At 37.6% G+C, this 123,722-nt stretch overlaps 5 protein-coding genes and 12 non-coding genes across 21 annotated transcripts; 3 read left to right on the forward strand and 14 right to left on the reverse strand.

The window, feature by feature from the left end:
* Nucleotides 1–10,124: 10,124 nt before the first annotated feature.
* LOC111778290 (alpha/beta hydrolase domain-containing protein VTE7) lies at nt 10,125–15,054 on the reverse strand. Of its 3 annotated transcripts, XM_087121988.1 has the most exons (11): nt 14,503–14,635; nt 14,165–14,274; nt 13,589–13,683; nt 13,394–13,491; nt 13,225–13,274; nt 12,936–13,031; nt 12,381–12,470; nt 11,897–11,989; nt 11,439–11,534; nt 10,632–10,697; nt 10,125–10,400 (listed from the first exon to the last, which is right to left on the reverse strand). In XM_087121988.1, the coding sequence occupies exons 2-11, from the start codon at nt 14,249–14,251 to the stop codon at nt 10,272–10,274; spliced, it is 900 nt and encodes a 299-aa protein (XP_086978114.1). In that variant the 5' UTR covers nt 14,252–14,274; nt 14,503–14,635; the 3' UTR covers nt 10,125–10,271. The 3 variants fall into 3 exon arrangements, with proteins under 3 accessions (XP_086978114.1, XP_023513780.2, XP_086978113.1); XM_023658012.2 differs by lacking the exon at nt 14,165–14,274 and having other exon boundaries at nt 14,503–15,054; XM_087121987.1 differs by lacking the exon at nt 14,165–14,274 and having other exon boundaries at nt 13,589–13,696; nt 14,503–15,054.
* A 15,423-nt stretch (nt 15,055–30,477) lies between these two features.
* Nucleotides 30,478–33,264, forward strand: LOC111778102 (Tetratricopeptide repeat (TPR)-like superfamily protein). Its single transcript, XM_023657753.2, has 2 exons — nt 30,478–32,772; nt 32,846–33,264. Exon 1 carries the CDS (start codon nt 30,635–30,637, stop codon nt 32,654–32,656), a length of 2,022 nt encoding a protein of 673 aa, XP_023513521.2. The 5' UTR covers nt 30,478–30,634; the 3' UTR covers nt 32,657–32,772; nt 32,846–33,264.
* Nucleotides 33,265–42,415: 9,151 nt separating this feature from the next.
* RIK (RS2-interacting KH protein) lies at nt 42,416–53,903 on the forward strand. 3 transcript variants are annotated; one of them, XM_087122161.1, is made up of 12 exons: nt 42,419–42,704; nt 43,113–43,278; nt 43,882–43,980; nt 44,143–44,177; nt 44,259–44,334; nt 45,914–46,036; nt 46,119–46,212; nt 48,591–48,719; nt 48,835–48,943; nt 49,624–50,257; nt 52,857–53,091; nt 53,259–53,903. In XM_087122161.1, exons 1-12 carry the CDS (start codon nt 42,619–42,621, stop codon nt 53,384–53,386), a joined length of 1,914 nt encoding a protein of 637 aa, XP_086978287.1. In that variant the 5' UTR covers nt 42,419–42,618; the 3' UTR covers nt 53,387–53,903. The 3 variants fall into 3 exon arrangements, with proteins under 3 accessions (XP_023514658.2, XP_086978287.1, XP_023514657.2); XM_023658889.2 differs by having other exon boundaries at nt 46,119–46,205; nt 48,629–48,719; XM_023658890.2 differs by lacking the exons at nt 52,857–53,091; nt 53,259–53,903 and adding an exon at nt 52,322–52,486 and having other exon boundaries at nt 42,416–42,704; nt 46,119–46,205; nt 48,629–48,719.
* Nucleotides 53,904–59,001: 5,098 nt separating this feature from the next.
* On the forward strand, nt 59,002–62,969 carry LOC111778631 (LRR receptor-like serine/threonine-protein kinase RPK2). The gene has a single exon (XM_023658563.2). It carries the CDS (start codon nt 59,327–59,329, stop codon nt 62,738–62,740), a length of 3,414 nt encoding a protein of 1,137 aa, XP_023514331.2. The 5' UTR covers nt 59,002–59,326; the 3' UTR covers nt 62,741–62,969.
* Nucleotides 62,970–82,173: 19,204 nt separating this feature from the next.
* TRNAS-GCU (transfer RNA serine (anticodon GCU)) lies at nt 82,174–82,255 on the reverse strand. The gene has a single exon. It is a non-coding gene; the product is annotated as a tRNA-Ser (tRNA).
* Nucleotides 82,256–83,356: 1,101 nt separating this feature from the next.
* On the reverse strand, nt 83,357–83,438 carry TRNAS-GCU (transfer RNA serine (anticodon GCU)). Its single transcript has one exon. It is a non-coding gene; the product is annotated as a tRNA-Ser (tRNA).
* Nucleotides 83,439–84,618: 1,180 nt separating this feature from the next.
* Nucleotides 84,619–84,700, reverse strand: TRNAS-GCU (transfer RNA serine (anticodon GCU)). Its single transcript has one exon. It is a non-coding gene; the product is annotated as a tRNA-Ser (tRNA).
* A 1,101-nt stretch (nt 84,701–85,801) lies between these two features.
* On the reverse strand, nt 85,802–85,883 carry TRNAS-GCU (transfer RNA serine (anticodon GCU)). Its single transcript has one exon. It is a non-coding gene; the product is annotated as a tRNA-Ser (tRNA).
* Nucleotides 85,884–86,350: 467 nt separating this feature from the next.
* On the reverse strand, nt 86,351–86,432 carry TRNAS-GCU (transfer RNA serine (anticodon GCU)). Its single transcript has one exon. It is a non-coding gene; the product is annotated as a tRNA-Ser (tRNA).
* Nucleotides 86,433–87,003: 571 nt separating this feature from the next.
* Nucleotides 87,004–87,085, reverse strand: TRNAS-GCU (transfer RNA serine (anticodon GCU)). The gene has a single exon. It is a non-coding gene; the product is annotated as a tRNA-Ser (tRNA).
* A 424-nt stretch (nt 87,086–87,509) lies between these two features.
* Nucleotides 87,510–87,591, reverse strand: TRNAS-GCU (transfer RNA serine (anticodon GCU)). Its single transcript has one exon. It is a non-coding gene; the product is annotated as a tRNA-Ser (tRNA).
* Nucleotides 87,592–88,142: 551 nt separating this feature from the next.
* Nucleotides 88,143–88,224, reverse strand: TRNAS-GCU (transfer RNA serine (anticodon GCU)). Its single transcript has one exon. It is a non-coding gene; the product is annotated as a tRNA-Ser (tRNA).
* A 1,062-nt stretch (nt 88,225–89,286) lies between these two features.
* Nucleotides 89,287–89,368, reverse strand: TRNAS-GCU (transfer RNA serine (anticodon GCU)). The gene has a single exon. It is a non-coding gene; the product is annotated as a tRNA-Ser (tRNA).
* A 272-nt stretch (nt 89,369–89,640) lies between these two features.
* Nucleotides 89,641–89,722, reverse strand: TRNAS-GCU (transfer RNA serine (anticodon GCU)). Its single transcript has one exon. It is a non-coding gene; the product is annotated as a tRNA-Ser (tRNA).
* A 621-nt stretch (nt 89,723–90,343) lies between these two features.
* TRNAS-GCU (transfer RNA serine (anticodon GCU)) lies at nt 90,344–90,425 on the reverse strand. Its single transcript has one exon. It is a non-coding gene; the product is annotated as a tRNA-Ser (tRNA).
* Nucleotides 90,426–91,545: 1,120 nt separating this feature from the next.
* TRNAS-GCU (transfer RNA serine (anticodon GCU)) lies at nt 91,546–91,627 on the reverse strand. The gene has a single exon. It is a non-coding gene; the product is annotated as a tRNA-Ser (tRNA).
* Nucleotides 91,628–114,758: 23,131 nt separating this feature from the next.
* Nucleotides 114,759–117,386, reverse strand: LOC111791022 (14-3-3-like protein). Its single transcript, XM_087122284.1, has 5 exons — nt 117,231–117,386; nt 116,011–116,507; nt 115,763–115,885; nt 115,509–115,625; nt 114,759–115,088 (listed from the first exon to the last, which is right to left on the reverse strand). Exons 2-5 carry the CDS (start codon nt 116,479–116,481, stop codon nt 115,026–115,028), a joined length of 774 nt encoding a protein of 257 aa, XP_086978410.1. The 5' UTR covers nt 116,482–116,507; nt 117,231–117,386; the 3' UTR covers nt 114,759–115,025.
* Nucleotides 117,387–123,722: the final 6,336 nt, after the last annotated feature.

Here is a 123,722-nt window from a genome sequence, read left to right on the forward strand (position 1 = left end):
GTCAGTCACCAGATTCCACAATCTCGTTCTAAGGCCAGAGAATAGTAAAGAAATTTGAACTACAAAATGTTAGTATTCAAACTCATTGAGTTTTAATATTTTTGAACATGCTAGCTAATTTATTATAATTGATGTAGTTAGAGTGCCTAAGATCTAAATTGTTTGGGCTGTTATAGTAACACAATCAAATTTAGTAGGTTTAACAATAATTTACATATTTTTTCTTTTAAAGTTTGATATTTATATGGTAAAAAATTAATATTTAAATTGATTTAGTAGGTTTAAAAATAATTTACCTATTTTCCTTTTAAAGTTTGATACAATAGTGTCATTAATAGGGTTTGTTATAAAGTTTGTCCTCAAAATTTTACAATAAAAATCTACCATCTTCCTTTGCAACTACATCACACATTTCAACAATTTTTTTACAACACAATCAAGAGAAATGACAAAAGTAGGAGCAATGTTCACCAGCTTCTTCATTACCTTCCTCGTTTTATATTGAGGTCTAACTTTTCTTATCAAATAAATTTTTAGTTTTATTTTTTTTATTGAAAATTAATGAGTAGTATTACACGGAGTTTGAATGCAAATGCTCAATTGTGTTGTAACAACCATCCTACGTTGGGAGATTGCAAGCCTGGAGTAGATGATCAAGCTGATAGCAAAGGTTGGATTCACTGCATTTCTAGATGTGTGAAAGAAGGATTTTGTAAGCTTGTTAGGAGTCATTATGTATGTGATTGCTATTGCTTTCATTTCCCTCTTTGTTTTCCTGTTACGCAATGGAATGCATTGCACTTTCTTTCGTTTCTGCCTTCGTTTTCATGTTATGCAATGGAATGCATTACACTTTTATAAATTTACTTTGAATAAATAATGTATGAACTTTCCAGCTTTCTAATTTCTCACGATTCAGGTTTTCCATTTTTGTCTTATTTGGTTAAGATTTTATTTTTATTTCTATAAATGACGAGATATTATATTATGCATTTATTCCCGTACAATTTTAAATGAGGAAGTTCTTAGAAATCGTAACAGTTTTGGTTTATGGAATAAAATAAAATCAAATAAAAATAGAATAAATAATTAAATGTAATCTCCTCGGAAATGGGATTTACTGCAAGACTTTTATTGCCTAATAGAAACATTTCTATTTCTCTAAATTTCCTTATCCTAAAACCCTAGTATGCATTATTCGGAAATGTCTTGAGATTAGTTTTATATTTCTATGCCCAACCTTTTACATCCCTTGAAAAGAATTCTCTCCAAACTTTCCTCCGAAATGTTGGGGTTGCTCTTCGGAGGAAGAATTGAGTAGAAGTAAGGCATTGATGTTGGGATCATTGTGTCAAAGAAGGTTGACCGTCGGAAATCGGTGTTGAGGACGTTGTGGGATTGTCGGCGCGTCGCTGGAATCGGGGAGGCGAAAACTAGAGTTTCGTCGCTTGTCGGGTAAGGAAGGCAAGGTTTTTGGACTAGGGTCGAGCTGCAGACGCACACCCAACAGCTTTGGCAGCTTCGCACACGTACACAGTGCGGGTCGGCTCGCACGTGTACGAAATCGGCTCGGTTCCGTCAATTCCCGCAGCTCGACTTGGCGGCTTAGTTGGCCGGTTCGGCAACGAGGCTTAGCAGAAAGGTATCACTATAATATATCGATTCCAAGGTTTTTGGCCCTTACGAAGCTGTTTCTGCCGTTAGTTTTACCATCCGAGGTCAGTATGGTCCCTAAACGTTAAAGACAAATTAGGTCGGGGGTTTATTTTGATAAATAGCATGAGGTTTAGCTAGGGTACCTTATGAAAGGTTCTAAATTCTTATGTGGTTATCATAGGGCGTATTTAACCACTGGGACTAGCTCGTTGAGAGTGACTTCAACCAAGACCATCGAGGTAAGTGACCTTATTGTCGGAGTGAGCTTACTACGTGTTGTATGATGGTGCGTGCCCTGTGGCCCCTGCACGCACCATATTTATGTGATATGATTATGTGATGTATAGATTGTGTTGACCGTAGATTGTGTATATTATGTGATGTATGAACTTGTGTTGACTGTTGACTGTTTATGTTATGTCATGAATGAGATGTTAGTATTATATGCCATGAATATGTTGATTGATGTCATAGATACACGTAGAATTATCGAGTCATGTCATGAGATGTTTATGCAACTGGAATGTTTATGTAATATGCCATGTAATGTAAGTCATGTGAGATGTCATGTGATGTAAGAAATGTAAATGCGATGTTAGCACTGCTTGTGTAATGCCATGTTAGATATGTTAAGGGACCTCATGCATATATGTATGTCACATGCATCGGGATTCTTTCCCCTTTATGTTACGAAAGAATGAAATATGATATTTATGTTCGCCATGATATCATGCAGGCTCTTTTCTGTTCTGTGGTGTCCGGCGACGTGTAACACGTTGTGCTCGACCAAGTCAGGCCCAGGGGGTATGTATACGAGCCCGCCTGGTGGGTTCATGTACGCGTACATGAGCCGTGTGTGAAGGAGTACCACACACCCAACCCTACCCAGAATAGAAAAGTTTATGAAAAGATAGGTCCCGCTCATATGTTGCATGTGTTTGCATTCCTAACCCCAACAGTGGGGTGACTTACTGAGTATTTCATAAAATACTCAAGCCACGTGCTACCTACATTTTTCAGGTAAAGGCAAGGCGCCAATGTACGGTTGACGGCGGAGCTGAGGCCACCATGGAAGTTGGAGACGTGATATTTTTAGGAGTTTACTTTTATTAGACTGTTTTAAGTTATAGCATTGAGTATTGTTTTATTTGGATTTATTTTGAATTCAGTATTGAAGGTTTATTTTCGGAGTTTAGGTTTTGTTTTGGATTCATGAATATTTATGAAAGACTCTTTCAAGGTTATTTATGATGAGTTTCCGCTTAATGAGATAAGTATGCATGGGTGACGTCACTAATTAGGTTAAAGAAAATTAGGGGCGTTACACTCACTTTTCTTTTGGGTTACCAATGGATAAAAGTTGAAAGTTTGATATTGTTATTGAGAATGTTTGCTTAATCCACCCCATCTAGATGGTGTGAAAGTTAACTCATTTATAATCAAATAAATTACAAGGATATGAAAAAGAGTAATAAATGGAAAGAACAATATATGGAAGGATACCTATGCTAAGAAGATAAATATCTAGATATTTGCTTATAATAAAATATCAAATATAATATATATATGGTATACTATAATTTAGTACTAAAATATCCTTAACCCCCCCCCCCCCCCCCCCTCCCCTCCCCCGCAAGCTGAGTGTCGGATTTGAACGAACGTGAAGCTTGGATCTGAAAAATTCAAAGAGAGGTCGAGAAACACTTTTCGTGAAGATGTCAACAACCTGGTTCGGAGGAGGCGTAGTGAAACACTTTCTTGTCCATCGAATACTGCATAGGGATCGCCGCTCATCGGCGATGCTACCTTGGCTTCAGCAAGAATGTTTAACCCATAAAGAGGGATCATCGCTCAGTAACGATGTTGCCTTGGCTCTGGTGAGCATATCTCTAACCCAAAAAGTAGAAGGGGGAAACCTAGAGCAAGGGACAAAGACAATGTTGAAGTTGGAAGAGTCGCCACAGTGGACGAAGGGGCCAATTTTGGCGAAAAGGGTGGCGGCGACTTGTTTGATGAAGAGGCCAGTGCAGTGCCCAGATTCCAAAGGTAAATCTCTGCAAAAGGTTGATGGGCTTATCGAGATTCCGTGTATTTCCGAAGAGAACACTGATGAGGATCCTGAGATTAGGGTTTCTGTGAAGGATGACAGGTTGATAGGGAAGAAATTGAGAGAGGCTATGTTGACTAAGGGGAAACCGATTGTGTAGGAGAAGGTGGGGTTGTATGTATAGAGTATGGTGAAAGGTGATTTGGGGGTCAGTAGGGTGGAGCCGAAGAGTAATCAATCGGCTCCGCCTGCGGCAGCCATGGCGACTGCCCTTGTGGCGTCAAAACCAGTGGTGGTGGAAAGGAACAGTAGAGGATTCAGAAGCCATTGAAAAAAAAGAACCGGGTTGCTAAACCGAAAGGGCTCTGATACCATGAGAATGTTTGCTTAATCCACCACAACTAAATGGTGTGAAAGTTATCTTATTTATAATCAAATAAATTACAAGGATTTGGAAAGAGTAATAAATGGAAAGAACTAATGTATGGAAATATACCTATGCTAAGAAGACAAATATTCAGATATTTGCTTATAATAAAATATCAAATATGATATATAGGATATCCTTAATAGTTATGTTGAATTTTTTCAAGGAGAAGTACAAACAAATTATCAGTCCTCGGTTAATGTGAATGCCTTTCTAGCTCTAACATAGTAGCCTAAACTTGGTTCATTCATGCATGCGGTTAGGGAGATATTCCATTCGATAACCTAAACCATAATTATATTCTAATCGTTAATGCATACATATTAAGGATATATTCCTATAGATCACCTAAAACACGAAAATTATAGTCTAAATATTCATGCGAACTCAACGACGAGATAACATCCATCAATCGCCCGTAGCACAGATCTCAATATCTCATCATCCATCTAGCACAGCGAAAAGTTTAGAAATCGTCACGCATCAGAAATTCTCTATCTAGGGGCATTTCAATAATTTTCCTTAACATATATAGTATTATCATTCAAATAGTCATTCCATAGTCCTAAACGTACATATTCTAACCACCTAAGGCAAGAATACTCGCATACTAACAAGTCCTAGAGATCCCTACAAGTATTATTTGAAGAAAATTGGAATGACTATTATAAGATGAAGTGTGCTTTCCCAAGCTAGCTTTGTTTGTGTTAGGAGCTCTAAATTTTCTAAAACTTTACAAGTAGTTGCTAATTCGTGTAAAATTAAGAGTTCATACTAGATAACATCCATCCCCCAACCACTTTTCATGAACGAACCATGGTCGAAAACAACTCCTTGGGGCTTGGCTATAAATAATAGAGGCAGACAACCCTCCCTTATTGAGACCTATAGCCTCATGGTTCAGTTTCCACCTCTTTTCTTCCTACTTCCTCTTCCTCTGTCTCTTCATTTTTTTTTTTTTTTTCTTTCTTTTTCTGGTCACACTGCAAAGTCATTTGTCCATCCATGCCTCACCCCAAAGGCCTCATACCATGATATTGTCCACTTTGAGCATAAGCTCTCATGGCTTTGCTTTGGACTTCCCCAAAGGCCTCATACCAATGGAGAGAGTATTCTTTATTTATAAACCCATGATCTTCCCTAAATTAGCCGATGTGGGACTTTCATCATCCAACACCTCCCCTCGAACAAAGCATGCCTCCCCTTAATCGAGGCTCGACTCCTTTGGAGTCTTAGTCATTTTTTACTGCCTTTGTGCCTTCGAGGAGGCTTGACTCCTTTTTTTTTTTTCGGAGTCCTTTGTTCAACATTTGAGGATATACCAATCTATTGGCACGACTAAGTTTAGGGCATGGCTCTGATACCATGTTAGGAATCACGACTCTCCACAATGGTATGATATTGTCCACTTTGAGCATAAACTCTCATGGCTTTGCTTTGGACTTCCCCAAAGGCCTCATACCAATGGAGAGAGTATTCTTTGTTTATAAATCCATGATCATTCCCTAAATTATCCGATGTGGGACTTTCATCATCCAACACGATCGAGTACTAGGAGGATCGGCTAGCGTTCGCTGCCATACTACAGGTTGTACCTCCAGAGATGCTGACATCTCTCTCCACCAGCGCACCACGCAATTGGCCTGGGAGCAAGTGTCAAATCCCACTGAATTGGTGTGCAGCGACTGCAGAGAGTCCAACATCAAGCAGCTACAGAAGGAGTTCTCGGAGATCTGCTTTAAGCACGGAGAATCTTTCATGATTTTTCCATGCGGATCACGGGGCTCACCAACAACATCACCATTCTCAGTGGGAGCATCAGCAAGACGGAGATCATGAAGAAGATGTTGCAGGTCGCCCCAAATCACCTCGAGCAAGTCACGATTTCGATCAAGACATTGCTTCACATGAACGACCTACGGTGGAAGAGGTAATTGGAAGATTGCGCATCATCGAGCAAAGGAAGAAGAATGTCACTTCAACTATCGGCAAGCAGGGTCGTCTTCTCCTCACTGAGGAGGAGTGGTTTGCATATTGAATAAACATTAAATGTCATTTTTAGTTCATTTGTTAGTAGATTTTAAATTGAAAATGTAGTGGTGAAAGAAAAGGGCAGGAGCCTTTATAGTGGCGGTTTATGAGTGCCATTCTCATAGCTATAATTAGATTTAGAAAAGACGTTGCTTTTCTATTGTAAAGACAGAGCAGAGAAAAAAAGAAAAGAAACAGGGAAATAATAGAAGAAGGTTTTTTCAGATAAACAGAGTGTTATTTGTCTCCTTCTATCGTCAGTGTGTTTGAGATTTATTTCACAAATTTGTGAGATTTCTTTAAGAAATTGGTATCAGAGTCATTGGCGTATTTGACGGGTCATATGTTGCTACCGCAACTAACGAAGACAAACTACGAGAATTGGAGCATTCAAATGAAACCTCTTCTCGGCTCTCAAGATGCATGGGAGGTGGTTGAAGAAGGGTTCAAAGAACAAAAAAGATACCACGGATTATACAGCAGCACAAAACAAGGTGTTAAAAGAGGTGCGATCAAAGGATAAGGCGGCATTAGACATGTTGTTCTGAGCCGTTGACGAGTCGGGCTTTGAGAAGATTGCTAGAGCAACTACTTCCAAAGAAGCGTGGGACACTTTAGGAAAAGTGTTCAAAGGAACCGACCGAGTCAAGCAAGTGTGTCTCCAAACTCTTCGTGGCGAGTTGGAGAGCATGAAGGTGAAGCATTCGGAAAGTGTATCTAACTACATCACGCGTGTACAGACTGTGGTAAACCAACTCAACCGAAACGGAGAAATGTTAGCCGAGACGCGAATTGTGGAGAAGATCTTGAGATCATTAACCAACATTTTTGAGAATGTTGTATGCGAGATAAAAGAGTCAAAGGACCTAGCGACGTTCACGGTCGACGAGCTAGCCGATTCTCTCGAGGAACACGAGCAACGTAAGAAGAAGAAGAAAACACTCGATCAAGCACTTCAGACCAAGGCGTCAATCAAAGATGAAAAGGCACTCTATTCTCAAACTTTTCAAGGCAGAGGTTTTGGTCGTGGAAGTCGTGGAAACGATGGCAGTTGTCCAGTCATGAAGGATACTATAAGGAGAAGGGACACTCGAACCAAGCAAATTGGCGTGGAAAAGGACGCAGTCGAGGAAGAGGCGGCCGATCAATTTACTCCAACATACAGTGCTACAAATGTCACAAATATGGTACTATGGGAATGATTGTAACTCCGGAAAATGTTATAACTGTGGCAGAGTGTGACATTTTGCAAAAGATTATCGAGCCAATAAAAAGTGGAAGAAACAATCAACCTAGTCTTGGATGACGCAACAAACGAAGGTCTTATCTTGATGGCTCAAAATGAAGATCTGAAAGCGAAAAAACGCGGCGGCACAAAAGACAATGACGGTAGTTGTGAGGCGATGGAAGCCGTTGGAAATGAGGGGATACACAGCGGATTTGGCGAAATCGCGATATTGGAGACGAGAAAATCGAAGGACTCCGGATTGAACAACCTATTATACAATTCAAGACGAAGAAGATTCACGGTGTTCCAAATGTTCTAACTGGACCTATTACACGATCCCAAGGCCAAGAAGATTCAACAACCATTCATTCTCTATCTACAAAATTGGATAGGTTTGGTTCAACCATCATTTCATGTGTTACAAGCTGATTCGATTGAGGAAGGATCATTTGGAGCTTCATAAGTGAATATTTGCACGGTTGAAGTAGTGGATGAAGTTGCAAGCATCATTACATGAGTGATTAGAAAACTTTATTTATTATTTTTTAATTTCATAAAGTTTGTAATAATCAAATTGACTCCACTAACTTCTTTTGAACTATAAATACCAACAAATTATTATGTAAAAAATCAGTTTATCATGAATGAAATTGATTTCTCAATTTGAAATTTTCACCTTAGAAATCCGAGCATCCTCTTTGTCATTTCTAAGTTTCAATCAAGTCTTGATCAAGTTCGATTGTGGAGTGCATCCTCTTTGTCATTTCTAAGTTTCAATCAAGTCTTGATCAAGTTCGATTGTGGAGTGACTCAATTTAGAACAAGGTTCCAAATCTTTTTAGTATCTATTGGTTAATCCAAATTTTGTACGAGGAGGTATTAATTTGTTTGATTTAAGGATTTTTGTTTCAACAAAAGTTGGGAGGAGGTATTAATTTGTTTGATTTAAGGATTTTTGTTTCAACAAAAGTTGGGCTGAGCATTAGGGTTGTTTTACCGGCCCATTGTTGCGATATGTTATGCCTCCGAATTGGTGCCTCCGAGCATGCATTCCAAGGTTCGAATCTTTGTTGAAGCGCTTCCCACGTTTTCTCTATATTAACGTTGATGGCATCACATGTTTACTCCTTTAATGGTTGACACATGTCACGCTCATAACTTGTCACATTCCTAGATTTAAGCAAAATTTCTCATTTTTTTCTAATTTCTTCTAATTTTTGTATCTTTTTCTACGTAACTCGATTCAACTCTCAACTCGGTTCCTTCACTAATAGAAAACTTACTATTATTGAGGTTCACCGGAACTTCACCTTCCAGTCCAATTACCTTCGGATTTCTTTATGGAAGTTCGTGCAAAATCCTCCAAAAAAAAAAAACATCATATTAAAATTTTATAACCTAATTCTACAGGAATCTCGCACTTCTGAAAAGAAAAAAAAAAAAAAAACCAAGAATGTAAGGTAGAAGCTCTTACTTCTCGATCTTCCTCATTTTTTTTTTTTTTTTTTTTTTTATGGATTTGGACGATTCAAATGTCCATATTGAATTTCCTCAACCTTGTAAGCAAGTTTCATGAAGAAACCCGTGGCCATAAAACAACTCCTTGTGGCTGGAACGGAGCAAGTTCCCAAGTTCGACCCTTACTTTTTTCTCTCTTAAAACCCTCTTCTCATCTTTCTTATTTTTCTTCTCTTCCCCCACTAATCTTCAAATTATTTTATCATATCTAAGTTGGAGGCCAAAATGACCCAAATGACCCAAATACTCTCCAAGATTCACTTTCACCATTTTTTTTTTAAATAATTTACTATTTTTTATTATATTTTTCTTTTTAAGTATCTTTATTTTTCTCCCTTACATCATCTTGAAATTCAACCTTAAGCTCTCAATAAAATTTCAAAAGTTAAAACTTTAAAGAAAATTTGGATATTTAATTCTCGTCAAGGCTCGACTCTTACATTCCGCCAAAAGATATGAGTGTTTAGTTACTAATAGCAAGAAAGAAAAGCGAGATCTAGAAAGTGAAATGTTAGGCTAGGGGAATCATTACATACTAACTTCTAATGTTGTTTCTTTAGCATCTTAAATAAGTTTCTTAACAAGATTACTTGGATCCTTCACAGGATTCCCCGATGGCAAAACAAATTTTATTAACTTATAAAATGATCTGTTCCAAATGAATTGGCTTATTTAAAAAAAGTCTTGTTTGTTGAAAGATATATCTTGTGGTAATGCACGATTCCACTATGTAAGAACTCCGAATCATTCTCTTGAAGCTCATTCTCTTGAAGCTCATTCTCTTGAAGCTCATTTTCTTGAAGCTCATTTTCTTGAAGCTCATTTTCTTCATAATAAAGATCCACTTGCCCCGAAATAACCTGGCCCAATAGGAAAATTCCAATTCATTGGACCGTTCAATACAATCAAATAGAAAGCCCCAAGGATGTCATATTCTAGGAACCCAAACTATGTGATTGAATAAAGCCTCCTCTATTTGTTGCGGGTCGAGGACTCCTTCTCATTCCCATTCTTAAAACTCCGATTCGTATTGATCAACGATAGAATAAGATCTATTTTGTATCATATATCTATTCTCTTCTCCTCTATTAATGGTAAGGAACTTGTGAGCAGAACTAGTGTGCTTAGAAGGGATCCTTTGTCTCCAGTTTTCTCCAACATTAAAGTGGCTACCAATCACACAGAGAAATTAAATGTTACTTCAAAACCACTCAAAATTCAAGAACCAAAATAGTATATTAACTTATTTCTCATCATTGAACTTTTAGCATAATATATATATATAGAGAGAGAGAGAGAGAGGTAGATATATATATTATATATATATCCTTATAGAAGGATATTTTTACATGTGTGAAGAATTCCTAGCAGGAATCATGTAACACAAAATCTGTAATAAGCTTTGAAACAGAAGCAGGATTGTCGACATGGGGCAGATGGCCACTATCTGTTATTATTCGCATTATTGCATTTGGTAGCTCACAATGCAATCTCTGCAAAATCAAAAAAAACCAAACAAAATCACTATCAAACTCTTTTCTCTCACAAGAAATATGCACATTTGGTTGGAAAAAAAAAAACAGTTCAAACAATGAACACATACGGTTGAGGATCGAGGGAGTCCCAATCAAAAGCATGGAGGAAAGATACATTAACATCACAAATGGCAAAACTAAGCAATTTAACAGAAGACATGGATTCTTTTGATTAAAAACGAAACTCACCACTGCATCTTTATAGCGAATAATTCTGTCATCTTCGCCCGCAATGATAAGTGCTCTGTGCTTGACCTATTGATTCAAGTACAGAGAACAATGTAGATGGTTAACTTACAGCAAGGCCAGAAACTATTCATTTGAACTACAACAATTGATATTATTTGAAAAATTCTTTAGTTTGTAACCATGCTTTTTTATTTCAACCTAAAGAACCCCAAAACCACTGTGATCGGGTCAGTAAACATTTTTAGATTGTACCTGAAAGTAACAATAGTTTGAAAGGAAAAAGGAAAAAGGAAAAATACAAGTTCAAATGTAAGCTTGAGATTTACTTTCCATTGAGTCTGTTGACTCTGGCAAATCGGAAGACAGTGTCGACGAAAAATTGGCCGAAGGTTTCTTCGAAGTAAAAATTAGCGGAAGTAAAAGGAGAGAGAGTGAGAGATTTGCTGATATTGCTGAAGACTCGATGATTTATTTTACTTCAGTTGAACGGTTTAAATAACAAATCTAATTACAAAAATAGAAAAACTAATTATACAAAAATAGAAGAAGTGGACGAAGACTTCGCCCAAATTGCCAAAAACAATGGCTCCTATAATCACGCTCCTCCATTCCATTCGCGTGAATTCAGATGTTTTACAAACCTAACTAAATAAGGCATGGCTTTTATTTAACAGAGTCGTTGGAAATACTGATGGAAAACTTGAGTTAACTTTCCCAGAAAATTTCAGCAAAAGGAACTCAATTTAATGACAGAGATCCAAGAAGGAGTTAAAACTGCAGCATCATAATGGGTATTTATGGATATACCTGTTTAATCTGGGAAATGACATTATATCCTCCGCTGTTCATAAAATTAACCGTTGCATCTTCCCACCAAGGCAATAGGCAGTGCAAACGGCCAACCTAATCCGTATAATAACATTATAAGTAGATTGTCACGTCATCACGCACCCACTAAACAAGATATGAAATCAGCAACTAAACAGAAATATCTTACTTTCATATTTATGACATACATTTTGTTACTGTCAAAAAGTAATTGATGGATCATATTTCACACTCGTCAAAGGTGACTTAAGATTACAAAAAAGGTCTTCATGATTCACGTGGTAAACGAAAAGATTTGAGAAAAACAAGGGCAGGAAAAAGAAAGAAGCCATCCATCAGCATCAAAGTGTCTGAGATGAGATTGATAGGTTATATGCCTTATTTAATGACATATTCAAAAGCAACCTTTTACAGAAAGGACATCAAGAGAAACTTACATTCGTCCATTCTAGATTTCGAGCAAGTGAAAGTCCATTGAATGTTAACTTATTTGCAACGAGGCGCAATGGGATACTTTTTAACAGTGAAACCTGACAATTCGTTAGGGAAAAAAAAAAAAAAACTGTCAGTGCTATACAAGCTTTAGGCTCTACCATCCTTCCCAAACAAGCATTTTGATCTACCCCACCCTTAACCCATTAACGAAAAAGAAAAAATTGAAGATTAAGGAAATTCAAATCTGCATATGTATTTTACTATGTTACATAAATTCCGACAATATTTTTTCATGACACAATTGAAGAGTTGGAAACTTAAGTACTTGAAGAGCATAAGGCTAAAAAGTTGACTCCGCCAATTTATCATCTTCCAAAAGTCGTTTAAAATAGTTAAATTGTAATTTGTACATTGATGAAGTGTACGAGAAAAGAAATGGAATATTAATTACTGGCATGTACTAAGTTGTGTGCCATGGAGGCCTACCCCAGCATATGCCACCACTTTCGGCAGCTTTGTAGGGTGCCTGGTGCATTTACTATACACACAAGCATTGATCAAGACCAGCTTTTCCACCTGTGAAACAGAATCATGAAAAAAAATTCACAACTAAAAGCTCACAAAGAAATAGTTAAGAAGCGTAAGGAACATTACAAATCAACAATATATTAGTAGCCTGAAGGATGATTCAGGATCAAGAATTTTAAGGCTCCAAGGACCATCATTTCTGTAAGTTTAAAGACTATGTTTCACATAAACTATTAATTGTGATTTGGCAAGTATATATTATCAGGATGAATTAGAAAGCATCATGAGGGATGATGTTAATAAACCAGTTTCCAACTATAAATCTCCATCTGATATAAATATAAGAAAATAGGTACGAAATGGCTGACAATGCACACAAGCATTTGTTTAGGAAATTTGTGTGAGAAGGCCCTAAATCTGATTGTAGGCCTCATTTGGTTACTCACATTCTTCATGCACAAATCGTCAAGATCATTGAATTACTCTTAAGCTAGATATAAAGTTTACACTTACAGCTTCCGGATGATTAACTGCAAAATCAACTGCAACCGCTGCTCCAAGGCTTGGTCCAACTAACACCATTGGCCTCTTGATGTGGGTCTTCCAAAACTAAAACCCAATTTAAAATTCAATTACAGCCTAAAACAACTGTGTCGAAATTCAAACCATTACAACAACACAGAGAATTTTAATTCTCAAATTATAAGCACTTTTAAGACGTAAAGAACATGGATAAATGGAGACATTGAATAACCAATAATCTTTCTAAAACAAACGAAGGTAAAAGGGTAAAGTGATTTACCTGGTAAAGATGAGAACGCTTTGTTTGGACGTTACATGGTGGAAGACTATCTAGTATGCATAAGTAAAATCAGGAAACATATGTGTGAGAAACCTTTTTACAGTTTATAAAATACTAGTAGCCAGAAGAAAATATAACCAAATGAATAATAACTCTTAAATGAACCCACCCAAGTCAGAAAAGCCCCATCCAAGAACATCGACAGCCCACGTTTCTAAACCAGCCTCTTCAAGCAGAGGAAATGCATAACTCCATTCCAAACAAGAACTGTGCATGGACAAAAATAAACGGCACATATCATGTTAAATGGAAAGAGTACATATTAAAAAAAAATTAAAAAGATCTCGTTACTTCCATAATATACCTGTCAAAGCAATGGAGTAGAACCACCGGATTCTTCTCACTTCTTATTACTGGTTTAACGCAGCTGCTCATAATGCGAGTTTCAGATAATGTCATCTGCAAAAAAGAACTAGTATAAAGAATCATTGTGCAGGCTTGGGCTTGGTAGTAACCTTGAAGACAGAAGAGGCAGGAATTGAAGCGCAAGGTGAAATTGGAGAAAATCAATTGCGTAAGAAAAGTCGTTATTGAGTACTACATGAGAGATTCAGATGAATGATATCTAAAAATACAACTCTGTATATCAATAAAACAATAGACGTGCCATCCTGTAGCTAAAGACAAACAACAAACTTGAATACCATTGTAGATGAACTGATCAGCTCCGACAATGAGACGGAGCTAAGATCCTTAACCATTTGAGGATTTCAAAACATAAATTTGCGTTATATTGCTTGTTTGCATTCTTTGTAATGCAAGGGAAGTTTCTTATCACAGTTGCTCTAAAGAACAATATACTCGAGGCGAACGATCTTCAATGAACAAGAGAAATGACACAGAGGATTGGGAAAGCAACCAGTCACAAGCTAGAGAATACCCATATCCAAAATCTCTCGTGATGGAATCCCAACTGTACAACGGCGAATTGCTTTGGAGTCCAGTTTCTAAGCAGTAAAATTTTCATTGCAAACGATTCTTACAGCTGGCCTTCCTTGTCAAAAATCGACCGGAAATAAGCACGCAGTTTAAAAAGGCAGATACTACAAGTTTCATGTTCAAACCACTCGATTAAAAGGCAGACAAAAACAAAACTACCCAAAACAAAAAAGAAACAGAATCAGAAACAGAAGAAGCAAAGTCATCGTTGCGAGATCAATGCACCATTGATTTCGTCCAAGAAAACACAAGAAAAGGATAGAGAAAAAATCATTTTACCGGTAGTCTCTCGATTTTGAGAGCCATGGTTCTGGCAAATGGATCTTTGATTTTACCGACTTCTTTAGGAAGAAACGAGGGGAATGCTCCAGAGTTTCCATCGGATAAAACTCCTCCAAGGCCAAGGCCTTCACATTTCGCGGCCATTGGCGTTCTCGTAAGCTGGTGAAGCGACAGTGAGGGTAAGCACCATTTCAGAGTCATGATTTGACGACTAAAAGCGGAGTAAACAAATGGAAATAGAGCATGCAGCAACTTCCCTGAAAAGAGAAGATGGAAGTTGAAGGAAGAAAACAAGCTCGCACTGCACGCTGCCTTGGCGCCTGCTTTAGATCTACACAAGCGCGAGATGCGTCAGTTCAGTTTTTGTTCTGCTTCTGTTATCGGCTTTTAGAACTCAAACTTCAAAGAAAAATGGCAATTCGAAGCAGCCGTGGACGGTTTCCATTGGACCATTTACGAGAAAACACCATGGTTGCAGGTTGGATTAAGGAGGCGGAATTGACAATGAAGAACACTATTCTATTAGGCTTGGCCAAATTCTAGTTTAAAATAATAATGGCAGATAAAAAGATAAATAGTTGTTTCCAAAATTTTCAGTCAACAAATATTTAATGCTTCTTTATTGTTCTCTATCATATTAACACAAATATGTAATTTAGACTGAAACATTTATAATAAAACTTGAGAAAATTTGAATTCAAAAATGTCAAAACAAAAATTGGTAAATCATTAATAACCTAGGGGAAAACATCACTTTCTTCAACCATCCATCCACAAACCTAGTTATCATAAATTAGATTTCCGCCTACTTACTTCACCATAATTTCTTCGTCGTCTTCTTCTTGTGATAAATGATTATGGTGTTCCAAATATTTCAACTCAATCTATTACATGATCCAAAATCAAGAACATTTGACGGCGTTCATTCTTCATCTACAAAATTGGATAGACTCGATTCAATCTCTATTTCATGTGTTATAAGCTGATTCGATCTAGGAATGATTATTTGGAACTTGTGAATATTTACATGGTTGAACTGGAGGGTGGGATTGCTATAAATATTTTTATTTGGAAATTTTATTTATTATTTTAATTTCATAATTGTGAGGGTGGGAAGTTCCGGGTCAAAATGGTCATATTTTTTTTTAATGAACATTTGAAGGGTATACATTTGAAGGGTATATTTTTATCTTTTAGTCGTATCATTGTTCATCTTTACTTCTACTTGCTATCGGTCTCTCACCCATATTTAGCCTTGGACAGAATTTACCGCTCGATTGGGGCTGCATTCCCAAACAACTCGACTTGTTGACAGCGCCTCGTAGTGCGACGGGGTCCGAGCACAACGAGGCTCTTATCCTCTCTGGCGCCCCCTTCCAAGGGACTTGTACCCAGTCCGTCGCTGACTATGAAGGTGGTTGTTAGCTACATCAGCGCTCAAATTCCTTCTGAGTTATTGCCCTAGCTTCAATGATCAAACCCCGGGCACATTTTGGTTTTGATCTTCGGCCATCCTGGTCCTCAGGTCCCAACACAATCAATATTATTTCTCGATATTTTCTTTAAAAGTCAAAGAAAGATGCAAAAGGTGTTGATATGTCCCATCCACATAGAAAGCTTACCCTCTTCCACACACACATTACCATCGGATGCTACAGCCACTATCACTTTGGCTGCAGGAGAGGAGGGGAATGAAAGGAGAGGAAAGAAAAGAATCGAGACCGAGTTTACAGTTCTTCAAGTGCGTCCATTTATTTCCTTCTTGTCATTTCCACCCTTCTTAATCTTTTGACTTTGTTCTCATTTTCTTCTTAAAGATCATACTTAGATCTTAAAAAAAAAACATCTAGAATTTTGATTCTTAGTATTGTGTTTATAAATTATCCTATCATTTATTAGACTATTTGCACGTTTATTTGAAGATCAATAAACTTCAATTCACATTTTGCTTAAACCGTCTAAATCTGTAACCGTTGTATTTGATATTTTCTTTCCTAATTCAAACTCGAAGATAACTTTTGAACTTGCCAGAATACAATAAAAAGAAAAGTTAGATTATTTTTTAAATTACAAGGAACTTTCTTTTTTTAAATTCATTTTATTTTGTTGTTGTTTCATAATTACCTTATCTTGATTGTCTTGAATAACTCGCTATTATAATAATTACTTTATCCATGTATTAGCCTACCTTGATCATAATTTAGTCATTTTCTCAATAGCCTACCTTTGTGTGTAATAAACACGAGTGTTCCTGAGTGTAAAATCAATGAGTTGAGTGTGTGAGGTCCTAATCATATTTAACTACTTTTTGTACAATCATGAATCAAGACGAGGGACTGGAGGGGAGATAATGAAGCTAAGTGGAGAGAAGCATAAGTTGGGGATTACGTTTGAATCAAGTTATTAATACCTTGACAGACTGGATGGAGCAAATTAAAATAGGTTTTGGTAATTTTCAAGAAAGTGGAGTTATCTTGAAAGAAGGAGTTGAAAATGAAGAAGATGATAATGTAATCTTATTAGTTGGGGCATAGCCCTAGAGGAGGGAGAGATGTCTGTTGAGGGAGAGGAAGAGGCAAATAAGAGACAGAGAAATTTTAGCACTAGGAAGAATTGAAAGGGAGTACAAATATGAGAGAGGAAGCAGTCCGTGGAGTAAAGCTTAAAATTCAGAATTTTTATGGGAGGTCTGATCGAGAAGAGTATTTGCAATATGAGAGCAAAATTGAGCATGTTTTCGATTGCAACAATTTTAATGAAGAAAGGAAGTTGAAGCTTGTCATGGTTGAATTTTGTGATTACACATTAACTGAACCTTAGTTTTGGAACCAAATCTTGACCGGCAGGATCAATCGAACATCAACTCAAAACATTAGCAACTTCGACTTAGGCCAACCAAGTAAATGGTTTTACTATCAGAACACCCACAAACTTGGTTGGATGACTTATGTGGTATATGAATAACATGTCTCATGTGGCCCCTTTACATATCATATTTTTATGATGTTATGGTGTGTTAGGTATGATATGATGTCATGATTATGTTACTTTATAACATGAATGTTATATGATGCATGACTTCTGGCATGTCACGCCCGGTATGTTATGATAGCATGTTTATATTATGTCTATCAAACATTGATGAGGAATGTATGTTAACCATGATAGATACATTGAGTATATGTATGCATGTCTCATAGGAACGTTATGTCATGAAAGAAATGGAAGTATGATTTCTATCATAACTATGTACCATGATTTTAAACTATCAGACCTCATGCATGTTGTATGTAACGAGTATTGGTACATTTCTATAGTAAGCTTAGTACAGATGCATACACCATGATATGATACTCTCTCCTTTCCCTCTATGGCTTCTGGCAATGTGAGCATGCATTAGCCCATAGCTAGGCCCAATAGTACATATATGGGCCGTTTGGTGGGTGCGTGCGTGCATGCCTGGATCGTGTGTAGAGATGTATTACCTATTCAATCATGTCTCAAACTTGAACCATAATTGCATATAATTTAATTTCCTATCCTTGAAAGTGGGGCTATTTTTTTTAGTACTTTTTGTAATCCCCAAAGTAGGGATCAAAGTAACTCAAATAAGATTAAGCTGTCCAAGTAAGGTCGAGAGAATCTAAGAAAAGGAATTAAGACATTCAAATAAGGACCAGTTTCTTAATCGAGTCATTTCAATTGGAAAGGAAAAAAGAAGCATAAATAATGAAAATATCATTTTTTTTTTTTTTTTTTTTTTTCAAGAAACTTATCTAAGAGAAAGTTCTGGTGAAGAAGGAAAAAATAACCCAAAAAAAGGCAAAAGTTTTTAGAAAAGTTTGGATTTTTCAATAAAACAATAAAATATTAAAAAAAATAGAAAATTACCAAAAATACTCTTGAACTTTGTTGAAATAACGAAAATACCACATATTAGAAAATTCTAATCTAATCTGCTACAATGAGTAGACGTCACAAAATCGTCTGTATCTTTATTTTTAACTATTGGATCTTCACCAAATGTGAGTATGTTCTAGAGGAGATACACCTCATCACATTCAACAGCCACAATTCAAATTAGAGGTCAGTTCCTCACTAATTGGAGAGGGTATTTCTGATTAAAAAAATATAAACTCTAAATCAAGACAATTCTAGAGGTTTCAATGTTAGTTTAAGCTCCTTCTATTGTTGGTGTTAATATAACACATGCGGAAGCAATTTGGATCTTAGGCACTTTTAGAACATCAATTATTGTAAATAACTAGCATGTTCATAAGTATTAAAACTTAATGGGTTTAAATACTAACCTTTTGTAGTTCAAACTCCTTTTGCCTCACGAACCGGTTTCGAACCACCACTAGTGTCTTCTCCACTATCCTCCGGCCTTAGAACGGGATTGTGGAATCCGGTGAGTGACTAAACTTGGGAGGGATTTTGTATATGTGAAAGAGAGTGTTTGTTTCAAGGTTTTTTCATCAAGATGAAGAAGAATCCCTTCCAAGTATCATGATCACTCTATTTAAAGAGTCAAGTTTGCATGTTCATGCAAACTTGAGATCACCAAATTTTGACACTTAAAATTCCACTCAAATGTTTGGGATTATGTGGCAAGCATGCATGTTTGAGTTAACCAAATTTTGACACTCAAAATTCCACTCAAACTTGTGGGGTTTATTTGGCAAACATGCAAGTTTGGTTAAACCAAATTTTGACACCTCAAAATTCCACTAACATGGATTTTTCCATTAGATGAAAGTCAACATTTTGACTTTCTTCATTTTAATTCAACAATTAATTTGAATAATGAATTTCAAATTAAAGTAACATTAAATGATTAATTAAACTATTTAATTAATATTTAATATTAATTCAAATGTCAATCCCAATCAATTCCGACACATAATTGATTTAAGATATTTAAATCTTATTTAAATATCTCAGATTCTCTCTTTTCGTTTAATTCGTAAATAAAACAAAATTGCGGTTAAATATATCGTATATATGTAACGCATATTCCCTAATTTGAATTCGAACACTTCGAACTCACTCGTCACACTGTTCTATGGTTTAGTCCGATATGAGCTAGCAGAGGGACCTAATGGACCTATAGATCATGGGCTCCAACGATCCAAGATTAACCGATTAAACTCATTAACCTGGTTAACCAACATTCGTTAACTACTAGGACACTCCACTATAGCCTAGTAGTTGCACTCCCCTCACTATAGATATATTTCTGTCCATCTGATATAACCATGATTAGTAAGTCGATCCTTCACAGGTTGTTCGTAACTAGAGCTGGGTCAATTTACCGTTTTACCCCTGAAGTTATTTCTTGTTCCTTATGTCTCACTGATCCTCTAATGAACAATTGGTTTGTGGTCCAACCAGTAAACCGAATCCCTCTCAGGCCAATGAGAGGGTGGGGCCCCTTGTTCAAGACATGGAGTCAGTGCTTAAGGGAACTACCTTTCTTCTATCCCTAAAAGTGGGTAGGAGTGAATTCCGTCTTGCACCCCATGTCCCCAGCCATTCACCCAGTCTTACCCCTGAAATGGGAGGCCTGTTGAGTCGGCGAACTAGAGCCACTCTCACCCATGCAAATCTAAGGATAATTCCGAATAAACAGGAGTTCATGGTTAGCTCAGGATTAAAACCGAGTTACCTAGGTTATCGAATGAAAAGAAAATCAGTCTCAACAGTAAACGACTTTATAAAGTGAGAGTGGTTTTCTTCATGGTCCGATCTTATGCAATACTCATTGCATAGGACGCCCCCACTCACATGTCTCCACATGCACAATTTAGTGATCACATTGTTTATATCATATACAAAAGTGGGCCGCATCCATAGTGTCCCCAGAATAAGGTACTCAGCCTTATCCTTATACTATAGATCATTTTGACTATATACTTGAACTTGATCCACTCTTATGTCTCTACATATAGTTCAAGTAATCATACTATAGCCAGAGTGTTCTTAGTTTATTGGATTTAGATTAATGATCGTAAAGTTCACTTTATTCAATAACAATTTATTACTGAATAAACATCAATAATAACTTTATTGAAAATAGAATATATCTTTGTTTACAAACTATGAGTTTTAGGACATAAAACCCAACATCTATAAAGCTGGAATATGGGCTTTCATTTGGAACAAGAATCAAGGTAAGTCGAGCTCCCAATTGCAAGTTATAACCTTTGATGTTTTTGGTTTCCTACTCTTGAGTTTCTTTCAAATTCGATCTTCAAACTTGTTCCTACACCTTCTAAACAATATTACCCACGAGCTTGGTGAAGAAAGGAAGCGTTGAAAACGTCTCAAACTCATTCCTCCAATCATGTCCGCCATTGAAGAAGTTCAAGGAAAATCTTAAAATCCAATTTGAGGCTACAAGAGAATTCACCCAGTGAGGCCCATCCCATTCTGATTCTACACATCCAAGGATTTCTTTGGTAGAAGACCACAAAAAGAATTAATCCCAAGAACGTGCGTAGGAATTCAGACTATGCTGCTTGGAACGTATGAAGTCTTGGACATAGGTATTCAAGTCGTATCATAAGGAATACATGAAGCCTTGTATGCAGGATCATACTACATTTCTTGGAATGTAAGAAGTCTTAGATGTAGGTTTTTAGACTACGCTGCTTGGAACGTAGGAAGCCTTGAATGTAGGTATTCAGACTATGTTGCTTTGAATGCATGAAGCCTTGGGTATAGGCTTTCAGACTGTATCGCAGGGAACACATGAAGTCCTAGATGTGGGTCCAGACTACGTTGCTTGGAACGCATGAAGCTTTGGACATAGGTTCAGACTTGGACATAGGTTTTCAGATCGTATCGCAAGGAACACATGAAACCCTAGATGTGGGTTCAGACTACGTTGCTTGGAATACATGAAGACTTGGATATAGGTTAAGACTGTGTCGCTTGGAACGTATGAAGCCTTGGACATAGATTGTTAGAGGTTCATGAATAGTACCATAAATCCTAAGGGGAGTGTCGGGTAGAATAAAGCAAGAACATAAAAAATAACCAAGAATGACAAACCTTATTACTAAGGCCCCTAGATCATAACAAGGTTGAGACCTCAGAAACCAAGAACCAAGGTCCTCAGGCTCGTACTCGTAGAACCAAAATAGGCCGTGCAGAACCAAAACAAGATAAGGAGTGTGGTACCCTAGTATATCAAGGACACGATTAAGAGCTTACAAGTAGGCTAGTTACTGAGTCTTTGTACTCACTCCATATTTTCAATATTTTTCAGATAAATAAGGAGCTATTCGAGGTCGGGAGCAGACTCTGAAGCAAGTGTCATAGACAAGCTTCACCCGTCTTCCACAACCCCTTTCATTTTTAAATATTTTGTTTCCCTTTCTTATTTTGTGTTTTAACTATTTATGTATGAACTATATTTTGAAATAATGTAAATATGTTATATTTTATGTTTTAAATTCTATTTGTTTTAGTTTGTGAAAAATTGCCCGTTTTTTTTACATCATCGAATCAAGCCCCAAAGTCGTGTCTTACACTTTTAAATACTCAAACTGTAACAACCCTAGATTTCTACTAACCTAGAGTCACTACCGTCATAAAACATAAATCTAATCTTAAAACACTGCTATGAACTTACGTGTTCGAAAACATCTTTAAAACGACACAATACTAAATGAAATAAATAAACATTTAAATTAAAAACGTCATATCTTATCCAAAGTCTAAGAAAATAAATGTAACTACCTTATACATGTATTATGGTCTCGAATTGCAATTTTGTCCTAAACGGTACAAGGAGACCTTGTCTTTACTTGAAATAGAAGTACCACATGGCTTGAGTATTTTAAGAAATATTCGGGTTAACGTAAGCACATACAAATCATGAGTGAGATTTATCATATCAATCTATTTTCCTACAACGGCTATCGTAACCGGGCAATTGGATGTGTACTTAATTTTCCACACACGGTCTACACGTGCGAGTATGGACCCACCAGTAGGTTCGCACACTGGTTGAGTGAGCATTCTCTAGTAGTTGTTGATGCTAGACACCTGTTAGGAATAGCGACCATCATGGCAACATTATGGTAAAACATAATGATTGTTTTCCTGCCTCATAGCGTACGTGTCCATACTATCATAAAAGAAGAAGGGGTATTCCCCGATAGCGTCGTAGCGTACGTCCTAACATTTTTCCTTTTTCGTTATTGTTATTACAACCACGCTAGCGTCTTCCTTCGAATCATAAAATTTTTATGATAGCTTTTCATGCGTATATCGGGGTTGTACATTATATCAATTTTTCATTTTCAAATCAATCATATCATATATCATAGCAGCATTATGGTAAAACATAATGATCGTTGTTCTAACATTTTTCCTTTTTCGTTATTGTTATTACAACCACGCTAGCATCTTCCTTCGAATCATAAAATTTTTATGATAGCTTTCCATGCGTATATCGAGGTTGTACATTATATCAATTTTTCATTTTCAAATCAATCATATCATATATCATTCATGTTTCACATATGTCATATCATAAACTTATCATGCCTTCAAACTAACCATCAAAATCATGCACATATGTCATATCATATCATATATCATAACAGTTACATAACATAACTCAAGCATACCTTCAAACATATCATATCTTAACATATCATATTGTCACATACATCATAAGATTCACATATCATATCATATACACATCATTTCATAACCATTTGCATATACGAGCATATGACACGTGTGAAGCCACGGGTACATGTCATCATTTAGCATACAATTATAAGCAAACCGACAATAGGGTCACTTACTTGGTTGGCGTAGACCGAAACTACTATGACTCCTTGATGCTAGCTTAACGCTGCTCTCTGAAATTTAATTCTGCCTAAGGAGTTCAACATCATAAATTAGAATTCTACCATGGAAATTGGCTCACCTAGTTTTGCATAAAATAATTTAGACCTACTCCTAATAATTTAAACTAGCTAAGGCTAATTTTGCATAAATACTTTTAACTTACTCCAAAAATTTAAACTAGCTAAAGGTAGTCATACTAACCTTAAACACTTTCGAAGATCGAAGAGTTGAAACTAGTAGAAAATGGTCCGAGCATATCAAGCTTAAGTAGGATCAACCAAAATACGTGCCTAGAGCCATCAGAAAATGTATTCTCTCACTGTTTTCGAACAGTTCAGTTGAGATCATAAAATGAAGTGAGGGACCTCCCTTTTATAGGAGGCCAACCCCAATTTCTCAGTTTTGTCCCCCGGAGGTCCCTTTTATGTGGAACACTTCCCTCCCCTTTTTTTCCTTTTTTTTTTTTTTTTTCTTTAAATTTTTAGGTTATTATACACATCGAAACTTTTGTCCTCGAACGTGTCATCTTGAAATTCGGGGTCTTTCTCCCTCATATCTTCCTTCTATTTTCACATAGTTTCTTTCGTTGGATGGTTTTGTAAAAATCATTTTCCTCGTACACAAGACCTCCACTTTTTTGGCTAAAATTCTTCTTGGTCTTTTCTCATAACTTGGGTCATCGTCTAGTTGTAAGGACCCGTAATCTATGACGTGAGTCAAGACATCCAAATTAAGGACGAGGCAAACAATCTCATGTTTATTTCGTAGATATGAGGTACGATGCTTACTTTTTGAGTTGCCTTAGAATTCTAATTAGTTATCCCTTCATAACATCATTACACTTTACTAACCTTCATATATCACCCAGCACATCTTTATACTACGGCTAAGGCTAGTAATTTCCTTAACTTTTGAAAGCTCTTGATGTTCAATATATCACCGCGTGGGCCAATTCTTTCCTCTTAATGACCAGAGCTACTGCACTCTCAGAACAAATGCTAAGGCAAGTAGATTGTCTTGTCCATGACTCGGTCTACCTCAACTTGCTAAATTGTCTTGTCCATGCTCTTAAGAATGGTAAGTAGATTCAACTTTCAGGTTTTTTTGAAATCAATATCTCGTGTTGATATTAATGTTGGAATAACTTTGATATAATATTCGGCCTTAATTCAAACCTTTCTATTTTTTTTTTTTTTCAAGGTGACTTGTTTTTTCCTTTAACTCGATCATGACTGGATTAGTTTATATGTATTACTTTATCCTTCAAGTCACACACTCCAAACGTTGCTAAAATATCCAACAATTGATCACTTTGTCTATAGAACCTCAAAGCTTCCTCGGAATATTTTCTCATAGAATCGTAATACATAAACATCTCCAATAGAAGGGTCAGTTACTCCAATTTTTTTGTAACATTAAGGAGAGGCTTAACAAAACTCTCCTCTAAGATTGAGATTGCACAAGTATAATAGATATTATTTTATGCAATGGAACTCAACGTGTACACATTTTCTAATTTGGTATACATAATAAACCTTCATTTCTTATCAAGGGTCTTTAGGGATAGTTTCGTCCTTTTCCATAGAGTTCATACTTCAAACATGTTCTAATCCTCTCGTGAGATCTCACATACTTACCCTTAAGGTCATAAATGAGTCCCATAAAAAATTTCATAACACTTGGGGTCCTTAAGAATCTTAAAAACATTTTAGAATTCTTACATGGGTATGTTGGTCATTTACCCCTCCAATTCTTGGTTTAAATTCTCAAAATATTCCAATGGCCTTATAACTTTGTATAATTCTTTTGAACTATGATAAAAAAAACTTCTCTTCAAACTTCATGTCATTTAGAAGTCACTTTAGTCATAAGTCAATGGTACATAATTATAGGGATATTTTGGTCATTTTACACATACCCTTGGTTTAGCCCCTTTATTGTAATCTAATGGTCACCAAATTTCATACATAACTTTATCATGACATATTGTACCTTCTCCTAAAATTTCATGAGCAAAAGAATTCCTATAGTAGGTTTGTGGCTCATGTGCTTCATTAAAATCAATGTTTATGCATAAACACGAAGGTTGTAAAACCTTAAATACTTTAACTCTCCTTAATTTCAACCTTCTCACTTTCTTCACTTTCTTCCAGACCTGGTTCCTTCCATCCACTAGATCAATATTTAATCAATTTCTTGCATTACAGTGTCTTCTTAGTAGTTTTTTTCATACCAATACTTTAATTTCATATTTACATACTTCATAGTAATGAAATTTTCTTTCGACACTACCACTTTTAATATCCATTATAGACTATAAGATATTTTTGTCTATCAAGTTTCCGTGGTCATTTTCGTTTGAAACTACTTACACTTAGTAATGTGCATCATACGACTGAACTTGAGCTAGTTAAATTCTACAAGTAGTTAAATTACTTGTTGACAGTCTGGTTCATTAGACCCTTAACGACTCATGCCAATGATGCCCAAATGTTGAGGAGAGGCTCCAAGCCAACAAATTTATGGAAGGGGGAGACAAACCTCCAAAGTAACTTGGGTTCACTCTAAAAGACCATTAAGAAGGATGAAGAAAAGGGTTGGTTGGAAGCGTCAACCAACCCTTTTTTTACCAAATCCTTTTTTTACCTGCTTTCATGGTAGATAGGTATTTATCAGATACCCTACTCACATTTTTCCATATAACCGATTTAGATAAAATCATTAATAACAATTACAAAGTGAGATAGTAGCAGCCCAAGCCCACCGCTAGCAGATATTGTCCTCTTTGGGCTTTCCCTTCCAAGCTTCTCCTCAAAGTTTTAAAACGTGCCTAGAGATTTGTAAAGAATGTTTCGTTTCCCTCTCCAACCGATGTGGGATCTCACATAGTCGTATCAATATTGTTACGAACATAAAACACTCAACCTTATCCATATACTATAGACCCTTTAGATTATTACTTGAACATAATCCTCTTCTATCTCAACTTGCTCAAGATTTTAGAATTTTCAAACCATAGATAATATTAAATTATAAATAAAACAATTAAAATTATTATAAAAAATTAAATAACTAATTACAACTTTATGACATAAATTCCAACATAAATCATATGTAGATAAGCCACATAATACGTGTTAATCATACATCATGCAACTGTCCAACCTTACCCGAAGACGTTCCAATAGTACACTCATTTATCTTGTTAGCTAAAGCTGAAGTTACTAAATTTTCTGAGTCGATGTTCGTTTGATCTTATCTATCGAGGTTTTTTGTCTCAAAACTAAGGTTCAGTTAGGGGTTTGGGTTTGAAGTAGAGGTCCGGTTCTAAAACGAACTCCAAACCTGCTTCCTATCTTTTCTTTTTCTTTCTTTCTTCTTCATTTATTTCTTCTTCCTATTGTCCAAATTGGTGTTAGTTAGAGATAAAAGAATAATGGTATGGTGATGGAGAAATAAGGCGAGCAATGAGTTGAGATATTGTATGTCATATGAACATAGATTACTTCTCCCGTATGTTATATATAGACGCATATATCACGTTATTATTTGTGTTTCTTTCCGTTTTCATTGAGATATTGAGTGTCAAGTACAAAGATTAGACGTCAATATCCTCCATATACAAGTACGAGGATGCTTGGCTACAAAAGTCATTACACAATATACAATTCAAGGACAAAAGATGAAGATTGATATAGTTGTAGAAAAGGTATCGGGGTGCTACGGGTCGATCATAGTGTTTAGGTAGAAATGTAACACTCCGTAAATGCGTTATCTTTGAGTACATCGGAATGGAATAGTAATAATAATAAATGAGAAAACGAGTTTTAATATGTGTTAGGTACCTAGTTTTGACTTGAAAAATTAGTGAAAGGTAGGGAAATTTAATGAAGAGCTAGAAGTATATTTTATTTTCCATGCCCATTTAAAGGATCTATCAATCCATTCTTTTTTTTTTTTTTTTTTTTTTTTCTCCTCATCAAATGTCAATCACAATTAAATAAAATATTTCCTAGTTTTAAGAAAATTATTTTTTAAATCTAATTGCATACGTCTAATATCAAATTTTATTAAACTAATAAATTAAATTACTATTTTGATGTTTATATTTAAAATTTTCAATTAATAAAAATGTTCTTAAACTTTTCACTCTCTCTCAAAAATATCCTAAATTTTCAAAAAAAAAAATGTTTTAAGATATTCGTATACTTAGTCGTGGATGAAAATTTATAATATTTGTTTCAAAAATATTCTTGAATTTTCAAAATAATTTTAAAAAATACCCTTTAAATTTCAAGAGTGTTTCAAAGATATCATTAAGTTTTCAAAAGTTAATTAATATTCTTAAACTTTTTTAAAAACTTCAAAAACGTTTTTTTTCATTTAAAAAATACTCAAATGTTCAAAAGTAATATTAAAAAGTTTGATATAATCTATGAGGGGTAGATAAACTGACGATAAGAACCTGTTTTAATCTACGAGGAGTAGACAGCAGTGATGCTTGCGGCCCAGACCACTTTAGCGACAACCTAGCCACCCGAACCTGTGCCACCTTCGGCTGTCTAGCCCATACCAACAATACTCGCGGCCCAAACCACTCTTGATCTAGGTAATCCAACCCAAATGTGCCTCCAACTGGGTAGCGTGCCAGTGGCCCAATCGCCTGCCAGCGACTAGACTTCTAGACCCCACTAACTCAATCCAATAAACCTACTCACCACCCAAATAGACTCTAGCACCTGCGACTCGCACTCCAGCTCTGTTTATGTGGCTTAGATGGCTCATATTGGAACAACGGAACCTTTTCTACCATTTTCGACCTTTCTAGAGATTTTTTTTTTTCTTTTTTTTTTTACACTTTTTCAAGTGTTTAAGGTGGATTTGGGTTGTAGAGAACATATTCAAGCTAGTATTAAGAAAGTAAGTAAAGTGACTTCGCTTAGGTCAATCAGTCTATAAGGACGACTCAATTCATTTCAGCCTATAAGGACGACTAGCCCGTGCACTCCAAACGCTGCAACACGCATTGACCCAGCCCAACAACCTGCATCCGCGCCTCGACACACGCCCCTCTCGATTCCACACGTACCTGACACATGCTCTAATTCTATCCGCGGCTCAACTCGACACAGTGTTGCCAAGAACTGGAAAGAGTCCAAGATCATGTTCTAGTTTTAAAGGATAGGCTCAATCATGTTATATGTGGGATTGCGTTACTAACCTCAATAGTGGAGTGACTTAATGAGTATTTCTTAATTACTTAAGCCATGTTCTACCCTTATATTTTCAAGAAAAGTAAAACGCTCCTGCAGTGATGACGGTGAATGTTGGAATGACCATGGGAGTCAAGATAGGGCAGTAGTATGCATTAATTTACATTTAGTAGTTGATGGGGGTTTCTGTTTCTTCATATTTCATGTTAAAAGAACCATGTTATTTTTTATTTCTTGTTTTGAATTAAATGTGTAACTTCATGACCTCATTTGAAACATTTTACTTAAATTTTTGCACACATTATTTCAAGTATGTATGTGGTGACGTCACTAATTTAAGGAAAAAAAACTTAGAGCTGTTACAAGAACTTTATGTCATGAAAAGAATGGAGGTATGATTTTGCACCATAAGAATGTATCATGATTTGAAACAATGGGAACTCATGCATTTTATATGTCACATGCGTTGAGATTCTTCCCCGACTCATATACTATGATATTATATGTGCTCCTTTCCCTCTATGGCTTCTAGCAGCATGAGCGTGCACTATCCCATAGTTAGGCTCAAAGGTACGTATATGAGCCCTTTTAATGGTTGTGTGTAGAGAAGTACTACACATCCAAACCAACAAGTTTTATGGAAAGATAGATCCCATTGTGATGGGATGTGATTGCATTTCTCAACTCCAACAATAAGCTACTTATTGATTATTTTTACTTAAATAATGTGATACTTATTTTTCAAGTAAAGACAAGATACTCATGAACAAATGACAACATTGATGTGAAGGCCATGAAAATAAAGTCAAGGTAGTCGTATTTTTATTATATAATCTAGCCCATCGTTGCAATTCTTTTTATTTCCATTTTGCTATTTTGTTGAGTCCTTTGTTAGTTTAAATAATTTCTTTTAATAAACATTTTTGAGTCGTAGCAACCTAATTTAAAAAAGAAAATAGGTGGTTACAAATAATCAACTTAAGTCATTAATCTACTGAAGAATAGCTAATTAATGACTTGAAATTAAAATTTTAAACAAAAAAAAAAAAAAAAAAAAAAAAAAAAAAAAAACTAATAAAATTAAAATTAAAATCTTTTTTGGAAATCTTTCTCATTTTGATATTGGAATGGATAAGAGGTAATTAATCCACCTCACTTTAATTGGGTAGTCAACAATCCACGTGTCTTACTGATTTGGATTAAAATTTTCACGCCATTCTCGATAAATTTACTGTCAAAATTTATGTATTTTTACAAAATAACTCAATTAAATGTACAACTAAACTCGATTAATGTAAATTGATTTTTTTTTTTCATGTTTTGACCCATAAGTGGACTATTTATGTTGACCCATAATAAGTATGAATGCAAAATTATTTATAAAAATACTCAGTATAACTCTACTTGAAGAGTTATAAACTCTCCCGTCATATCTAATGTATGCATGTGGACTTCTGTGAGTTTGATGGATGTATAAGGGTTAACCGGTAAAACCCTTATCCATCACACATAGCAAGAATATGGCACACGAACAATCAAATCAACGTAACTCAAGAGAAGCATGATATTTTGGTTAATCCAAAAATTCCGTCATTTTTAGTCACCCAAACACTAACAAACCTGTACATCGAGCCTTTAAGCTCAAACTTATAAATATCTTTTATAATTAATTCTTAGACATGATGAGTCTAACACAATAAACTTAGCCTCTCTTGAAGGTCTAGCAACTGGTTAAAAAGATGTCCTTTATAAGGATGTGAAAATATCTCCCTAATCAACTCGTTTTAAAAATCTTTAAAAAAAAAAAAAAAAAAAAAAAAAAAATCTAAATTCTTGGGCCGGCCTTTTGGCTAGATTGAATTTCCCATTCTTTGTTATAATACATAGTAATTTACAGATATCGAGATTTCACCGCTTATCAAACGCCACATCCCAAAAGCAAAACGCCGCTGCAAAATCCACAGCCATAACAGAATTTTTTCAGCAAGCGCCTGGTTGTTGTCCAGGCATTTCGCCCCATTACCCTTGCTTCTTTAAATTGATGAATGAATGGACCATCGCAGGCTCTGTTCAATTCAAAGCCCCTAATCGCCATTCTCCACCGCTGCGAGTCACTACTCCGCCGCTATGCTGCCGCACGATCTCTCAGCAAAACCAAGATTCTCCATGCCCACGCAATCACTTCTGGGATTCTCCACTCCTCCAACTTCATCGATCTTCAATCAAAACTCGCTGTGTCGTATGCGTTTTGTGGGTATGTCCCACTTGCACGCAAGCTGTTCGACGAATTGTCTGACCGAAGTTTGTTTTTATGGAACGCCATAATTAAGATGTATGTGGACCGTGGCTTGCATTTTGATGCACTTAGAATGTTCTATTCAATGATTAACTCGGGGAAGTGCTGGCCGGATAAGTATACGTTCCCATTGGTTATCAAAGCTTGCAGTGAGATGAGAATGCTTGATGTTGGAGTTTTGATTCATGGACGTGCTTTAGTATCTGGGTTTTCCTCAAACATGTTTGTGCAAAATTCTTTGCTAGCAATGTACATGAACTGCGGGAAATTGGAGCTAGCGAGATGGGTTTTCGATGTAATGCCGGAGCGGAGTGTGGTTTCGTGGAACACAATGATCAGTGGATGGTTTCAAAATGGGCAGCCAGAGGAAGCGCTGGTGGTTTTTAACCGCATGATGGATGCAAGAGTGGAACCTGATTCTGCCACAATGGTGTCTGTATTGCCAACTTGTGGTTACTTGAAGGAATTGGAATTGGGTAGAAAGGTTCATAAACTAGTGGAAAACAATCATTTACACGAGAGGATTGAAGTGAGGAATGCACTTATTGATATGTATTCAAGGTGTGGTTGTATGGATGAGGCATCACTAGTTTTCTCAGAGACGAAAGAGAGGGATGTTATTACTTGGACTTCCATGATTAATGGCTATATCATCAATGGCAATCCGAAGAGTGCTTTGGCTCTTTGCCCGGCAATGCAGCTGGATGGAGTAGCACCAAACGCAGTGACTTTAGCTTCTCTTCTCTCTGCCTGCGCGAGCTTGTGTTGTTTGAAGCAAGGTAAGTCCTTACACGCTTGGGTAATGAGGCAAAAACTTGATTCTGATGTACTTGTGGTTACTGCTTTAATAGACATGTATGCAAAATGTAATGCTGTGAGCTATAGCTTTCAAGTGTTTGCTAAGACATCTAAGAAGAGAACTGTGCCTTGGAATGCGCTTCTCTCAGGGCTCATTCATAATGGGCTTGCAAGAGAAGCAGTGGAACTCTTCAAAACTATGCTCATGGAAGAAGTAGAAGCAAACCATGCTACTTTCAATAGTCTTATCCCAGCTTATGCCATTCTAGCAGATTTAAAGCAAGTGATGAATTTACATTCTTATTTGGTGAGATCTGGTTTTATATCAAGAATTGCTGTTGTCACTGGTTTGATAGATATATACTCAAAATGTGGATGTTTAGACTATGCTCATAAAATTTTCGACGATATTCGGAACGAAGACAAAGACATTATTGTGTGGAGTGTTGTGATAGCTGGGTATGGAATGCATGGACATGGTGAGATTGCTGTCTCACTTTTCAACCAGATGGTTCAATCTGGGGTGAGTCCGAATGAGATAACTTTCACTTCTGTTTTACACGCTTGTAGCCATAGAGGGCTGGTAGATGATGGTTTGGCGTTGTTCAAGTATATGATTGAAAACCATCCATCGAGGCCTCGCCCCAATCATTACACTTGCATTGTCGATCTTCTTGGCCGTGCAGGTCGATTAGATGAAGCGTATGATATCATTAAATCAATGCCATTCAAGCATAACCATTCGATTTGGGGGGCTCTGCTTGGTGCGTGCTCGATACACCAGAACGTCGAACTAGGAGAGGTGGCAGCTGAGAGGCTTTTTGAGCTTGAGTCAGAAAATACAGGAAACTATATATTACTTGCAAATATTTATGCTGCAGTTGGAAGATGGAAAGATGCAGAGAAAGTGAGGCATATGATGAGTAACATAGGCCTAAGGAAGATGCCTGCACAAAGTTCAGTTGGTGTGTAGGAAAATTTGATATGGGAAGAAGTTTTTAGAGTATAATGTATAATATGTTCATTCAAATTCTCAATGATCATATTGAAGATCATGCTGAAGGCGTGCAGGCAGGGTCTCCTTCCCCCGTAAGTACTTTCTCCCTCATCTCCTCCTTGGCTTTCCTTCATTTAATCGGTAGCTCTCGCTTGATGTACACAGGGTGGGGTGTGGACAAAGAAGCTTTCTCTATCTTCAACCCGCATTCGAATTGCTCCGTCTTGACCCAATCCACGTTGCCAGTCTAAATCATCTGTGTGACCCAACCTAACACAATGTGACCTATCCATCCATGTGTGTCACGTGTCATGCAAGGAGTGTCACGATTATGATCGTCCAAGGCATGTTGTGTGTGCCCACATGTGCATGTCATGCTAAACTCTTTTATTTGCTTTCATCTTAGTATTAATATTATTTATTTATTATTATTATTTTTTTTTTGTGCGTATGACTTCGACAAAATGTCTAGAGTAGACATGATTTGTCTCAATATGTACCATAGGAGATCAAGTAGTCATCAAACCTCCCATCAACCAAATGTTGTAATTTTCCTTCCCTTATTTCAACTTATTTTCAACTAATTTCCTCACTCATGTTTTATAAAATATTTTCTCTCAAAATGTGGGTTGAGGCTCGACCAAAGTACGATTTTACACAACTAACTTGTTCGTTGGGTTAGAGCAAAAAAAGTGATTTTTACCCAACTAACTTGTTCTTTGGGTTAGAGCAAAAAAGTGATTTTTACACAACTAACTTGTTCTTTAGGTTAGAGCAAAAGAAGTGCTATTATGTAACAATATCCGTGGCAAAACAATTGGCTAAGTCACAAGTCAATCGACTCACCAAGATCGAATATTTTTCTAGAAGGCTAAGTAGCATAACTAGATGAAAGAGTTAGTAGAATTAATGCTATGAAAACTTGTCTGAATGGGTTGCCAATTAAAAATTGATATTTAAAGTTGACTTCCTAGAAGAAATAGTTATTCAACCGAGTAGCTTAGAACACAAGTAGCTTTAAGAGCAGCTTTAAGAGCTTTGTTGCACATATAGAAGAACGTATAGAAGAGCTAAACATTTTATAGAAAACCATGTTGAAGTTTTTCAATGAGTTGGCTAAAGATGTCAAAACAATAATTGATGTCATTAGCAGAGATATAGCCAAAATAAGCACTAGAGTGATTTTGACTCAATCCTGACTCAATCCTCAGCCTATATACATGTTGAGCTAAATAAATTGAAAATCCTAAAATCCAAAGTCTTAAAAAAAGAATCGAGATGTTAAATAACCGAAAATTTCATCTTTGATGTGGAACAATACTTCAAAGTTAGAGGAGTCTATTCAAGGGATGTAAAAGTTACCATAATCCTAATGCATCTTGTGGACGATGCAAAACTCTACTGATGCTCAAAGGTAAATGATATCCAAAATGGAGCATGCACCATCAATTCATGGAAATACCTCAATAAAGAATTCTTCATCGGAATACATAGTGAAATAAAAATTACGAGAACTAAGACAGACCGAGAGATTAAGAGAATATGTCAAGTAGTTATCTATTTAACGTTGAATATCAAAGACATGTTAGAAAAAGACAAAGTATACGAACAAACCGCCACATTTATAGCCGTTGAAAGACTCAGAGGACTTTTTGTGGTGAGACCAACTTTCAAATGAAACAAGCACTGGTCCACAACACCAGGAATAGATATTTCAAGCCTATGGGTCAAAGGAATAAGGGCACGACCAAAACAAATGGAGGGGTTGAGTGACCAAACAAGGGAATAAATAGACCATCTCAAAATACAAATGTTGGCTCATCTAGAGGGGCTAACCCCTAAGGAACTGTCAACCAACGCCTTCATAATCCCCCTTTACAACCACAGACTTTATCAATGCTCTCATCTAGAGGGGCTAAACGCCTTCATAATCTCAGTTGAGTAAGAGCACCGTGATAGTCAGAGGTGTGACTTATAACTTCATCTTCGATCAAAAAACCTGTAGACTAAAACTCAAAGTAGAAAGAGACTGACAAAATAAAAATGATTAATTTCGAGACCTTACCCATCATAGGAGTCTCCAAGTGAGTCTCTTTAAAGCTAATGGCTTGGTTGGGAGAAATTAATCTTGTGGTTTGTATAGATGACTTCGGCGTACGTGGTACTTGAAATGAACTTCCTTCTAGAACACAAAGTAATCCCAATGTCATTAGCAAAGTTCCTAGAGATCACTGGACGCAATTCTAGAGTTATCTCTACAAGCATCGAGTAGTCGGGTGGCACAAGAATGATTTTCACCTTGCAGTTAAAGAAAGGGCTTGCTCGAGAAGAGCCCACATTCACAGTCATACCAATAGTGGAAGATGTAACCACAACAGAACCTATCTCAAGTGAAGTCAAAGATGTACGGTACAATTATGTCAATATAATGCCAGGTAATCTGCCAAAGACCTTACTTCCTCGTAGTGGCATCAATCGTAAAATTGAGCTCCTACCAAAAAATGTCTATCAGATGACTCAATCAAAGTTAGCAAAATTGAGGAAACAATTACACAAGTCGTTAGCTGTAGGGTCCATTCATCTCACAAAGGCACCCTATAGGGTCCTTTGTTATTTCAAAAAAAGTAAGACAAAGGCTGAAAAATATTTGTTAAAACCACCGCACTTAAATGGTTGTGAAAGTTCTATATGAAAATAGCAATAAATGAAAAGAACAACAAAGGGAGAGAATAATTAATGGATACAAGATATTTTGCCTATAATAAAACAACAAATATGGTACCTATGGTAGACAGTAATGGGATATCCTTAATAGAGACTAGTGCATCCACTACAAAGCCCTAAATAAGGTGATAGTTGTAATAAGTATAATTAATAATATCTTATTTGTTTGACCAGCTTTATAGAGTCAAATACTTCACTAAACTGTATTTACGATCGAAATCTAACAAGTACATATTCTGAGTGAGACGAATTCAAGACAACTTGTGTAACGAGATATGGGACTTTCGAGTTTTTTGTGATACCCTTTAGCCTGACGAACGCCCCAACTAAGTTCTGTACCGTAAACTAGGTTTTCCATTAATATCTAGACCAGCTTTTTGTTGTATATCTTGACTAGTGTAGATTGCCACATTGGACCAACCCAAAATACACCTACATCTAGTCTTTGAAAAGCTAAGAAAGAATGAGTGGTAAGTTAAAAAAGAGAAATGTGATTTGGCATGAAAGTGTGCACCATCAAGTGGGAAAATTAGCATGGATAACGACAAGACAAAATCTATCTACTTCAATGGCTGATGTTGAATCCTTCTTGGGATTGACCGATTACTATAGACGATTCATGAAAGGAATTTTTGTTGTAACGAAAGCGAAACGAATGTACACACAACACCAATGAACGGAATTACACAAAGAGACACCAAGATATGTACGTGGTTCGGAGAGAAGAAATTCCTCTACATCCATGGATAACAACCAATCACTAATAATCAAAGTGTTACAAGTGAATATCTCACTATCACACTACAAAAACTCTCACCAAAATGTCACTCAAGAAATACAATGTGACACGCAAAAGTCTCTCAAATTTCGATATCATCAACCTTCTAGACAAGCCTGAGACAATTGTTTGAATCATCAAAGGTTATTGAATTAAATAAGATTAATATTAAAATGGTTACAAAATTAATAACTAAATTAATAATATTCTTATTTAATCCACCGTTATTAATTGATGAGAGTTAATAACTAAATTAAATAAAAAACTTATGACAATTTACAACCATCTCCACCTTATTATAAGATCTTCAAGTCCATAACTGATTTAGTTGCCACCATCTCAAGCTTAGTTACCTATACCAAAAAGAATTTTCTTTTTCTCCATAAACCCATTTATAACAGATTTCCTTTTACCTTTTACAAGTTTACCAAATCTCAAGTTTGATTTTGAATAACATATTGGTAACTATTAGGAACTTCATCAATCATAGGGATATGCTATCGTATCATCAAACCTTGCCGGTTTTCGAATTTCTCTTTATGGTCTATTCCTGGCGATAGACTCATGTGTTAGGCTATGGAGCCTGATACTTATTTATAGCTTGGTCAACGGTTATATCCGGTAAAGCTATATTTGGTAAAGCTATATATAGTAAAGCTATATATGGTAAAGCTATATCCGGTAAAGCTATATATGGTAAATAGCTATATATAGTAGATGGCTAAACCTGGTAAAGCTATATATAGTAAACTAAACCATATATATATCTGGTCCAGTAGAGCTTTGAAAATGTACTTTCTATTCTCTGTACTCTCTTGTTGTACATGCCTGAAGTCATCAATAAAAAATCCTTTTAGCCAGAGTTCTCCTTGCAATTCTCTCTATCCTTTTCTTTGTGATCATCTAGATCGAGCGTGTGCGTTGTTGTGCGATCCTAACAACTGGTATCAGAGCCAGGCGGTGTCAGAGCTAGGAGGTGTCAAAGCCAGGCGGAAATCAGAGCCAGGCGGTGTCAGAGCTAGGAGGTGTCAAAGCCAGGCGGAAGTCAGAGCCAGGCGGAAGTTAGAGCCAGGCGAAATTCACCACGATCTGTGAAGATGGAAAGTTCAAAGATTGGAATTGAGAAGTTCGATGGATCCGATTTTGGTTTCTGGAAGATGCAGATTGAAGATTATCTGTACTAGAAAGATCTTCACGAACCTCTGTTGGGGGTGAAGCCGGATACCATGACCACGAAACAGTGGAAGCTCAAGGATCGATAAGCCTTGGGGCTGATCCGGTTGACGCTATCCAGAAACGTGGCGTTCAACATTATCAAGGAGAAGACAACGTCAGGTCTGTTGAAGACGCTGTCGAATATGTACGAAAAACCGTCGGCTTGAACAAGGTGTATTTGATGCGGAGATTGTTGTGAGTCCTTGTGAGAACTTCGTTATGAGCAAACATAAACGAGTTAGCTTCACAAAGACTGTTAGAGAATTGAAGAAAAGTACCAGAGGAAGCGTCGCTGAAGCTCCAGAGGGGGTTGCGTCGCCCGGAAGCGTCGTTGAAGCTCCAGAGGGGGTTGCGTCGGCTGGAAGCGTCGCTGAAGCTCTAGAGGGGGTTGCGTCGGCCGGAAGCGTCGCTGAAACTCCAGAGGGGGTTGCGTCGGCTGGAAGCGTCGCTGAAACTCCAGAGGAGGTTGCATGGGCCGGAAGACTCTTGCTAAGAAACCAGAGGTGAAGCAAGTGGGAGTTGATGTTGAGTTGCTCAAAGATTCACAGAGTGATGTTGTAGCGGATACTCATGAAACTCCTGAGACTCTTGTTGAGAAACCAGAGGTGAAGCAAGTGGGAGTTGAGGTTGAGTTGCTCAAAGATTCACAGAGTGATGTTGTAGCGGATACTCATGAAACTCCAGACTCATCGAATGCCTTGTCATTATTTTCAATTTTCTGCAAAGACATTCCAGACTCATCGAATGTAACATCTCGACTATTAACAATCTTACTTGTTTCTATACTCCATAACCTATATCCCTTCATGCCTTTGCTTAAGCCCATAAACTTGGCTTTTTTTGCTCTAGGATCCAGCTTTGAGTCTGTCACATGATAATAAGCCGGACAACCAAACACATGGAAATTATCATAATCTCTAACTGGAGTACCCGACCATACCTCAAGCGGAATTTTTCCACCATTTTAAGAAACAGGTAAACGATTCACCAAGTGAATTGCATAACTGAGAGCTTCACCCCAAAATGCCTTACTCAATCCTACTTGAGACAATATGCATCGAACCTTCTCTATCAATGTCAGGTTCATTCTCTCAACAACTCCATTTTGTTGTGGCTTACCAGGAACAGTAAAGTGTCGAACGATCCCTTCATCTCGACATACTTTAAGGAATGGATCATAAGTATATTATTCACCGTTGTCTGATCTCAGTTTTTTTATTTTCCTGTCTATCTTATTCTTTACCATTTTCTTCCACTACAGGAAGATTTGGAGAACCTCGTTTTTGTGCCTCATGGGATACGTTCAAACTCTCTTTTGAGTAGTCATCAATAAAGGTGACTAACCACCTCTTTCCTCCCAATGAGACATTCTTCGTGGGACCCCATACATCAGTCACAACATAATCCAAAATGCCTTTTGTTTGGTGTATAGCGGTACCAAACTTCACATTTTTTTGTTTACCAAATATACAATGTTCACATAAATCAATTTTACCAGTTGTGACACCCTTAAAGGACTCCTTGGTTCACCAATGTCTGGAGCGCCTTCTCACAGCATGCCCAAGTCGCATATGCCATAATTTCGATATGTCTTGTTCTTTCAACTTGCCATAGCAGCATGCCCAATTATTGTGGTTCCGTTGAGGTAGTATATGCTACCTCTTCTAGTCCCTTAAATTGCCACCAAAGCTCCACGAGCTACTTTCAAATTCCCTCCTTCCAAAATGATACGATAACCACTCGCATCCAAAACGCCAAGGGAAATCAAATTTTTCTTCAAGTTAGGGACATACCTCACATCATTGAGTTTTCGTACAACCTCATCAAACATCTTCATTTGTACTTAGCCGATTCCCATCATCTTGCAAGTACTATCAATGCCCATACAGACAACTCCACCATTGAACTCTTTGAAGTCCAAAAACATCTCTATGTTGGGACGCATATGATAGGAGCACCCAGAATCGAGAATCCATTCACTGATTTGACTAACTGATAAAGAGATCGTCAAGGCATTATCTGTATCAGTGTCGTCATCTCTAACCACATTGGACTTTGACCCCTTCTCTTTTAAGATCGGGCAGCCTTTCTTCCAGTGGCATTTCTGTCGACAATATGCACACTCATTTTTATCAAGTTTTCTCCATTTATCAGATCTACCTCTCGACTTTGATCGGGACTTTCCACATTTGCTCTTTTTCCAAGTAGAAGTCCTTCCACGAGCAGTGAGAACATTTGAGCTAGAGTCTTGATATGCCTCCTTGTCCTTCTTTCACACCTCATTATTTATTAAGGTATTTGAAACATCTTCAAAATAAATATCATAGGCTCCATGTAGTAGAGTGGTTACTAAAAACTCGTAGGATTCCGGCAAAGAATTCAATAACAACAACGCCTCGTCTTCGTCATCAATCTTAACATCAAGATTGAGCAAATCAGTGATGATTTTGTTAAAATCATCCAAATGCTCAGCCATTGAGATACCTCTCTTGTAGTTAAAATGGAAGAATTTCTTCTTCAAATAGAGTTTATTTTCCACACTCTTCTGCATATATTTCGGCCTAAGCTTGTCTTTCCCCATGGTCACCTTCATAAATGGATATTTCTGATCCTTGTCAAGACATGATCAAATAATTTCATGAGTTTGTCGATTTAATTTCTTCTATTCGGCGTCTGTCATGTCTTCAGGCATCTCCTTTTGTAGAGAAGTATCAAGATCTTGCATGGCCAGCAAATCGCTAACTTCGCCTTGCCAAACACCAAAATTATTGGTTCCATCAAATTTTTCTACTTTGAGATTAGAACTCAAAATTCTCAATTCACGTCGTGATTTAATTCCAGATGATTCTGCCATTTGTAATAAGTAATATGGATGAAACTAGAAAAACACAATTCTTGAAAATTAATTTTCAAGAAAATAAGCACGATTGTGAGCACGTCTAGTGGTCGATGAGGTCAAAACTTTCACAATACCCCAAATACCACAATCAAGCTCTGATACCACTTGTTGTGACGAAAGCAGAATGAATGTACTCACAACACCAATGAACGGAATTACACAAAGAGACACCAAGATATTTACGTGGTTTGGAGAGAAGAAATTCCCCTACATCACTATCACACTACAAAGACTCACCAAAATGTCACTCAAGTAATACAATGTGAAACACAAAACTCTCTCAAATTCTGATATCATCAACCTCCTAGACAAGTCCATTATACAGGGACAATGGTTTGAATCATCAAACATTATGGAATTAAATAAGATTAATATTAAAATGGTTATAAAATTAATAACCAAATTAATAATATTCATATTTAATCAACGGTTATAAATTGATTGATGAGAGTTAATAACTAAATTAAATAAAAAAAACTTATACAATTTACAACAATTTCAAGGCGAATTGTCACAGAACTATTGAAGAAAGACTACCCATTGTGGTTAGATGAATGTAAAAAATGGTGAGATTTATGTTCTAAAACCTCATACTAATTATTTAATTTTTATTCATAATTTTAATTATTTTATTTAAAATTTAATATTATCCATTTTATTAAAAATTTAAGGTTATTAGTGTAATCTTGAACCGCATGTGTTGACATTACATGAGAATCATGTTCAACTAGTAACCTAAAGGTTCTATAGTAAATGGATAAGGTTTGATGTCTTGTCCTAGTGAGACTATTGATATAGTCTAGTTGGTAATTGTTACAAATGATTTGATCCAAATCATTCATGTGAAGATAGGTAAATGTGGGTATCCTATACATTGAGTTTGTATAAGATTAGACCATGAAATATTTAATCTGTCTATTTATAATTTATTAATTGAGAAGATTAATATTCATATGTAAATCGATCTTAATTCTAAGTGAGTTATGAACTATGACTATGAGAGACTGTCCTTTGATTTGATTTGTATGGGTGAGACTAGCTTTTGTAGTCCATTCAATATGCCTACAATTTTGGAGACTTAATGAAATAGGGAGTTGAGAACATAATATCACAAGATAAAATTTACTCTTTTTAATATATGAAAAGTTTATGAGTTGTTGTTTTAAATGATGATTTTGGGACTCAACAATGAGGCTCTACCCTCTCATTGGCTCAAGAGGGATTTGGTTTATGATTGGATCATAAACAAATTGTTCATTAAAAATATGATGTTACTTAAGGTGGAAGGTATATATGCACACATATGCTATGCAGTACTTTGAAGATGTACTTTTCTACCCTTTCTATAATATATATACTTGAAGTAATTAATATAAATTTCTAGTCAATATATCTCTTTGCATTTTCTCTCTCATGTTTTTTTTTGTATACATCTCGATCAAGTGTGTGAATTGTTGCACAGTTCTATCCTAACATTAGGCAGACCATTACCCCTAGAGAATATATGATTGGATTCAAAAGAGTACTAGTTCTCAGAACCACCACCATTTGATGCTAAAAGAGAGGTGTTGGAAGAGGGCACTCTGAAAATGCCAACTAGTATACATACTAGGACGGAAAATTCATCCTAACTAAGGAAGAGGAAAAGAACTTCGTTTTCCTTAGAATTGATTGACATTCTATGGACAACAATGGATATGCAAACAACTCAATTGCAAAGTCTTGCATCGTGGTAGAAGGACACATATGAAAGGTGGCACGACGAAAGGAAGTAGTGGACCAATATAAAAAAAATTGTGGACTTGAATGGGGTGACAAAGTGCACCTTATAGATATTTTGTTCACCGATACCCATAAGAGAAACAATTTGTTATCTGTCTCGATGAGTTGAAGAGGAGATATTACATGCATATTGCTAGATAGGAATGAACGATCAATTTATTTATTTATTTATTTTTTTTTTTTTGGCATGAATTTTGCCACATAGCGGTATATATATGAATTAAAACAAATTTTAAAAACTTGTTGAAATGATATGAATTTTTTTTCTATATTCTTTTTAAGCTTATTTTTTTCTTTATTATTATTATTACTATTATTTATTATTATTATTATTATTATTCATTGAAATGGGAGCGAAATTGGCTCCATGCCTGTGCGCATCAGCCAAAAAGCCGGTGCCCGCTGTGAGCATACTGTCGTTTTCATCTTCGAGCAACTTAACGGCCACGCTGCGCTCTGCACCATCTTCATCATCACGCTCCCGATTTCGACCTCTGAAGAAGACGAAGAAGAAGAAGAAGAAGCTTTTCTCGATTACTTATGACGGAGGACAGTGGCGTTAGGGTTTCCTTGGACGAACCCATCGCAGTTCCCAATATCGATTCCTCTTCCCAAACAAAGCCAAGGTATTCTCATCTCTCCCTATCCGATTGTACTCGAATCCCCTTGGAGAAAATGAGCGAGATCTTGGCTGTATTGTTTTGGAGAATATCATGGTATGCGCTGCTTTGTTGCCATAAGATCTATTGGTTTTACCCGTCTATAAATTTGCTCTAAGAGCTTCTGATGGAATTAATCTTACTATTAGTATGGGCATTTTAATTTATGTGAGATGTTAGTCCTAGTCGACCAATTGGATTTAGTTTAAACTAACTCGTCTTGGTTGATTTTAGAAACGGACAACTTACAAGAATTCCAGTATAGTGAAGTAAACTGCAGGAAGAGTTGTTGATCTTTTTCGTAAATACTCGCTATCTGTGTTGTGTTTTTTCCTTCCCTTTCATTAATTTTTTTTTTTATATGAACATTCGCAGAAAGAAAAGAAAGTGGGATCAACCTGCGGAGTCCTTTCTTTCTACTGGTATTGCAGTTCCAGGGGTTCTCCCGTCATACAACATGACGTCCCTTGGTGGGGTTGCTGTCGCCAGTGTGGCGGCATTGGCACAAGTTTCTTCAGTCAACTGTGCAACCATAACCCAGGTGATTTAATATCCTTTATTCTTGTAGTGATATACAACCGTAGGCCATATCAGGTGTTTTATATCTTCCTACAAAGGCCTTATCTTTCATGCAGCTTCAGGATTTACATAAATTCTACAAAGCATTTATGTATATCAATAATGGTCCATTGTTCCTTGTAGTTCAAAGATACCAGAGGGAATCTGAAGCATTCCTCCGTAGCATGATTGGTTGTGCGTGTATTTTTCGTACATGTTTCACACGAGATGCAATGTCAATTAATAAGGATTAAAGTTAAATTAATTTATTACCACAGTTTTATGCATGTTTCATGGTACCCATGTTTTTCTTTTGAAAAATTCTTTAATATCTCTTTAAATCTGAATTTTAACTGTTTCATAGTTGTTGGTTTTGGTCTATGTCAATAACTACTGAGGCTTTCTGAGTGAAAGCAATTTGATATCACTAGGATGTATCGTATCATTTTTCACAGTGATTACGTAGATGTTTGAGCACCCCGGGTCTGAGAAACTTTTCTTGGATAATCACTGTAATTTCAATTATGTCATGTGAGTGCACCTCTTTCTTATCATAGAAGGTATTTGTTTGCATGTCTGCTTTTAGTCGAAGATACAAGATGAATTAATTGCAAGAGAAATATCAATAAATGATGCAGAGCCTTCTGTTCGGTACAAGCTCACAAAACGTCAGACCCAGGAGGAGGTGAGTATGTATTTAGAGTATGCTGGGTTGATGGTTTGATTAGTTTCTGATCCATATGAATTGTATCCTTCACCAGACACGATCGTTCTTGTTCTTCCTTTATTTTTTATTTTTTCAGTTTTTTGTTAAATTGCTTTCCCCGCTATGTCACTTTCCTTGCAGATTCAAAGACAAACTGGTGCTGTGGTGATAACGAGGTCTGGAAGTAATTGAAATTAATTATGGTGGAATTTTTCCTATGATGTATTCTCTGAAGTAAACTTTGATTACACTTTCAGGGGCAAGTATCATCCTCCAAACACGCCTCCAGATGGCAACAAGCCACTCTATCTTCACATCTCTGCTGGAGTCCATGTAAGTAGGATTCACCGATTGTCTGGCATGTATGATGAAATGAACTATTTCTACTAGCTTCTATCGGGAGACTTTTAACAAGCTTCTAAACTTCTTTTCTTGTAAAAGCAGGTTATTTAAACACGTTATATTGGTGCTATTTTTGTTTTAGTTTGGCTCTTTTTGGTTTCAACCTTCTTTTTGTTTATCCCTTGCATTCTTTCAATTTCGTTTGTTTTCTCATTAAAAGAAAATCTTAAATTATTGTTTAGCATTAGTTATGAGGAACAGATTGAACAAAGAAATTTGCAGTCTCAAGTTCTGAAAAGAAAGCTTCGACTATACAGGTGGTTGTGAACACACACATATAATTTATCTTTGATATTTGTGAGTATTTGGGCAAGCGTACAAGCACCTAATCTAATCTCATGATGTAGTAACATGACTCTATGACAATTAGTTGGCTGGAAACTCGGTTCGATTTTAACATCCTAGGTTGTTGGCGCTGCAATAGAGTTTGAACCCATTTCTTCATAGTCCCTTAACTATTTCTAGATGCCCCAATACCACTAGGCGTACCTGGGGTGTTTTTGAATTTAGAATTTTTCAAATTGAAAAGCTCTCCTATATGGATAATTTGGTAGGGATCCCAAGTATTTCTACCTCCTTTATTGACAAGCATCTTTGATCTGAGCCAACCAAGAATTCCAGACAAAGATCAAACCTACCCAGACAAACCAAATTAAACCATAAGAACTTTCATCGACTAAAGCAAGCTCCATATAGCTCAATCAACAATGGGTTTATTGAACTGTTTCATATTATACTTGTCCTGAGCCCACTGGAATTTTTCATGAAAGCCACCGCACTAAAGTTGTCCTTGAGACTCCAGCCACTGTTATATAAATTGAAAAATCCTCCAAAACTCCCGAGGAAGTGGTCTCTTAAATGGAAGGAGACTTCCGTGCACATTCATTTTCCAAATCCCAATATCATTTGCTAAGGGTATCGATAAAGGGAAGTGCCCTTTGACAACGTCGCGAGCAAAAACCAAACTCATATTCTACATTGCAAGAAAAGCATAGGCCCAAAAAGAGTCTTAATAGTTGGACTAACCAATATGACTCTCTCTTCGAATGACTTAGAGCCGTACGTAACTTTTCTAAAAGAACAACTTTCGGTATGCCTCTCCTCTCGGCCTCTAGGCATTTAAAGTTCCAGCTTACCAGCCTCAAAGAAACTAAGTTTCCATCGAAGCTGATATCAGGGTTTGTTTTTTTTTTTTTTTTTTTGGTTGTAATTCACACATTTATCATCAAGTTCATGAACTCCCTCTAGACCCTTCCTCCCTTTCTTCCCCTCATGTGGTTTCTTGTTCCTCTTGTATCTTATGAGCTAAGGCACGACTTCCCTAGAGCCACTAGTGCAAATGTTGGACATCATGATTCAATTCAGATGGTGTTCTGACATTTATGAATGTTTCTCTGGTTGATATTTTCTTTAGATATGCACAGTTTTTAGCATTTTTTCTAGTCATGGAGACATGGTAACCTTTCCTTTTTGAGATATGGATATATTTTTAATATAAAAACTTCTGCAGTTGAAAGATATGGCAGAAAGGATATTAGCTGTTGATCGAGCTGCTGCCATGGTTGAAGAAATGCTGAGACAGGGTCAGAATGTTGTGCCATTGTCTTTTAATTCTTTAAACAATGACTTCAAGGTATGATCGGAGTTTCTTCCCAGTTCTATTAGCAATAACTAGTTGATGTTTAATGCGGATCATTCATTTCCTAATTAATCAGGTTAATCAGCCATTGACCACGAGTGTATTCTTGGGCTTTGACACGGACCCATCTATGAACATTGCTGCTCGAATACGGGGACCAAATGTAAGTTGTTTATTGGGTCCTCCGTGCTGTTTTATATAGTTTATGGGGCTACATTTTGGTCCATTGCTGTGTGGTGCCATAGCCTGCAAGGAAGTACACTTTCTTCTCTAGCCTTTTGCGGGACAATCCTTTGAATTATGTTAATTCTGCACATCTATTTCAATTGAAGAGAAACTGAACATGTATATAGAGAGGGGGAAGGACGAGGGTTTACTTTCTTTTTTTTCCTTTGGGAAAAGAAGCAATTTCATTGGTGAATGAATTAAAGGGAGTTAATCCCAACCACCAAAAGGTTTATACATGAAAGATCTCCTGTTGGAAATTAAGGTAGAAAGACTATAATTATTGAAAAGGTGTTTAAATTTACACCAAAAAATAGCACTGAAGATATTCAAATCCATAAAACTAGAGTGGAGGAAGTATCCCTGAAAGTTCATCCATTTCTCTCGCACCAAAGAGTCCAAAAAGAAACCCTGATAAAAACAAGCATATAAGCTCCTTGGGACAGTGGAACAGATGACTCACAAAGAAGGTAGGAGATCATGAATGTTGTAAGGCACAAAAAAACGCCAACTAGAAGCCTCCAACATAAAGTTCAGATAGTGATAAGCAAAGGAGCAAAAAGAAAATAAATGGCCCGGACATTCATTAATAGAAGAACGCATAGCACACTATGTAGGAGAGAGAAAAAAATGAGGCATTTGACTTAAGAGGCGATCAACAGTTATGATACTTCCATGACTAAGCCCCCATAAAAGAACCTTAATTTTGGATCAATATCTTTCCAAACGACTATGTAAATATTATTTGTAGTTGGACCTTTTGAGTGAATCAAATTGTCCATTAAAGTGAAAGATTTGGAAGGATCAAGAGGTCAAAACCATGTCATTCATATTCCTCAAGTTAACAGACTATAAAAGAATATTAAAGGTCGGATAGATTACCCCATTCCAGAATTCAATCTCATTGAGGTTCCCCCGAGGCCCAATCCCATGCTACCTCTGAAGAATTCCATATAAGAGCAATAATATCAAAGGCCTAGTTGATAAACGGTATAACCTTGGAAAAGCAGTAGGAGGAATTTCACATTTAGTAAAAATCATTCCCAAGCAGTGTTATGACCATTTCCAATCATCGTTTGTTTTTTGATTACCAATGAGAGCAATAATGTAGCTAATAAATGGCCGAGTAGATTTTGAGATCCCCTCGAAATAGGAGTGGGCCATAAGCAAGCTATACCCGTTTAATAATACTTAGCCAGAATAGCTTCCTCATGTAGAAAATGCCAAACTATATTTAGCTATGAGAGCCTTGTTTATATGCTTTAGATTACCAACTACAAGGCCTCCCAAATGTTGTGGAAGCTGTAATGAGCTATACTGGTTTAAAAAATCTTGTCCATTTTGCTCCCACCACTAAGAATATAGAGGCAAGACAACCTTTTTCTTCCTAATGTTTACCCCCTTTCTCCTGTATTCATTATTTAATTGAAAAAAACAATTCATCTTTTTAACTGCGTGGCTTCAGTTCTGACTGGTAAACGTACCATGTAAAATTACTCCATTATATTTATGTTCTTTTTGGTAGGAACATTAGGTATACTTCTCACTATAAGCTTGAGGAATCTATAGATTCTTGTGGGTTAAGAAGTATGGACACAGACATGATGCAAACATTATGGCACACCATTGATGTAACATTTTTAATGCTCATCAGTTTATGCTCCTATTCTCAATTTTAAAGAAAATTTAAACATTCTAGAGGATCTCTTCTACCAGAAAAAAGCTTAATGGTCCCACCTGAAGCGCAAATCTTTCAGATAAAAAAGTTTCATTCAAACATCACTCTCTCATCTCTTCACACCATTTTATGGGTTTTATCCAGTTCAATGTATCCTTTTCTTTTTGTTTGTCAAGTTCAAGTTTTTATTCTTGATGTAATTTTTTCTACTGTTAACTAAAGATTATAAATTTTAATTTTGACTTTCTCATTTCTCTAGCACGTTTGAAATTTTAAATTTTACTTTCCAGAGAAAAAACCAAAATGGAAAAATGGGGGTCCTTAGCTCACGTGTTTGAACGTATGTGCTGTGTGTTTGAGTTGTAAGTAAGCCTCACATGACATTGTTCAAAACAGATGGTTTATGCTTCCTTAAGAAAGGGGAAAATAATTTATAGCATTACTGATTTATTACTTGCACAATGTAATTTTATATTCTAGCCATTTGCAATGACATGGTGTCATTCTCAAGAAATTGTGTATGTTTTCCTTGTTTTGTTGTTCGTTTCATGACCATGTTCTTTGGAAGTTAATATTTTTGTTTCATACAATCAAGGTGAGAGATGCTAATGTTTTAAGCTTTGCATCTCCAAACATCTGGGGGAGATTGTTTTTGTGTTGGTGGCTTTGTTTTGTCTGTGCAGGACCAGTATATAAATCACATAATGGCTGAAACAGGAGTAATTGTCTCTCTCCGAGGACTTGGTTCGGGAAGTACTGAAGGTGCATGTGAAGGTATTTTTCACCATGATGATTCTTACCATCATTATAATTAATAAAAGAGAGTATGACTGTGCAGTGCTATTTTATCATCCACTTTGAATTTGAATAAAATCTTCTCTTTTTGCAGAACCATTGCATTTATTCTTGTCTAGCAACAATTTCAAAAGTCTTGAGGATGCCAAAAATTTGGCTGAAAACCTGATGGATACAATCAGTAAAGAGTTTGGTGTTTCAAGGTAATTGGATTGTGTGTTTTGTTGTTAGTGTTCTACTAATAAGTTAATTGGTTTCTGATTTGTGCATAAGCATTTAAAGAGAAACGCATAGGCATATTAATCCTCTCTGAAAGAAGTTGAAGTGCAGAGGCATGTAATCCTTTTCTATTTCCCATCTTTATGACCTCACAAAGCAGCAACTGCAACTTATTTCTATCATGAAGCAATTTGTTTTGTTCTAAGGGTCAACATTCTAAAGGTTTCTTGTAGGGGGTGATTTGTTAATGTTATTTTTGTGGTATAAATTTCCTTACCCTTATTTTTTTTTAATAAGAAACCAGGAACTATCTTTAGTGAAAGTTTCAAAAGCGGGCTATGAAAAATCAATCCAAAGGCAAGTGCATCAAAATAATTCCTTCATTTGGCATTAATAAATTAGGTGTCATAATTACAAGAGTTCGGGAGAGGAGAACCAAGTAGAAATTTTCCCTGACACGTGATAAGTGATAAAATCTTTTCTCTGCTGTGTTGATTTAGAACTCATCTTTTAGAGATTCGGTTAAGTAGTTCAGGCTATTTTGTGTATTTTATCATTTCTCATGGAAAGTAAAATCATTTAATTAATTGTTGCATGAGATGTCGTTGTATATTTGTATTAACTATTAAGGTATAACTTTCGCCGATGTTTCCAACTGTTTTAGGGTTTCATCATGTAAGGTTTATAGTGCTGTTGCACCTCCACAGCAGGTTTATGGAGCTGTTCCACCTCCACCACAGGTTTACGGAGCTATTCCACCTCTGCTTCAGGTCTATGGAGCTGTTCCACCTCCACCAAAGGTTTATAATGCTGTTCCACCTCCACTGCTTTGTTCAACACCACAGCAGTTGTATACAGGAGTTGATAGCTTGGGAAATGAGCCGAGTACAAGTTCAGCTTCAAGTTCGATCTCGTCAGCTTCTCCGACCATAGTCTCTCAAGTTTCTTCTGTTATACCAGGAGCTGCTCCTGTGATCACTCAAGGTTCAATATTACAAGCTGGATTGTCACAGTCTCAATCAACTGCCATTAGTTATTCCAAGCCACTTATATCTAGTGGGACAAACTATAATGGATATAGTGGAATATATCCTCAAGCGACACCTTTACAACAAGTTGCCCTAGCCCTTAAACAAGTATCTTCAACTACCATGTCTGTAGCTGTCCCCAACAGGTCAGCACCGAGCATGTCGAATGTGAGTGTTAGCACTGATGCAGATAAAGAAAAACGTCCTCATCAGAGGCGTAAATTTCAAGAGCTACCAATATGTGTGCAGGGTTCCCCAATAAGCAATCAGGTATCAGTTTATTCCCTCTTGTTTGAGTGTTTAGCTCTTTATTTGATTTGTATTTTGAGCCATTTTAAAGGGATCATTGAGGAAGGACAAGCTTTTCAAGTGTGAAGGCTGTGATCTGTTTAATGTCAATCCTTGCATAGATATGTCAGAATTGATAGAGAACCGGGTGTGTAAGTTGGACAGGGACTTGAACAAGTGTGTGACGAAGAGTTCATTTTGAAAGTTCTCTTGGGGGGGTTTAGTGTCAATTGGGGCAATTTAAAGTGAAATTCTTTCTGGCTGATAGAACTCAATCTATTAATTGATAATAATCAATGGTACAAGCAAAGGAAGTATTTGAATACTCCCGTTTCTCCCTCGACTATATTGCCCAAGCGGGTCAAAAGGTCTCTCCCATAACTATAATACCAGAACAAGCCAATATACCCCTCCTCTCCTATTGCCCAAGCTTATAACATGCATGAGGCCTTATTGGTAAAAAAGTTGTGGCATTTTCTTCTGGAAACTAACACCGTATGTGCCCTAAGGTTATTGTGAGCATGTATGGTCTCTCTGATTGGGATCCGAAAGGTATTTTCAGAAACCTATGCAAATCTATTGCTGAGAGGTTTCCTTTTTTCTCTCAGTTTAGTTTTTTTATGGGTGATGGGTCTATTACATATTTTTGGAAGGATAAGGGGAAGGGAGGTAGACTCTCAGCACATCGTTCCTTTGTTTCCATGAGGTGTCATTCTATGGTCTCTGTTTTTCCTTCTACGGGTAATCTGTCTTCTCTTTTCTAATATGAAGAGGACAAATATTATGGACGTTGTTGCTGCTTAGGGAGTTTTTGTTGTTTAGGGGAGGAGGGGGATGTCCAAATTTGGGGTTTTGATCTTCAAGGGTTTTCTTGTGGTTTTTTTTCATTGTTTGTTGGAGTGCTGCGTCTGTGATAGGAGGACAGCAGAGGATGTTGACCACACTCTTGGGAGTTAACCTAGTTTGTTTCGTTGGTCTGGAATCGTTTTTTTTTTTTTTTTTTTCCAAATGCGGTGAGTTTTGGATTTCTGTCATCAGATTGCTTTTTCATTGTTGAGGATTCTTCACTTCCCTTTCTGTGAGGAGAGGCATTATTTGTTTCTCTCAGGTGACTGTGCTATTCCGTGTGGAAGTGCTAGAGAGAAACGATAAGATTCTTAGGAGAGTTAGAAAGATTGTGAGAGGAGATTTGGTCCCTTGTGAGGTTTCTTATCTTTGTACGGCAGTGTATCAGGACTTTTATAATTAACCTTTAGATCCTATCTTGTATCCTTTTTTTTTTAATTTTGGCTCCTTTTGTTGGTCTGTCTTTTTGTATGGTCATTATATTCTTTGATTTATTTTCTCCGTGTAAGTTCGGTATTTTTTCGTATAGGAAATAGTAACCATTCATTGATAATATGAAATGGGATGCAAAAGAGGTAATTGATAATATGAAAGCCTGGTTTCTGTCCAAAAATAAACAAGACAAAAACATAAACAAACATGACTCTTGAACACCTCCCATGACAGATTTTCACTTTCAAATACCTACTTTCTATACCTATTCTATCCTCTTCTCCTACAAACAGTAATAACAGAAGGCCTATCACCTTATTGTTTTGGAACTTGAAAAGAGATTTTCGCCTTCAGGTTCCTGCTTCGGTCTTATTATATAGTGTTTTTTTATTTCATATCTATAAGAACAAGCTAAAAAACCTTGAGTAATTCATTTGAAGGAATCCAATGGTTTGGTTATCTTATCTTTCATAACGCCAATCTAGAATGAAAGGGCTGGAGAGGTTGTCACGCTTATGTAGTTACGCTAATATTTTCTTTTGATAGAAATATTGATATTGTACATCTTAATCTTAAATAGACATGGTCCATCTCTTAGTTTGAATTTAGTCGTAGTTCTCAATCTAGAATTGCATGACATGATGATTTCAATCTTTCTTCCGTATCTGCACCTCAATTGTTGTAACATTACGTCACTGGCTTTGTTCAGAATGACCTATTTTCAATATGCAGTTTATCTTTGACTAACCTCAGTGCTTAATGTTACAGGTATTTTCTCTGACTTTTGAAGCTTTACAGGCTGAAGTTCTTGGACCACGTTGTTGGAACATTGGTTTGTTTTTTCAGTTTCACAGGCCTTCAGGCTCTGGAACTGATGACTGTTAATGGTCTCATCTAACAAGGATTCAAAATTCGTGCCTGTTTTGTTGTTCATCTCCATTTTGTTTCCAATGATTTTTTTTATCACATTATTCTTGTGCTGCTGCTTGCTATTCTTCTAGTCATCTCTTGAAGGCCTTACGTAACCATGACCATTCTTGATGTGTTGCTCTTGATGTAGAAATTGTTATTTCTTGTGTTTTGATTTCTTTGTCAGCTGAGTCTGCCATTTTTAAAAATTGATTTCGATTACTTTTAAATTTAATGACCATATTGATATTTCCTTTGCTCTCACATACATGATTTAATGGGTAATTTACAAGTCAAATTAAAGATGCTCATTGCTCCGGTAGGCTTTTGCGGTGTGTCGGATTTGAAGCTGGTCCAATTATGTTGCATTTTTCCCTTCTAATTCCACTTGCAGGATTCAAAACTTTTGAAGCCCTCAAACAAATCAGCAGCAGATGCCACTGTGAGAAATGTATCAAATATGCCTGCTCCTAGGAAGCTAGTTCAGCCTTCATCCAATGAAATGCCACCACCTCGGCCCCGGTCCATGCCGCCTCCACCCACACCAGTAAAGTCTACATCAACAGTTAAGGTTATAGTGCAAGATAAGGAACTTTCGTTGGACACAATAAAACCTGATGTTGTCTCAGGTGCGAAAACTGACTTGGTTTTCTACTTTTTTGTAGTTTGATAGCCAATTACTCCAGAAAAGTGTTCTTTGTTAATAAATTTCTTCCCAATGAAAGATACCATTTAATTACTAACCTGCTTCCATTCTAGTTTTTGCGAGTGATCTCTTTTTGATAATTTATGCCAGATACACTAGTCAAGCTAATGGAATATGGAGAAGAAGAAGATGATGATGCAGAGGAAGGCGTTGAATCATTGAACAGCAAGAACACTACTGGTGGCTTGGCAAGTCGAAAACCTTTCTGGGCCGTGTAGAAGTTAAAATGGCGTTGATTAGTGAGAACATTTTCATCATCTCCTATATACTTTTGGACTAAGACGTGCTGTCGACGCGTTTCAACCTCTCATGCAACATGATTATGCAGTGGGGGGATTATTTGTTTTGATGAAGTGTCGAAGTGGTCATGGGTCGTGTTAGAAATTGTTGTAAATTGGTAGTTTCCCCATACTAGGGTTGAAGTTGCAATGGAAAGATACTACTTTGTAAGCTTACAACATTAGTTGATCACGTATACTGCTCGAAGTTCAACTGCTATATTTCCCGAGCGATTAAGCAGCAGCCCAGAATGAAGGTGGGGAAGAAATTTTGAATGCATTTAGCAGCAAACACACAAAACAGAAGCAAAGCAGTGTGCATTTAAAATAAATGTTTCAACTTTCTTAAGTGCGTGAAGAAGATTGTATATGTCGCTCTTGTTCACTGCATAACAGATCTCTGTTCAGATCTTAACTTAGAAACACTTGATTAATTTTGAATTTTGTTTAACTTTAATTTCAATTTTTTTTAGTACTTTTAAAAACACTTTTAACTTTATTTCAAAATTTTGAACTTTTAACTGTTTTATTTATTAGTACCAGAGTTGAGAATACTGGCTTCACTAATATCATTACATTTTTAAAAAAATTCAAAAAATATATTTATTGATAATATATTGACGGAATTGTTAATACATGTTTTAAAGAATATGTATATAGTCCAACAATAGTATTAACATCTTTAATTTTTTTATAAAAAAAATTTAAAAGTTACTACCATTAATATATAAATGAAATTCGTCTATATACCCTATAAATCATTTCTCTCCTTTGATGCAACCTATAACTCAACAATTTTTCATATTTTAAACTTTTATTCTTTGTTTTTTTTTTTTCCTAAGTCTCACCTAGTCTCTTTTTCTTTCTCTCTTCTTAAATATTATTTGAGGTGTTCTCTAATTTTTGTGAACATTTCTACCTATAAAATATAAGAAGGTTCAACTCTTAAAAAAAAAAAAAAAAAAAAAAAAAAAACTAATTTTTTGAAATTATTTTTAGTGGAAAAATAATCCACTTGAAAATAAATGGGCTATATGATTATTGAATTTTGTTATATTTATATTTGAAAATATTCCGAGAGAACTTAAATAAAAAAAATAAAAAAAATAAAAAAAATAAAAAGAAGAAAAGAGGAAAGTGTTAGAGATTTAAGAAGGAAAGAAGGGAATTAAGAGGTTGTTTAAGAAGAATAAAAAGAATAAGAAACTATAAACTGTTTAATTATGGATTGAAGCATTATAGAGAAAAAAAAAAAAAAAAAAAAAAACTATGAGTTAGATGATTCATTGATATAGATAAATTATTTTTGAACTTTTTAGGATAGTTTTATTAATTTAGCCTTCTATTTAATAATATTTACAAAATAACCCAATATGTATAGCTTAGTCAATTTTAGTCTTTTGTATAGTTAAAAGATGATATTTTTGTTAATAATGAATTAGGTTATAAACAAATCTGTCTATCTAGTTGACTCGAATTCAACTCGATCCAACCTATAAAATTTAGATAAACATTAAAAACTAATTTAGTTTAGTGAAAGAAAATGGTAAGAAGTGATTTTTGAAAAATGTTGAAAATGAAAATGGAATGAAATATTGGTAAATCTAGATTCATGTTTTAATTCTACTTTGGATTTACGTTGGTGAGTTCTTATTTCATTTAATTTTCAAAATTCAAATCTATTTAGTTTTTTTTAATAAAAAAATTGACATTTTTTCAAAACAACTCATTAAATATGGTCATGCATTAAAACTATATTTTGTTATTTCATTTAAAATAATGATAAGATTTTTTTAGATTTTTCTATAAAAAAAATATTTTTTTCCCCATTTTTAGGTTTTATACTTTGATTTTGAATGTGTTTTTTTTTTTAATATTTTTTATTTAATTGCTTAATTACTCCATCAATAAATTGAGACTCGAGAGGTCTAGACTTGAGTGCATCGAAGGGATTGGATTAGTCATGAGAAGCTAACCTCGAGCGTCCTAAAAACGTGAGATGAGATCTAAACCGCTTAGACACCCCTAAGAATTTAGTAGACTTTCACGACAAAGATGACTAAGAAAGTTTAACATGCCTAATAGCAATATGATAGTATGAATAGAGTCTCTGCTTCCTATCTCCTTTAGTACACATTTAATGCCTGTCCTCTAGCGATAATAGTACAAGTATCATCAAGCCAAACTTAGATCAGATAGTACAACATGTCGAGATGACCAGGTATCACTATTGTGTGTGAAAATGACTAGTGGTCTCTTAAACAAGACCCCTACGTTGTAAACTCGTCTGAGAGGGGACATAGGATCACGCAGATAACCTGGTAATTGACTGACACAAGAGGGTCGATCCCCCTAGATTCCTCGACTCTATGGCCCTATGATGATAATGTTCAAAACTTCAAGATGCCATACTAACTTAACAAAATTTATGAGGTAGTGCCTCAACCCATAATAGTGAATGTTAACTATTGTGGTTATGCAAGCTGACTAACTATAAAAATAGAAAAAGTAATTCAACCTAGAGATGAGATTTGTTGCTTAGTAGACCCGCGACCCTAGAAGTAAGTGAACGACTACCTCCAGACCCCAAGTGGGTTTGTGACAATCATGAGAATCGCTCCGAACTTCGAGACATTTTCAGAAGCTTAAGTAAATGTAGAATTAGGCCCAAACTTCTTAGAGCGAGAGAAAATACTGTAGATACCTACTAGGTCAAGGGTGCCATGAAAGCTTACAAGTAGATTGCTTAATAAGTATTTTTATAGTCACCCGTTTTTCCTTTTTTTTTTTTTTTTTTTTTAGGTATGCACAGGTTGTCACTCGAGGTTATATATCCTTAGAAAGAGTTTTTGGTAGGACCTTCTCACGTCCTCCTCATGTTTCTAGGTCACCTCGTTGTTTCGATGGTTACATCATAAGACTGGGACTAAATGAATCTCTTTGTTATGCAACCACTTGACAGGAATCTTTTTATAATACAGATCCTCTCAGAGTGAAAGTATCTCAGGTTTACTTTCGAGAGACATGAGACATATTATGTAGTTGAGAGCCTATTTTCAGGGCCTGTACCGGCTAACAAATCAAACATTGACTCACAAGTTCTACAACTTCTCCCTTCAATCTTGGTGACCAGTAGCTACCCTTCAGGTCTTGATACATATTCGTACTTCCAAGATAGAATGCATAGGATGTATCATGAGTTTCAGTCAATGTCTTCTTCTGGATCTCTTCATCCTTCAACACACAGACGATGTTGCCACAAGAACTCGTCGTCTGTCGAAACTAAGAACCCCTTGACTCTCTCTGTCTCCTGCAATTCACAAACCTTATAGAGATGCATGTCTGTTATCTATGTATATATAATACACTCATGGAAGGTAGGTTGGACTGTTAGCTATGCTAACTCAGGAGGATCAGTGATGCCTCTAACCATAATTTCAATATTGAAAATCTCAACTTGTAACTCGCTATTTTTGGTGATCCATGTAGAAGTGTGGGTCGTTTTCCTACTTAAAGACTCTGTTGCAACGTTAGCTTTACCTGGGTAGTAAAGAATCTCGATGCCATAGTCTTTCACCAGTTCCGACCACCTTATGTGTCTCATGTGTGGGGTAATTGCATTCGTAATCCTTCAGTTGTCTGGAGGCATAAATAATTACTTTTCTATTCTGCACAAGCACACAACCGAGTCCTTTTCTTGAGGTGACACACAAGCACACAAGCACACAAGCACACAAGCACACAACCGAGTCCTTTTCTATTTTGTACAAGCACACAACGAGATTATCTGTGTCATCGAACACTATAAGAATTGGTTCTATCACCAACCTCTCTTTAATTCCTAAAAGCTCTGCTCAAAGGTTGCAATCCAGACAAGACCTTCCATGATCCTCATGCTCTGCTTCTTGATTTTGATTGATGATCTATATGATAGTTTACCTATCTAGCCCCAAAAGTGGATAGCCTTAATGAGTATTTTAATACTTGATTTTAAGGTAAGGACAAAGTTGTAGCCTGGGAACTATTTGTTAGAACACCCCTAATTCATGGGAACTATGAAATTTTGGAATGATGTCGCCACCTAATAGTGTATTCAAATTTTATGTTTTTTAAAATTATTTAGAGAGGGGTACCTCGAGCATGATTTTTTTTTTATTTGTAAATTACCGTTAGCATGTTTTCATGTATTTTAAGTTATAATTTTTTTTTTTATTGCTAAGTGACAATTCCGACCAATGCGTGTGTGGAAAGTCGAGTCCTTACAACTACCACATATTTATATATAATATAAATGTTCTTTTCGTTATTTGATATTTGTTGTTATTTGATAGGATGATATATATAATTAATTTGTTAATTTGATTATTGTATTAATTATTTGCAATTAAAAATTTATATAATTTTATTAAATTTATCTATTTCAGTATAATCATTAAAATGGATGGTTAAATATACTAAAAAATTTTAAAAATAAAAATATATTATTCCTAATAAATAGGTAACAAAAAAAAAAAAAAAGTCAACGTAGTAAAATAAAGTTATGGACCCTCTTCTTTCTAGACCTCATTAGCCCCAAAAATAAATAAAATAATAATTATATATATAAAAAAAAGAAAGTAATAAGACGATGTGTGTCCCACTTCTGGCTTCGGAAGGCACTCCACGTGGGTTCTTTTTCAATGGCCACGTGGCAAAAGATAAGGAATCTCTCTTTTTAAACTAAATCTTACAAAATCTCTCCATCTCCATAATTCATCCAATTTTCATTTTTTGTTTTATTATAAACTATTTAGTTTCTTTTGGACGATATTGATCCAAACTATAATATATTAGGGTTTCGTGGACGTAAACAACCCGTTAAACTATGATTAAATGACTTTTTTTAGTGAACGTTCAATTTTAAACAAAATTAAACTGTCTACTATTTGAATATAACTTAATTAGCGAAGACGTTAGAAAGTATTAAAATAAAATGTTTAAATATTATTTTAATACCTCAATATCTCGGTTACTCCTCTAGATTCACTTTTAATATTTACGTCCAATGGACCCCACTACCTTTCTCGAACTTCGAAGGTCGACATTTACTTAAAAGAAAAAGAAAACAAAAAATATTTATGATTTATTAACTCTTCCTCAAACATCGAAGGTTGACGTTACACGAGTCTTAACTTATTTCAAGTGCAATCAAAAGTAGTCAAAATTTGATCGTTAGAATATATTTTGGATTGATTTATGAATGGGTCCAATAAACTTATTGTGGGAGGAATCCATGCATATTTATAATTATTTTTTAAAAAAATATATAAATTAAAAGAAAGTACATGTATTTTGTTAAAAATGTAAATATTTAAAAGTGTGAAATTAAAATAAAAAATATAAAAAAAATAAATATTGAATACATTCTAAGATTAAGCATTTAATGATGATGCTTAATAGTATTTTAAACCCCGAGCCGATGGGCCTGACCCAATGAGGTTGATGATTTATCTTAAATTTAAAAAAAGAAAAAAAAAAAAGAAAAAAAGAAAAAAAGAAAAAAAAGGAAAACGCGTGTTCTGCGAAGAACACAGCTTGAATCTTCTCTCTCTTGCCAAGTCTCTCGTCGTCCTCGTTTTGCCCTCTTCTCCCTTTTCTTGAACCAAAATTAGGGTTAGGGTTAGGGTTAGGGTTAGGGTTAGGATTCTCAAAACCCTCGCTCTTCTTCTTCTTCTTCTTCTTCTTCTTCTTCTTCTTCTTCTTCTTCTTCTTCTTCTTCTTCTTCTTCTTCTTCTTCTTCCTCACATTCACACAGGATTTTCTCCTTTACGGAGGCTGTTTGATTATTTTCTTCTGGAGCGGTTGTTTGTTTTTTCGGCCCTTTCAAAGGGTGGTTCCGGAATGGGTTCCTCTTCGTCTTCTTTTTCAGTTATCAAATGGTTCTCCTTCTGCAGACCTACCTCTTCGATACTTCTTTTTCTATACTGCATGCTCTTCTTCTTTCATACTGAAGCTATTTTGGGCGATTCAGACAAATCCGTGCTTCTTCAGTTCAAAAATGCTGTTTCCGACCCTTCCGGTTTGCTCTCCACTTGGACTTCCAGTTCTTCTGATTACTGCTTGTGGTTTGGCGTTTCGTGCGACCTCAATTCTCGGGTTGTGTCGCTCAACATTTCCGGGAATGGTGGTGCAGGTAATTTGAATGCATTTTCCTGCTCTGACTCTTCTAAATTTCCTCTTTATGGGTTTGGAATCAGGAGGGGTTGTGTTGGTAATAGAGGCTCACTGATGGGGAAGTTTCCGCCGGTGATTGGGAAGCTCACTGAGCTGAGGACTTTGTCTCTTGCGTTTCATGGTTTTGAGGGTGAACTTCCGGGTGAAATCTTGGGATTGGAGAACCTTGAGGTTCTTGATCTTGAAGGAAACTCTTTAACTGGACTGCTTAATAATGATTTTGTCAGGCTGCGCAAGTTGCGCATTCTCAATCTTGGATTTAATAGGCTTACTGGTGAGATTCCTAGCTCGCTTTCTGGTTGTGCAAGTTTAGAGGTCATGAATTTAGCTGGGAATCAGTTGAATGGCACAATTCCACAGTTTGTTGGTCGGTTGAGAGGGGTCTACTTGTCTTTCAATTTTTTTACAGGATCCATTCCAAGTGAGCTTGGGAATAACTGTCAGCTTGAGCATCTTGACCTGTCTGGTAATTTTTTGGTCAGTGGGATTCCAAGTAGTTTGGGGAATTGCGGTCAGTTGCAGACATTGTTGCTGTACTCCAACATGCTGGAGGAGGCCATTCCAGCTGGATTTGGTAAGTTGCAGAAGCTGGAACTGCTTGATCTGTCTAGGAATAGTCTCAGTGGTCCAATACCCTCCGAGCTCGGAAACTGCTTGCAGTTGTCTGTCCTTGTGCTCTCGAATCTCTTCGATCCAATTCCCAAGATCAACTACACAGACAAAGACTCCCCAACTGAGGAACTTAGTGATGATAGTTTTAACTATTATTCCGGCAGTATACCTGAGTCGATTACAACCCTTCCAAAGCTGAGGATATTGTGGGCCCCTAGTGCAAACCTTAATGGAAGATTCCCTTCCCAATGGGGTAAGTGTGAAAACTTGGAGATGGTCAACTTAGCTGGTAATTATCTTTACGGGGAGCTTCCAAGTGGATTTAGCGTCTGCAAAAAAATTCAAGTTCTTGATTTAAGCATGAACCGGCTTTCTGGAAAACTTGATAAAAACCTTTCTGTTCCTTACATGAATCTGTTTGATATTAGCGGTAATCTCTTAACTGGTGAGATTCCTATGGTCTGTGGCCATGATTGCTATCTGCCAATGTCCCATTCAAACAGATATTTGGATGTTGATGATGTGTCGTCTCGGTATCTTGCATTTTTTGCCACTAGTATTCGAGGTGCAACGCCTTTTAAATTTCTTGGAAATGATGATCTGATAATGCATAACTTTGGGGACAACAACTTTACTGGCAGTCTTCTGTCGCTACCATTTCCACGTGAAAAAATGGGAAGAAAAACTGTTTATGCTTATCTTGTAGGTGGAAATAAGCTGACTGGACGATTTCCTGATAGTTTGTTTGAAATATGTGATGGTTTGGCGGGATTGATCTTCAATATTAGCAGCAATAAAATCTCTGGTCCATTTTCTGTGGAAATTGGTAAAAAGTGTGGTTCTCTCAAATTCTTGGATGCATCTGGTAATCAGATGACTGGGCAGGTACCTGCTAGCTTTGGAGAGCTATTATCTCTGAATCACCTGAACCTAAGCAGGAACAAGTTTCAGTATCAAATACCGACTTCTCTCGGACATATAGCTGATTTGAAGTACCTTTGTTTGGCTGGCAATAACTTTAATGGTTCTATACCTTCTACATTGGGAAAGTTGCAGTCTTTGGAGTTGCTGGATCTTTCACGTAACGATCTTTCGGGTGAAATTCCAGTTGATCTTGTTAACTTGAGAGGCCTAAAAGTTCTACTTCTCAATAATAATTCACTCTCTGGACCGGTCCCCTCTGGTTTGGCAAATGTTACCACACTCTCTGCATTCAATGTGTCATTCAATAACTTGTCTGGTTCCTTACCATCAAATAATAACATGATCAAATGTAGTGGTGCGATTGGAAATCCTTACCTCCGCCCGTGCCATTTGTTTTCTCTGGCCGTGCCCTCATCTGGAATGCAAGGTTCAGAAGGCGACCCGAGTAGTCTTGCAGCTTCACCATCTGGTGTTGCACCCCAAACAAGTGGAGGTGGCAGCTTCAATTCAATTGAGATAGCATCCATTACATCTGCCTCTGCCATTGTTTCTGTTCTTATTGCTTTGATTATCCTTTTTATATATACACGAAAGTGGAACACGAAGTCTAAAGTTCTTGGATCAATGAGAAAGGAAGTGACGGTTTTTACTGATATTGGGGTTTCCCTGACGTTTGATAATGTAGTGCGTGCCACAAGTAATTTCAATGCAAGCAATTGCATTGGAAGTGGAGGATTTGGGGCAACTTACAAGGCAGAGATCGCGTTGGGGGTGCTCGTTGCAATAAAACGACTTGCTGTAGGTCGATTTCAAGGTGTCCAACAGTTTGATGCAGAAATTAAAACTCTTGGAAGGCTGCGCCATCCGAACCTTGTCACCTTAATTGGTTACCATGCCAGTGAAACAGAGATGTTCCTGATATATAATTATTTGCCAGGAGGCAATTTGGAAAAATTCATCCAGGAGAGGTCTACAAGAGCAGTTGATTGGAGAATTCTTCACAAGATTGCGCTGGACATAGCCCGTGCGCTTGCATATCTTCATGATCAGTGTGTACCACGAGTCCTCCACCGCGATGTGAAACCGAGCAATATACTATTAGACGATGATTTCAATGCTTATCTCTCTGACTTTGGATTGGCCAGGCTTCTTGGGACTTCTGAAACCCATGCTACCACAGGTGTGGCTGGAACTTTCGGCTATGTCGCTCCTGAATATGCCATGACGTGTCGTGTCTCTGATAAAGCAGACGTGTACAGTTACGGCGTGGTTCTTCTCGAGCTACTCTCGGACAAGAAAGCACTAGATCCCTCGTTTTCCTCGTACGGTAATGGTTTTAACATAGTAGCTTGGGCGTGTATGCTGCTTCGGCAGGGGAGAGCCAAGGAATTCTTCACAGCAGGGTTGTGGGAGGTAGGTCCCCATGATGATTTGGTTGAAGTATTACACTTGGCAGTTGTTTGTACAGTGGACTCTTTGTCGACTAGGCCAACGATGAAACTAGTCGTACGAAGGCTTAAGCAGCTTCAACCGCCATCGTGTTAGGAAGAAGCGATTAAAGCATTTATTGACATAGTTAATTTGTAGGAGATTAGAGAGAGCCTCCCTGATTGATTGTAATTGTGTTTTGTTGTTATGACTGAAAAAGCATTGCTGCCATAGGTTGGTTGGTGGAGTTCTAAATTTGTAGTTAATTTTGTATTGTAAATTGTAATATAGCTCCGCCCTCAAAATTTTTCCTTCCATAAATAAGAATTGTTGCTTTGTGGATGAAGTATGAATGATGAATCTGCCAAAAAAGAACTCCGATGATGAACCAAAACAAGCAGATTGAAAGCAAACACGTTGAAATCATGTGTTTATCCTTACTATAATTGGTGATATTATTTTTGCACTAACGACCCGACTTTTCTTACACATATAACGGTTAGGGCCGTTACGAACCAGGTTGAAAGACATGCAACTTAAATAAAATTATTCTAAGAACGACTCCTAGTTCCCATACACAATTTAAATGATGAACAACTAAATGCAGAAACTTCTATCAATGAAGAACATAATGTTCAATGAAAATATAAAATTCTCGAGTCACCCCATAACTGACTTCTCCACCCTACTCGTCACCTCCATACCACATCCTCGCCTTAAAATCATTTTTAAAATAAGGTGAGTATTAAAATACTATTCAGTAAGAAACTCCCCTGTTGGGGTCAAATACATAAACTATCATATGACGGTCAAACAAAGGACCTAGTTAATTACCCGAAACAACGTGTAATTTTTAGCACTTGATAATCAACATCCCCTTTACTCCTTAAAATGATTTATCAATGGCTGGTTACCCGAAATACAGAGCGTGTAACCTTTACCTTGATAACTATTTTTTGCCATCACCTTGTAGAGTGACCATTAGCGGCTGACTACCTAATACACATCGCTTGTAATCCCTTACCACATGAAAATTAACATCCCTCCTTACTCCTTAAAATGATTATCAATGGCGGATTACCGGAAACACAAAATTTCCAACTATCTATAGATTTTCTAATTTTGAATTCTAATTTAATTTTCAAAATCATAATTATCTTCTATAATTTTATCAAATCTAATTTATTGATCTACCATCATAAAAGCCCATCTCAAAATGAAAATTATTTTTTAGTAAACACAAAAGTCACGTCAACTTTAGTTAACTATAAGAACTAATTTGAATTCAACTAGATTAATTGGGATCCTTGAGATCTAATTTGATTAACAACTTCAATTAAGTGAGTTAAATTAACATAATTATGTTTGGAGTTTAGACTACAAATTTTGGTTGAAAGGAGAATAACCCGAGATTTTGACTTGGTCAAACCACAATAATTGAGGATTTTGACTTGGTCAAAGTCAAAATTTCAACCCTCCCTCTTAAACTATCCAAAATGAATCTCAACAATCCTCCTCTTGATACTTTATACCTAACATGTTCTCCAATATCCCTTAGAAATATTGATACATATCTCGTTGTAGTAATCCCAGACATTTTATCTCCCACTGCCTCAAGATACTCTTCATTTAAATTTATAGAACGACATTTTATCATTCTTTGAAGTTCTACATCAAATATTTGATAGCAATTTTATCATTATAAGATGTCGTAGATGAAGTTAATATTTTTTTTCCATGAATCTCTATTCGTAGAACATACCGCTTTATTCCAAATCTTTAATTTAGAATTGATCAGTTAGTCATCCTTGTCACATCATGCACCGAGTAATATGTCGTTAACATAAAGAAGGGGAATACCTCTCAAGCTTGAGCAATCAGCCCAATAATTTACCTATTTATGTGCGGATACTAAAACATCTCAGCCTGTTCAAATAGCATATACATCCAATCAAATAATAAAAGTATCCCTAATAAGCTTCGTTTAGTAAAAGAATATATTAATTTGGAGAAATTTTAGAATAATTGTGAGTAGTTATTGAAAATATTGGCTAAAACCACCCTACCTAAATGATATATGGACGAAAGTTCTCTATTTATAATTCTTTACAAAATGAAATAAATTACCAAAGATATAGATAAAGCAATAAATAGAAAAAGTAATAAATTGATACAAGATATTTGCTTGTAACAAGGGCAAATATGATATCTATATAAACCGGAAGACAAATATCTAGATATTTGTCTATAATAAGAAGTCAAATATGATACTTATGGTAAACCGTAATACACTACAACAAATATTGGATTAGATAGCTTCCGAAAAATGCTATCATAGACCTTTTATAGCATTTTTCGTACGTCGTGACAGCCCATGTTATTATAAGTCTGGAACTTTTTATAGCGTTATTGTACAGCTATAATAAATGTTATTATATAGTACCTAAATATAGCTTATATGCAATGCTATGAAAACATTTTATAGCATTTTTGTTAAAGTTATAAATATGTAAACATAACTAAAATATTATGCTATCATTCATTTTTAATAAGCTATATTTATACTTTTAATCTTATGCTATAACAAAAATATAATTCAAATTTAATAATCTACTAACACATTACAAAATAAAGTATTCAACTCGATCTATATAAGAATATCAGACCCGTTACACTAGCACAATTTTCAAATCAGTTCTTCCCCACCCAATACACAATAAATAGAACAAAAACACACTATCCACAGTATGTGACATCTTTGATTTTGATCAAATCAAGTACACCAATCCTAAAGGTATTCGAACCGACATCAATGTCTTCTATGTTCCACCCTTTTAGCAATGTCAATTGATAAATTGTTCGTTGTTGCTTGCCAATTAGTGCTTCCTTGCTCCAACAAAAACTTGATCGTTGGGTTGAGGATTAGGGTTGTCTTATCAATTTGGTATCAGAGCCTAAGTTGCATCTTTGTGGCCGACTCTAGGCAATGTCAATTGATAAATTGGTCGTTGTTTCTTGCCAATTAGTGCTTTCAAGGAATCCTGCAACATTATCAAAGCATATATATCAGTGATTCGAAGAGAAGCGCAAAATAGTACCAAAAGGTTTGACATAAGGTGATTCGAAGAGAAGTGCAAAATAGCAACAAAATCTAAATATCATATAAAAGTAAAAAAGAGAATAGAACATTATTGTTCATCTTATATATGTAAGCACGTTTCATTTCTTAAAAACAGAGCATAGAAACATTAGTTCAAATACTTGCATTACAGCTTCCAATTAGAATTGAAAGGGGAGGGCATTGTCCACTCAAAGTTTACGAGGAAAGAAAGAGCATTACGCTTTTTGATTCCCTTGGATGAAAACCATAACTTTGTAATAAAACCCAATCCTTTCAAATAGCCCTTTTTGATGAAGTGTTGTCCTCATATGATAAACCAAACAGAACCATTAAAAAAAAAATTGATATCATGACGAGTAAGGCCAACCATAAAAAACTTATTAACCAAAGAAAATGACCATACAAACTAATGAATTCTCTTGAGAAAAAAGAAAAGTAGTCTTTAAAGGGTCTACAAATATTCTTTCTCCTAGTCACTCCAAGTTAGGAAACAAAAGTCAAAGACGAAAATCAGTCTAACTGGTCTTCTAATTACGAACAACTTCTTCTAACTGATCTTCTAATTTATCTAAGATCTCAGTTGAAGAAATCCTCAAAATCAAACAAGAAGAAGAATGTGTTGTTGGAAGCCCTAAATGCAAAATTACAGTAATAGTAACAACAGGGCCAAACAAGTTCTTGTTGTTGTTGTGTGAAAGTGAGTGATCTTGCCGATCATGTATTTAATAAGTTATACCCAAGGAAGGAGAAAAGGAGACCTAATATATCAAAGGAAAAAAAAAAAAATCAAGGAAGGAGAAAAAGCCACAAAAATTTAGTTATACATAATACAATAGGTATTTTGCTCAAGGAATTTATATGCAGTCCATCAATACGTGTATAAACTTCTTCCTACTACTTGATACTTGCAGAATATGTAACCCGTTAACATAAATCATTACTACCGGTAGAATGTGCTTGAAATAACCTATGAATTAACAAATTCCTCTAAACTTAATTACTTTGTACTCTTAGGCTTATTTTTTTTTGTTTGTAATCTTCATGTGGTTCCTCAATTTGGGCATGTATTGATTGAACCAACACAATGAAAAATAAAGATAGTTTCTTGTATTATGTTTTTATTCCGTTGATCTAACTCACAAAACTACATTCAACCTTTTAACACAAGACAACAACTACATCTACCTCACAGAACTCACCAATCTACATTCAAAGAAAAATTCTACAGTTAGGAAAATACACACTTAAAAGTAAAGTACATTCCTTAATGAAGGACCAAAGGACTGAACTCACAAAAGTTTATTAGTGTGTACTAAATGTAAATGAAAAACTGCATTATTTAGTAGTAGTTCGATCCTTCAAAAAGAAATTAAAAAGGAAGATACAGAGACAAATCACTTAGAATAATTCATCAATGAAATTCATTACAAAGTGAGCCAACAAAGAAGATAATAGGAAAAAAAAAAAAAAAAAACAACTAACCTCCATCTTGGATTGTTCAATTTGGAGTGAGGTAGGAGAATAGGGTTTTTCATAGACAAAGCATCAACAATAAACTGTATGCCTCCTCTCAATGCCACCATCTTGAGATCTGATGCGAATCAGAGAAAAATTTTGACGCACGAAAGAAAGAAGGATGGATCTTGAGGGAAAAATTTTGAAGCACGAAAGAAAGAAGGATGGATTGTTGCGCGAGAGAAAGAAGGCGAGATTTGGTTTTGCCCTAAGGTCTGAGGGAATAGGGTGTCTAGAGGGAAAAGGAGAGAAAAAGAAAGGAAGACTTTTATACGCGTGATTAGGTTTTTAGGGATAACATTAAAAATAATAATAATAAAAAAAAATAAAAAACCTTTATTTTGTTTCTAATTTATAGCGTCTTTTAGAAAATGCTATACAAAAAAGTTATAAAAGATGGTATTTGTTGCAGTGATAGAAGTCTAAATATCATACAAGCAATTTTGTATAATAAATGGCCAAATATGATACATATGGTAAACCATAATTCAAGATTAAATATCCTTAACACCCATCGCAAACTGAGTGTTGGATTTGAACGAACGTGAAGTTTGGATCGGAAAAATTCAAAGAGAGGTCGATAAACATTTGTTGTGAAGATGTTAGCAACTTGGAGATGGGAAGGTACATACTATGTGCAAAGTTTGCCAGCGAGAACAAGTTCTTGAAGGAAATAATAATCTAATTCAATATGTTTGGTCTGCTTGTGAGAAACGAGATTAGAGCTAAAAAAAATAACACTTTTGTTGTCACATAAGAGTATGGGTTGCTGTGAAATAGGAATTTTAAGGTCATGCAAAAGATGTGTAACCCAAAGAAATTCAGCAGCAGTCGTGGCAAGAACACGATACTTAGATTCACAGTTGGAGCATGAGACAGTAGGTTGCTTTTTGGCACTCCAAGAAACGAGATTGTTACCAAGATAAATAGAATAGCCGAATGCAGAACGACAAGTATCAGGATAACCAGCTCTGTCAGCATCCAAATAAGCCATTAGCGCACTAGGTACAATGAATGGACGAAAGAAAAAACCAAAGTGGAGTGTTCACTTGACATAGCGAAGAATACATTTGATAGCAAAAAAAGTGATATGCAGTAGGGGCATGCAAAAAGTGATCTGCGTAATGGTCAAGTACTGAAGGGCGCCAACAATAGATTGATAAGGAGTAGGATTAGAGAAAGGAGAACCATCAACAATCAGGTGTTGAGAAATAACCATGGGGTTTGGACTGGTTTGCTATTGAGCAATTGAGCCAAGTAAGAATATCTTGAGCATATTTTAATTGACTAATAAAGAGACCATCTGGAGTGGGTGAAGCTTCAAGACTAAGAAAGTAACTAAGAGAACCCAAATTCTTGGTAGCAAACTCAGAATGAAGCTTGTGAGTAAAGCTGTCAAGAAGAGATGGGTTGTTGCCGGTAACAATAATGCATCAACACAAAGAAGCAGATAGATAAAGTTAGATTGTTGATTAAAGACAAAAAGGATGTGTAAGCGCGACGGCAAGAAAAATCTGTTAGGCTATGGAGCCTGATACTTATTTATAGCTTGGTCAACGGTTATATCCGGTAAAACTATATTTGGTAAAGCTATATATAGTAAAGCTATATATGGTAAAGCTATATCCGGTAAAGCTATATATGGTAAATAGCTATATATAGTAGATGGCTAAATCTGGTAAAGCTATATATAGTAAACTATACCATATATATCTCTGGTCCGGTAGAGCTTTGAATATGTACTTTTCTATTCTCTGTACTCTCTCTTGTTGTACATACCTGAAGTCATCAATACAAAATCCTTTTAGCCAGAGTTCTCCTTGCAACTTTTCTCTATCCTTTTTCTTTGTGTTCATCTAGATCGAGCGTGTGCGTTGTTGTGCGATCCTAACAACTGGTATCGATCCTAACAACTGGTATCAGAGCCAGCGGAAGTCAGAGCCAGGCGGAAGTCAGTGCTAGGCAAAATTCACCACGATCTGTGAAGATGTTAATTTCAAAGATTGGAACTGAGAAGTTCGATGGATCCGATTTCGGTTTCTGGAAGATGCAGATTGAAGATTATCTGTACCAGAAAGATCTTCACGAACCTCTGTTGGAGGTGAAGCCGGATACCATGACCACGAAACAGTGGAAGCTCAAGGATCGATAAGCCTTGGGGCTGATCCGGTTGACGCTATCCAGAAACGTGGTGTTCAATATTATCAAGGAGAAGACAACGTCAAGTCTGTTGAAGATGCTGTCGAATATGTACGAAAAACCGTCGGCTATGAACAAAGTGTATTTGATGCGGAGATTGTTATGAGTCCTTGTGAGAACTTCGTTATGAGCAAACATAAACGAGTTAGCTTCACAAAGACTGCTAGAGAATTGAAGAAAAGTACCGGAAGAAGCGTCGCTGAAGCGCCAGAGGGGGTTGCATCGCCCGGAAGCGTCGCTGAAGCTCCAGAGGGGGTTGCGTCGTCCGGAAGCGTCGCTGAAGCTCTAGAGGGGGTTGCGTCGGCTGGAACCGTCGCTGAAGCTCCAGAGGGGGTTGTGTCGTCCGAAAGCGTCGCTGAAGCTCGAGAGGGGGTTGCGTCGTCCGAAAGCGTCGCTGAAGCTCTAGAGGGGGTTGCGTCGTCCGGAAGCGTCGCTGAAGCTCCAGAGGGGGTTGCGTCGTCCAGAAGCGTCGCTGAAGCTCCAGAGGGGGTTGTGTCGTCCGGAAGCGTCGCTGAAGCTCCAGAGGGGGTTGCGTCGTCCGGAAGCATCGCTGAAGCTCCAGAGGGGGTTAGGTCGGCGGGAAGCGTCGCTGAAGCTCCAGAGGGGGTTGCGTCGCCCGAAAGCATCGCTGAAGCTCCAGAGGGGGTTGCGTCGCCCGGAAGCGTCGCTGAAGCTCCAGAGGGGGTTGCGTCACCCGGAAGCGTCGCTGAAGCTCCAGAGGGGGTTGCGTCGTCCGGAAGCGTCGCTGAAGCTCCAGAGGGGGTTGCGTCGTCTGGAAGCGTCGCTGAAGCTCTAGAGGGGGTTGCGTCGGCCGGAAGGATCGCTGAAGCTCCAGAGGGGGTTGCGTCGGCCGGAAGGATCGCTGAAGCTCCAGAGGGGGTTGGGTCGGCTGGAAGCGTCGCTGAAGCTCCAGAGGGGGTTGCGTCGCCCGGAAGCGTCGCTGAAGCTCCAGAGGGGGTTGCGTCGTCCGGAAGCGTCGCTGAAGCTCTAGAGGGGGTTGCGTCGGCAGGAAGCGTCGCTGAAACTCCAGAGGAGGTTGCGTCGGCTGGAAGCGTCGCTGAAACTCCAGAGGAGGTTGCATGGGCCTGAGACTCTTGCTGAAACACCAGAGGTGAAGCAAGTGGGAGTTGATGTTGAGTTGCTCAAAGATTCACAGAGTGATGTTGTAGCGGATACTCAAGAAACTCCTGAGACCCTTGCTGAAACACCAGAGGTGAAGCAAGTGGGAGTTGATGTTGAGTTGCTCAAAGATTCACAGAGTGATGTTGTAGTGGATACTCAAGAAACTCCTGAGACCCTTGCTGAGAAACCAGAGGTGAAGCAAGTAGGAGTTGAGGTTGAGTTGCTCAAAAATTCACAGAGTGATGTTGTAGCGGATACTCAAAAAACTCCTGAGACTCTTGCTGAGAAACCAGAGGTGAAGCAAGTGGGAGTTGATGTTGAATTGCTCAAAGATTCACAGACTGATGTTGTAGTAGATACTCATGAAACTCCTGAGACTCTTGCTGAGAAACCAGAGGTGAAGCAAGTAGGAGTTGAGGTTGAGTTGCTCAAAGATTCACAGAGTGATGTTGTAGCGGATACTCAAGAAACTCCTGAGACTCTTGCTGAGAAACCAGAGGTGAAGCAAGTGGGAGTTGATGTTGAATTGCTCAAAGATTCACAGACTGATGTTGTAGCAGATACTCATGAAACTCCTGAGACTCTTGCTGAGAAACCAGAGGTGAAGCAAGTGGGAGTTGAGGTTGAGTTGCTCAAAGATCCACAGAGTGATGTTGTAGCGGATACTCAAGAAACTCCTGAGACTCTTGCTAAGAAACCAGAGGTGAAGCAAGTGGGAGTTGATGTTGAGTTGCTCAAAGATTCACAGAGTGATGTTGTAGCGGATACTCATGAAACTCCTGAGACTCTTGCTGAGAAACCAGAGGTGAAGCAAGTGGGAGTTGAGGTTGAGTTGCTGAAAGATTCACATAGTGATGTTGTAGCAGATACTCAAGAAACTCCTGAGACTCATGCTGTTGGCGAGGAACCCGGTCTATCATTCAAAACACAGAACGCGATACCATTTCACTCGGAGGTTAGTTGAAGATGGTGATGTGTTTTGAGAAGATAGAGGGTGCAAAGAATCCAGCAAACATGTTGACAAAATGTGTTGATGTTGGAATATTGAGGTTGTGCAAAACCTCAATTGGTATGGTGCAGTGAAGATGCTCATGGTCGTTTGAGAGTGAAATTCTTGGTTGACTAGATCAGTCTCCAAGTGGGAGAATTGTTAGGCTATGGAGCCTGATACTTATTTATAGCTTGGTCAACGGTTATATCCGGTAAAGCTATATTTGGTAAAGCTATATATAGTAAAGCTATATATGGTAAAGCTATATCCGGTAAAGCTATATATGGTAAATAGCTATATATAGTAGATGGCTAAATCTGGTAAAGCTATATATAGTAAACTATACCATATATATCTCTGGTCCGGTAGAGCTTTGAATATGTACTTTTCTATTCTCTGTACTCTTTCTTGTTGTACATACCTGAAGTCATCAATACAAAATCCTTTTAGCCAGAGTTCTCCTTGCAACTTTTCTCTATCCTTTTTCTTTGTGTTCATCTAGATCGAGCGTGTGCGTTGTTGTGCGATCCTAACAACTGGTATCGATCCTAACAAAATCAAGTGGGAGAAGAAATGAGCTAAAACGCTGAAACCAAGCGCGAGGAGTTTGCTTTAAGCCATAAAAGGCTTTCTTTAATAGACAGAAAAAAGTGGGAAATCGAGGATCAATATACCCAGGAGGTTGTTCCATATGAACATGTTCAATAAGAGTGCCATTGAGGAAAGCATTCTTGACATCAAGTTGTTGAAGAGGTCATTTATTTGTGACGGCAAGAGAAAGTCCAACACGAATAGTAGTAGTTTTGACAACCGGACTGAAAGTGTCAATATAGTTGAGACAAAGAACCTGAGTATAACCTTTGACAATAAGATGAGCCTTGAAACACTTGACAGATCCATCAGGCAAATATTTAATATGAAGCACCCATTTAGAGCCAACGATGTTTGTGTTGGCAAGGCGAGGAACCAAAGTACAAGTGTCATTTTGTTGTAAAGCTCAAGTTTCTTTATCTATGACAGCAACCCAAGCAGGATTCTAGCCACAAATTTGAATCATCTTGACTCAGTGGATGCAATAAGAGTAGAAAGAAGTCAAGATGAGCGTAAAATACCAAGATTTGCTAGATGACGAGTCTTGAAGATACCAATTTTGGCTCGTGTGATCATAGGATGAGAGCTCAAAGAAGAAGAGGAATCAACAATAGGTTCAATAGAGTTCAGATAAAAAGTCGAGGGTGGCAAAGAGAAACCTGCAAGAGAAGTATCAACCTAAACAGCCTCATCCACAAGGTCATAACAAATATCATATAGAGATGAGCTGGATCGAGGAATGTGCGGTAAAGAAGTGGTAGGGGGGATAAACCAATATGGTAAACATGGGGTTCCAAGAAATTTGAAATATGAAGAGAGGAAAGAGGTTGGGCCTAGGAGTTAGGGACAGCAGAAAAGTGGGTTTCATCAAATTGAGAGTGACGGGTGATGTATAACTTAGTGGTGGTGGGATCAAGACAACGGAACCTTTTATGAGAGGAACTATAACCCAAGAAAAGGTAAGGAATGCTGTGGGTAGAAAGCTTGTTAGGCATAGAATCACACAAGCAAGGATAAATACGAAAACTAAAGGAATGAAAATTTTTATAATGTCATAGAGAAGTTCAAAGGGTGACTTACCTCTCAAAAGTGGAGTAGGCAACTATAACACCCAAAAAATGAAGGGAGTTAGCTTCAATGAGGATAAGCCACTCATATAAGACCGAAAGGATCCAAGAAAAGAAATTAAGAGGATTAAGGAAGGGCAAGGGTATATAGCAAGTCATTTCTATACCCTAACAATTATTTTTCTTAATTTTTAAGGAACTTCCCCGATTTTTAATTTCTAATCGAGAAGAAATTATAAGATACTCAAGAAGGAAAAAATGACCAACCAGAGATGAAGAAGTTTTAGAAAAACTATAGATTTTTCAGAAAAAATAATAATAAAATATTCGAAAAGTGGCAAATTACCAAAATACCCCTAAAGTTATGGATAATTACGAATTTGCCATTCTGCTCAAAATCATAACCTTCTGCATAAAATCCTTCGAATCTCAAAATTCCGCCGTTCTATCTCCTCCTAAATTGGACATGATCTAAAACGTTAGATCATCAAATCCAACGGTCAGTATTCAAATTGAAAGTCGGTAGCTCACTGATCGGAGATGATATTTCTGATGAATTTTCTAGAAAATCCAACCTCCAATTCACGAAGATTCTGGAGCTTTGAATGTCAATTTAAATTTCTCCTATAGATTCTGAAGTTGCGGTAATAGTTTGGAACAAAATTTGAGCAAGGTCAAGCTCCCAATCAAAGGCAATAAGCGTTTAGATATTCAGTCTCGTTATCTGAATTTCTTCCAAATTTGAGAGCAATTCTCTATCATTTCCCTCCAAACTTGTTCCTATAGTTTCTAAATAAGATTACCCACAAGTTCTATGAAGGAATAAAGTGCTAAAAGTGCCTTGAAACCATTCCCCCAATCCAATTCGTCATTGAAGAGCTTCAAAGAAAACTCGAAAATCCAATTCGAGGATACACAAGAATTTCGTCGAGCAAGAACGAACCCAATAAGTTTCTGCACCCCCAATGAATGTTTCCATAGAACACCACGAAGAGAAATAACCTCAGGAACGTGCCCAATTGAAGAAAATCAGTTTCGGATTGAAATTGGGGGTAAGTTTCGAGTTCCTATCTACGGTCCCTTTAACTTCAAATTGAGAATTCCTTAAGCTTCAGAGGATCAAGTTGAGTAACTTTGACAAAGAAATCGAGAGCTGAAACGTCGTAAAATAGGCTGCCCAAGAGAACAAAATTAAGGTCCCACACTCAAAGTCATTCCTCCAAATCATTCATTTAGCTTGAGAAAAAAAAAAAAAAAAAAATAAGGGAGAGGTTTCATGAAAAAAATCGGCCTTGAAAATCCTTAGAATCGACTACCCAATAAAGAATCCCATTTTTTTTTGCTCCGACGTGAAAACTAATCTTGGACGAACTTTGGAAGCGAATATCTTAGGCTACAATCCACGAGAAGGTACGAAATCAATCCCTAGCTCTTCCTTGTAACACCATCTTTAAGGTTCATGAAACGTTGTAAATGTGGCAGCAGAGGCCGAGTTTCAGATGGTGGCGCATGTAAAAAAGCGCGTCTTCTTCCGGTCCAAAGGAAGAAGACGATGACGTGGCTGGTTCAACTGAACCGGTCATGTGAACTCAAAACCTGACCTTCCATTGGTTTTTCTCAATTTTAACCCCGTTCCAGACTAGTTCTCATGAAAAACTTTATGGTTCCAGAAAGTAGACACAATAAAGAGTCTGTGGAAGAAAATATGTGGTAATTTGGTTACCGGAAGCTTAAGAACGGGAGTCTTGAATGTCGACAACGAGGTAAGTAACCACCTTGGACTTTTTATTAAGAAATACTTGTAGGAATCACTTAGATTTCCATATGAACCCTAAACCAAGTTTTAGTGAAGGATATACGAAAGAAAAACTCAAAGAACCGTGAGTTAAGGCCCTGAACCGATCAAATTGCCTGAGATTTAGGTAACATTAAAATAACCCTCTAGATGAACTTCGCTGCATATAAAATTTTAATGTTGAGTATAGTATAGCATTTTGAGGTTATATATTAAATTTGGTGGTCACTCCATAAGGATAAGTAGGTAAACCAAGAAATGGTGCAAAATGACCATTATATCCCTAAGGATATTTACCTACGGTTCATGACCTAGATGACCTCCAATGCTATGAAACTTTGTAATACGTCTTATTTTATGATGCTTGATGATGTGGTGAAGTTTGAGAGCCATTGAAACTCGTTAAGTAGCAAAACCAAGAATTAGGGGTAAAATGACCAAAATGCCCCTAGGATTACTCATGATAATTCAAGGTCTATACGTGCTCCAAATGATTTGCTACTTTTGATAAGGTCTATTCTTTAGGGCATGAAGATATGTTTGAGATTTCAAGTTGATTGGAGCAAGTTTGGAACCTAAACCAAGTTAGGACCCAAGAAACACCGAGGAAACACCATAAGACTAAGACTCTTTTAGAAGCCTCTTCTAAAGAACTCACTAGGAATTTATGACCTTCTAGACTAACTCACGCTAAGATGGGCCATACGATTAAAAATGCAAGTTACAACTTATGCCTCAAGGAACTATGGACCTTAGAAACTTACAAGATTGAGAACCAAGAACAATACCAGACAAGCTTTACAACGACCCAAGTAAGAAGAATGCTAGATGTTAGACACAAAAACTCAAGAATGCTAGTAATACTCTAATCATATCCAAAGGGACCCATGAACTCCTACCAAGCGGTGCTTTCTGAGGCCCAAGAATTCCTCTTCTAGGTGGGATGCTCTGCACCATGTTTCTTTCCAAGATGTCATGTTTGGCCTCAATTTTCCCTTACCTGGATAAGATGCCCTGCACCATGTTATGGGTACCCAAAAGATTTGCAGGATTTCATGTTTATGTATGCACCAAGCACGTGACCTTTATGTTCTATCATGGGGAGTAGTCTAGGGCCATGATGGAACAAGAAGAGAGCAATTACCTTAGCCAAGAATCAAGAACCTCCTAAGACCTCCCATGGTACAACATGCTCATGACTTTGACTACGCTGCTTGGAACACATGAAGCCTTGAGTGTAGGTATTCAAACTGTATTATAGGGCAAGCCCTTGGATGTAGGTTTTCAGATTATGCTGCTTGGAACGCATGAAGCCTTGGGCATTGGTTAGCAGACCGTATCAAAGGGCAAGCACTAAGGTGCGGGTTTAGACTACGTCGCTTGGAACTCATGAAGCCTTGGACGTAGGTTAAGACTGTTTCGCTTGGAATGCATGAAGCCTTGGATATAGGATTGTGAGGTGCATGGCTAGCCGTAAATCCTAGGGGGAGCGTCTTGGAGAACGAACCAAGAATAGAACAAGAACCTAGAAAGTACCAAGAACCAAGAACAATAGTTCTAAGGCCCTTAGACGATAACCAAGGTTTTAGAATCAATGGACCAAAGTCCTCACGATAGATCAAGATAAGAACCCCAGGTCAAGAACAAGAACTAGAGGGCCTAAGTACTTACAACAAGAACAAGACAAGAAAGGATGCTTACTGAGTCTTTGTACTCATTCTTTATTCTCCATTTTTTTCAGGTAATAAGGAGCTGGTCGAGGTCAAGGTCGAGGTCGAGAGCGGACTCTAGAGCAGGTGCCATAGACGAACCTCACCTGTCGTCCTCAACCCCTTTGTTTTTAAATTTTTGTGTCCGTTCCTTATTTTGTGATTTAATCATTATGTTGTACTTTAAATTACTAATGTGTGCACACTATTTTGTTATAATATAATTTTTTTAAAATTTTAATCGTTTTATTTGCAAAAAATTTACCCATCCTTTTGGAGTCATCGAGTCAGCCTGGTCCTTACAGCAACCAGTTGATAATATAAGCTACAATGTTGAAGGTGTTAACTCAGAAACAAGGTGAAAGATGGGAGTGAAAGACAAGAGCTAGCCAGTCTCCGTCACATGACAATATTTTCTCTTAGCACGACCATTTTGAGCAGGTGTATATGGACAAGAGAATTGATGGTGGATGTCAGAAGTACGTAAAGTGAGTTTTGAAACAAGTGCTAGTAAGTTTGGCACCTTCATCACTTTGAAAAACCTTGATACGAGTAGAATATTGCTTTTTCACAAAATTTTGAAATCGAAGAAAAAAATAGCAAAGAAATCAGATTTAAATTTTAAAGGGTAAAGCCAAGTGAATCAAGAATAATGATCAATAAAAATAACATAGTAAAGAAAATTCAAATTGGATTTGACGAGAGAAGAACCCCAAAGATCACAATGAATAAGATCTAACACATGAGATGACCTACGTTCATTGCAGGAATAATGTAATCAATGACGTTTTGCAAGGTGACAAGTACTACATAGTGATGGAGAAGGCAATAAAGACATAAGAGAAAGATGACATTTTTTTATTTAAAAAAGAAATAATAGAGTAATTCACATGACCCAAGCGAGCATGCCCTAAATCATATGAAGTACGTAAAGATTTGTTTCTAAGGACAGAAATAAAGGAAGAGTTAACGCGCTCCAGCACATATAGCCCTCCATCTCTTTTACTGGTTGCCACCACCCTTCTTGTTTGACGATTCTGGATAGTAATATGATTATTAGTAAATGTAATGGAGAGAGGAAAATCATACGTTAATTTACTAATTGAAAGAAGATTTTTAGTGAGACGAGGGACAACCAAGACATCTAATGAGTGAATTTTTGGAAGAGGAGGAAGAGTACCCGTGTAGGTAATGGGTAGGGATGCACCGTTTTCTACGATCAAAGAGTTCTTACCCATGTAATTTTTATAATGATCGAAAATAGATGGATCAGTGGTCATATGGGCCGAAGCCCCAATGTCCAAAAAACAATTAGAAGCCTCGAGTCCAGCAATAGAACAGGACGTGTTAAAGGCTTCAGCAAGGTGAGCATGACCTGAATCAGGTTGAGTGTGTCGTTGGTTGCAACGGTCAGCATAATGGCCCTCCATGTGACATATTTGGCAGCGAGGGGGTTGACGACCCAGACCCGAGTGGGTTCGTCCTCGGTTGGAAGAGATTTGTTACGGGAATGAGAATGACCTTGTTGGTTGCTAAAGGAAGCAGGGTGACTTCCATGGGGTGCGAAAACAATTAGTGGCTATGAATGTCATAGGAGTGGAGTTAGAAAACTCAAGGGAGTGCTAGAACAACTCAAAACTTTCAAGTTTAGAGACTAAATCTATAAAATAGGATAGACGGGTGAGACCTATCGAGTAGTAGAAAAAATTAAAATATCAGTGCCGAGTCCACGAAGGAACTAGTGCACTTCCCAATGTGCTCAACACGTCTACCAATGGTATGAAGTTGATCACATATTTTTTTGAAGGTACAGACATACTCAACAACAAGTTTGGTCTCGCGTTTCAATAGCTACAAGTCATCCTTGAGTCTAAGTTCACGGGCTTTCGAACGATGGTTGAACGTCGTTTCCAATGTGAGCCAAACGTAACGTGCAGTGGAGAGATCAACGAAGACAACGATGGCTTCCTCGGTGAGAGAGGAGAGCAGGAGACATAGAAGCTGTTGATCGACTGCTTTTAGCGCCAAATATTTGGTGTTGAGTGTTGAGATGGTTTCTTGATTAAAGCAAGGTGATGAAACCATAGTTCCATCAACATAGCGAGCATGTCTTATGCCTTTTTTCCCATACGTAAATAACTTGGAATTTTTGAAACTCGTGTTGTATGTCTTTTAAATCACGCAAAATTTAACTTATTGTCGTTTTTCGAATTCTTGAAACCTCAAAAATTGGGAAGTGACAGATATAGGCCAGCATGTCTTGTGTCTTTTTTCCTCGTTCGTAAATAACTTGGAATTTTTTAAACTCGTGCTGGAGCAGAAAAATCTTTTAGTGGTGGTCTTCGGCTGTTACAAAAAGAAAAAAGAAAACTCTACGTGTTTGTGAGCAACGGGCCAAAGCGGACAATATCTTTTAGTAGTGGTCTTGCACTGTTACAAAAATAAAAAAGAAATTTTTATCGCCTGAGAGATTCAAACTCTCGTGGGAAAACCCCATGTACATTGCAGGCACACACCTTATCCATTCGACCAAAGCGACCTTTTTGTTGTATGAATGATTCTCGAATACACTCTCAAGGAGAGGGAGAAGTTGGTCACATATTTTTTTTTTTAAGGTACAGGCATACTCAACAACAAGTTTGGTGCCATGTTTCATCAGCTGCAAGTCATCCTTGAGTCTCACTTCACGGGCTATAATATGATGGTTGAACGTAGTTTCCAACGCAAGCCAAACGACATGTAGTGGAGAGACCAACGACGACAATAATTACTTCCTCGGTGAGAGAGGAGAGTAGGAGACATAAAAGCTGTTGATCGACTTCTATCCGCTCCAAATATTTGGTGTTGAGTGTTGAGTGTTGAGAGGAGGTTTCTTGTTCAAAGCAAGGTGGTTACCATTGTTTCATCAACATACCCTTGAATGTCTTTGTGCCTTTTTTACCAACTGTAAATAACTTGGAATTTCTGAAACTCGTGATGTATGTCTTTTAAACCACGTAAAATTTATCTTATTATCGCTGTCCAATTTCTTGAAACCTCAAAAATTGGAAAGTGACTAATATACCCCAGCATGTCTTGTGCCTTTTTTCCCGTTTGTAAATAACTTGAAATTTTTGAAACTCGTGTTGTATGTCTTTTATACTGCGCAAAATTTATCTTATTTTCGTCGTTCGAAGGGAAGTGACAGATCACATATCGGTTAGAGAAGAGAACAAAGCATTCCTTATAACAGTGTTTAAACCTCTACGCGTTCGTGAGGCAATAAGCCAAAGCGGACAATATCTTTTATTAGTGGTCTTGGGCTGTTACAAAAATAAAAAAGAAACTTCTATGCATTAATGAGGCAACGGGCCAAAGAAGACAATATCATTTAGTAGTGGTCTAGGGCTGTTACAAAAATAAAAAAGAAACCTCTACGCATTCGTGACGCAATGGGTCAAAGCGGACAATATCTTTTAGTAGTAGTCTTCGACTGTTCCACAAATAAAAAAGAAATTATCGTGGCCTGGGAGATTCAAAACTCCTGCAACGAAACCCCATGTACTTAGCAAGCACACACCTTAACCACTCGACCAAAGCGACTTTTTGTTGTATGAATGAGCCTCGAAGAGATTCTCAAGGAGAGGGAGAAGTTGGTCACATGTTTTTTTGAAGGTACGGGCATACTCAGCAACAGGTTTGATACCGTGTTTCATCAGTTGCATGTCATCCGTGAGTCTCAGTTCACAAGCTTTTGAATGATGGTTGAACATAGTTTCCAATGCGAGACAAACGTCACATGTAGTGGAGATACCAACGACGACAACAATGGCTTCCTCATTGAGAGAGGAGAGCAAGAGACAAAGAAGCCGTTGATCGACTGCTTTTCACGCCAAATATTTGGTGTTGAGTGTTGAGGAGGTTTCTTGTTCAAAAGAAGGTGGTAGAACCAATATTCAATCAACATAGCCCACCATGTCTTTTGCCTTTTTTACCGTCTGTAAATAACTTGGAATTTTTGAAACTCGTGTTGTATGTCTTTTAAACCATGTAAAACTTATCTTATTGTGTCTTGTGCATTTTTCCCCTTTGTTAATAACTTGGAATTTTTGAAACTCGTGTTCTGTCTGTTATACCGCGCAAAATTTATCTTATATCGCCGACTGAAGGAAGTAACAGATCCCATATTGGTTAGAGAAGAGAACAAAGCACTCCTTATAATAGTGTTGAAACCTCTACATGTTCGTGAGGCAAGGGGCCAAAGGGGACAATATCTTTTAGTAGTGGTCTTGGGCTGTTACAAAAACAAAAAATAAACCTCTACGCATTCATGAGACAATGGGTCAAAGCCGACAATATCTTTTAGTAGTGGTCTTGGACCATTACAAAAATAAAAAAGAGAAGCCGCATGTATTTAGGGGCCACACGCCATAACCACACGACCAAAGCAACTTTTTTGTTGTATGAATGAGTATCAAAGAGACTCTCAACGAAAGGGAGAAGTTGGTCGTGCCATCAACATAGTCCAGCATGTCATTTATACTGCACAAAATGTATCTTATTGTCGCCGTAGAGTTGAACAATGGATTCCATTAATAGTGTTGAAACTGAGTGGAAACTTGCCAAAAAAGAAATTTTCGTCGCCTGAGAGATTCAGAAACACCATGTACTTAGCAGGCACACGCCTTAACCACTCGGCCAAAGCGACCATTTTGTTGAATAAATGAGTCATGATGAGACTCTCGAGGAGAGGAAGAAGTTGGACACATATTTTTTGGAAGGTAGGGACATACTCAACAACAGGTTTGGTACCGCGTTTCATCAGCTGCATATCATCTTTGAGTCTCAGTTCACGAGCCTTGGAATGATGGTTGAACATACTTTTGAATGCGAGCCAAACATCACATGAAGTGGAGATACCAACGACGACAACAATGGCTTCCTTGGTACCGCGTTTCATCAGCTGCATGTCATCTTTGAGTCTCAGTTCACGAGCCTTGGAATGATGGTTGAACATACTTTTGAATGCGAGCGCCTTGGAATGATGGTTGAACATACTTTTGAATGCGAGCCTTGGTACCGTGTTTCATCAACTGCATGTCATCTTTGAGTCTCAGTTCACGAGCCTTGGAATGATGGTTGAACATACTTTTGAATGCGAGCCAAACGTCACATGAAGTGGATCACATGAAGTGGAGATACCAACGACGACAACAATGGCTTCCTCGATTTGAGAGGAGAGTAGGAGAAAGAGAAGACGTTGATCGACTTCTTTCAACGCCAAATACTTGGTGTTGAGTGTTTATGAGGTTTGTTGTTCAAAGCGAGGTGGTAGAACAATTGTGCCATCAACATAGTCCAGCATGTCATTTATACCGCACAAAATGTATCTTACTGTCGCCGTAGAGGAGAACAAAGCATTCCTTGTAATAGTTTGGAAACTTGCCAAGAAAGAAATTTTCGTCGCCTGAGAGATTCGAACTCTCGCGGGGAAACCCCATGTACTTAGCAGGCACACGCCTTAACCACTTGGCCAAAGCGACCATTTTGTTGTATGAATAAGTCTCGAAGAGACTCTCAAGGAGAGTGAGAACTTGGTCACATATTTTTTTTGAAGGTAGGGGCATACTCAGCAACAGGTTTGGTACCGCGTTTCATCAGCTGCATGTCATCCTTGAGTCTCAGTTCACGAGCTTTTGAATGATGGTTGAACATACTTTTCAATGCGAGCCAAACGTCACATGCAGTGAGATACCAACGACGACAACAATGGCTTCCTCGGTTTGAGAGGAGTGTAGGAGACAGAGAAGACGTTGATCGACTTCTTTCACAGCCAAATATTTGGTGTTGAGTGTTGAGGAGGTTACTTGTCCAAACCAAGGTGGTAGAACAATCCATCAACATAGTCCAGCATGTCATTTATACTGCACAAAATGTATCTTATTGTCGCCCGTAGAGGAGAACCAATTATTCCTTGTAATAGTGTGGAAACTTGCCAAAAAAGAAATTTTCGTCGCCTGAGAGATTCGAACTCTCGCGGGGAAACCCCATGTACTTAGCAAGCACACGCCTTAACCAATCGGCAAAAGCAACCAATTTGTTGTATGATTGAGTCTCGAAGAGACTCTCAAGGAGAGGGAGAACTTGGTCACATATTTTTTTTGAAGGTAGGGGCATACTCAGCAACAGGTTTGGTACCGCGTTTCATCAGCTGTATGTCATCCTTGAGTCTCAGTTCACGAGCTTTTGAATGATGGTTGAACATAGTTTCCGATGCGTGACAAACGTCACATGCAGTGGAGATACCAACGACGACAACAATGGCTTCCTCATTGAGAGAGGAGAGCAGGAGAAAGAGATGTCGTTGATCGATTGCTTTCCTCGCCAAATATTTGGTGTTGAGTTTCGATGAGGTTTCTTGTTCAAAGCAGGTGGAACCATTGTTCCATCAACATATCTAGTGCCTAATACTCGGTGTTGAGTGTTTATGAGGTTTGTTGTTCAAAGCGAGGTGGTAGAACAATTGTGCCATCAACATAGTCCAGCATGTCATGTATACTGCACAAAATGTATCCTATTGTCGCCGTAGAGGAGAACAAAGCATTCCTTGTAATAGTTTGGAAACTTGCCAAGAAAGAAATTTTCGTCGCCTGAGAGATTCGAACTCTCGCGGGGAAACCCCATGTACTTAGCAGGCACACGCCTTAACCACTCGGCCAAAGCGACCATTTTGTTGTATGAATAAGTCTCGAAGAGACTCTCAAGGAGAGTGAGAACTTGGTCACATATTTTTTTTGAAGGTAGGGGCATACTCAGCAACAGGTTTGGTACCGCGTTTCATCAGCTGCATGTCATCCTTGAGTCTCAGTTCACGAGCTTTTGAATGATGGTTGAACATACTTTTCAATGCGAGCCAAACGTCACATGCAGTGAGATACCAACGACGACAACAATGGCTTCCTCGGTTTGAGAGGAGTGTAGGAGACAGAGAAGACGTTGATCGACTTCTTTCACAGCCAAATATTTGGTGTTGAGTGTTGAGGAGGTTACTTGTCCAAACCAAGGTGGTAGAACAATCCATCAACATAGTCCAGCATGTCATTTATACTGCACAAAATGTATCTTATTGTCGCCCGTAGAGGAGAACCAATTATTCCTTGTAATAGTGTGGAAACTTGCCAAAAAAGAAATTTTCGTCGCCTGAGAGATTCGAACTCTCGCGGGGAAACCCCATGTACTTAGCAAGCACACGCCTTAACCAATCGGCAAAAGCAACCAATTTGTTGTATGATTGAGTCTCGAAGAGACTCTCAAGGAGAGGGAGAACTTGGTCACATATTTTTTTTGAAGGTAGGGGCATACTCAGCAACAGGTTTGGTACCGCGTTTCATCAGCTGTATGTCATCCTTGAGTCTCAGTTCACGAGCTTTTGAATGATGGTTGAACATAGTTTCCGATGCGTGACAAACGTCACATGCAGTGGAGATACCAACGACGACAACAATGGCTTCCTCATTGAGAGAGGAGAGCAGGAGAAAGAGATGTCGTTGATCGATTGCTTTCCTCGCCAAATATTTGGTGTTGAGTTTCGATGAGGTTTCTTGTTCAAAGCAGGTGGAACCATTGTTCCATCAACATATCTAGTGCCTAATACTCGGTGTTGAGTGTTTATGAGGTTTGTTGTTCAAAGCAGGTGGAACCATTGTTCCATCAACATATCTAGTGCCTAATACTCGGTGTTGAGTGTTTATGAGGTTTGTTGTTCAAAGCGAGGTGGTAGAACAATTGTGCCATCAACATAGTCCAGCATGTCATGTATACTGCACAAAATGTATCCTATTGTCGCCGTAGAGGAGAACAAAGCATTCCTTGTAATAGTTTGGAAACTTGCCAAGAAAGAAATTTTCGTCGCCTGAGAGATTCGAACTCTCGCGGGGAAACCCCATGTACTTAGCAGGCACACGCCTTAACCACTCGGCCAAAGCGACCATTTTGTTGTATGAATAAGTCTCGAAGAGACTCTCAAGGAGAGTGAGAACTTGGTCACATATTTTTTTTGAAGGTAGGGGCATACTCAGCAACAGGTTTGGTACCGCGTTTCATCAGCTGCATGTCATCCTTGAGTCTCAGTTCACGAGCTTTTGAATGATGGTTGAACATACTTTTCAATGCGAGCCAAACGTCACATGCAGTGAGATACCAACGACGACAACAATGGCTTCCTCGGTTTGAGAGGAGTGTAGGAGACAGAGAAGACGTTGATCGACTTCTTTCACAGCCAAATATTTGGTGTTGAGTGTTGAGGAGGTTACTTTTCCAAACCAAGGTGGTAGAACAATCCATCAACATAGTCCAGCATGTCATTTATACTGCACAAAATGTATCTTATTGTCGCCCGTAGAGGAGAACCAATTATTCCTTGTAATAGTGTGGAAACTTGCCAAAAAAGAAATTTTCGTCGCCTGAGAGATTCGAACTCTCGCGGGGAAACCCCATGTACTTAGCAAGCACACGCCTTAACCAATCGGCAAAAGCAACCAATTTGTTGTATGATTGAGTCTCGAAGAGACTCTCAAGGAGAGGGAGAACTTGGTCACATATTTTTTTTGAAGGTAGGGGCATACTCAGCAACAGGTTTGGTACCGCGTTTCATCAGCTGTATGTCATCCTTGAGTCTCAGTTCACGAGCTTTTGAATGATGGTTGAACATAGTTTCCGATGCGTGACAAACGTCACATGCAGTGGAGATACCAACGACGACAACAATGGCTTCCTCATTGAGAGAGGAGAGCAGGAGAAAGAGATGTCGTTGATCGATTGCTTTCCTCGCCAAATATTTGGTGTTGAGTTTCGATGAGGTTTCTTGTTCAAAGCAGGTGGAACCATTGTTCCATCAACATATCTAGTGCCTAATACTCGGTGTTGAGTGTTTATGAGGTTTGTTGTTCAAAGCGAGGTGGTAGAACAATTGTGCCATCAACATAGTCCAGCATGTCATTTATACCGCACAAAATGTATCTTACTGTCGCCGTAGAGTTGAACAAAGGATTCCATGAAATAGTGTGGAAACTTGCCAAAAAAGAAATTTTCGTCGCCTGAGAGATTCGAACTCTCGCGGGGAAACCCCATGTACTTAGCAGGCACACGCCTTAACCACTCGGCCAAAGCGACCATTTTGTTGTATAAATGAGTCATGAGGAGACTCTCGAGGAGAGGAAGAAGTTGGACACATATTTTTTTGAAGGTAGGGACATACTCAGCAACAAGTTTGGTACCGCGTTTCATCAGCTGCATGTCATCTTTGAGTCTCAGTTCACGAGCTTTGGAATGATGGTTGAACATACTTTTGAATGCGAGCCAAACGTCACATGCAGTGGAGATACCAACGACGACAACAATGGCTTCCTCGGTTTGAGAGGAGAGTAGGAGAAAGAGAAGACGTTGATCGACTTCTTTCAACGCCAAATATTTGGTGTTGAGTGTTGAGGAGGTTACTTGTCCAAAGCAAGGTGGTAGAACAATCCATCAACATAGTCCAGCATGTCATTTATACTGCACAAAATGTATCTTATTGTCGCCGTAGAGGAGAACAAAGCATTCCTTATAATAGTTTGGAAACTTGCCAAAAAAGAAAATTTCGTCGCCTGAGAGATTCAAACTCTCGCGGGGAAACCCCATGTACTTAGCAGGCACACACCTTAACCACTCGGCCAAAGTGACCATTCTATTGTTTGAATATGTCTCGAAGAGACTCTCAAGGAGAGGGAGAACTTGGTCACATATTTTTTTTGAAGGTAGGGGCATACTCAGCAACAGGTTTGGTACCGCGTTTCATCAGCTGTATGTCATCCTTGAGTCTCAGTTCACGAGCTTTTGAATGATGGTTGAACATAGTTTCCGATGCGAGACAAACGTCACATGCAGTGGAGATACCAACGACGACAACAATGGCTTCCTCATTGAGAGAGGAGAGCAGGAGAAAGAGATGTCGTTGATCGATTGCTTTCCTCGCCAAATATTTGGTGTTGAGTTTCGATGAGGTTTCTTGTTCAAAGCAGGTGGAACCATTGTTCCATCAACATATCTAGTGCCTAATACTTGGTGTTGAGTGTTTATGAGGTTTGTTGTTCAAAGCGAGGTGGTAGAACCACACAAAATGTATCTTACTGTCGCCGTAGAGTTGAACAAAGGATTCCATGAAATAGTGTGGAAACTTGCCAATTCCATGAAATAGTGTGGAAACTTGCCAATTCCATGAAATAGTGTGGAAACTTGCCAAAAAAGAAATTTTTGTCGCCTGAGAGATTCGAACTCTCGCGAGGAAACCCCATGTACTTAGCAGGCACATGCCTTAACCACTCGGCCAAAGCGACCATTTTGTTGTGGAAATGAGTCATGAGGAGACTCTCGAAGAGAGGAAGAAGTTGGACACATATTTTTTTGAAGGTAGGGACATACTCAGCAACAGGTTTGGTACCGCGTTTCATCAGCTGCATGTCATCTTTGAGTCTCAGTTCACGAGCTTTGGAATGATGGTTAAACATACTTTTGAATGCGAGCCAAACGTCACATGCAGTGGAGATACCAACGACGACAACAATGGCTTCCTCGGTTTGAAAGGAGAGTAGGAGACAGAGAAGACGTTGATCGACTTCTTAATATTTGGTGTTGAGTGTTGAGGAGGTTACTTGTCCAAAGCAACGCGGTAGAACAAATCATCAACATAGTCACAAGCATGTCATTTATACTGCACAAAATGTATCTTACAGTTTGGAAACTTGCCAACAAAGAAATTTTCGTCGCCTGAGAGATTCAAACTCTCGCGGGGAAACCCCATGTACTTAGCAGGCACACGCCTTAACGACTCGGCCAAAGCGACCATTCTGTTGTATGAATAAGTCTCAAAGAGACTCTCAAGGAGAGGGAGAACTTGGCCACTTATTTTTTTTGAAGGTAGGGGCATACTCAGCAACAGGTCTGGTACCGCGTTTCATCAGCTGTATGTCATCCTTGAGTCTCAGTTCACGAGCTTTTGAATGATGGTTGAACATAGTTTCCGATGCGAGACAAACGTCACATGCAGTGGAGATACCAACGACGACAACAATGGCTTCCTCATTGAGAGAGGAGAGCAGGAGAAAGAGATGTCGTTGATCGATTGCTTTCCTCGCCAAATATTTGGTGTTGAGTTTCGATGAGGTTTCTTGTTCAAAGTAGGTGGAACCATTGTTCCATCAACATATCTAGTGCCTAATACTTGGTGTTGAGTGTTTATGAGGTTTGTTGTTCAAAGCGAGGTGGTAGAACCATTGTGCCATCAACATAGTCCAGCATGTCATTTATACCGCACAAAATGTATCTTATTGTCGCCGTAGAGTTGAACAAAGGATTCCATGAAATAGTGTGGAAACTTGCCAAAAAAGAAATTTTCGTCGCCTGAGAGATTCGAACTCTCGCGGGGAAACCCCATGTACTTAGCAGGCACACGCCTTAACCACTCGGCCAAAGCGACCATTTTGTTGTATGAATAAGTCTCGAAGAGACTCTCAAGGAGAGTGAGAACTTGGTCACATATTTTTTTTGAAGGTAGGGGCATACTCAGCAACAGGTTTGGTACCGCGTTTCATCAGCTGCATGTCATCCTTGAGTCTCAGTTCACGAGCTTTTGAATGATGGTTGAACATACTTTTCAATGCGAGCCAAACGTCACATGCAGTGAGATACCAACGACGACAACAATGGCTTCCTCAGTTTGAGAGGAGTGTAGGAGACAGAGAAGACGTTGATCGACTTCTTTCAACGCCAAATATTTGGTGTTGAGTGTTGAGGAGGTTACTTGTCCAAAGCAAGGTGGTAGAACAATCCATCAACATAGTCCAGCATGTCATTTATACTGCACAAAATGTGTCTTATAGTTTGGAAACTTGCCAACAAAGAAATTTTCGTCGCCTGAGAGATTCGAACTCTCGCGGGGAAACCCCATGTACTTAGCAGGCACGCCTTAACGACTCGGCCAAAGCGACCATTCTATTGTATGAATAAGTCTCAAAGAGACTCTCAAGGAGAGGGAGAACTTGGCCACATATTTTTTTTGAAGGTAGGGGCATACTCAGCAACAGGTCTGGTACCGCGTTTCATCAGCTGTATGTCATCCTTGAGTCTCAGTTCACGAGCTTTTGAATGATGGTTGAACATAGTTTTCAATGCGAGACAAACGTCACATGCAGTGGAGATACCAACGACGACAACAATGGCTTCCTCATTGAGAGAGGAGAGCAGGAGAAAGAGATATCGTTGATCGATTGCTTTCCTCGCCAAATATTTGGTGTTGAGTTTCGATGAGGTTTCTTGTTCAAAGCAGGTGGAACCATTGTTCCATCAACATATCTAGTGCCTAATACTTGGTGTTGAGTGTTTATGAGGTTTGTTGTTCAAAGCGAGGTGGTAGAACCATTGTGCCATCAACATAGCCCAGCATGTCATTTATACCGCACAAAATGTATCTTATTGTCGCCGTAGAGTTGAACAAAGGATTCCATGAAATAGTGTGGAAACTTGCCAAAAAAGAAATTTTCGTCGCCTGAGAAATTCGAACTCTCGCGGGGAAACCCCATGTACTTAGCAGGCACACGCCTTAACCACTCGGCCAAAGCGACAATTTTGTTGTGCAAATGAGTCATGAGGAGACTCTCGAAGAGAGGAAGAAGTTGGACACATATTTTTTTGAAGGTAGGGACATACTCAGCAACAGGTTTGGTACCGCGTTTCATTAGCTGCATGTCATCTTTGAGTCTCAGTTCACGAGCTTTGGAATGATGGTTGAACATACTTTTGAATGCGAGCCAAACGTCACATGCAGTGGAGATACCAACGACGACAACAATGGCTTCCTTGTAATAGTTTGGAAACTTGCCAAAAAAGAAATTTTCGTCGCCTGAGAGATTCGAACTCTCGCGGGGAAACCCCATGTACTTAGCAAGCACACGCCTTAACCACTCGGCCAAAGCGACCATTCTGTTGTATGAATAAGTGTCGAAGATACTCTCAAGGAGAGGGAGAACTTGGTCACATATTTTTTTTGAAGGTAGGGGCATACTCAGCAACAGGTTTGGTACCGCGTTTCATCAGCTGCATGTCATCCTTGAGTCTCAGTTCACGAGCTTTTGAATGATGGTTGAACATAGTTTCCAATGCGAGACAAACGTCACATGCAGTGGAGATACCAACGACGACAACAATGGCTTCCTCATTGAGAGAGGAGAGCAGGAGAAAGAGATGTCGTTGATCGATTGCTTTCCTCGCCAAATATTTGGTGTTGAGTTTCGATGAGGTTTCTTGTTCAAAGCAGGTGGAACCATTGTTCCATCAACATATCTAGTGCCTAATACTTGGTGTTGAGTGTTTATGAGGTTTGTTGTTCAAAGCGAGGTGGTAGAGCCATCAACATAGTCCATCATGTCATTTATACCGTGTTGAGTGTTTATGAGGTTTGTTGTTCAAAGCGAGGTGGTAGAGCCATCAACATAGTCCAGCATGTCATTTATACCGCACAAAATGTATCTTATTGTCGCCGTAGAGTTGAACAAAGGATTCCATGAAATAGTGTGGAAACTTGCCAAAAAAGAAATTTTCGTCACCTGAGAGATTCGAACTCTCGCGGGGAAACCCCATGTACTTAGCAGGCACACGCCTTAACCACTCGGCCAAAGCGACCATTTTGTTGTATAAATGAGTCATGAGGAGACTCTCGAGGAGAGGAAGAAGTTGGACACATATTTTTTTGAAGGTAGGGACATACTCAACAACAGGTTTGGTACCGCGTTTCATCAGCTGCATGTCATCTTTGAGTCTCAGTTCACGAGCTTTGGAATGATGGTTGAACATACTTTTGAATGCGAGCCAAACGTCACATGCAGTGGAGATACCAACGACGACAACAATGGCTTCCTCGGTTTGAAAGGAGAGTAGGAGACAGAGAAGACGTTGATCGACTTCTTTCAACGCCAAATATTTGGTGTTGAGTGTTGAGGAGGTTACTTGTCCAAAGCAAGGTGGTAGAACAATCCATCAACATAGTCCAGCATGTCATTTATACTGCACAAAATGTATCTTATTGTCGCCGTAGAGGAGAACAAAGCATTCCTTATAATAGTTTGGAAACTTGCCAAAAAAGAAATTTTCGTCGCCTGAGAGATTCGTACTCTCGCGGGGAAAGTCCATGTACTTAGCAGGCACACGCCTTAACCACTCGGCCAAAGCGACCATTCTGTTGTATGAATAAGACTCGGAGAGACTCTCAAGGAGCGGGAGAAGTTGGTCACATATTTTTTTGAAGGTAGGGGCATACTCAGCAACAGGTTTGGTACCGCGTTTCATCAGCTGCATGTCATCCTTGAATCTCGCTTTGGAATGATAGTTGAACATACTTTTCAATGCGAGCCAAACGTCACATGCAGTGGAGATACCAACGACGACAACAATGGCTTCCTCGGTGAGAGAGGAGACAGAGAAGACGTTGATGGACTACTTTCCACGCCAAATATTTGGTGTTGAGGAGGTTACTTGTTCAAAGTAAGGTGGTAGAACAATCCATCAACATAGTCCAGTATGTCATTTATATGGCAAGAAATGTATCTTATTGTCGACAATCCATCAACATAGTCCAGCATGTCATTTATATGGCAAGAAATGTATCTTATTGTCGCCCGTAGAGGAGAACAAATTATTCCTTGTAATAGTGTGGAAACTTGCCAAAAAAGAAATTTTCGTCGCCCGTAGAGGAGAACAAATTATTCCTTGTAATAGTGTGGAAACTTGCCAAAAAAGAAATTTTCGTCGCCTAAGAGATTCGAACTCTCGCGGGGAAACCCCATGTACTTAGCAAGCACACGCCTTAACCACTCGGCCAAAGCAACCATTTTGTTGTATGATTGAGTCTTGAAGAGACTCTCAAGGAGAGGGAGAACTTGGTCACATATTTTTTTTGAAGGTAGGGGCATACTCAGCAACAGGTTTGGTACCGCGTTTCATCAGCTGCATGTCATTCTTGAGTCTTAGTTCACGAGCTTTTGAATGATGGTTGAACATACTTTTCAATGATAGACATACATCACATGCAATGGAGATACCAACGATGATAGCAATGGCTTCCTTGGTGAGAGAGGAGAGTAGGAGTGTTGAGTAGGAGTGTTGAGTAGGTTTCTTGTTCAAAGCAAGGTGGTAGAACCATCGTTGCCTGAAAGATTCAAACTCTTGTGGGGAAACCCCATGTACTTAGCAGGCACACGCCTTAACCACTCGGCCAAAGCAACCATTTTGTTTTATGAATAAGTCTCGAAGAGACTTTCAAGGAGAGGGAGAACTTGGTCACAAATTTTTTTTGAAGGTAGGGGCATACTCAGCAACAGGTTTGGTACCGCGTTTCATCAGCTGTATGTCATCCTTGAGTCTCAGTTCACGAGCTTTTGAATGATGGTTGAACATAGTTTCCAATGCGAGACAAACGTCACATGCAGTGGAGATACCAACAACGACAACAATGGCTTCCTCATTGAGAGAGGAGAGTAGGAGAAAGAGATGTCGTTGATCGATTGCTTTCCACGCCAAATATTTGGTGTTGAGTTTTGATGAGGTTTCTTGTTCAAAGCAAGGTGGTGGAACCATTGTTCCATCAACATATCTAGTGCCTAATACTTGGTGTTGAGTGTTTACGAGGTTTGTTGTTCAAAGCAAGGTGGTAGAATCATTGTGCCATCAACATAGTCCAGCATGTCATTTATACCGCACAAAATGTATCTTATTGTCGCTATAGAGTAGAACAAAGGATTCCATGTAATAGTGTGGAAACTTGCCAAAAAAGAAATTTTCGTCGCCTGGGAGATTCGAACTCTCGCGGAACCACTCGTCCAAAGCAACCATTTTGTTGTATAAATGAGTCATGATGAGACTCTCGAGGAGAGGAAGAAGTTGGTCACATATTTTTTTGAAGGTAGGGGCATACTCAGCAACAGGTTTGGTACCGCGTTTCATCAGCTGCATGTCATCCTTGAGTCTCAGTTCACGAGCTTTGGAATGATGGTTGAACATGCAATAGAGTTACCAACAACGACAACAATGGCTTCTTCGGTGAGAGAGGAGAGCAGGAAACAGAGAAACCGTTGATCGACTGCTTTCCAGGCCAAATATTTGGGGTGGAGTGTTGAGGAGGTTTCTTGTTCTAAGCAAGTTGGTAGAACCATTGTTCCATCAACAAGACCAACATATCGAAAACTTTCCAAAAAATAAATTTTCATCACCTGAGAGATTTGAACTCTCACGGGGAAACCCCAGGTACTTAGCAAGCACACGCCTTAACCACTCAACCAAAGCAACTTTTTTATTATATGAATGAGTCTCGAATAGACTCTTAAGGAGAGGGAGGAGTTGGTCACATATTTTTTTGAAGGTAGGGGCATACTCAGCAACAGGTTTGGTACAGCGTTTCATCAGCTGCATGTCATACTTGAGTCTAAGTTCACGAGCTTTTGGATGATGGTTGAACATAGTTTCCAATGTAAGCCAAACGTCACATGCAGTGGAGATACTAACGACGACAACAATGGCTTCCTCGTTGAGAGAGGAGAGCAGGAGAAAGAGAAGCCATTGATCGGCTACTTTTCACGCCAAATATTTTGTGTTGAGTATTGAGGAGGTTTCTTGTTCAAAGCAAGGTGGTAGAATGATTATACAATCAACATAGCCCAACCTATCTTGTGCCTAATATTTGGTGTTGAGTGTTTAGGAGGTTTCTTGTTCAAAGCCCAAGGTGGTAGAACCATTGTTTCATCAACATAGCCGAGCATGTCTTGTGATTTTTTTTCCTTTTGTAAATAACTTGGAATTTTTGAAACTCGTGTTGTATGTCTTTTAAACCATGCAAAATTTAGCTAATTGTCGCCGTTCAATTTCTTGAAACCTCAAATATTGGGAAGTGACAGATATAGCCCAACATGTCTTGTGCCTTTTTTCCCGTTGGTAAATAACTTGAAATTTTTGAAACTCGTGTTGTCTGTCATTTATACCGCACAAAATGTATCTTATTGTCGCCGTCCGATGGGAAGTCTTAGATCCGAGACAGATATAGCCCAACATGTCTTGTGCCTTTTTTCCCGTTTGTAAATAGCTTGAAATTTTTGAAACTCGTGTTGTATGTCATTTATACCGCACAAAACGTATCTTATTGTCGCCGATCAGAAATCGCAAATCCCATGACAGATATAGCCTAACATTTTATGTGCCTTTTTTCCCGTTTGTAAATAACTTGGAAGGTAAGGCAACGGGCAAAAAAGAAATTTTCGTCACTTGAGAGATTAGAACTCTCACAAGGAAACCCCATGTACTTTGCAAGCATATGCCTTACCACTCAACCAAAGCAACTTTTTTGTTCTATGAATTAGTCTAGAAGACACTCCCAATGAGAGGTTGAAGTTGGTCACATATTTTTTTGAAGGTACGGGCATACTCAGCAACAGGTTTGGTGCCGCGTTTCATCAGCTGCATGTCATCCTTGAGTCTCAGTTCACGGGCTTTTGAATGATGGTTGAACATAGTTTCCAATGCGAGCCAAACGTCACATGTAGTGGAGAGACAAACGACGACAACAATGACTTCCTCAGTGAGAGAGGAGATAAGGAGATAGAGAAGTCATTGATCGATTGCTTTCTACGCCAAATATTTGGTGTTGAGTGTTACGCTTTGGTAAGGCAACGGGCAAAAAAGAAATTTTCATCATCTAAGAGATTCAAACTCTCAGGGGGGAAACCCATGTACTTAGCATGCACATGCCTTAACCACATGGCCAATGCAACTTTTTTGTTATATGAATGAGTCTCGAAGATACTCTCAAGGAGAGGGAGAAGTTGGTCACATACTTTTTTGAAGGTATGGGCATACTCAGCAACCAGTTTGGTGCCGTGTTTTATTAGCTGCAAGTCATCCTTGAGTCTCAGTTCACGAGCTTTTGAATGATGGTTGAACATCGTTTCCTATGTGAGCCAAACGTCACATGCAGTGGAGATACCAACAACGACAACAATGGCTTCCTCGGTGAGAGAGGAAAGCATGAGACAGAGAAGCTGTTGATCGATTGCTTTTCACGCCAAATATTTGGTGTTAAGTGTTGAGGAGGTTTCTTGTTCAAAGCAAGGTGGTAGAACCATTGTTCCATCAACATAGCCCAGCATGTCTTGTGCCTTTTTTTCCGTCGGTAAATAACTTCGAATTTTTGAAACTCATGTTGTATGTCTTTTAATCCACGTAAAATTTATCCTATTGTTGCCGTCCAATTTCTTGAAACCTCAAAAATTGGGAAGTGACAGATATAGCCTAGCATGTCTTGTGCCTTTTTTCCCCTTTGTCAATAACTAGAAATTTTTGAAACTCGTGTTGTATGTCTTTTATACCGCGCAAAATTTATTTAATTGTCGTTGTCTGAAGGGAAGTGACTTATCTCATATCGGTTAGAGAGGAGAACAAAGCATTCCTTATAACAGTGTTGAAACCACTTCCGTGAGTCAACGGGCCAAAAAGAAAAAAGTGGAGAATATCTTTTACCAGTGGTCTTGTGCTATTACAAAAAGAAAAAAGTAACCTTTACCCATTTGTGAGGTAATGGGTCAAAGTGGAGAATATCTTTTAGCAATGGTCTTGTGCTGTTACAAAAATAAAAAAGAAACTTCTACGCGTTCGTGGGGCAACGGGCCAAAGCGGACAATATCTTTTAGTATTGGTCTTGGCCTGTTACAAAAATAAAGAAGAACTTTTCGTTGCCTGAGAGATCCGCACTCTCGCGGGGATACCCCATGTACTTAGTAGGCATACGCCTTAACCACTCGACCAAAGCGACTTTTTTGTTGTATGAATGAGTCTCGAAGAGACTCTCAAGGAGAGGAAGAAGTTACTTTTTCCAAAGAAGATAATTGAAGGAATAAAGTTTGATGTTGATCATATGGATTAGAGTATTGAAAGAAAGAAGATGGGCAGAGTACTCGGAAGCCATAGAGAAGTTTTTAAAAGATCAGGGTTGCTCAACCGAAAGGGCTTTAATACCATGAGAATATTTGCTAAAATCACCACACCTAAATGGTGGTGAAAGTTCTCTATTTGTAATCATGTACCGAATCAAATAAATTACAAAGGATATGGAAAGAGCAATAAATGGAAAGAGTAATAAATTCATACAAGATATTTGCATATAATAAAGGTTTAAATATGATACATATGTTAAACAATAATTCAAGGCTAAATATTCTGAACAGTTATTAACTTGAATAAGTTTAGAAAAATTGTTGATCGTTTGTTTTGGAGAATGGTTATTCCTTTCTCCGCTATAAATACTCATCAAATGTATGCTCTATTCACGTCAATAAGAGAATTAAAAAGAATAAGTGATTAAGGTTCTTTTATTCAAAAGATCTCTCCCCTCAATTTGTTCTTATTTGCCTCTTTTATTTATTTCGTTATATTTCGATCGTGAACGATAAGGAGTAGAAAGGAGGAGAGTGGAGTACTTCAGTACCCGTTACTAACAAAGAGTAACTATGCAGCATGGTCAATAAAGATGCATGTTAACTTACAGGCACAAGGCGTGTGAAAATCCATCGAGCATGGTGACGTTGAGGAGCGTAAAGAGAGGATGGCTCTTGTCGCCATCTACCAAGCAGACATGAGCAGTCACGTCCTTCTCATGTTGGTAGAATAGGACTTGGCAAAGGCAATGTGGGAGACGCTGCAAACAATGCATGTGGGGTGTGGAACGTGTGAAGGAAGCAAAGTAATAGACCTTGAAGAGTGAGTTTGAGCTATCCGCATGAAGAACGGTGAGTCAATAGACGATTTTTTCATGAAGTTGACGAAGATCATCAGCGACATCTGTTTATTAGGCAACATCGTGGAGGAGATCTCTATTGTTAAGAAGTTTCTTTGAGTTGTTTTCCCAAGATTCATGTAGATTGTTACCTCCATTGACCAATTTGACGACCTCAAGAACATATTGGTTGAGGTCGTTGGTCGTCTTAAAGTCCATGAGAAGAGACTTCATGACTACAAAGACAAAAAGGAGGAGAAATACCTCTTACTCACACATGAGGAATGGCTCGGACGAACAAAAAAGAATGATGTAACTGAGTCTTCTTTTTCAAGTATGAGGGGACATGACAACCATAACAAGGAAAACAGAGGTCGTGGACGTGGTGGTAGAGGAGGTCGTGACAATACCTCACAAATTCATGACAATGTCAACCCCTAGAAGGACAAGAGTATGATCAAGTGTTACTCTTGTGGAAAATACAGGTATTATGAGGTAGAGAGTGTCGCAATAAAGACAGCGATGAGGAGACAAACCTCATGTTCATTGATGATGAAGAGCTCGTATTGATGTTGGCCGAGACAATGCCCAACTTGTTGATGCTCAATGAAGAGAAGATCATGGCAAACCCCCTCACATATGGAGAAGACCAAGTGGAGATCAACCTGTGGTACCTAAAGAATGGAGCGACCAACCACATGACTGGAGATCAAGAAAATTTCAAGGAGCTTGATGATAAGTTTATTGAAAACATGAAGGTTTGCAACAAATAAATTTTACCGATCCAAGACAAAGGATCAATCTTGTTCCAGTGTAAGAACGACGATCAATGTGTTAGGATCGATACCAGTTGTTAGGATCGCACAACAACGCACACGCTCGATCTAGATGAACACAAAGAGAAGGATAGAGAGAAGTTGCAAGGAGAACTCTGGCTAAAAGGATTTTTTATTGATGACTTCAGGCATGTACAACAAGAGAGTACAGAGAATAGAAAAGTACATTTAAGAGCTTTACTGGACGGGATATATATATGGTTCAGTCTACTAAATATAGCTTTACCAGATTTAACCATCTACTATATATAGCTATGTACCATATATAGCTTTACCGGATATAGCCATTGACCAAGCTATAAATACAGGGAGCAGACTCCATAACTCAACAATTCTCCCACTTGGAGACTGATCCTACACCATACCAATTAGGGCTTTGCATAGCTTTAATTTTCCAACATCAACACATTTTGTCAACATGTCTGCTGGATTCTTTGCACCCTCTATCTTCTCCAAACACATATCGCCTTCTTCCACTAACCTGCGAGTGAAATGGTACCGTCTTCTAATGTGTTTTGTTTTTGAATGATAGACTGGGTTTTTCACCAACTGTATGGCACTCTGACTATCTGTATAAAGGATCTTCTTGCACTGCTTCCGGCCTAATTCTTCTAGATAGTCTGTCATCCATATCATCTCCTTTCCAGCTTCAGCTATGGCCACGTACTCAGCTTCAGTAGATGAAAGAGCAACGCATTTCTGAAGCTTAGACATCCAACTCACTGCTGTTCCATCTATAGTGTAGATATACCCAGATGTGCTCTTGCTGGAGTCTACATCTCCACTCAGATCAGCATCCACAAAACCTTGCAGAACTACTTTGCCATTGCCATAACAAAGTGTAGTATTGGATGTACCTCTCAGATATCTCAGAAGTCACTTCACAGCTTCCCAATGTTCCTTCCCTGGATTTGCCATGTACTTGCTAACAACTCCCACTGCATGTGTTATGTCAGGTCTAGTGCAGACCATAGCATACATCAAACTCCCAACTGCAGAAGCGTACGGAACTGATGCCATGTGCTCACGTTCCTCAACTGTCTTGGGAGATTGCCCCTTTGACAATTTAATATGATTTGCCAAGGGGGTAGTCCTGGGTTTAGCGTTATTCATCTTGAATTTGGACAACACCTTCTCAATGTCTCTTGGGATAGATTTAATGTGCCAGCAGATCTATCTCGAGAAATCCTCATCCCAAGGATCTGCTTCGCTGCACCTAAATCTTTCATCTCAAATACTGAAGACAAGCTTGCCTTCAGGTGGTTTATCTCCCTCATACTTGATCCAGCAATTAGTATATCATCCACATACAGGAGTAGAAACACATAAGAATCAGTGTATTTCTTGAGGTAGCAACACTGATCCTTTTCACTTCTGTGGAAACCACTCTTGCTCATGAAGGAGTCAAACTTCTTGTACCATTGTCTTGGTGCTTGTTTCAGTCCATACAAGCTCTTATTGAGCTTACACACCATGTGCTCCTTGCTTGGAGCTGCAAATCCTTCGGGTTGTTGCATATAGATCTCCTCATCTAGATCTCCATGTAAAAATGCCGTTTTTACATCCATTTGCTCAAGGTGCAAATTCTCCGATGCAACAATACTCAGTAGAATTCGGATAGTAGTTAATTTCACAACTGGAGAAAAGATCTCAGCATAATCAATGCCTTTTCTTTGTGAATATCCTTTAACTACTAACCGAGCCTTAAACCTCCTTCTGCCATCTGGTTCAACCTTGATTTTGAACACCCATTTGTTCAACAGAGCTCTCTTTCCTGTAGGCAACACAGTCAGCACCCACGTATTATTCCTTTCAAGTGAGCTCATCTCATCATCCATGGCTTGCTCCCACTTAGTTGAATCTTCCACTTGTAGGGCCTCATCAAAGGACTCTGGTTCTCCTTCGTCAGTCAGCAACAGATAGTGTAATGAGGTTGAATATCTGTCTGGTGCTCTGGTAGTTCTGGATGATCTTCTCAACACCTGTTCAGGTGCAACTTGCTCCACGTCTGGTTCTTCAGCAATAGGATCAGCCACGTCTGGTTCTTCAGCAATAGGATCAGGAGTTTCTTGAGCTTCTGTTGTACCATCACTGTGTGAATTTTCTTGCCACTCAAATTCAACTCCCACTTGCTTTGTAGTCTCAGAGTTTATCTTCTCTCTGTCCTTGTACATGACATTTTCATCAAAGGTCACATCACAGTGTCTTAGGATCTTCATATTTTTCTCATCCCAAAACCTATACCCGAACATGTCAGAGCCATAGCCTATGAAGTAGCATTTCACAGCCTTAGCATCAAGCTTATCTCTCTTCTCTGGATCAACATGAACATATGCAGTACAGCCAAAGGTTCTCAAGTGAGAGTACTTGAGTTCTTTTCCTGTCCATACTTCTTCGGGCAATTTGAACTTCAAGGGTACTGACGGCCCTCTATTAATCAAATATGCTGCTGTGTTCACAGCATCAGCTCAGAATGCCTTTGGCAATCCAGAATGAATCCTCATGCTTCTTGCTCGCTCATTCAAGGTTCTGTTCATCCTTTCTGCAATACCATTTTGTCTTGCCTTACCGGGAATTGTTCTTATTAATCTAATTCCCTCAGCTGCACAAAATGTTATAAACTCTGATTTCTTGTACTCTCCTCCATTGTCAGACCTCAGGCATTTGATCTTCAAGCCGGTCTGATTTTCAACTTCAGCTTTCCACTTCTTGAAGGTGGTAAACACATCTGACTTGTGTTTCAGAAAGTAAACCCATACCTTCCTGCTGAAGTCATCGATGAAGGTGACGTAGTACCTTGATCCACCAAGTGATGAAACTGGAGATGGTCCCCAGACGTCTGTATGGACCATTTCCAACCGCACTTTCTTCGGTTCTCTGGCAGCCTTTGTGAAACTAACTCGTTTCTGTTTGCCCATAACGCAGCTCTCACAAAGACCCATATCAACAGATTTTAAGCCTTCTAAAGCTCCTTTCGCAGTGAGCATCTTCATTCCTTTGACGCTCATATGTCCAAGTCTATTGTGCCATAGACTTGAATTGGAAGCACTCTCAGCAGCAGCAGTCATGTTTATACACTCTGCAGTAGTGTATAAGGTTCCAGATTTTGTGCCACGCGCAACAACCATGGCGCCCTTCACAATCTTCCAGGAACTCTTTCCAAACTCTGCTGCATAGCCTGTGCTATCCAACTGACCAATAGAGATCAGGTTCTTCTTGAGACCAGGAATGTATCTGACATCTTGTAATGTCCATTGATTTCCTGCTGGAGTTTGTATGGAGACATCTCCCTTTCCTTCAATCTCCAAGGTTTTATTGTCGGCAAGATACACCTTCCCGAAATTTCCTGATTTGAAATTTCGAAACAATTCCTTACTTGGAGACGAATGGAACGATGCACCTGAATCCAAAATCCAGGATTCAGCTGGGCTATCCACACTAAGGATTAAAACGTCCTCAGCATCTTCTGTTGTGTATATAGAATCATCATCTTCAGATTTATGATTCTGCTTCTTCTTTAGCTTTGTACAATCTGTCCGAAAGTGTCCTTTTCCCCCACAGCTCCAACACGTTACGTTGGGTTTGTTTGGAGATTTTCCCCGGTTCTTTGATTTTGAACGCCCATGTTTGTTTGAGCTCTTTGATTTGCTTCTTCCCCTTCGATCAACACTGAGAGCATTGCCTGATGAATCTCCAGTTTCCCGTTTGCGAATACTTTCGCTGAGAACTACATCTCGAATTTCATCAAACTTCAGTTTATCAGATCCTCGGGAACTGCTGATTGCGGCAACAACAGTATCCCATGACTCGGGTAAGGATGACATCAAAATCAACGCTTTAATTTCATCTTCGAAATTAATTTCCACCGAACCCAGTTGACTTATGATCATATTGAATTCATTTATATGATCCGCAACACGTCCACCTTCAGACATCTGTAGATTGAACAATCTACGCATCAAATACACCTTGTTCATAGCCGACGGTTTTTCATACATATTTGACAGCGCCTTCATCAGATCTGACGTTGTCTTCTCCTTGATGATGTTAAACGCCACGTTTCTGGATAGCGTCAACCGGATCATCCCTAAGGCTTGTCGATCCTTGAGCTTCCACTGTTCCGTGGTCATGGTATCCGGCTTCACCCCCAACAGAGGTTCGTGAAGATCTTTCTGGTACAGATAATCTTCAATCTGCATCTTCCAGAAACCGAGATCGGATCCATCGAACTTCTCAATTCCAATCTTTGAACTTTCCATCTTCACAGATCGTGGTGAATTTTGCCTAGCTCTGACTTCCGCCTGGCTCTGACTGCCGCTTGGCTCTGATACCAGTTGTTAGGATCGATACCAGTTGTTAGGATCGCACAACAACGCACACGCTCGATCTAGATGAACACAAAGAGAAGGATAGAGAGAAGTTGCAAGGAGAACTCTGGCTAAAAGGATTTTTTATTGATGACTTCAGGCATGTACAACAAGAGAGTACAGAGAATAGAAAAGTACATTTAAGAGCTTTACTGGACGGGATATATATATGGTTCAGTCTACTAAATATAGCTTTACCAGATTTAACCATCTACTATATATAGCTATGTACCATATATAGCTTTACCGGATATAGCCATTGACCAAGCTATAAATACAGGGAGCAGACTCCATAACTCAACACAATGTCTATTGACTGGTGTATTACATCCCGAGTTTGATGAGCAATATTATTAGCCTTGATCAAATGACAGAAGAAGGTAGCAAAGTGGAGATAGTCGACCTATTCCTCAAGATATATGACATAAACGGAGCCCTATTGATGAAGGTAAAATGATCGCAAAACCGCATGTATAAGATACTATTGAAAGACCATCAACATCTTCCAAAAGTATCGATTGGCGTTGGCAGAAAGAAAGTGAAAAAGAAACCACTAGGCCAGGAGAAAAAGGAACCGAAGATATATCCAAGAAGAAACTAAAGGTTGCTTCAATCATCGAAGTGTTCGATGTGTTTCACAAGACTTGTCATCTCAACCAAAGAAACCTAGAAATAGGCCTAAAAAGAAGGTTGAAAAACAGAGAGTAAGTTACAATAAGTTTCTACATATAAGCATGATAAGGATCAGAATGTTCCAAATGTTCCAACTGGACCTATTACACGATCCAGCCAAGAAGATTCAACAAGCATTCATTCTTGATTTACAAAATTGGATAGACTCAGTTCAACAATTATTTCTGTTTTACAAGCTGATTTGATTGAGGAAGGACCATTTGGAGCTTCAAAAGTGAATATTTACACGGTTGAAGTAGTGGATGAAGTTGCTATAAATTGCATTTGATTGATAAGTTGTCAGAAAATTGTATTTATTATTTTTAATTTCATAATTCTGGTAACGGGAAAGGGTGAAAGTTATTGGTCAAATTGACTCCTCTTTGTAAATTTAAGGGGATGGCCATTAAATTATGATCCTGGGATTAAATTATGGCACTAACTTTTTTTAGTTTGCATCTCAAGGATTGAAAGTTTATTTTGTGGGATACTATAAATACCCACAGATTATCATGTAAAAGTCAGATTTTGGATGAATAAAATTGAGATCTCAAATTGAGATTTATACCCTTGAGCATCATCTTTGTCATTTCTATGTTTCATGTCATTCTTGTGGTAGATTACATCCGAGCCATTCAATTAGGCCTTGATCAAGTTCGATTGTGGAGTGACTCAATTTAGAACAACGTTCCAAAATTTTGTTTCTAGATCTTTGATCTTAGGAGATAATCTAATTCTAGAATTATCTCTTGATTCATCCAAATTTTGTATAATGAGGTGTTAATTTCTTTTATTCCAGGTTCTTGCTTCATCAAAAGCTTGAATGGTTGGGTTGAGGAGTAGGATTGTGTTATCAAATCCCGATGATAAATTTTCTACACATAAGAGAGGAGTGGAAGAAATTGCATGTTACTGAATTAAAATTTCAGTCAGAGTTGACTAGGGACAAAACAAAGATGAAACTGGAGAACAATGTGCGAACATTCTCACCAAGACCGTAGTAAAGGTTAAATTTGTAGACATACCGAAGTTGATTGAAGTGAAGAATCTCAAGTAAAGTCAAGCTTATAAAAGAGAATGTGAGTTAATAAGCCTAACTAATCATAAAAAGTTAAATTATTAACTTTGAGCAATTTTAGGATAATTGTTAGTAGTTATTAACTTGAATAATTTTAGAAAAGTAAGTCGTTTTGTTGAAGAGAATGGTTAGTAGTTCTAATTTGTGGAGAAAGTTAATTTTGTTAGTGCTTTCTCCCCTAAAAATATTCATCAATGTATGTTCTATTCACATAAACATAGAGAATTGGAGAATTGGAAAGCAAAGTGCTTAAGGTTCTTTTACATAAAAAAAAATCTCTACCTCAAATGGTAGATTTTTACTTTTATTTGTTTCGGTATATTTTGATGTGGATCATATCCAACATCATCGTGGGCCATATACTTCGATTTCAAATACTCAACATGCCCTTTCCTTACCTTAAGAGCCTATTCAAGAATAGAAAAGAAGCCAAAGAAAAGGAAAATGAACAGATATCGTAAAATATACAAGCTAACTCAAAACTATAAGCTAGTACACAATTAAACAAGTAATAGTCAAGAACATTTTTCTGCACATATTTTATACTTACGGATACAACTTTCATATTGTTCATGTACTGTTATAAGCGTTGTTGATCTGTTGAAAGCTAAAACCAATCATTTGCGGAGGAAATCATCACATCTTCTTCGAGTTTTTGTCATTCTCATCCAAGAGCACTTTGCATTTAACCATAGAAAACCTATGGCCATGGAAGCAACCACAAAACACCTGAAAAGATACTGCTCAACACAGCTGCTTATGATCTTTTCTACCTATATGTATATAAGACTTTGAAGCATCCCGCCATCATGAGAAGCAGTTGAGATCGTTGGGTTCTTATTTTGGAAGGCTTCAAGGTGGTGGGAATAAGAAAAATATAGACTGTGAAGAAGATAAAGGTGCTTGATACAGGTCAATTCAAAGCAAAGAAAGAGCTCGAGTTACTTGGCACTTATTTTGAAAAAGTTGATAAAGGAAACTCTTTGATCCACATTATATGTTTTTATTCTATGTTTCATGACTTAGTCATCCTAAATCTAAACGTCAATCACAAAAACTATTTAAAAGATTATAATATAAGATTGATACCTAATTTAGCAATTATAGAGCAATTCTAGGAGAATGGTGGTTAGTTACCAAATTATGGAAGAGATTTGTGAGTAGTCTTCTCACTCGAAGAGAAAGTTTAAATTTGTTAGTGTCTTTCTCTGCTATAATACTTCATGTACAACAACCATAAAAAGAATTGAAAAAAATAGTGCTAAGGTACTTTTGTTCAAAAAAACTCTCTCCTATGAGTTGTTATTTCCGCTTCATTTATTTGTCTTGACATATTTTGATGGTGGGTCATATTCAACAATTGGTATCAGAGCTAAGATACTGAACCAAATTTCATCACCATGTAAATTTTTCGAAGGAGATATGAAGATGATAAAGAGTGAAAAAGAGGGAAGTGTAATGCTTCAGTACTTGTTACACACGAAAATTAACTATACAATATGGTTGATAAAGATGTGTGTTAACTTATAGGCACAAGGCGTGTGAGACGCAATCGATCAGTGATGACGTTGAGAAGCATAAGGAGAGGATGACTCTTACCGCCATCTACCAAGTAGTCCCGAAGGACGTCCTTATCATGTTGGCAGAGAAGGACTCGACAAAGGCAGCGTGGGAGACGCTGCAAACAATGCATGTGAGTGTGGAATGTGTCAAGGAAGAAAATGTCCATACCTTGAAGAGTGACTTTGAGGCTATCTACATGAAAGACAGTGATTCAATAGACGACTTTTCCATGAAGTTGACGACGATCGTTAGCGGCATCCATTCGTTAGGCGACAAGGTAGAGGAGATCTCCCTCGTTAAGAAGTTCCTTCGAGCTGTCCCCCTGAGATTCATGCAAATTGTTACCTCTATTGAGCAGTTTGGGGACCTTAATAACATGTCGATTGAGGAAGTCGTTGGTCGTCTCAAAATCCATAAGGAGAGACTTCATGGCTACGACGATAGAGAAGAGGAGAAACATCTCTTGCTATCACATGAGGAGTGGCTCGAACGGACAAAAAGGGAAGATGCAACTAATTCTTCCTTTTTCAGGTACGTATGGACATGACGACTACAATAAGAAAAGTAAAAGTCGTGGGCATGGCAGCAGTCATGGTTGTAGACATGGTGGCAGAGGAGGTCGTGACAATACCTCACAAATCCATGATAATGTCAATTCTTGGAAGGACAAAAGTATGATTATGTGTTACTCTTGTGGAAAATATGAGCACTATGCAGTAGAGTGTTGTAAGAAGAAGTGTGATGAGGAGGCGAACCTCACATTCACACATGATCAAGAGCCCACACTGATGTTGGCCGAGAAGATGTCTTACCTATTGATGCTCAACGAAGAGAAAGTTATGGTGAACCTTATCACAAAAGGAGAAAACCAAGTGGAGACCAACATGTGGTTCCTAGACAACGGAGCAAGCAACCATATGACCGGAGATTGAAAACATGAAGTTTGACGATGGATCAATGGTACCAATCCAAGGCATAAGATCCATCTTGTTTCAGTGCATGAACGACAACCAACGTCTACTAACCAAGATATATTATATCCCAAGTTTGAAAAGTAATATTAGCATCTTTAGTCAGATGACGAAAGAAGGCAACAAAGTAGAGTTAGCTGGCTTGTTCTTCAAGATGTTCAACGGAAATGAGCCTTGTTGATGAAGGTAAAACGATTGCATAACCGCCTATACAAGATACTACTGGAGACAAACCAATCTCTATTGACGACACTCGCAGACCAACTTGGCTAGGGCATGCAAGACTTGGGCACCTAACTTTTAGCATTCGAAATGATGGGAGAGAAGAAGATGGTTGTCAGAATACCCAAAATCATACACCCGAACTAACTATGTGAAAGTTGCTTAGTCTCCAAACAAGCAAGACTGTTGTTCCCCAGCTCAAACCAGTTTTTTTGCTAAGCAACCACTGCAATTGGTTCATGCAGATTTATGTGGTCTGGTCACTCCATCATCAATTGCTGGTAACAAGTATTTTCTCTTACTTGTTTAACTATTACAGTCATTGGATGCGGGTGTATAAGCTTAGAGAAAAATAACAAGTATTATGTACGTTCAAGAAGCTAAAAAGACTCGTTGAAAACAGGTCTGATCACAAGCTAAAATCCTTATGCATTGACCGAGGTGGCAAGTTTTATCCCAGAACTTCTCAAAGTTTTGCGAGGGGAAGGTATCAAGGGTCAACTCACCGCACTATACACTCCACAACAAAATAGTGTGATGGAGCAAAGAATCTCAAAGTTTTGCGAGGAGGAAGGTATCAAGGGTCAACTCACCGCACTATACACTCCACAACAAAATAGTGTGATGGAGCAAAGAAACCGCACCATATTGAACACTGCAAGAAGGTTACTCAAAAGCATGCAAGTCCCGACGATTTTCTAAGGTGAGACAATTCGACATGCAATTTATCTTCTAAACTATTTACCAATAAAGGCACTGGACACTCGTACCCCTATTGTAACGACCCAAAATTTTCTACTTAATTTAAGGTCGCTACTTTATACATACCATAAACATTGAATGCGGAAGACTTCATTTAAATTCCATAAAACATAACCTTTAACTTAAAAACACAGTCATGGACTTACGTGTTTCGAAAACATCTTTAAAACGACACAACAAAAGACCCGAAATAAAATAAATAAGCGTTTAAGTTTAAAACATCCTATTCTATCCTAAATCTAAGAAAATAAATACCACTATCCTATGCATGTGCCATGATCTCGAGTTGCGATGCCGTCGTCAGCCGTACAGGAATGCCTTGCCTTAACCTCAAAAATGTAGTAGCACATGGCCTGAGTATTTAAAGAAATACTCAGTAAGTGACCCCACTATTGGGGTTAAATGCAACAATCACATGCAATGAAATGATGGGACCTATCTTTCATTTCGTTTCATTTCATTTCGTTTCGTTTCGTTTCGTTTCGTTTCGTTTTCCCTACGGTGTAATCCTAACAGGTAATCGTGGACGTGCACCATATACTCTACACACAGCCCATACGTGCGAGTATGGGCTCACTAGCTAGTTCGCACACCGCTGGGCCACTGTCCCTAGCCGGTGGGCATGCTCTGGGGGCCCACCGGGACCCGTTAAAATTAAAACCGTCACGGTAGCGCTATGCAGGGTATAACGATCGTTGTCCTGCCATTTGGATGTACGCGTCCGTACCCTCGTGATGGGATAGGGGTATATCCCCAAATGCATGATCACACAATATGCATGAGGTCCCACTAGTCCTACAGTCATCATTTAATGAACATAACCCAATGTCACGTTTTCATGCTTACATGTCATTCTCATTCTCATTTCGTTACATATCATACATATTCCTAACGGGGTTATGTATCATGCAATTTACCGTATTTCATGTCATACAATTCATTCAGTTACATTTCATTACCCATACAACAAGCCATAATCGTACAAGGGCCACACATCGTCACATGCATTCATATCATATCAACTAAGCAGCATAAATAACATACATTCACGTTCACATGATTTCGTACTTAAGCACAATAATCTAGCATACAATGTATCATATCATAACCAAGTCATAACGTAAACACTTCATAGTCATATCGTTCTCTAACTTACCATAGCCTTAACATTCTTATACCTATCGCAGACATATCATTACGTGACGTACCTTAGTCATATCGTCACAAGAACGTACCCTAACGCTATCGTTCTACCAATCTATCACAAACCTATCCCTTTCCACCCATAACCTAACCGTATTCTTTCATCAATCTCTCCTATCCATAGCACTCCGGTATGTAACCTAACTCTAATGTTTCATGAACGTATCTTACTCCTATCGTTACATTTCGTTTTGTGCATCCTTCTCGTACCCTATCTCAAACATATCCTTGAGCACATCATACCATAATTATTATCATACAAACCACATATTATAACATAACATAACATATAGGAAGCATATCGATCCACAGACAATTCACACATATCAACATATATGACACGTGCAGAACCACAAGGCACGTGTCAACATCAAATATAACCCTGCCGATAGTAAGGTCACTTACCTGGTTAGCTTAAGTCGTTGTCACGAATATATCCTTAATGAAAGTTCGATTCCGTCGTTATCCTTGATGAAAGTCCATTGAACTCCAAGTCAACCTATGTGAGCCCATGACATCAGTTTCAAGTTTGAACTCTATAAAATTATTTCTCTAATTTATGTTGATCCATGTGTTATACTTCATGCGAACGTTAGGGTCTTTGCTTGAGTTAGGTGTTGAAATATTTATATATGTTTGTTATAGTATTATTTTCATACAAACCATTTAATACTCATCAAAATTTACCAGATATTCTATTTTCTCTGATGGTGTTTAATACCCTTTTAACATTTTTCAGATAATTTTCAATTATATTCACAGTCTTCCCTCTCTGTCTCTGACTATGTTTTCTTTCTTTTAATTATCTCTCTGTTTGAGAATGACTCTTAATATCATTAAATAAAATAAAAACTACTGACCTCTCCAAATGCAATATCTCTTTTTACCAAAATATCTCTTTCTACCAAAACAAAACTGAATGTGAACGGTTTTTGTGCTTGTTTTTGCATGAGAGAAGAAATTCTAATTAGTTAAATCTGTTTAATCCTTTCTTTTTTATTTTCTTTTTATTTTTGTTTGTTACTTTTCAATTAGGTTGGCAATTACTTCTCTGCCAATTTAATCGATTCTATTTTGTTTCTGCTATTAATCATGACGTATCTTTCTAATTAAATTGCTAAATAAAACTAAATAATTGGATAGAAGAAAAGGAGATCTGAAATATAACTTACAGACAAATCTCAAATCTCTCTCCCCTCTCCCAAGTAAATCTTGATCATGTCTGTCAACCCATCTCCTATAAATTTGATGCTAAGGCATGTCTGTTTTCTCAAATCTGAGATTTTCCATTTCTGTTTCATTTGCGAGGATTGTGAGGTGTGTTGAAGAGAGATTATTGGGGAAGTGACTTACCGGAGAGAAAAGAAGGAATAATGGTTTTTTTTTTATTATTATTTACTTATTTATTAATTTATTATTTTTTTTTTTTTATACATAATAATAATTTTTATTTGTTTATTTATTTATTTTTGGGCTGTTACACCTCTGATGCATGGTTTGGTAAGACGCCTTCCTTTGAGCACTTAAGAGTCTTAAGTTGTACAACACATGCTAAAATTGTCAAGGCATATATCAAAAAGCTTAATGACAAAAGCTTAATGACAAAAGATGGTATATTTTGGCGTGGATGATGGGACCAAGGTAAACATATTGTATGATCCTCAACAAGAGAAATTCATATGAGTAGAGATATCGTATTCAAAGAAGAGAAGAAGTGAGATTGGTGCAGCGTCAGCAATAACAAACAGACTGTTACAGAATTTACTATACTGGAAGAAGCGGGAGATGCGACAGACCTATAAAGTGCACTGATAGCGAGACCAACAAATCCACACATGTCATCACGGACTGAGGGTGGAAAAAATAAATTTCGTTCTCTTGCTAAAATTTATGCATATACATCTGAAGAAGAATTGGATCCTGAAGAGTTAGTGTTGCTCGCGGCCGAGGAGCCGACAACTACCATGAGACAATAACTAAGAAGACATGGCAGGAGACCATGCAAAAAGAACTTAAAGCCATTGAGAAGAACGAGACATGAGCACTCACTATCTTACTACCTAGACAACAGTCCATCGGTTTAAAGTGAGTGTTTAAGTTGAAGAATAATAGGGAAGGAAATGTCATCAAGCATAAAACAAAACTTGTGGCAAAATAATGTGAAGGAATAAGGAGTTGATTTTGAAGAGGTTTTTGTGAATGTGGTTGAAGGGAATGAACTCTTCATCTATATAGCGGAAGCATTGGGAACCGTTATGATTTTATTAAAAATTAAAAAAGTTAACAAATACGAGAGTAAGAACTCTACCTTTGTAGAAATCCTAGCTTGTAAGATTCCTTGAAGTATTCCAATGCAAAAGTTCTTCACATTCTACAAGTTCTTTCTTGCTATGACTCGAACACAAATCTAAGGTTTGTGGGAGCCTTTTGAAAGAAAATGTCAAAGGGATTGGAGAGGAGAGTTTAAAGAGAATTCTCTAGAGAGTAGTTTCATTATCTAAGAGAGATTCATATGTTTTGGCTCAACTTGACGATCCTATTTACAGGGACTTAGGAGAATCTTTATCGTATAATATATTTAAATATCTAATTTTAAATATATTTATATATAATGTATCAATATATATTATTTGTTTTAATATTTAATTTATCAAATGCAATGTTTTTTTTTTCTTTTAATTATCTAATTATTAAATATTAATTTGAATCCTTCCAATTAAATATATTTTTATCTATTTATTTAATATATCTAATATATTAAATATCAATTTTAACATTCAAATTAAATCTATTTTATTCTTTATATTTAATATATATAATATATTAAATATTGATTTGAACACTTCAAATTAAATTGAACCTTTTAGCATTACTATGACTTAGACTTATGGACCTACAAATTATAACCTCCAATGATACAAAATTAATAATAAAAAAAATTGATTAATCAATTTTTATTTATTAACTATGTCACTCCACTATAGATCTAGAGTGTCACTGTAGACCTAGAGTTGCACTCTTATGTACGGTACAACAAGTTATGTCCATAGATATAATCATTACAAGGAGGTCAATCTTTCACGGGTTGTTCATAATTGTAGTTGGGTCAAAAGTACGTTTTACCCCTATAATTACAACTTTCATGTAAGGACAAAAAAAATGTGGTCGTCGAAAAAAGGGGGCGAGAATTTCGAAGACTTGCTAGAATTCTCACACCCTCATCCTATAGGTTTCCCTGACGCCAAGAATACTCCAACGACCTTCAGCCACGCCTCACAGAATCTACCTACAAAGAAAAATAACATGATACAGAGGAAAAATGAGCGAGAAGAAGAAAAGACTGTTGAGTTACCTCATGACAAGCACGACGACGACAATCACCTCGTCAAGACTCATTGCGTCGTATAGTGTAGATAACACGATGGAAGAGAGGGCTGACAAGCCAAGAAACACCATGATGCACACGAGCGATTACTACAAAACAATATTGCAGCTTTATCAGCCAAGAGGATGAACTGATAGTTAGATCCACTCTCTGTGTGCACATTTGAACCTTGGTAGGCATGCATTCAATGTTCATGATAGGTATAGAGTAGCGACCTTAGATTAAAATTTAGGGTCATTACATTTCACCTTAAGCACTACTGATTTTCCAATTAACAGGGTCGTTACATTTCACCTTAAGGACCACTGATTTTCCATTGAACAATTTGTTTATGATTAGTCCCTCTCTAGCCAATGAGAGGGTGGGGTCCCTTCTCATGATATTATGCTCCCAACTCCACGTTTGGTCAAGTCTCCAAAATGGTAGGCATAGACATATTGAATCGACTACAAAAGTCATTCTCACCCATGCAAATTAAAGGACAATCCCAAGCAGAAGTTCATAACTCACTAAGGATTAAGATCGAGTCGTATATGATCATCATGTGAAATATTAATCTTCTCAAATTAACGAATTTATAAAAAGAGATTAAATATTTTTTAGTCCAATCTTATACAAACTCATTATAAAGGATACTCCCACTTACATGTCTCTACATGAACGCTTTTGATCAAATCATTTGTAACGATTACAAAGTGGGTCGTATAAATAGTGCTATCAGGATAAGACACCCAACCTTATCCATATACTATGGGCTCTTTAGGTTATTACTTCAAGACGATTTTCTTGTATAAATCATTTGTAACGATTACAAAGTGGGTCGTATAAATAGTGCTATCAGGATAAGACACCCAATCTTATCCATATACTATGGGCTCTTTAGGTTATTACTTCAAGACGATTTTCTTGTATGTCAATCACATACTCTTCAAGATTACATTTATAACCTTTGATTTTCATACCATGGATAATATTAAATTTTAAATAAAATAATAAAAATTATTATTAAAATTAATTACGAAGCTTTAGGGCATAAATCTCAATAGTGGTAGATGGGACATTGCAAGGCTGATTCTTGCTCTCGCAACTCAACATGGGTGGGAGGTCCATCACTTGGACGTCAAGTCAATGTTCCTAAATGGTGACCTCCAAGAAGAAGTGTACGTCGCCCAACCTGAAGGTTTTATCATCAAACCGAAGACTCTCTACGATTTACGGCATGCACCGAAGGCATGAAACATACATCTGGACAAGAGTTTAAAGAGTCTAAACTTCATGAAATGTTCGCATAAACAAGCAACGTAAACAAGAAACAATGGAACTAAAACACTCATAGTTGGCGTGTACATTGATGGCTTGATCGTCACTAATACAAGTGAGGAAGGCATCAAAGCAGTAAATGATGAAAGAATTTGAGACGACTAATCCCAAGTTACTCAAATACTACCTCGGTATTGAAGTAGACCAAAGGAAGTTTCATCATGATAAAGCAATCGGCCTATACTAAGAAGGTGTTGCAACAATTTAAATTGACAAGCGCAACCCAACCAAGTATCTCCTGGGAGCAAAGTTACAACTCGAAAAAGATGCTGAAGAAAGCTTGGTGAATTCCATTGAGTATAGGCACGTCATCGGAAGTTTGAGCTACTTGACTCATACTCGTCCGGATCTTTCATACGTTGTTGGAATGATGAGTAGGTACATGGAAAAGCGTACTATGATGCATCATCAAACGGTTATGCACATTCTCCACTACGTGAAGGAAACCACAAGCTACAAGCTAATGTATCAAAGATGGTGAGATCCCAAAGAACTAGTCGGTTTTACTGGTAGTGATTTAGGTGGAGACACTTACCATTGAAAAAGCACCGCCATCTCAATGAAAATTTAATCTCTTGGCAATCTCAGAAGCAGTGAACTATGACACTATCTTCTTGTGAGGCTGAGTTCATGCTAGCAACTACGGCATCATGCTAAGCATTATGGCTGAGAAAGTTGTTGAGCAAAGTGACCGAAAGTGAACAAAAGTCAATAACTCTCAACGCTGATAACAAATCTACGATTGTTTTGATGAAGAATCCGATATTTCATGGATGCAGCAAACACATTAACACTCGCTTCCACTTCATCCGTGAGTGTGTCGAGAAGAGACAGATCGTTGTGGAGTTCCAATGCACCAGAGAGCAACGTGCGTATATTGTCACCAAAGTCCTACCAAAGGTTAAGTTTGCAGAGATGCGAGAGTTACTGGGAGTGAAGAATCTCGAACATAGTAAACTTAGAAATGTGGGAGTTACTGGAAGTGAGAATCTCGAATAAAGTAAGCTTACCCGGGAAATTGTGAGCCAATGTAAGCTTGGAAGTTACTAAAAGCAATTTTAGGAGACTGGTTAGAAATTGACAAATTGTGGAGGAAGGATTTATTTAGGAGATTTGTTGTAGTCCTTCCTCTGCTTATCTGATTTATCACAAGAGGACGTTTAGGAAATTTGTTAATATCTTCTCCACAAATATCATTATGCTCTATTCACAGCCACAAAAGAATTGGAAATCTAGCATTTAAGTTGCTTCATTTCAAAGTTCTCCCTTTGAGTCATATCCAACATAGACTTGATACTAAAACTATTAACATGAAATATAGAGAAACCATCTGGAAAGAGTTTAAACCTAGGACAAATTTAATCATGTCCTATATCCCAAAAGCTATTTCAATACCTTGCAATTTGTAGCCATTTCTGAACTTGATACCCAAAAGTCCTAGAGATACAGACTTGCACAACCGTTCTGTGTTTGCTCTTGCCGAGCAACATTGGTCTTCACATCATCATTTCCCTTTTGAAGATCACGATAAAGATGAACGCTTATATGATGTGAGAAATTGAATGGTATGATTCACAGTTGCACACCAAAACTACTCAACTACAAAAACATGTTTTTCATCTCTTTCGCTACAAGGTTGAAACTTCTCATAAAATAATTTTCGCCATGTTAATGCACTTTTTTTAGTGTTTCAAATGCGCCATTCATCAATGGGCTTTTGACTAATATTTAAAAAGTACGAGCAAAGCACAGTTCCAAAATAAGATTAAAGAGAAATGAAGCAGCCGTCAATGAATATAGATACTGAAGAACACAGTGGATCAATGAGTTTATACCAAAAAGTTGATATTCCATGACATTCGAACACCAAACACCAATTTCTTCTCGTGAATAATAAAACCACATTACTTGTGTAGGAGTATTCAAAGGCCCTAAAAGTGCATCCAGATCTTGCACTCAAAAGCCAAAGCTATCAATCAAGAACATTTCATTCAGAACTACTAACAACAACAACAACAACACTAAAGAACAGGGGAACAATGAAAAGAGTACAGAGTACAACACCTATCAAGTATCAACTAACAACCCAAACTACTGTCCGCCCTCCCCTGATTCACGTTTCGATGCTTCCTTAATCTCATCGCCAGCTTCATCCTACAGAAGTTGTCACAAAATTAGATATGTAAGATCAGATCAGACCAGACACAGCAGGTTCCAGAACATGACAGGACATTGCTACGAACTTTCCCTATATGGTCATTTATGGCAATTGGCTAAGAGCCAGCTCATGTGTACCACCACCATCTTGCTCTAATAGAGCAATTTGGAAGTTTTTAGGTTTGTGGTTCATCTCATGGATCTGTTCTCTACTTTGGATCTAAAGACTATTACTATTAGAGGAGAAAAAGACAATAGAAGACTTCTACAGGTTTACAACTTGATTGTGCAAAGGTAAGATTGGTAGCAGTGCAAAACAGAAGTCGAACAGGAGTAGCAAGACGTTTCTTGAAAAAAAAAAAATTGTGTAAGCAAAGCAATTCGTTGTTGAGGCACGAGCACAGACACATTACTTACCCCAATATCAGAAGTCCAAAGGGTCAAGTTGTCTCGGAGGAGTTGCATGATCAAGGTGCTATCCTTGTATGATTCTTCACCCAATGTGTCGAGCTCAGAAATTGCTTCGTCAAAAGCCTTTGCATAAAAGAGAATAAGCACGGCGTGAGCAAAATAATGTTATCATCAGCTAACCAAATTGAGTTATTAAAAGAAATCAATTTCTTTTAATAAAGCATTACCAAATTGAATGCAATTGAGCATTAGAGCATTACCTGCTTTGCCAAATTGCAAGCACGGTCTGGCGAATTAAGGATCTCATAATAAAACACTGAGAAGTTAAGAGCAAGACCGAGCCTAATTGGATGAGTAGGAGCCAATTCAGCAAGAGCAATATCCTGTATTTATGGTTGACAATCATCCAGAAAACAGAGACTAAGTGTTACCAAAAGCACCACCAAGTAATAGAAACAGTAATATATATGAACTGAGAGGAAGAAAGTCGAGGTGCGGGCAACTTGACCTGAGCAGACTTATAGGCTAACAGTGTGCTCTCAGCTGCTTCTTTCCTTTCAGCTCCAGTCTTAAACTCAGCAAGGTACCTGTGGTAATCACCCTTCATTTTGAGATAAAACACCTTGGACTCAGCAGATGAGGCTGATGGGATGAGATGAGACTCAAGTAGGCTCAAAATCCCATCACAGATCTTGCTCAGTTCAGTCTCAATTTTGCTACGGTAATCCTTGATAATTGCGACATGGTCCTCATTTCCTCGACTCTCTTCCTTCTGCTCAATGGAAGAAATAATCCTCCATGAGGCCCTTCGAGCCCCAATGACATTCTTGTAAGCAACAGAGAGGAGATTCCTCTCCTCAACGGTCATCTCCTCGACATCCACTGTCTTTGCAACTTTCTCCATGAACTCAACCATTTCCTCATATCGTTCTGCCTGTTCGGCCAACTTGGCCATGTAAACATTTTCCTCCCGCGACATCCTCAATTTAACAAACTACTAATTCTCTACCCGACAAACACAAAGAAAAGTGGAAGAAAATCAGATCACATACATTGCAATTCAAGCTTTTACAGTTCCAGAATTAAGATCCAGCAACAATTTCGAATTCAATTGTTTCAGGTTTGAGCCACTCAAATGTGTTTTTCCATTTTTCTATCCATAGGATCGAATCATACATCAGTAGAACGAACATAACCAGAAATTGAGTGATAAATGAATACTTTAAATTCATCAATCTTCCATACAGCAATACAACTAGCATTTACCCACCCACTCATACCCAAGAGAATAGAATCAATCCAAGTCTCCAAATTAAATCACAAAGGAAAGAAGAGAATTCAGGTCCCATTTTTCGTATACTTTATAGGTAGGCTAAACAACAATTAAATTAAAAAACTAATCAAAAAAGGCAATATAAAAGCAAATCACGATCAATTAATCAAGGAATTCCAAAAACAGAAAAGGAAATAGAAAGGGAAAAAAAGCAAAAACTCTTTAAGTCACCCTCACGTTAACCCTAGATCTCAACATCCAGCAAGAAAAATCGGGAAAAGGAAAACCTCAAACCTATAAAACAAACAATCCGAATGGAACGGTGTAAAAGTAACGAAATCCCTAGACCTAATCGAACCCTAACGAACAAAAAAAAAAAAAAAAAAAAAAGAGGAGGAAAATGAAAAGGAAAGAAGAAACTAAGAAGTGGGCGATCAAAAAGCAAGGATTATTACCTCGAGAAAATGGAGCACAGAGAAAAGGATTGGGAATTAGCAGGAAATAACGAGAAGGGTTGGGGAGGGGGAGGGGTTTTAAAATGGAGGGTTGAAGAGTGTGGTCCAATAGGAGAAGGACACGTGTAGGTAACGGAGAAACCGGGCAAGGCGTTTTTGGACTTCTAACGGAAAGGGTTGCCATGTAAGCATTGACTGTCAACGATGTGAAGTGGCGTTGTACTTCATTGGGTCGCCGACTGGTCGTAAAAGATCGGGAGCTGTTTTTATATTAAACGCAGGTTGTTGTATTGTCTGGAGCCACGCGCTTTCGACGTGCCGTCCTTCCACAAGTATAACTCTTCTTTGAATTTTGGAAAAAAAAAAAAAAAAAAAAAAAAAAATTATTTTGAAAGAACTTACCCTATTATTTAGATATGTTATAGTCTCTTCTCTTTTTCCTTTATAAAATTATCTTTCAAGCCCACCATTTTTATTATCGAAATTGCCACCATCCGATTTTTCAGCTCAAGTCGCGATTTAAAAACTTGAAAACATAAAAGACGAGATAAAATATAGTAAATTTTGTTTACAAATCTAAAATAGAGTTTAATATATTTAACTGAGTAAACAAAACAATTTAAAAAATTTGAATAGTTGAAATACGTGTAGTCCTTGTATGCACCTGCCTTCAGATCTACGTCTATCCTCAACCAGTTCCTTCTTATCACCTAAAAAATATGAGAGAAAGGAATGAGTATAAAGATTTAGTAAGTAGTTTACTTAATAGTTTCTTAATCATGTTCTTGAGAGTTGTTAGGGTACCACACTCATATGTTTTCATGTTCTTGTTCTTGTCTTGAGAACTAAGGCCTTTAGGTTTTATTCTTAAGTCCCGAGTTCTTTTCATGGGCTTGCTTAATGACCTTGGTCTTGGGTTCTAAATTCTTAATCTTTGTTTCTGATTTAAGAACCTTAGTTCTAAGTCTCTAGATTTTTTGTTTTGAGAATTTGGATCTCAATTTATGTTTAGCTCTTATCCTTGGTTCTTAGTTTTTGGTCCATCCTTGATTCTTGTTTATTGAGTGGTACCTAACCATCTTTGTATCTCAATGGATTTGGGACTTATATAGTGTTACTTTAGGGCTTGAGAGTGTGGTAAACTTGATTCATTGCCCTAAGGTAATCAATGCAATAGCATGTTGATTACGTAAACATCAAAGTCTACCTAAAACTTATCTTGAGGCTGCATCCCGATTACTTAAAAATCAAGGGCTTACCATGAGCTCATCTTGAGTTAAGGTAGCCTTATTGATTACTTGGAAGTCGAAGGGTAATCTAAAGCTTATCTTGTGGTAGCATCATGATTACTTGAAAATCAAGAGCTATCCTGAGCTCGTCTTGATTTAGGGTAGCCTCTTGATTATTTGCAAATCAAAAGCTAACCCTAAGGCTTATATGTTTACTTGAAAATCAAGAATTAACTTGAAAATCAAAAGCTAACTTGAAAATTAAAGTTTTTCTAAGACTTGTCTAGAGGTGACGTCCTAATTATTTGAAGACAAATCTAAAGCTCATATTGACTTAGGGTAGCCTCCTCGTTACTTGAAAATCAAAGACTAATCTACTCTGGAACATAAATCTAACAAACCTATGAAACAATATTTTGGTTGATACTTATTTTATTTTATTTTAATATTGGATGAGTAGTGACATCAAATATAAGGATATCCATTCACCTTTCAAATTGATATCAAATCTTTCATTTTGCAACAATATCCACATGTCAATATATAAATATTCTTTGTATTATATTTTATTTTGAAAACCGAGACTTTGTTTTCTACCCACCACAATAAATATTCTAATAATTTCTAGAAAGAATAAAGAATTAGAACACATGAAACTCTTGGAAATGAGTCAACAAAAGTGTTCCAAATTATTTGCTTTTATCAACCAATTTGTTACCAAGTTCTATCAATGAAAATCAAAGATCAAACATGCTCTATTCTAAATAATATAACACCCACATCAATTTCATGTATAATTTTAAAATCCTTTGACCAAATAAATCTCGACAGTAGGTGATGTCCAAATCCAGATCCAAATACGGACTGCAGAATAGACAATCAGTGAGGGGTATAGTTACCCCTCTGTGCAATACATATAGGAACATTTTGGGTTGGGCTACCTCGAATGGCGTGAGCCACATGTGGGGAGACAGTCGCATCCCTCTCGGATCAGGAAGCCGAAGCATGCCTTATATGAACCCCAGAACAAATAATACGAAAGTGTTAAAAAATTCACCAATATGACAAAAATATGAACCTAACTTGAAACAAGAGAGTTAAATTAGGTTATGCAACCTCTCGATTTTGAGCTCTTGGAGTAGGTTAGGTTGAGTTTTGAATAACGATTTTTTTTTTTTAATTTATTAAACTTATACCAAACCAATTTTAGTGTATGTTATACAAACGTATATTATTGTTGTAGGGTTCGGTTTGCTTTCTACTCTTTTTAGGACAATAAATAGTTGATACAATAGCTAACGAATTCACAATATCTAGAAAACTCATAAATATGCGAAGCAAAGGAAGACCGACTTATGACCCAATCAACAATCTTCCTTGTCTTCGTTGTCAAACCCCATTATGCCCTTACCTTTACCAAAGTAAACAAAATTTTGACGAGACGAATATAAAATTATATTGAATAAGTAGTCCTGTTACTGATATTAGATATGCAGACACACGCAACAATAATGTATGGTAAAATTGAGGGACTTAACATCTTTTCATGTATACACCGAGTAATTGTGACAAGTAATTTCTATAGAGACCTTGATCAAATAACCTTTAAGACACCTAATTAATTTAGAACTTTATACACAACCTTGAAATAGGATTATCAAGGCACTAGTAAGTTTTCACGCTCATGAGATCACGTTAGGTTGTCCTCTAATTTCTACCTAAGCTATACCTAATAAGTTTGTAAGACAACAAGTGTGCCTAGGTTCATTGATGAATGATGTACCAAGAATATACCTAGGGTTTTACACCAAGAAAATACCCTAAACTCTACGCCCTATGGTAAATAAGTTGTTAGGATTCATGCCCAAAAGTGATCGTTATCTCTCATCACGCAGTGCGCTACGAGGTCCTTATTCCTCTTCTAGGTGGGATGCCCTGCACTATGTATCATGAGTAGGATGTCATGAAGGGTGTCCTACTTCCCTCGCCTAGATAATATTTCTTGCATTAGGATTTACCAGCAGGATGACACGATCATGATTGCACCACTCATGTGTTCACAATGAGAGAATTAAGGGTCACTTTAGGGGAAGTTTTTAGGATGAGAAAGTGACATGTAACAAGATGAGCTTTTAAGTGTGAAGCCCCTTAAAACCCAATAAGATTCAACATCCTAACTTGGTTACGATTAAGAGCCGACAAGAAGGCTACTTACTATTAAGAGCGGACAAGAAGGCTACTTACTGAGTTTTACTCACTCCATGTTATATATATTTTTTTTAGATAATTAGGAGCTAGTCGAGGATGTGAGTGAACTTTGGAGCGAGGGTCATAGACTAACCTTTATTTTCAAACTTAGTATATTTTGAAATGTTTCTTTTGAGTTCGTTTCTTATTTTGTGTTTGAACTATGTTGGTATAAATGCTATTTTGATATAATAATAGTTTATGTATGAATTTATGTATAAAATATTTTATTTCAATGTTGAACTATGTTGGTGTCTTGTCTGGGTAACACTATTAATATGACCCACTTTATAATGATTTGATCCAAATCGTTCTTGTGGAGACATGCAAGTGGGGTACCCTATACCGGAGTTTGTATAAGACTGGACCAAGAAATATGTAACCTCTCTTTATAATCTGTTAATTGAGGAGATTAATATTTCACATGACGATCATGCGACTCAATCTTATTCTTGAGTGAGTTATGAACTCTTGCCTATGAGAGCTTGTCCTTTGATTTGCATAGGTTAGAATGACTCTAGTAAACGATTTAATATGCCGACCATTTTGGTACTTGACTAAATAAGGAGCTGGAAATATAATATCATGGAATGAATTTCACTCATTTCCGTATAAGAAAAATAGATAAGTTGTTCTTAAGTGTTAATTTCGAGACTTGAACAATAGGGTCCGACCCTCTCATTGACTCAAGAGGGACTTGGTTTATGATTGGATCATAAACAAATTGATTATTAAAGAACCAATGATACTTAAGGGGAAAGATGCAATTACCGGAGTAAAACAGACTTTGTAATTATAACTCATGAAGTATTAACTTGTTTCTAATAATTATATCAATAGAATATAACTTGTCCTACAATACATAAGAGTGCTAGCTCATTTCTAATTAATGGACAGAAGCAGATCAATTCAAGAGTCTAATTAATTAATTATGTATCATTGAAGTTTATAATTGGTAAGTCCATAAGGTCCCTTACTAGTTCATAATAACGATCAAAAGTTCAATCTAATTATAAGAAAATTGTGAAGTCTTCAAATTAATATTTAAATATTAGATATGTTAAATATAAAAGAGGAAATAGATTTAATTCGAGGGAGAGTTCTCTCTCATATTTATTGTTTTTTCTTAATTCTTAATAAAATGAACAAACGGTATATTTCTACTCAACCTAAAGTTGCTATTGTATACATATCATAAATATTTTACGCATAAATAATTCATTCAAAACTTTATCATAGTCTTACATGTTTTCTAGAAGGCCTTTAAATAAAATAATAAAAATTGAAAATAATATAAAGTAAAATGCACTATTCTAACGTATATGCTACGGAATGAAAATGCAAACGAACTTATACTAACCTATAGTCTATTAAATTCAAATTGCAAACTACCCTATGCATGTGCTATGGTCTCCTAGGTTGTGATGTCACTGTCCCGTCGTACAGGAGAGCCTTGCCTCTACCTGGAAAAAATAAAATAGCACATGACTTGAATATTTTAAGAAATATTCAGTAAATGACCTCCCCTATCGAGGTTAGATGCAAGCATATACAATCATAAGTGGGACCTATCATGTCAGTCTATATTCCTACTACGACTATCCTAAGCAGGTAATTGGATGTGTATTTACTATTCTACACACGGTCCACACGTGCGAGTATGGACCCACCAGTCAGTTCGCACACCTCCTGAGCCTCTTTCTCGTCAGGTGAGCATTCTCTAGTAGCTGCTGATGTTGGACACCCATTAGAAATAGCGACCATCGTAGCAATATTATGGTAAACATAATGATCGTTTCCCTGCTTCGTAACATATGCATCTGTACCATCGTAAAAGGAGAAGGGGAATCCCCTAATGCATGAACACACAATGATGCATGAGGTCCCAACATTTTTCATTTCATTATCAAGTATAATAACCCCTCTAGCATTTTCCTTTATATCATAACTTCCATGTGTATATCGCGGTTGTGCATTATGCAAAATCATCATTTACATGTCAATCATATCATATATCATTCACATCGAACATATATCATATCATAAACTTATCATATCTTGTAACGTATCAAATCATATCATACACATAACATATCATATTATATATCATAACATTCACATATTATATCACGAGCATGTCTTCAAACATACTCTATCTTAACATATCATATCGTAAACATATAATTTTATCACATACAACATAACATTCACATATCATTTTATAACCGATAGAATATACGAGCATATGACACGTGCAAAGTCACGGGCACGTGTCATCATACAACATATAGTTATAACCAAACCGATAATAAGACGACCTACTTAGTTGGCCTTAGTCGAAATTTTCCTAAATTCGAGTACGTTTTCTTTTTGTCCCTCCAAATTATTCCAAGTATCGCCAGTTGTCGTTTACTATTAGAACGCCCATTTCCTGCCGTTCTTCCGTCTCAGGTCTTGCAGTTTCCTTCTCGTGCTTGCTCACAACGTACGTACCTATATGTGTAGATCCATGGTATTTAAGTAACGAAGGAAATTTCGAGTATCGACAAAGACGGTGAGAGGTGTAAAGCTTGCTGTAAGTAGGAGTTTCTTACCGTGAGTGTGCTCTGTCTATTGTTCCATTCTCTCTTCCTTGCAGGTTGTCTTTGGGAGAAGCGGCTGAAGAGTTGGTGCGGCTTGGGCGTAATGTGAGCGTCGAGAAAAGCGTGGAACGCATACTCCGTGCGTTGCCGAGAATTCTAGCGCGAGTTTTTTGAAGACTCAATTTTAATTTTTTTATTTAATTTGCTGGCGTTACAAGTTCCCAATACTTTGGTTACAGGATGAAGTGTTCATTCCCTTCAATAACCACATCACAGAAGACTTAAGGGATTTTTGAGATTACTAGTTATAGGCAAAATTCGAATCTCGACCCAAGGAGATGTCAGGGACGTATTGTGCAAAATTCGAATCTCGACCCCAAATGCGACCTTTAGAAAATCTTTCAATTCGATCAACTCTACCAGTTTGAGACCCT

Source organism: Cucurbita pepo, chromosome 3 (assembly GCF_057944985.1).
Source record: "Cucurbita pepo subsp. pepo isolate OVF chromosome 3, ASM5794498v1, whole genome shotgun sequence".
In the NCBI taxonomy this organism is placed as follows: domain Eukaryota; kingdom Viridiplantae; phylum Streptophyta; class Magnoliopsida; order Cucurbitales; family Cucurbitaceae; genus Cucurbita; species Cucurbita pepo.

What these genes read in the sequence shown, in the direction of transcription:
- LOC111778631 (XM_023658563.2), top strand. Translation starts at nt 59,327, where the DNA reads ATGGGTTCCTCTTCGTCTTCTTTTTCAGTTATCAAATGGTTCTCCTTC.
- LOC111778290 (XM_023658012.2), bottom strand. Translation starts at nt 14,706, where the DNA reads ATGACTCTGAAATGGTGCTTACCCTCACTGTCGCTTCACCAGCTTACG. An exon ending in AAGTGGTGGCATATGCTGGG is followed by an intron (nt 11,990 to 12,380) that starts GTAGGCCTCCAT and finishes ACGAATTGTCAG; the next exon opens with GTTTCACTGTTAAAAAGTAT. An exon ending in TTCGCTATAAAGATGCAGTG is followed by an intron (nt 10,401 to 10,631) that starts GTGAGTTTCGTT and finishes TTGATTTTGCAG; the next exon opens with AGATTGCATTGTGAGCTACC.
- LOC111791022 (XM_087122284.1), bottom strand. Translation starts at nt 116,481, where the DNA reads ATGTCGCGGGAGGAAAATGTTTACATGGCCAAGTTGGCCGAACAGGCA. An exon ending in TAGCCTATAAGTCTGCTCAG is followed by an intron (nt 115,886 to 116,010) that starts GTCAAGTTGCCC and finishes CCATAAATACAG; the next exon opens with GATATTGCTCTTGCTGAATT. An exon ending in TTTGGACTTCTGATATTGGG is followed by an intron (nt 115,089 to 115,508) that starts GTAAGTAATGTG and finishes CAACTTCTGTAG; the next exon opens with GATGAAGCTGGCGATGAGAT.
- RIK (XM_087122161.1), top strand. Translation starts at nt 42,619, where the DNA reads ATGACGGAGGACAGTGGCGTTAGGGTTTCCTTGGACGAACCCATCGCA. An exon ending in ACATCTCTGCTGGAGTCCAT is followed by an intron (nt 44,335 to 45,913) that starts GTAAGTAGGATT and finishes AAACTTCTGCAG; the next exon opens with TTGAAAGATATGGCAGAAAG. An exon ending in AAAGAGTTTGGTGTTTCAAG is followed by an intron (nt 48,944 to 49,623) that starts GTAATTGGATTG and finishes CAACTGTTTTAG; the next exon opens with GGTTTCATCATGTAAGGTTT.
- LOC111778102 (XM_023657753.2), top strand. Translation starts at nt 30,635, where the DNA reads ATGAATGGACCATCGCAGGCTCTGTTCAATTCAAAGCCCCTAATCGCC.